The sequence below is a fragment of the Ambystoma mexicanum genome, chromosome 9 (assembly GCF_040938575.1).
Source record: "Ambystoma mexicanum isolate Mex_15411 chromosome 9, UKY_AmexF1_1, whole genome shotgun sequence".
NCBI classification, from domain to species: domain Eukaryota; kingdom Metazoa; phylum Chordata; class Amphibia; order Caudata; family Ambystomatidae; genus Ambystoma; species Ambystoma mexicanum.
In genome coordinates, this window is record NC_090931.1 from 343551303 (window position 1) to 343695481 (window position 144179).

The window sequence follows — 144179 nt, forward strand, 5'->3', positions numbered from 1 at the left end:
CCACGGTCTGTATCTCCGCTGGCAGAAACTGCCTGGTCTCTGCTTCACACTTCCCCACAGTACATCTGCTTTTCTTCCATCCTCCGCTCTGATGCTTTCGCTGCCGCAGCAGTGATGCCGTAGTATCCTTCTGGAGGGACAGCTCCAGCCCGCTGGGTGTAGCCCCCAGAATGTGTCGTATTTACAGGATCTAGGGAGATCAATAATGCCATGAGAATCCACGTACATGTTATTTTTTACCCATACTGGCACTGTTAGCTCAGACCATTTGCAAAGAAGAATTCCCAATTATTGTGTAGATGATCCTCTAGTCCACATCAGTGTTTATTCAATCTTGATCCTTGAGACTGTGTTGAGTAAAGAGAACATGGGGAGAACAGTATCCCTATTAGATGAGGGTCCCTGACTCTTTATTATTTATCCCATGCAGATACTGTTGATGTAGGGAAGGCACAAAGCAAACCTTAACTGGACCCAGTGTGATTTTTTCTTTTCTTTTAAATATTGATGTTGCTTTTTTTTCTTTCACTTGTATCTTCTTTTCTTCTTTTTTTTATTGTTTCACTGTTGAGATTATTGGAAAGTTTTACAAAGACTAATACAACTTTGTATTCCTTGTTTTTATTTAATCTATTATATGACAGAATCAACTGTATTACTGTATATGAAATATGTTATTTATGCTTTTTGTTAAGGATGAACTCTATTCATCCAATAAACAAATAATAAAACAATACAAAAATCGATATAGTCACCTAACCCATCAAGTAAGAATTCAAAGAATAAAGGAAATCAAGTGTAAGAAAGACAGAGCAAAAATAAAAGGGACCAATAGAAAGATAGAGGAGGAAAGAGAGAGAAAGTGAGAAAGAGAGGTAAAGCAAAAAGAAAAAAAAAGAAAAAAAACTAGCCAGCATCAAAGAAAAAAAACACAATTGATTGAAGAAATGAAAAAATAAAGAGAGTGAATGGAAATGAAATAAATACAGTAAAATAGAATACATGTAAAGACAAATAAACAATGGACAGAAAGAAAGAAAACCAAAAGTGATCAAACAGGATTAGGATGGAAGTATAATTGCAATATAGAATTACAGTGATAGGAACAAAGACCTCATCCGAAGCATCTGGAAAGGTGGCTGCCTCCTGGAGCCACCAGAGCGATACGTGTGGGGGCTATTTAACATATTGTTACGTGTCTGCTGGTGTTCCCCAAGGTGACACGCAGGGATATTTCAATCTTTTAAAATAAAATGATTCCTATTAGTGCCCCTTTAAACGAGCACTCAGCAAATGCATTTTCATTTCCACTACTATACTTCTCCCGCCATGTAAAAAGTGAACACGAATGTGAGGCTTTTTCCAAACCCACAATCCACCCTACAATTACTCTAAAGGAGAAACATCTTTTGGAATTGATTTATTTTAGAAAAAATGTCACCACAATGTTCCCAAATTGATTTAGAAAAAACTGCATTTCTAATGTTGAAATGTGTACGTGGGTGTTTAGCTGATGAATGCCCATCGCATAACTCTTGTTTTGATATCTGACAGAAATCAAACACATATTCATTAGAATAATAAAGCAAGCAATCAAGTAGCAGCAGCTGTGCGGCTGTAAGTGAGGAATAGGCCACTTAACGCATACAGCCTTCTAATAATTGATCCAATCGCGGACAACAACCATGTATTACCTGCAGTGCTGGTTTAGACGTCTATAGGGATCTAAGGTATTTCATGAAGTATTCATGTGGAGATTTGATAGCATTTGGAGTGCTTAGCCTGCTGTTTTATTGTCATTGCCATGAGTACTTCTTAGCTTTAGCACAAGCACTAGGCCTACAGATGCATGCTGATGGGCTATTGTTCTTGCCCATGGTATAAATCAATATTCCCTTCCAAAAAATGATTGCTTTTTGTCTATAAACATTGGTCCCCTATGATAACATATAACGACTGCAATGATCATGTAAAAAACATTTAAGCTGGAAGAGGCCTATAATGTTGCAAACATGCAGCGATAAACAAAAGCGGGTTCTAAGAATGGCTAACAGAGTGGCAGCTCAATATAGACTATTGTGTTTAAAATCTACATAACAATAGGGCCATTCTTTTCAATGTTTCTGAGAAAAAGAGCATCAGGTGCAATCCCAGTGGGTCCCAACGTTTGATTGTCTGCCCACTCAATGTTTATTTTATATTAGTGGAACACTTAAAGATAGGTTTCTGAATTGACATGTGAATGTTGTTGTTCTTCATAGATCAGAAAAGAAGATACATCTACGCTTTATTAGTACTAGTGTAATGTTGGCATTTTTTAAGTTCTATGGGAACGTTTGTAGGTGTATACTAGACAAAATAAACTATTGCATAACTCTGTATGAAATGTAGAAAAAAATAGGATTCTATGTTTCAATGCATTTGTAAAAATGGCAGATAAAAAGAACATCTGAAGACAGGTTGAAACTTCACAAAAGGTGATAGAGATATAGTTTTCAAAAAGAAGAAACAGCATTGTGGTTGTTCTAACAATAGTAGAATTTGTTTCCCTGGTGGCTTATTTTGAGTTTTGCAGATTTGTGGACCATGTTTCCATAGGGAGCAGTTTCTGGTATCAATGCAGAAATCCGACTGCTTCTGCAGAAGTAGAGTTTTGGCAGTGGACAGTTGGTAATGGTAAATTGTACATGCAATACATGTAATAATTTGCATGCAGCAATTACAAAATAACATTATCACATGTATGCATCTGCTAAATCACTTGGGTTCACTGTAGACAGCAGGCTTGCTTTCCAAAAACTTATCAGGAAAAATGTCCAAACTACCTGGCACCAGCTAAGACTTCTCTGGAAGATAAAACCCTTCCTTCTACCTGAGGATTTCAGAACCACATTACAGGTCCTGTTAATCTGCATGTAAATGGGAAAATCCGGATGTTTCCACATTGACCCACTTGCATCAATCAAAATATTTCTCCCATTATTTCCACTGCCCCCAATTAGGGCAACCTGTGAATGCATCAGCATGACACGTAATGGGAAACAAGAAATTCAACAACATTGCTCCCATCATAAGTGAGCTGCAGTAGCGTCTATTCCAACCAGCATATTTTTCAACACTACCTTGATAGTCAATAGGGTAACCTCCACCCACATGTATACCTACCAAGCTTGAGAATTCTGTAGCTCAGGTGGTTTGTGCTCCAGGAGGTGGGCCATAGCTATACTTGAGAAATACATTGTCATGGAAGGAAACAAAAAAAAAAAACAGGACACCAGCCTTCTCATGTACCATCAATGCCTACTGAAACACCATCCATCCCAGTGTCAATCTGGATCACGGCAGTACTCTTGAAGTTCAGGTTGGAATTTACAATTCAGTCAATACCTAGATGTCATCTAGGCTTATTGTGTTCCTACTGTAGAGTATTATTTTATTAATTGAATATAATGCTCTCTGTTGAATAATGTTAGCTCAGAATTGTAAACTACAATGAAATATCCTGTAATTGATGTTAGGCATAATAAGACCAACTATTTTATTGAAAAAATGAAATTAGTTGATGAAGGGAGCTGCTGTATTCATCATGCCATATAAAAATGAATGTATTAATCTGTATAATCTGTATTTAGTAATATGCAAGGAAATGACAGACAACATGTTAATGACAAATCACACAAGAAGTTTAACATGTTAACAGAACATTTTGCTATTTAAATGTTATTGTAAGTAAGGACAAGGTAAATATCACATTTATGTTGCCTGAGGCAGTATATATCATATACATGTTATGTACAGTTTTGTACTGTGAACTTAAGTTGGAAACCTTAGTTCATCTTAACCTGAAGTTTCCTGTGGTCTGCAATCTGCAACTCTCCAGATGTTTTGTACTACGACTCCCATGGTCACTTAACATTGATTACATTGGCAAGGGTTTATGGGCGTCTATAACACCTGGAAAGCCAAAGGATGCAGGACCCGGATGTAAACTGGATGTTTATGGAGAGCTCAGTTTTCTGGAAAACAGGCCCCATCATGGATCATTGTGACTATGTCCTTGAAGAGGGTAATGGCACTTCTGGGCTTACCTGAGACAAGGATCTGTGTGTAAATTTATTTTAAAAAAACAGCCACCATTAATTCACAAAAGAGAGTATTTTGGGTCCTATTCTTTGGACACTTACCTGGATGGTCACCCGTGTAAGAGAATTATGAATGCAATGGCAGTCACCAATGGTAACTTTGAATTGCAGAGGCTTTGAAGAGACCCAGACCTCTGACCTGGTAAGGTCTAAGGCCTCATGCAGACTCTGACTTTATTTTCAACCTTCTCTATCCACTGTTTCCAGCTGCACTACCTCAATCTGGTTCATCCTGCACAACGGATACTTGGACATGGGTTTTGGGTCTGTTGTGTACTCTGTTGGATGGATTATATTTCGTGCTATTTTCTGCCTGTTTTGTTCTTTGGACTGCTTCTAGAGTGCACTGTGTTTGTAGTCTAGTCTTGTGTTTGTTTTGGACTTTTTTCTTTCCCCTCCCACTGTCCATCTCTTAAGCACTGATCATAGGGAAGCCACTGCCCAGGCACTCAGATGAAGGGCAGTGGTAAATGGTGCCTCCCGTTAGCCTGTTTGCTTTCCACCCCAGACTTGTCCCCAGTGTCATCACTGTTCAGGCAGAGATCTCTCAACATACAGGTGAAGAAAATCTATGATTTAATCTCCCTGTATTCTTAGCACATAACTTGTCCGAATCTACTGACTTTGTGCATCAGTACCAGTGAATCTGTTTGGATCCTGATATCTATGCCTGATCACCTTAGCACACAGCTAGATTGAGTCATTATGCTAGAACACATCTGTATGGTTAATTAAACTACAGGCCACATATCTGGCACATAATCTGGTCTGACTCACTGTGTTTTGCCTGCACACCTCACCTAATATATAGAACATATAGCTATATAGACATATTTGCTTGTATATGCACACCATAGCTATCTTGCTTGTGCGATATGCTCCTGAACACCTTGTATTGAATTATTGTGTTAGCCTAAACAACAGTTGTCATTTGTATAGCTCATTTTACTGCTAACCCCATAACAAATAACTATACTGCCTGAAATTCAAGTTAAATTTTTGATAGACTCATTGTGTTAGCCTGCATGAATAACAATTATCTAGACTGAAACTGAGTGTTTACCATCCACTACATCTGTATACCTCACAATACTGCTGACCTCATAACACATAGCTAGAGTGACCCTGTTTTGCCAGAAATGCAGCTAAAATCTGGACTCATTCTGTTAAACTAGCAATTGTCTATATGGAATATCCATGTTTTGCTTCCAATACATCTGTATAGCTCATAATAATGCAGTCCCCGTAGCACATAGCTAGATTGAATATGTTTTGCCTGAAATTCTAGCTACAGGTATTGACTCATTGTGTTAGACTGCATGAATAGCAATTGTGTAGATCCTACCCATAGAGAAGGTTATTTGGGTGTGTAAAGGGGCACACAGACATTTGAATACATGGTAAGTGAGTTGGGGTTTCATACTAAGTAATTGAGAGGCATTCTCCCTTTCCTCGCCTTCCCCCAGAAACTCAATGGGCCTCATTACAAGTCTGGCTGTCTGTAAATAAGGGTGCCGGTAGCAACGTACTGGAACCCTTCCCAGACTGCCAGAAATGAGAATGCGTGCAGAGGCCAGTGTTCCTGGCAGGTCCGATCTGCCAGTAGCACCGGCCCCTTCAGGCATGTTTATCACGGAAGCACCATTAGTAACGGTGCTGGTGCTTCAGTGTTCCCATTCCCATGGAGTCCTATGCGACTCAACGGGAATGGGGACATACAGTTTCAGCCGCCTGACCGCCCGCGCCCCTGCAACTTGAAATTTCCATGGTGTCACCGGGATATCGTTGGTGGAACCGGTATTACAAGGTCGGCAGCAACCCGCTGGTAGTACTGGCAGGTTACCACTGGCCTTGCAATGAGTCCCAATGTATCTAGAGCTCTGGTTCCCTCAAGGTGTGGTTACTTTAACAGCCTCTTCTTAAATCTACCTCTTTCCTTCCTTCGCCCTCTTCAACTAATCCAGGATAGGACTGCAAGACTTAGCCTTGACCTCAAGCCCAAAGACTGCATCTTTGCCTCCCTAAAATCTCCCCATTTGCTCCCGTGGTCACTCAGATCAAATTCAAGACCCTTTGCATCATCCACAAGGCTTTCTGGGGCCTGGGACCTCACTACATACAACTCTTTTCGGACCTTTAGCTCCAACTCTCTGGAGATTAGATGTTTCTCCAAGCAGTGTGTGGGGGTAGATCTCTCTCTTCAGCAGGAGCCTCCCTTTTGAATGGCCTCCCTGTCCCTCTCCAACTTGAGCCGGATATTCTTAAATTCTTTAAGCTTCTCAAGACCTTCATTTTCTCCTTCTCCTTCTCTCTCTCCCTCCTCTGCTTGTCTCCTCCTGCCACTGTGACTGGTTGACTGTTCCCTTATGAGTTTTACTGGGGTCAGGCCCTCCTTTGACCAGCCACCTTTGCCCCTTTCTACCAGCCCTTGCCTTCAGGCACCCTTCCCTGACTAGCCTTCTGAGGCGGCCCTGCCCCCTCCTCACACTTGCCCTCCTGGGCAACCTTTAGCACTTGCCCAACCCCGGGCCCTCTCACTCCAGCACTTCTTCCTCTGCATTTGCTCCCTATTCCATCCCTTCCCCCTCCCCAAGCACTTTTATACTGTACTTGCACGATCCAAATGTCACATGGTCTAGTAGGACAGTTATTGTTGTTTTTCTCCTCTGTTGCCCCTCCCCCTCTTTTGTCTTGTGGCGCCTGGAAACACTTTCTGCTGTATAGGCACCATACAAATGTTCAATGAATAAATCCAGGGTAATCCAGACATGGGTCCCTTGCCCTCTGTGCTTAGAGAGGCACAGCTTCACCTCACTGATTAGGCCAAAAAAGGCCAAAATATGTGTCTGAGGTTGCTGTTGGTACTCCATTTCACAGCTGGTCTGCCAAGGTGGGTGGGACAAGACTGATATGCAAATGGATTTTTCTCCTCTGTGAAAGATACAGTGCACTAAATTGTGTTTGTACATGGTCACAAGTGGAAACCTACCCATAGAACATATTATTTGGTCTTGTTCTTTCTCGGTAAACCCCCAGAAGAGCCTGGTACGCCTCTATGAATCTTAAAACCTTAACATTGGAACCCTGGGAAAGGAACAAAAGTAACCTTGTACAAACCAACAGCACTCATCCGAACTGCAGAACCCATCCAGAAAGGACAGACAGAAGACTCCTCCCAATCAATGCACATTCTGTCTCCAAGCACCCCTCTGACATGTTTCACCTTCTCTCCAAAGACCAGATAGACACTTGACTCTCAGATGATCAGGCCCCAGTTATCCACAACAGTATTCCATCAGGTTTCAAGATTATCTGTGCTAATCTCAACAATAGGAGAGGATGTGGGATAGATCTGGACTCCTTAGTAGTCTGAACACCCTCCATTGACATCATGCCAGACTGTAAATCACTCCCTCTGACCTGCTCCATCTCTCCCGCAGTTGCACTTAGCTTCCTCTTAATCTACAGACCTCCCTCCTACAGCCCACAGTTTCCGGACAAAATTATGGATGCTAGCGGCATCCTGCCCTTAAACCACAAACTAATAATTATACTTGGAGACTTGAATATCTGGCTCGAGAAAGAAGACAATGCTATTACAAAGTCACTTGGAGCAAACCTTACCACATTACACCTCAAACAGATTGTTAAGTGTTCCAACCACATAGCTGTTCACACTCTGGATGGCACATTTTGTAATTAAAACAAGACCACCATCTGTTTTATAGTTCACTTTCCCTGGGAAGATCACTTATCTGTTTCATTCACAAATTCACAGACCAAGCCTTGTGTAGATACAAAAGAATCATTGACCATGACCAACCCATGGGAAAGATCAAAATGCAAAATCCTGTTGTGCAGGGATCGCCAGGATCACCATCCACCATCCCGCATCCCCCTACCCTTACCAACCCCACATAACTTTTTCAGCAGCACACACAGAGGTGTGTTGCTGACTCGTCTGTACCCCTGCAGTGCCAGTTCCCTCAAACTACTCTGGGTCAGAGCTGGCGCTGCAGGATGCATTTTTCTCTTTTTTTCTTCTTTTTTTCTTTATTGTCCCCTGCTTCCAATGTCATAGAAGCAGGGAACAATCCTGCAACCCCCGCTCCACCTGTTTGGCCTTATGTGTTTGATTTTTCGGTCAATGCCGAATGTGCTGTAAACACGCATTCAGCTTTTTTTTCTCACACTTTTGGGGTAAACCTCCAAAAATATACACATCAACTCCCTACTAGAAAGACTAGAATCAACTAAATCTATTGTCCCCACAGAGGGACCAACAGCCACACCAGATAATAATCTCCACCATATTCACAAATAGATTATTTCCGCTTTGGACTGTATTGCCCCTAAAACACCTTTCAAAATCTCTCAAAAACAGAACCAAGCCAAATGGTTCACACACAGACTATACTATTTAAAAAAGGAAAAATTGGAAACTGGAGAAAATCTGGAGGAAAAACAATGTTAACATAGCAAAATTCACCTACAATCAACAGTTACGCCTTTACAGGGCTGAAGTATTCAAAGCAAAGAAAGCACTCTAATTGAAATTCATAGATTTGGTGCATCAGGGTGAAGGGGAAGTGAATAAAATCATCTGAGAATTCAAAAATCAGACAGCCTACAGCACAACCTGTATCGATAATCTAGAATGGGTTTCATATAGAATACACTTAAAAACAAAAAAACAATGCTGATTAAAACTCAGAGTGTGAGACATTGACACCACTAGTCACAAGATACCACTAAAAAGAATGGAAGATATTGGTATAAAGAAACAGCTCTACATTAGATCACTTCCTTCCTCATAGTCTGTACAGAACCCACTATCTTGGGCCACTACATTTCCCAGCCTCACACACTTACCTGTGGAGTACATCAAGGAGCCATACTCTCATATCTATTTTTCAAAATCTACATGATGCCCCTACTAGACAACAGAAATAGATTTGGTATCTTCTGTGACAAATAACTACACATTTCTGAACCACCCATCACCAAATGCTCTAGATATAACAAATGACCTTGCACAGTGGGACTCATGGGTGACAGAAAACAGGCTAAAGCTCAACCCTAGCAAAACAGAACTGATGCTGAACTGATGCTGAACTGATGCTCTGTAATCCTACAGGTTCCAACTCGACCACAATCCTTTGGCCTGATGAGCCTATCAACCATAATAAGAAATCTTGAAACAAAAATGGGCAATGCCCTAACTCTTAATTCTCATTTCAGAGCCATTGTCAGAAGTTGTTTCTCTCAACTGTGCATTATACTCCACATCTTACTTAACTTAACATTTACCCACTTGGCCATGGCCATCATTTCTCTAATACTATCATAACTGTGCTATACAAACAGCCTCTATCCCGGACTACCAAATTACCTAATGAGGCAACTTCAAAGAGTTCCTAATGCAGGGGCAAGACAACTGGTAAGATAGAAGCCATTTTGAACATGTCAAGAAAGCATCACATTTTCTTCACTGGCTATCGATCAAAACAAGGATTAATTTCCAAACCGTGTGCATAACCAATTGTTTATACCATGGAAGGGGCGTACCCTCCTGCAGAAGTAATGTTCAATACTACACTCTCTCCAGAAAAATTAGGTCCAGCAACACTGCACAGGTACTAGACCCCAGCTCCAACAACAAGTGGCAAGGATGATCCTCTTGTTCCATTCTAGCGATGAAACTGATGAACACACTAAGCAAACCCCTCCACCTGCTGGAACTGAACAACATGACAGGAAGCAGCTCAAGACTTGCCTTTTCAACCAACCACTTTGAAAGAAATGAAAAATAATAGCAACCAACTAAAAACTGTGCACCAGGAACATGGGCTAATTTATGCCAAGCAATCTTTGAAACTCTTGACATTACCATCTATGGAAAACCAATTTGATTAATGAATCCTCTACTGTGGGACACTGGTCTGTGTCATAATCTCAGTGAAATCTACAACCAAGAGACAGAAAGTGACAGTATCCCCACTGCTCTCCCCCTCTCCACCCACCCCCATCCCTCAACTAACTCCTGACTACATACATCTTGCACCCTTACTCTTCCCACATTCCTTGAGATGACAACCAGGTTTAACGTACTTGACAGATTCAATCCCTAGCCATCTTCTATCAACAGCCATTCTGTCCATTTTTGAACTCTACAATCCATGGGCCATAATTATGGCTAATCAGCCCGTCCGCCACCAATCACAAACAATATAAAAATGTTCATATTGGCACACAAGTAACAGCTACATTCATCCAACACCCATCAACATTGAAGGTTTTTTCAACTTCCTTCCCACTATCCAACTAACACCCTGCCCTTCTTTCTTACAGAGCCATGTGTAGCAAGACCAACATTATTGGCAGAAGGATACTGTATGACACCACTTTACATTAAAGGAGCCTATTAAAATGGCCGTTTTTCATTGCAGTACATGTTTCTGTAGATACAATGGATACGAGGATGCTAACAATATGTATTTGAACGCAAACTTGTACAATAGGAATATTTACCAAATAATGCATAAAAGGGGGATACATGAGAAATGGATTATTGGCTCTTGTCTTTAAACCTTTTGTCCAACTTTAAAAATGAAGGTAGATTTTAACTCAGTGGGCAAAGTGTGAAAGATATATTAAATGTAGGAAGTATATCATTAATTTGCAGATTTTAATAACTCTGTTAGACATACAGTCACAAAAATGTATGTCTCTGGATTCAGAGCAGTATTGCAACTCTGAATATATCATTTGTATCAACATCAAGTTCATACCAGAAATTATAAGGGAAATAAATATTTGAATCCAATGTTGAAGGATTCAAGAGTGTTAAGCGATTCTGACCACACTTACTCCATGATTGAAAAATAATCGTTAGCAATCATATGGGCTGTAGAAAAGGTTAGACCCTTTATGTAGGGTATGCGTTTTGATCTGGGATCAGATCATAAACATCTTAATCAAATATTGACTATTAAAGGCTTAGACAAAGTGTTTTTTCATATGACACATGTTCGCAAGAGTACATGTGGGACATTTGATATGTACCAAGGATATGAAAAGCAGCTAATTGCCTGTCAAGACTTACCAGGAATGAAGAAGACACAGAGGGCAGAGAAGAAGAGGAGCATGTGCTTGCCATAGAACAAGATGTATCTAGGGAAGAGTGGGACAAAGTAATGGAAAATGACAAGTCACTTAGTGGAGTAAGCATGGCTTTAGAGAACGGTAATGTCAGAAAGCACGTACTATAAAGACTAAATTTCAAAGCATTATGGATGGTACGGGATGAATTACATACATCAAAATGTTTTACATTTGGGGAGGGTCAAATCATTCCACCAGAAGGTGTGCGGACAAAGGGAATATAATTACCACATGAGGGTCATCGGGGCTTCTGCAAAGGAAACCAGAGTATCCAACAAGTTTATTGGTGCTCTATATTTGATATTCAAGTGGAAAGAGTTTAAACATGATTGTCCTACCTGTGAGAGTCGTGCAAAGGCATGTTCCGCTAGAATTAACCCCATGACCTTGATGACAATTCCTAGATTACCGTGGAAAAGGGTGGGTTCTGACATTGTGAGGCCCATAAGAAATTCAGGGATGCAAACATATTGCATAGTTTTAATAGATTTCTTATCTAGATGGATAGAAGTTAGCTATCTACAAAACATGTGTACCAAGTACATGATTAAGTTTTTAGACAGTAGAAGTGTATCCCACAGTATGTGTGACAGAAAACAGCATTGAATTATTATATAGAGAAATTGAATCTTTTCTCAGTAATAATGGCATTGCACTTTGCTCCAGTTCAGAATATCATACAGAAACAAATGGTTTATTTGAAAGGTTCTATCGGGTTATAAAGGAAACCATACAAGGTGCCCTTTCGGAAGGAAACAGTCAATCATACCATAGTGGCAAATACATTTACACCATCTGAACCACAACCGTTTCTCCTTTTAAAATGTTAAGAAGGGAGGAAAACGAATACCAGGGTATTCCCTGCATGGATGGGAACAGCTTGCAAGTTTAAATTGCGATGGCAGCAAGTCAGAAACAATGTTGAAAGTGAGCAAAGAATAAATTAGCATAGTATACGCACAATCTTTGTAAAGGAGAATACAAGGTAGGGGATTTGGTCCCTATAAAGCTGTCCATTAATTTACAGAAACCATCTCAAACGTTGTCTGAACCATTCCGGGTAAAGGAAGTCTTCCACAGGGCAATTAAAATACTGACAGTAGGGTTTGGAACACCGATCGGTTGTGAAAATGCATCCAAGAATAGATGGTGAGAAACAACGGGGGATAATGAGCATAGAGGCAACATGAGAAATAGACTAAGAAAAGATAGCTGAAGAAACAATAATAGTGATGACAGGACAAGTCACACGGTCCTAAGAAAAACAAGGACAGAAGAATCCAGGCTCAAAAGGTTAAATGTGTATGCACTGTTGTATTTTTAGCCGCAAGCAGCTTTTTACAATCACATAACACATCATTGAGTATTTCACTGATACACATTGTTTAAGATCACATAGGAAGATAACATGTCATTGTTGAAAAAAAGAATGTGCTGCAGCCTCATTTGCAGTTAGAATACTCAAAAAATGAGCCCTTAGATAGAGGATGACAGAACATACATTTGTTTTTTATAAATAATCACAAATGATTCAATCTTTCTACTTCAATACAAAAAAGTTTTAATAATATTTCATATCTAAAAAGCACTCAAAGGTGTGCAGCATATTTAAAACAAAATCCATAAATGACACTTAGTTAGATCCACACAATCATTTAAGCCTACAAACCATTCATTTCACTTTCTCACATTAACATTCATACATATACTTTGTAACCACAATAATTAGATCACAATCCAATATTTTGTTCAATGTTAATTCCTATCCATACAATGTTCACATATAGGTAACTGCCCTTCTGTAATTAGGCAGTAAGTCGACACGTGTTTCAGGTTGTATTTTAGACTTTTCTCAGTCCACTATGTACGCCAACCATCTTCAGGACATATAACAGGAACAAAAGTAACGTCCCTTTTCGATCTAGTAGGGTGGATCAAATTGCCTAAGAACAATAAAACAGAAGAACTTTATTAAATAGCTATTTTCTGTCATCCTCATTATTTTTCACACACTGTTATTGGGTATCAATGTCTATCAATAGTACATAATGTCGTCCCCATCTTCATCTTATTATTAGCGATATGGAAAACAGCAAACACAATGCATAAATCCTAAGAATACCCTAGCAGAGAGTCCCTCAACCTAAGAACAACTCTTCAAGGATACCATATAACCTATAGTTCAAACAAAGTTAGACCCACATTGGTTAGTCATCGACTATGGTCTATTTTCATTGACCTGCAAATGCACTTACTTCCAAAAACACAGGCGGAGAATACCAGCAGGCCATCCCACCGACCCGTCTTCTGAACAATATGTTTTCCATGTGCAGACCGTGCCTTCAGTACACCAGGCACATGCCTAGTCACCAATTTGTCCCGCAAACCTGTATAGACATAATAAATTAGTCAATCAGGTGTTTTTAGCGGTGTAGAAATTACTTCAGTCTGTCTCTAAATACATTCTCACCTAATTGTTGCGTCTAGCCCAGATAGCAACTGTTTTCCCAAATGTTTCCTAGTTTCCAGGACACACCGGGCTCCCCGGAGTCGATCACCCTCACAGAAATATATTCTAGAAGGAAAAGACAAATACAATTGTCTCAAAGCAGTGTTCTCAAAAATAACTCCTCCGTTCGTTTATGTATAACTAAAGCCTGTTTTCAATCCTGATTTAATTGTTCTTAGTAGGATCGCCTCAATTCTGTTGTCACAGACTGTTTTTTGCTTTTTGATGTTTTCCCGTGCTACATATATACTTTTCACAGCATCATCATAATGGTTTTTAGATTTATCTTAACTCAGTGTGCATAGATGTGCAACCCGCCTCATAGCACTTCAACTAGAGCCGTTGTTGTTTCTAAAGTTAAATATATTTTAGAAAACACTCTATTCAGTTACACGCTCGACCCGGGTGCTTACCTGTTTCGTTGTGTGTCGCCGCATCACGTCTCCTCGTAAAAATAAACGCCACGTACGAATACGATCAACTTGTATTTATAAGTCAACTGACCCGCTCATCTCCCATCATCGGCATAGAAACAGGACAAATCCTGTGTGTGATGTATCCGCCCTACCTATTCGTGTATCCTCTAAGTATACAAACGTGTGGGCTTCAATGCTATTTCATTCAGTCACTGTTACTAATTACCGTGCACTCCGTGTGTCCACCAAATGGAGCAGTTCCATCAACACACAGTGCAACCAGTACAACCAGTTATATTATTGTCCGGCTTCACAACCGGTTGATGGTGAGGCAGTTCTTTGTGTTAAAGTCTTGGCTTGATGGCAAGGCTACGTAATGCAGTTCATTCGCCCAAGCACTGCTTGCTCATAGTATTTGTTCCCATTTTCCCCATATTTTATCCGCCTTGCCAGGGCAGCCCCTCGCTTGGTATACTCGACGTTCCATCAGATTGACCGCATCCACGTCCTTGGACCATTGGTCATAGCTTGGGCAGATTTCAGACCCCCACAATTGTGCAATGTTACGTTTGGCAATTCCTGTGGAGGTTGACAGCAACAGTCTTTCAAAGCGGGATAGTTCTCCCTCCTCTTCAATACCTAAGAGGAGTAGTTTGGGGTCATTAGTTATCGGGTGTCCTATGACCCTCGATAGTCTTTCAGTACATTTCCCCCAAAAGTATTGTATGTGCGTGCACTGCCATAGGATATGGTAGAAGGTGCCCTCTTCCTGTTTACAGCGTAGACATTTGGGATTGGTTGCTTTCCCCCAGTTATACAGTGTTAGGCACGGGTAGTATATTCTGTGGAGGATCTTTAGTTGAATAAGTCTGATTCTGGCCGAGATTGCTATAGCCCTGGGGTGCATCAGGGCCGAAATCCAGTCCTCAGGAAGTGTCGGGCCGACATCCCCTTCCCATTTCAGCTTTAGGTTCGATAGTTCTGTCGTGGCAAAAGCGGAAATGGCGTTGTACATGGTGGAAGTGACTTTGTTTTCTTCCCTGTCTACAACTATGTTTCGCTCTATAGGCATGCATTCCGGCATGTCTGTCAATTGATCCCTTTGGGTTGGGAGGGCATGGTGTAACTGTTCGTAGTGGTAGCATTCGGTAACTGGGAGGGTATATTGCGTAGAGAACTCGACAAGTGGAATGAACTGATTATTCACAAATATTTGTTGTAGAGTGCGTATATCGGCTGCGGCCCAGCTGTGCCATTTCGGGAGTCTACTGAGACCTGTGAGATGGGCGTTGTTCCAGATAGGTTGGACTGGGGTGATTTTCTTATCCCAGCCAATATATTTGTGAGAGTCTTTCCATATTTTTGCTGTCTGTGCCACTATCGAGCGCTCGGGAGGGCGACATTGTTTCCCATAGAGACTTTCGAGTGGGGACACATCCTGCCTGGTGTTTAATTCCGCTCGTATATGCGGGAGTCTGGAGTTGCCATGTAGAATGTCATTGACTGTCGCCATTTGGGCCGCCCAATAATAAACTTGGATGTTTGTAGGGTTTTGAGGGCTACCCTCGGGTGTTTCCCTCCCCATAGCAGCCTGCGTGTTGTTCCATCTATTTTGCGGAATTCTTCCGCAGGGACATGAAGGGGGGCATTTTGAAGGATGTATAGGAATCGGGGTAGGGTTAACATCTTGAAGAACGCTGCTCTGCCTAGTATTGCCAGTGGTAATGCCTCCCAGTGAACCCCATCTTGTTCGAATTTCCTCATTATTGGGTGTAGGTTTTGGGGTATATAAGTGTCGAGGGCGTTGGTGATGATGATGATGCCTAAATATCTGAATTGTGTAAGCTCAATCTGGTAGGGGGAGCCTTGTAGTGGTATACAGTCCACACCCTTCACAGGGAAGAGCACCGATTTGAGCCAGTTCACTCTGAGGCCGCTAAAGGTTCCGTAGTTTCTTAGGATAGCAGTGACTATGGGGCCTGAGATCGCCGGGTCACCTAAGTATATCAGAGGTCATCTTCATAGAGGGATATCTTGTCCTACTGCTCCAAGTTCCATAGAAAGCCTGACCATGTGTCTGTGTCTCGGAGAATGACTGCCAGTGGTTTGATTATTAGGGCAAACAGCATTGGCGAGAGGGGACATCCTTGCCTGGTGCCCTTCCCCAATCGGAAGACATGCGAGAGCCAACCATTCACCTTCACCTCTGCCAGGGGATCCTTATATAGAAGCTAGACCCATTTTATAAACGGTTCACCAAAGTTAATTTTCTTCATAATTGCCCACAATGCCTCCCAGTACACTGAATCAAAAGCCTTTTCGAAGTCTATGGCCAGCAGTGCCGCTGATTGTTGCAGGGTAGGCGCTCTTTCCAAGGCCAGATGCAGCCTTCGGATATTCATTCTGGTTGACCTCTGGGGCATAAAGCCGTATTGGTCCGTGTGGATCAGCTCCTTGATGACCGTTTGGATTCTGTACGCCAGTACCTTGGCCAGTATTTTCGCTTCCGTATTGATTAGTGATATGGGCCTGTAGGAGCTGCATTCCTCCGGAGGTTTGTTTTCTTTTGGGATCACGATTATCATGGCTTTTCGGAGGTCTGGCGGGAGCACGCCTTTCAATAAGGAGTCTTCAAACAGATTGAGTAGGTGCATAGGTAATTCTAAATGGCTCAGAGGTTTCCAAATATCAACCGGGAATCCATTGGGGCCTGGGGTTTTGCTGGCCTGGAGTTGTGTTATGGCTGTCAAGATCTCTTCTTCCGTCATTTTACCGTCCAGCGACTCAGCTTGCTCCACGGTGAGGAAGGGTAGATCGATGTCGTCTAGTATGGAGCTATTCGGCGTATCGGTGGGTGGCGCATAGAGTCCTTCATAGAAGTCTGCAAAGCATTCCGCTATTTCGGCGTCAGTGGAGACTATTCTGGCTTCTCTCGTTTTGATGCTTTTTACTATACGTTGGCCTTCTTCTCGTTTTTCCAACCATGCAAGCATTCTGCCTGCTTTTTCCCCTGTTTCATATAGACGTGCTTTCATGGCACTATGTGCTTTTTGGGCACAATGCAGCGATAGATTAGCTTCTTCTGCGCCTACATCAGGGCTCTATGTGTCTGGGGGGTGTCTTTGGAGGCATGTTCTGTTTCCCTGGTCATAACTTCCTTCTCAGCTTTGATGATCGATTCGTGTTGCATCTTCTTCCTGGCGGAGGTCCATGATATGATCTCGCCTCGCAGGACTGGTTTGTACGCTTCCCACAGGATGGAGGGGTCATCTGTCGAGCTTGCATTCAGCTCGAAGTATTCGGAGGTGGCTGTTTCTATTTTTTCTTGTAGTTCTGGGAACCCCAGGTAATAGGAGTTGAGACACCAGGTGGGCGGCGGACGAGGTCTCTCTGTCTCCAGCTCCACTAGCAGTGGAGAGTGATTGGATATGCCTCTTGGAAAGAAGGAATGCATTACAGGCCTTATGAATGTTCTGGGATGGAAGAAAGATATAGTCTATCCTGGACATTGAGGCATGCGCTCCTGAGTGGAAGGAATATTCACGTTCTTCTCCATGCAATTTCCGCCATGTATCTCGGAGCCCCAGTGCGGATGCAAAGGCAGCAAGTCTGGTGACCGTGTTGGGGTTTCTGGTCCGAAGGTGTGTACGGTCTAAAGCATTGTTCATTACTTCATTGAAGTCCCCTCCTATTATACATGTATCTGCCATTCCCGTCACCAGGATAGGGGTAATGTCAGCTAGCAAGGTGTTGAGGAGGGCTGGTGGGAGTAGATCGCCGTTATCGCTAGGGTTAGATTCCATAGTGATGCTTGCAGGTGTATGTATCGCCCACCTGTGTCACGTATTACTTTCTTGACTTCAAGCGGTAGTCTCTTGTGGACCAGTACTAGCACTCCTCTCGCTCCCGTGGAGAAGCCAGCATGGATCGCTGTACGGTAATTGGATCTCTGGAACAGTTTGCATGTGGTTCCCGCCAGGTGCGTTTCGGTCAAGAGGACTATATCCGGGGAATGTCTGTTTATGTATTGCAGCACTAGTCTTCTTTTGATGCTGGATCCCAGGCCATTCACATTCCAGGTTATGAGCTTTAGGTGCTTGTTATTAGGAGTTGACGCAGATGCCATCAAGTGTCTGAGCGTGTGTTTTCTGGGTGTCCTCAATAGGTTGCATCCGCGCTGCGGACAGTTGGACGAGCGTTACTGCAGCCATTGCCTCTCGTGGTATTCTCATATTATCATTGTATGCTAAACGTGAAGAAACTTTAACAATTCCAACTCCCCCCTCCCCATACTCCACCCCCAACTGAAGCATCTGTCGGCTCAACATCAAATTATAAACTAGTTAAACTTCAACCAGCATGCGCCCGCCCTGCTTTCGTGGGGGCATCCAGTCTGGAGATGCCACCAGTTTGCGAGACAAGGCCTACCAATAGAGGCCTGGTTGTAGAGCACCTTCTCGGGGTACTTTGAGTTCTCTTTGTTGTCTCGAGGGGGGGGTTGCTGATCAGTCGCCAGCCTTGTTGTGCCATGTGGTTCGGTTTGCATTGTCCATAGTGGGCTGTTTGGTTCACCTCATTCGATAATTTCTTTCATTGGAGAGACATTTTGACTAATTAATCGTCTGCTTGGTGCGGGATCGCATTGTGCGGGTCCGGGTGGGGTACTATTTCCGGTGGTCATTCAGGATGTGGTCTGCCGCGCTCCCCTCTCTGCCTCCCCTCAGCTCCCCAGTCCCCGTCTAAGTGCCTTTCCGCCCAGTTCCAGGCCTCTTTGGGGTCAGTGAAATGGACCGAGGTGCCATTATGAAAAATCTTCAATTGGGCAGGAAATATCAATCCGTATCTGACTCCCATCGTTTGCAGGCACTTCTTAAGTGGATCGAAGCATTGGCACGCTTTCTGTACTTCTCTGGTGAAGTCAGGAAAGAAAGCAATCCTCGATCCATTGTATGTGACTGTGCCTTTTGATCTTGCCAATTGGAGCAGGGCGTCCCTGTCCCTATAATTTAGGAACCTTGCGATGACTGTTCACTGGGGTGCGCCGAGTACGGCCTTCCCAGTCGGAATGCGGTGGGCTCTTTCTATGGAGAAAAATTTGGAGAAGGCCTTTTCATCGTATGTGTTTAACAGCCAATCTTTGAGAAACAGTTCCACACAGTCTCCTTCTGCCTTCTCTGGCGAGGCCGAGTATGCAGATATTATTTTGCCGAGACCTTCCTTCGCTGTCATCCACTCTTGATTCTAGGATCTTAATCCGTGCTAGCATGCCGGACATCTGGCGATTCGCCTCTCGTATGGAGTCTTCCGTTCCCGATATCCTCGCCTCGGCCTCTCCCGTGCCTGCGGTTCGTTTTTGAAGGTCATGCCTTAGCAGGGACACATCTGCGCCTATGCTGGTCATTTTTTTCTCCATCGAGGTTCTGGAGCTAGCAATGGCGGCCATTATATCACGGAGGGAGATCTCGTCCTCTATGGGAGCTGCCTCTGCCATCGACAGCTGTTCAGGAGAGTGAAATACGGACGTTGTTGCGCACTGTTCAATTCGACTTTGTGTTGAGGATTTTCTCGGCTTATCCTTCCCCATCTTTTACCCTCACTCGTGTTGCGGAGATGGTAGTAGAAGCAGATTCAGAATTTAAATCTTTATGTGCTGGGCGGTAGCTGGAAGATACTGGCCACGGTTATCCCCAGAGGGCGGGGGGAATCAAGGGCACCGATCACACTCCCCAGTTCCAGGGCGTTGCCACCCTCCACTCCTTACCGTGTTGGTATCCAGAGCTGCGGGGATTGTCGTAGGAGGGTTTGTGGGAACTCTACACGGAGCGGAGAACCCACGTTGTTGCTGATCATTGAAGCTGCGTAGGCGTGTATTGGCAATATCTCAGTAAGCAGGCCCAGCGGATCCAGACCCTCAGGGGTGTATTGACTGTGTCCGGCCGTGGCCCGTCAGTCTCGAAAGCTGGACTGGCATCGTAGTCTTGTCTCAGGCGCCAGACCGGGTGGTGAAGCCGGTTACGTCGCAGCGCTTTGGGTAATTAGAGCGCCGATCACTCCGCGAGTTACGGGCACCACAGCGTCGGGGTCTCGCAGTAGTGGATGACCTCCGCTCATCCAGGTTTGTTTGCGGCCCCTGCTTTCACTGCCGGCTTCGCATTAATGTGTCGTGCTCCCTTCGTATTTCGCTTTTGGCGAGCTGGTCGGCGGCCATCTTGGGTGCCGAGCGCGGTTCCAAGCCTGTGTTTGCTGGTGGTCATATCTTCGGGAATCTGCATCGGATCCGCTCCATTCCTGCAGGAATTGATGCGGCTTGTGTTCGGACAGCTGTATGTGCAGTTTTAAACAGTCCACAACTGCTATTTTCGCAGGATTTAGCTCAGGATCAGGCTGGCAGCTCAAGAGCAATGGCGGATCACGTCCGCATCGTTCAGCGGTTGGCCATGCCCCCCCGACATTATGTACTATTGATAGACATTGTTACACATTAACAGTGTGTGAAAAATAATGAGGACGACAGAAAATAGCTATTTAATAAAGTTCTTAAGTTTTATTGTTCTTAGGCAATTTGATCCACCCTACTAGATCGAAAAGGGACGTTACTTTTGTTCCTGTTATATGTCCTGAAGATGGTTGGCCTACATAGTGGACTGAGTAAAGTCTAAAATACAACCTGAAACACGTGTCGACTTACTGCCTAATTACAGAAGGGCAGTTATCTATATGTGAACATTGTATGGATAGGAATTAACATTGAACAAAATATTGGATCGTGATCTAATTATTGTGGTTACAAAGTATATGTATGAATGTTAGTGTGAGAAAGTGAAATGAATGGTTTGTAGGCTTAAATGATTGTGTGGATCTAACTAAGTGTCATTTATGGATTTTGTTTTAAATATGCTGCACACCTTTGGGTGCTTTTTAGATATGAAATATTATTAAAACTTTTTTGTATTGAAGTAGAAAGATTGAATCATTTGTGATTATTTATAAAAAAACAAATGTATGTTCTGTCATCCTCCATCTAAGGGTTCATTTTTTTGAGTATATTATATGTGTAGCCCACAGGACCCTAGATATTTTGGGCTATCCCCTCTATTTTTGTCATTTACAGTTAGTACTTTCTTTGTTTGACAGATCATTACTGTCCATGTCTGATTTCTGAATTGTCAATTTAAATCAAGTATGAGCAAACAGTGTGCCATCCCTTAACTTCATGCAGAGTTTGATTCTATTTCTTCTCCTCTTTGACTCTTTCTGTGAATACCTTTAGGTCTGCAAGAATCTTCACAACTTCTATCGGGAGTCTTGGCTCCAGTCCCAACACTAATCTTTCCCAAAAGGAGTGGGTTGTCAGTGACCAACTGCTATGCACGAATCTGGTCAGCGTCAGGCTTCTGACAGCTTTTGTCCCAGCACACTCCATCAGTATATGTTTTATATGTTGAACATATAAGCAGGTGTTAAAATCCATGGCGCTAAGGGACCATGGAGTTAACTACGCCACCGTAATTTACGGTGGCGTAATTAACGCCTTCCCCACTCCCATTATGCCCTATGGGGCAAAAATGGGAATGGGGAAGGGTAAATGGGGATTGGGGACTTACCGCCCCGCCAAGGTCGGAATGGGGCGGTAAGTCCGCCAACCACCATGGCGTAAACGTAGTTTACGCCATGGTGGTAAAGTCACGGCCCAGGCGGTAACTTACCGCCTGGGTCGTAATGAGGCCCATTGTCTGGGTAATTAACCTTGTGTCTTATATGTAGTTTCTCTCTCGTCGGTAGTTTAGGCGTAATCTTAGGAAGTGCATTCTCCATTGTGGATTGGGGAATTGTCTTAGATACATAGCACGCCAGCCTCTGGGTTGGTCTTGCAAGGATAAAGTTTGATATAAATTCAAGCCCCTCACCATGTCAATAGTTTGGATCCAGTCATACATTTTTACCGCTTCTTTGACATTCAGGGGATCTTGTTGCAGATCAGATATTCACTGACTATTCACATTACCCTTTCCTCTTCATTCCCTTCACTTTCCCTCTCTCTCCAACCCTACTTCCTAGTGCTCGCCAAACATCATCCACTGCAGAGCAGGGAGATGCATGGCATCCTCGTGAATCAGCAGAGTTCTCTTCTATGATTACAGAGTGGGGAGAATTTGCAAGGCATGACAGTTGGTGTGGGGGCATGATCTTACCGAAGAAAAAAAGTTAATCTTGAGCCTCGTTACGAGGTCGGCGGTAATCCGTCTGTTCTACCGGTGGGTTGCTGCCAATCCAGTAACACTGATTCTGCCACCTGATATCCCTGATATCCCTGAGTATGATAGAACTCCATGGGAATGGGGACACTGAAGCACCAGCACCATTGCTAACGGTGCTTCAGTGAGAGACATGGCGGTAGGGGCCTGATTTCCCAGCAGGTCAGTCCAGAAATGGATACGGTACGTTGCTACCGGCACCCTTGTTTCCAGACTACCATAATCGTAATGAGGCCCAATGTCATTGTATTGATACATGATCCATCATTATACACCACACATCCCAATCCTCCATGTCACTGTCTGGATCCCCATGCTACAGGTCAGGCTTGGACAACCAATGCCTGATTCAAATACTGTGAAACATGCAACTTATTTTGACATTCTTGCCAACTTTCTAGTGGCACATCTGCATTGAATTCCCTTTACAATGCAGGTAATGGAACCTGGCCTTCAGAAGGGTAAAAGCCTGCTACATGGATCCACAGTTCCTAATGTCTCCTAACTGACACTAGTGGGTTCACAGATAGGTATCAGGAGCTATTGCGCCGTGAGCCATCTGTAAATTCAATATGCATATTGGTATGGTGTAGACCACAGATATGCCAGATATGTTTTACATTTGACTAAAGGTAGATGTTTGTTTCATCCTTGTAAATGAACATGTTTGTACAGATACCACTTCACATCTGGGGGAGTGTTTTGGGAAAGATGGGCGAAAGGAATGAAGTGACTGAGATAAAAGGGGGAGGAAGGTACTAAAGGGAAAGTGCAATGCAAGAGGGTGAAGCTCGTGATGTTAGTGTGAGAGGGGAGGGGGATTGAGATGGCAGTGAAGGGAGAATGTGTGGATAGGGATAGAGATTCTCTTGTCACATATCTAGCAGTCGGTGTCTAGTCAAAGGATCGAATCTAAAGGGTCGACAGGTCAAAGGATCAAATTTTCTTTTTAATTATATATATTTTTTAAGTTTTCGCTTAGGGGAAAAAAGTGGTTTTTAGCAAAAAAGGGGGTTGGGTGGACCCCTCCAAAAAAAAAATGTGAAAAAAAATAAATAAAATGCGATCCTTTGACCTGTCGACCCTTTGGTGTCGATCCTTTGACCTGTCGACCCTTTCACTGTCGATCCTTTGACTGGCAACCCTAGCAGTGAAATCATAATCTGCTTTGAGTCATGCGTGGATCCTGGAAATCTAGCACAACACTGTGTCATGCACAGGTTGGCATCACGGCATATAGACAATTAATGGATGTTGCTGCTTCCCAATGCATAATACTGGCTCCCTAAAACTAGAGGCTAATAACGCAATGTTCCTGCAGTCTAATGTATCCCAGAAAGTAGTCAAACCATCAATGGCATAAAGATATGCTTTTGCAGAAATCATTATAGCATAGGACTGCGGGAGGTAAATGAACCGGTGGGCCTGCGGTAGGATGGCAGTCACAATCCGGGTCAAGACAACTTAAAATGCTAGCGGTTACATCATATGAATACGCTGAGATATGTGCTGGAAGCTACACAGGCATAGAAATTCAAGACTGTGCAACTTGTGCAGAGGGTTATGCAATTTGTTTTCAGAAAATGATGTTAAGCTCACCCTGCATGCTGGAGTTGATGGTCTGCCTATCAAGAGTGTATTGTCATTTGGAGTTGTTTGTTGCTAGCAATCAGGGAGCTGGTCTAACCCTAAGTACAGTGGTCTGCTTCATTCGATTTGGGGTTGAAAGACCGAAGAGGAAATGTTTGAGGGAGAAATGACCGTCTTTTCTCCCCTGAACATTACCGACATACCCAAACCCCTACCCACACCCACACCCGTAACCACACCCCCAACACACCCCTACCGACATCCCTACACCCCTACTTACCTTGCATTGCGTCTCGCTCTGTTCCTGTAACGCCTCTTACCTTTCACTTCTGTGATTGGGAACCGGCACCGCAGGATACTTTTTTATATTTTCTTTTTTGTGTCAGCTGCAGGGGTGTCCCCCGCAACCCCGGCTCACTATACTATATAGTATACGGAGCAGGGGTCACGGGGGACAACCCTGCAGCCCTTTTTTTGGGACTGCAGGACAGCTGTTGGGGACACCCTCTCCACCCCTGCTCACAGTATAGTAGCAGGGCTTCGGGGGACAACCCCACAGCCCCCGCAGCCCTAGACGGAATTGAAAAGACCTACCCAACCAAAAGTTGAACCTTTAGAAGGTAGAACATTTGGTAGTATCTTATTTCTGACTTTTGGTCAGAAATAAAGTTTTTCTGGCTTTTGGTTGGGTAGGTCTTTCCAATTCAGTCTTTTTTTCCGAAACCCTTCATTCAGCTTCTCCGGTGGGGCACCTGGATCTAGCTCTCCTGTCACTTAAGCAGCATGTTTTCCCACTATTCCATCAAAAGCTACTGTACTGGCACAGCAATTAATCACACCAACACTCAGCATGCTGATCCACAATAATCTTAAACATCTTTGATACTTATGTCTTATTTTAATTTTTTGACATGCAGTTTTCAAATTCATAATCAAGCAGTATTTTATGCATTTTTATTGAGATCTCAGATATACTGCATTCATTGTTTAATGCACAAGATGTACCAACAGCAATGCATGAAGAGGTTTTTGGTCTGTACCTGAAATGTAGTAATAAAGGTTTATTCAGACAATTTCTATCAAGCTTATACAACAGAGAAACATCATGCTACAGAATAAATATAGATGTACAGTGGCCCCAATCAACTTTTTACAAGTACACTGATACAGGAAAGAATGGTTCTTATATAGCGTAATATAATTATTACTATGTTACCACCACTTTCCTAACAACAGTGCTGGGAGTTTTGGAGGTGATGTGAAGGAATTACCTCCAGCATGCTGGAGCTAAATCCTTCACTTCAGCTGGAGGGCAATCCTTCAATCACCTCCAAAAATCAGTGGATTTATTGTGGCGGTTTTACCACTCATGGTGACTCTGAAAATAACACCATTGAGTCCCATGGACAGAGGCGTTGCTAGTGGCTGGCCTGTGCAGCTATAGTGCTGGGTCTTTTGCTTGTGGCCCCAGAAAGAAGCTCAGGGACTACAACCAAAAGGTTAGCTGGTCCCCAGTCCTGACAGTCCCGACATTACCATAGCTCTGGATCTTTTCTAGACCTAGCAACACCACTGCCTATTGACTATAAAAATGGGATTAACACCACCTTGCCACCACTTGTAATAGTGCGGTTAACCCATGGGTCAAAGTAGTCGTAATGATAAACAATTGTAGTAGTAATTCCACCAATTTACCACTGAATTACTGCCAAACTCCTAATGAAGCCCAATATTACCAACCAACGCGAAAGTGTGATGCATAACTGCTAGTAAGAGACCAATAAAAAAAGACATATTTGTCTAGCCTTCATCTTTAAGATCAGGAGAAAGTCCAACCAATGTGTTTTTGTTCTGAAACTGAAGCTATTTAGTAGCATTGAACAATGTGATGCCAGAAGAAATAGATATGATTGAAGCCTCGCCATCACACACTTCAATAATCACATTTATTTCACCCCTGAAGCCTTGTAAGTTCTTGATTCAACTCAAAAACATGAGCCATGTGCAGCTCTCTGAATACATCAGGTACCCTACCTGGTTTGGCTGCAGGTAGATGTTAAACAGTGGCAGATCAGCGTTCCCCTTTGGGCGTGGCAGCAGGCAGTCATCTGGGTACATGGCAATCAGGTCTCTTGCTAGTGTGCTGCTTCACTCAGAATACTGGAAAAAGTTATTTTTTTAATTGGGTGTGATGTGAGGATTTCGAGAAGTAGCTCAACCTACTGGTTTGCAGTGGTTACATGGAATCCCAAAATAACAAATGCAATTACAACGAATCCAAACAAGGAAAACGAAAAAAAATAAAAATGGGATTGGGAGTGGGAATAGTGGTTTTGGGGGTGGGAAAAAGTATTGGAAAAAGGGGGGGCTTTGAAGGGACACGCCCCCAAAACAACTAAAAATGAATTTGTTATTTTGGTATCAGTTGTTTTGTATTCATTGTAGTTGCATTAGTTATTTTGGGATTCCATATAATCACATGTAACCAACCTTCTACACAGCTTCCAGTAAACAATCTTTTATTATAATTCAAAAGGTATGTACTTGATTTGCGTGAGCGCCCAGTTACAAGGAAATTGTTCTACAAATAAAAGGATCTCTTTGCTTAACTACTTTCAAGGAGGGGATAACTCAAAACATGGTTTGATGGGTGCTTCTTGTAACTTGGAGAGTTTAAAGGGTTTAGTATAAAATCCCTTAAAAACGTTCTCATAAATCAATATCTCTCCAGCGAGGCTCTGTCCTACTAACGAAAAATCAAATGATGGAGGCCAACAGAAAGTTACCCATTCTTATAAATCTTTTAAGGTCCAGGCTAATTCAAGTTGTTACGCCCTCTGTTTCAAGTGACTGTGAACATTCTGACTCTGAATTTAAGCTGTTTGAATTAGTTCCTTGTGGTTTGGTTATTTCATGCTGTCCATGTTCGCAACGTTCTGCAATTCATTATGTCTTTGGCGTGCATGCATTTATGGCACTTTGCTTCAAAACTTGTTTTCTTCATTGAGGAGATGTAAGGGCTTTCTGATATTATTGTTCATGACGGATCTGCCTAGTTCTCAAATATTCGGGTGTGGTTCTCCTAGGGCAGGCAGGGACTTGCAGTTTCAAAGTGCTCTTTACATACATAGTTGATTCTTCCTGCTTCAATGGAATGCTGCGTCCCTGAGGAGAAGATGTTTCCAGAGATATCCACTCAATCCAAATCTCTCGGGGGCACATCGGATAACGGTCAAACCAAAGCAGTCCCCGGTGACTTGGCCCACCCAAAAAAAACGATGGGGAGTTTATCTAAATCACCACAGTGTGTACTAATCAATGTGCAGAGGTGTTGCCATAATAATGAGGATTCTTTCACGTCTGAACCCATTCTGTTGTAGGGGATTGTGGTCTTTCAAGTGTGCATGGCTCACTTTATGTCCTTCACAGTTCAACCCACAAGCATTGCATTAGGAAAAAGGTAAGCATTATCTACATCATACAATACTGAAAGGACTCAGATGTCTTGAAGTTGTTGGCTGTTATTCTTGACACATTTAACCCTTTGTCTGTCGCCGCATCCCATGCAGGGCTCTGTATTGAGGTAGATAAATCTATGATGTTAAGGTTGATCCCATAGTTCCCAATCCTTGGATCTCTGCTAGCTTCCAGATTTGTTCTCCACCAGTCACAGAACCCACCTTTGCTCTTGGGAACCTTGTCACTAGTCTATGTACATTTCCTGAAGTCAATTCTCCCTCTGTATTGCATATATTCTACTCTATCAGCAGTGGGTTTCCCATCCATGTCCTTAACATGTCCCTCGGGTGGCGGAGTCATCATATAATAACAAATGAATGGCATAGAAATCTGATCATCCACCCACAAGTTAAGCACTGTTTACCCCACCATCCTCCTGGGTAGCCAAGCCAATGAGTAATTTGAACCTCTAGGCAGGTAACTTTCTCAACCCACCCTGTATAACCCCAGGACCCTTATTCGTTTATTCAATGTTTTCATACAGTGATATTTAGCCTCATTTCCCCCATCCTGAGTGTCCCTAGTTCTCTCCAACCTTATTTATACACCCCACCACTCTTATTGCTCTTGAGCCCGACACAGCTCCAAGTCACTTGATCCTTAGCAGTTTTGTTATCTTGATCCTATCAATGCACTCAATCAGCCATTAATATCTATTCCCACCATTGACATGGAGTGAAAACTGGTGAAGTTCCTGGACACATTGACAGCTGTCAAATTAGTGTCCTTTGACTGTAAGATCTCCACTGGCCTTCTCCTCCAAGATGCTCCTAAATTCCTATCTGCCCACACTCTTTCCATCACCCCCAAAGTATCTTTCAATCATCCTATTCTACCTTAAAATAACAAAAGGAAAATACAGCGTCCCAAAACAGCACCGTTTTTTAATGGCATATTTGCACAGTTTTTTTAAAGAATGTGGGGGTAAACCATCCGCAGCCCCCATCATCCCCCAACTGTCATTTATACCCTAACCCCACAACCCCTCTATTTTATCCCCAAACCTCATGATTATTCGATACAAAATAATTGTTGTTATGTGAATTGTTTTTTTGTCACTTGTTATTTTGTACAGACACCAACAATTCCACATTCAAACATTATGGTTTCTTATTGGGTTCTGGGCTAATCCTATGAAGCCCTCTGAATTGCACATTCATGCTTTTGATTGGCCTATACCCTTTCTGAAAGTTTAAGCATTTTAATTGGCTGACTATTAAGTATTCCACTGAACTGTTGTTATTCTCACTAAATGTTGCAGCCTTGTTTTGGCTATTGCTGCTCCAATGATTTCACTCAATCAGCTTCAAGGACAACTGTAAACATACTTTTTAATGCATACCCACTGTGAAGCACCTTAGTAACGTAAAGTGCATGGCTGCACCTTACCATCACCTTATCATATCATAGTGTTACAGTGTACAAATTGGATGAGGCAAATCATCAGATCCAGCATCACCCTACTCTTTGTGTTTCAGACTATCATCCTTGTTGACTTTGTCCTTGCATACCTCTGATGCTGTCTCCGTCCCTTCACAGCATGCCTTATCTCCCTTTCCATTCCCTAAACCAGGTGTCTCTACCTGCTCCTCTCCGCTGCATTCATGGTATCTGTGATCCACCTTTTCTCATCCTCCATCCCACCTAGTGTCAGTGGCCCATTAGTCAACTTAACTGTCTCTATCTATGATCCATCGTCCACCTCCAATGTGGGACAACATGAGCAGTGTGGGCTAATACATCTGAAGGCCCACAGCTTGGCTGACAAATTACGTTTTAATTACCTGCACCAACGCTAAAATGATTGCTGCATGTTTTATTTACATTAAATAAAGAGAACATGAATACATTTGACAAGAGCACTACAACATCTAAAATAAGGTCATCCACAGGCATCATTCATTTTACAAGTATTCGATTGCCGAATCGATCTGACGTTCTAAGAACGTCAATATCAATCAATCCCCCTATCTTTAACCTTAACAGAAGTGTTCAAGTTTCCAACACATGTGAGCAATGGTTAAGCCTCAAATTAAAAAAAAAAATCAAACAAAAAACAGGCCAATGCAAGAATAAAGAGGCCCCTGAAAATAATCAGGAAACTAATTAAAAGCTAAGGAAAGGATCTAAATTGCAGAATAGAGAAGGCTGTATAAATGCAAACACCACACTGAATCCTAATTGCAGAGAGTGAGCATTATTGAGGAGTGATGTAGTGGAGTTGGTCAAAAATGATGGACTTGGTGTTGTGGGAGTTACAGCTTCTGAAATAGATCATCCACAAATTAAGAAACCCATGGTGGGACAATACTAATGCCAACACTGCGACAATAATCACATCTAAAAATAAACCTTTTTCAGGGAGTCCTGGTACCTGATTTCCAAACCACAATACGTTGGAACATCTTTGAAAAATCACTGATCTTACCTGCAGTATACCATCTGGAGACTAAGGGAAAATGTTATCATGAATTGATGCATAGGACGAGATGAATCCATTTAAAATCAAATATCAGACCTAGGGCCTCATCACGACTTGGGCGTTACCGGCGGCGGTTTACCGCCGGCGGTATTAGCCCTACCGCTGAGCTCCCCGGCGCTAATAGCGCCGGATCACGAGTTCGCCGGTAATGTTAATCCCCAGTCCCCATTGAGCCCATTCGGGAATGCCCCATTCCTCATTGGGCTCAATGGGGAATTTTCGCGCTCTTACCGCCGGCGGATTTCCCGCCTGCAGTAATAGCGCACATTTTTTGTGGATTTCCCCCCAGCTCAGAGCTGGGGCGAAATCCGCCGAAGCCCTGAATTGGTGGACCCTTAAATCCGGCGGTAATAGCGCGACCGCCGGATTTAAGGGTTACCGCCAAAGTCGTGATGAGGCTACTAGACTAATCAAAGAGAGCATGAGATACACGGGTAACACATCAAACTCTGAGATGAATTTTTCGTTAGAGAATAACACAATATATTGAACACATGTTCCAACATTTAATCCCAGCTCATGGGACAGGGGAGATTAAAAAGCAAAGGCTTTTACTGGGTAATTCGAAGTGATATCAAAAGCGTAACTAGGCATAGGGATGGATTCAGGAAAGACTTTGACTTTGGAAAAATCATGGTGAAGAACAAACGCAAAGCTGAAGAATTGATCTTGATTGATTCTCCCCACTTTGCACCGATATTCAAATAAAATCACCACCCCTTGTGCAGCCTGTTTGTCCCGTAGAAGTACAACCCCTGCCATAATTTCAGTGTGTTTAATCACTAAGCGCTAGCCAAAGTAATAATGACAAGTTAGTAAAATGAATAATGAAGTCAAATACACCGGTCGGGAGCAAGTTAATCACACAGAGATATATACCGCAGGGAAAGACATTCGTGCAAGTTCCTCCCACCTCAGTCTTACTACCCACCGCAAGGCTATGCAAACCTAATGAAAATTATTGTAATTACTACACCACTATAACTTTCTGGCAAATTGCTGGTATTAAGAAACAAATAAAACACAGAAACTGGTTGAATTTTAAAGAGGAAATAGATATAGTCCCTTTATTTAACTTAGGAGGGCTAACACAGGGTATCACTACTAATGTTGGCCTAATGGCAGAAATCTCATGTATTGGAGTCACAAAACGGTTGAAGTCGAATATTGTAATCCAGACAGATGCTAATTCTTTGCCTTATGAGGAAATAGCTCCCTTGATAGAATCCTTTTATCAAAACTTAGCAGGAATTGGATGAATATCCATAAATTGTGTGAAAGAATCACAGAGATTACGGGCCCCTTTTTCACAGGAAAACGCAGACCAAGGAGGCAAGATGCCCCGTACAAGGGAGGTTGCTAAAACAGGGCCTTCAGAGAGGCCAAGGGAAAGAACTTGAGCCTAATTAAAACAACTAGACTTTTAAGTACAATAGAGTTGAGGGAAGATAGACAAAATGAAACCAATCTCATCGGCCGGAAAGAAACTGAACTATCAGAGGCAGAATGGGAGGCACTCCTAAAGGCTGTTGATGACACCAACTCCAAAGCCTTTTGAAAAATCATACAATCTGGGTCATCCAATTACCAAAATCAATGTGAGTGTTGTATTAATGGTCATTAATGGTTTAGTCATTTAAAAAAAAACTATACAGGGAGGAAACACTGAGTTTCCAGCAATCGGAAGATGCATGGATCCAGAGAAGCATTAACTCATGTGATCTTTTACGGATCTGGGTTGTTTGATTGAAGTTAAACAGTTTGCAGTGGAATTTCTCATAGTCGATTCTGCTGCAACTCTGTTTGACATTCGTTCAAACAACCCAAACGCTTACACCGGAAGCAGCCTCATACTAATCCCCCTTCCCTACTAACCTTCTCGTGGCCCACCAGTGCTTCTACCATAGCCCTGCAGCATCAGTTCCACCCCTCAAATGCAGGCCGCAGCAGACGCCGCAGGGTCTCTTTTTTTATTTATTTTTTTCAGTCCCCAGCTTCCCATGTCAAGGAAGCAAGCGACACCCCTGCGACTCCCAAAGCCTAATATAGCAATCATGGGGAACGAGGGACAGCCCCGCATCCTCTGCTCCTCATGTTCGGTATATTATGCTTGGAACATATGGTACCACCCAAATTCAATCAAAACGTCCATACAAACCGTTTGCTTCAAACAAATTAGGTGATACTATCTATTACCTCTAGTGTTTTCTCAGGGGGAGGTTACAGCAGCTATCAAAGCACAGAAACCCCTGAAAGCTCCAGGTCCAGATGGCATTCCCATTGATTTAATCAAGAGCAATATCGTCCTATGTGCACTTTACCTTACAATTGCTTTTAATGTGTTTGTGCCTCTGAAAATGCGCCCAAGACATGGACAAAGCGATTTTAGTCCCAGTATAGAAAAAAGGTGGAAGGGAAACACCTGAATATTACCAGCCTATCTCACATATGGACACAATAAGAACATTATTTGGAAAGTTAACACCTCTTGAGGCATGGCTTGACAGTATTTACATTATAACACCTTTACCAGCTAGGTTCCAAACAGACATAACTACGGTAGATCAAGGCTTTCAATGTTTATTGTTTCAAAAATATGCCACCCGTAAACAACAAAACCTGCATATGTGCTTTGTCAACCTCAATACTGTGTTTGATGGTGTCCCAAAGAGTAAAGTTTCATATTTTCTATTGCGATATTACAAGCTGATGCAGATCATCAAAGCAATGTTCCGGTTACATTCTAATAACAGTGCATCAGCAAGATGTGAAAACACCAGCTTGTTCAAGTCGAGAAAGGGATTATATGTATCGAAGACTAAATCAATGATAAGTTCAAATACTAAAACATGTAATAGGAAAATCAATTTAGTAATCAACGATAATGAACTTGTTGAGGAAGTACCAATGGTTGATTATCTAAGCAAGTGATTTGACAGAGATGCGGGATGGAATAATCACAAGGCAAAGTCTATATCCATTTTGATGCACTCAGCAGAAGTAACTTTGAGAGTTCCATGACTGTTTGGTCAGTGGGGAGTGAGTCCCCCTCTGACAGTTCATAAAAGTTAAGCAAGACAGGATGCAATATTTGGGGCAGATGTCTGAGGCCATACCAGGAACTCAGGGTTTGCAGCTCAAGAAAATGACTTCTTACAAATACAGAGATGCAGCTCTAGACCTTATGAATTACCAACATGGTACGATACTTCCTTGGCTTAGCCATGTCAACATGCACTGTGAAAGGATAGCTATGATCCACTGGTGGACGAGACCATGCGCTATTGAGGCCTCCTCCAAGGAATCTTTGAAAGCTGTCCTGATCAAATAAAACACCTTTCATTTGCTGATTTTGCCCTCTAATAATAGTCTATTGGCAGTATATCTGTACATAAAAGATTAAATGTATCTGAATTTAGTCAAAGCTCCCTTTACACACACCCTTCTTTTTAACTTAAGAGCAGGACTACTACCATTGGGCACATTTACATGTACTTAGAATGAGGGAGGCTCACAATTGGGCCCCTTGTGTCCTGATTGGAGGGGAACTTTATACCACTTTGTATTTCTTTGTCCGGTCTATGTTAACATAAAACAGAGGAATCCTAAATCCTGTTTTAAAAATCACTGTATTAATGATATTTCGGCAGCACAAATGTTCTGCAAAAAGCGGGAACTTGCATATATTTTCTTTGTTGTTGCCCATTATTTAAGCATGGAATGGGACAAAAGGGCTACGTTCCTCAAAATAAGAGTAGCGGGAAATAACTAGAGACTGGATGTAATAAAATAATAATTCTGTGAACGTTTTAGTTCCTCGAATGGCAAGCAGCAACCCCTAAGGAGACATATATGTAATGCCCTTTTGCTAGCTCTCACAAAATAGTGCAATACAAGTAGGGATATACCGAGACCATGATAGCCATTGTATTGGAACTCAAATATAGTGTTATTACATCTATTGAATGGAGGGACTTGGACATAAAAAGTATAACTTTCTCTTGAACATAATGTTTATTTCACTTGGATTTTTACTGTATAAATATGTATGATTCGTGATGAAATCGAAATTGCATTTTTATGAGTTTGCACATTCTATGATTTTCCAATGCTACGTTTGGTTTTGGTTTTCCTTTTTTACACGATTTTATGAGGATATATTTTGCTTTTGCAACTGATTGATTGCATATTTAGAAGCTAGCATATGTCATTACTTGGGCCAAAAGCATGCATTCGATTGATAAAGGGATATGAATGTATTCATCATAGATGCACATATTCAGCTGTCATTGCTCACCTCCTTTACAGACGTGCACAAATCAGGGAGCACCTCTGTGCATTTTAAAGTTCATCCCATATTAACAAGTGAGATGCACTTTAAAAAGTACTTTAAAAAACACTTGTGCTTTTAAATGTAGCAAGTACATGAAGTAGTGAAGTTACCAGTGGACAACAGGCAGAGGATGATGATGGTGATGATGATCCTTTAGGGTTTCTGTGATTGGCAATCCCCTCTCATCCTTTGCCAAAATATCACTTATTTAAAAATGTGCAGTTTTACAAGCACATGTATCACGGTGTTAAGGGGCAGAGACAACCCAGGCCTGATGACCTTGGGGTAGAGACTGACCACAAATCTCAAATCCCAATGATGCCACCTCTGGACGTGTCCCTTGCCCCAGTGCTATACCGATGTAGATGGTTGAGGCAATATCTGACTGCCATCCACTCCTAATGGCAGATCCTCCTGTTCTGGCTTGCATATACGGCATAGCACACATAGAAAACAAAAGGTAGGCAGCATGCAGAATCCTCGGCATCCTTGCTTTAACTTGGTGCCAGAAGGTTATGATGCTATGCCAGACCTCACCACCACACACGCCTTCCTTGCAGTTCACTGCCAGAAAACCATGGTCCTGCCAGCTAGTCCTGAACCAAAGTAAGGATGTTCTCCATTTGTGTGTATGATGTCAGTATTTTTAGATAAGTAATGTGGTTTTATCTTGGTCTGATGATTTGTTCTAATTTGATTTTTTCACAGAAAGTGTCATGGAACCAAAAAGCATAATTTTAAAAATCAGTCAATCGAAGAGGTCAGCCTATTCACTCAGGCAAGCCCGATGAGGAAGGGGAAGTCAGGCACTTCTGACACTGAAATGTGTTATGTACAAACCTTCTTTCTTCAGCATTAGATAGGAAACAAATGATGTGTGCACCTAAAATTGAAGAGGATGTGACACTGATAACAATTATCATGAATGGCCTTAAACTAACTCCACCATCTAAGACTACTTTAACTTCATCACAGATGTATACTGTAGTTGCAAGTACCAGAATTGTCTTACACGTAAGTGAGTTCTATCCAGAGCATGAGCACAGTGAACAGCCAGTAATGGGCTCGAAAGGGGCTAAACTGTGCGTCTCCTGAAGGAGTTCCAGTCAGACAGAAAGGTGTTTTATTATCAGTCTAATACGGTGTATTTAAATAACATCACAGTGTACGTTTTTTTTTAATGCTGTCTGATATTAACAAAAAGGTGACCAGTAGACACCACATGACCTGGAGCATTAGTGAAATTGAATGCTGTTGATTAGGTCGCAGAGTGCCTTAGACAACCTAGTGATAATCAAATATACACAAGACTGGGGCATGTTTCTACCGCAGAGATCTCAGAAAATGTGAAAACGTGTTAGATCAAGCTGAGAACTTAGAATGGATTTGTGCTAAAACCAGGACATTTCTACATCAGCCATGAGCAAAAACACCACACTTTTTTTTTCTACCAAACTATAGTGTCCACAACAGATGGAATATTACAACTGCTAGGCACTTATATAGATACAATCCTGCAACCCCTAATACAGAAACATGCAACATACATCAAGGACACAACACATTTCTTGAATCTTTTGAATTCTTTAGAGATTTAAACCAATGCTATCTTAATGACAGTTGATGTTAAATGTCTATTCACGTCCATATCTCATGATCTGGGTATAGAGGCAGCAGAATGGATTCTATAAAAACATTTATGAGTGGGAGCCCCCTAGGAATTCATAACCTACCTTTTGAATGTATATAGCTAGATTCATATTTTAGGTTCAAGTCAAACTTTTATTTACAGACCAACAACACTGCCATGGGAACAACCAATGCACCATCATATGCCAAAAGCTTCATGCTAACATTTGAAGATGAGCATACCTTACACGGCCATGTATGGCACAAATACATACGTTATTGGGGCTGTTACATGGATGACATTTTTCTAGTCTGGGCAGGCACAATTGCAATGTTACAAAAGGTTGTTGAATATCTCAATAATATTGATCAGAGGACACAAACCACCTAGGAAATTGGTAATCCAGGCATTAATTTTCTTGACGTGCAAATTGAACCAGGTGTACCAAACTTCACAACCAAGGTATATACCATAAATCCACTGACTGGAATAATCTTTTGCACTGTTTGAGCTTCCATCCACCCGACTACACTTAGGAGTTTGCCTTATAGCCAGCAACTATGAGTAAAACGCACAGTGAACAATAAGGATGAGTGTAGACCGGAATTTCATCACATGACAAAAAGTTTTTGAAACAAGGATACTCCAATGAAGAACTAGATTTGGCTGTAAGCAAAGTTGGTTCTAGGACCCACACTTCCATCCTTGAGATGAAGGAATTCAACACACAAGAAGGTGTATCACCACTTGTTTTTGTTAGAAAATACTGTACACAATCCTCAAGAATCCAGAAAGGTATCTTAAAACATTGGTCCATGCTATCTTGTGATAGTAATCTTAAGAACCTTTTTTATGCAACCCTATGTTTGCATATACGTGCATCAGTAACCTGAGAGATTTGCTTCTCAACACTAAATTAGAGAGAACAATAATACTTAAATCAACACTTTCCCTGTATTTCATGTTGTAATTGCAACAATATCATTAGAGGGAACACAGTACTGCACCCTAAAACAGGAGACAAAATGTAATGTATGAGATACAATGCCTGTGCAGGCTTCTCTATGTTGGAAAGACAAGGCACAAGGCTACAATAAGGTGGAACAAGCACACATCTAAATTCAGGACACACAATCCAAATTAATCTGTTGGGAGGCACTTTGATTAGAAGAGACACCAAATATAGCAGATTAGATTTCAAATACCTAAGTATGTCAACTATAAACATGTGCATATGGACATCAGTAAAAGTCTTGAGCAGAAAGAGGCAGAGTGGATAGATAGATATGACACCGTTTATTTTAATGGAATGAATGAGCAATTGTGTTTGAACTCTTTCCTATAGAACAAGGCTGCCCAGATGGAACAAATACAGATCATACTCCTCTTGATGTAAGCTAGTATGCAAATATGTTGAACATTGTTAATTTGCTTTCATGAATGAATACCATTAAGGTATATGCCTAGCAACACAATATTCTTTTGAAATGTCTACAATTCTACATGTACCCTTTATCTAACTGATGTGTTAACTGGAAGAAATTGCAAAATAAGTGTTATGCATATCAAATTTTGTAGCTTTTGAAAATTCTCGATATACCCTTCATTAAACTGAAGTGTTAACTGATATAGATTGTACGATATTAAGATGCACTGTTATGCATGCATATTTTATGCTGAACACAATGCAAGATGAGACAACAGATCTACATGGTTTTCATATTCTGAGAATTGGAAATATATAAGCATTGTATATTATGATACCAATTTATATCTAACTAGACTTCTGTGATTACCTAACATGGACATACAATGTAGGCATATTACAGAATGTTATAAGATTACAATACGTTATGTTAAATTATTTTGTTAATATCATTCTACCATTTAGATTTGACTGAATTCACAAGAGCATGTTAATCTGTGGTAGCGATGTGAATGACATAAGATATTATCATTTACAAAATGAAGATGAACAGATTAATCCATCAGGAATACATTTCATTATATTCAGTTAATATAGACAGCAATGTGTAGTTAGCACCATGCATTAGGTATATGCAGTACAATAGCAACACTATTACTTGTGATATAAGATGTCAGATATAGCCATTTTTAGGATGATTTGATGATAAGCCTTGTGGTTTACATAAGATGGGATTGTGTATTATGAATATTTTTTTTTACCCATAAAGATCTACTCTAGCATTGATTTTGTATACTATCTTGCAGGTTGTAGTACACAATTATCTTTACATGTTCAGGATATTTTTTGATGATTATATGTTGTCATAGATGCTATGTATCCGATTCTCCCATTAATCAGAGATATATCTCAACATGGTGACATCATGCTGTTGTTGTGACATCACACATCTGCTTTGATGAGCCACCAAGCTGACATTTTGTAGTTCAATACAGGTAAACACACAACCAATGGTTACCTCATCCTGAGGAACTCGTTTGCAACCAGAACTTGATTTGTATTCTTAAGGTGAGTTTCAGGAACTTCTCACAGCTCTACATTCTACCAGACCCCCCTATGGTCATTCTGGATGTAACTATGTAATATGATTACATTACAGGTCCTTTACTAATCCTGGGGGTGAGTACAAATATATTTTTCAAGATATTCACAATTACAGAGATCCCCATGTGTCTCTACTTACCATGATTATATTATATTGCATGTTTTTTTTTATATCACATGTGAAACAATGTATTAACATTGTTTACACACTTTTGTACCTTGACATATAATTCTGAATTACTCAAACAATCCTTTAAATTGAAAACTGTATGTTTGGATAAGCAGGGGTTTAGGTGATTCGAGAAAAATAATATTTTCTATTTTTGCTAGGGAGATTTTACGACACAGGTAGGGAGGTTGTGGAATTATATAAGCAAATATGTGGACTGTAGGCTTGAAATTCATTGCATTTTACTACATGTTGTAATTATGTCCATTCTACGTTTCTTTTAGAACCAGCCCTGAACAAATACCTTCTGTCTGAAATGCAATAGCTATGATCTCCACCACTTCTCTCATGAATAAAAGCAGCATTCAAAACATTATAAAAACGGATTTATGTATCAGTGTTATGAACTGTTTTGTTGACTATACATAAACAATGAAGTAGTGGACACTACAAATGTGTGTGTCCAGATGTGATTTAGTCATAAGATTGTGTTCTTCATTTTTTTCCTGAGAGACGGCAACCTCCGGTCTCTGGAAGACCCCTTCCAGGATTAACTAATAGAGCTAACTAAGCACTGTATTGGTGCCCACCCTCACATCTCCACCATGTGACCTAGGCAACCTTTTTGCAGTCGCAGGCTTTCCTGTAGCAAAATAATGCTCAATGGGAGTGGTAGATTGTGGTTACTTCAAGTGGGCAGTCACATATTATGTGAATGATGTGTGAAAGGTAAGTTTAGCACCGTTGTATTTCAATGGCATGGTATAATTTGGTGACCCTAGGTCTGAAGCATATTTAAAACAATTGCAAAGATCCTTTTATTCAATAATTTAGCTGTCCCTGGTTGGGTTTGGGTTTAGCTTCTGTTGTTTACTTGTTATCCCAGAGCTATTTCTTTGTGAGTGAAGCCTGTCCTGCTACCTCTTGCTCTATGTGTGAGTGGCTGCTGTGCCAGTTATGTGTGTGGCAGATGACCCCACGTATGCTTGTTCTCACCTTTTCCATGTAAAAAGGAAAGTTGCACAACTAATGCTTTTGATGAACAAGGTGTGTGGGGGGTGTTGCATCACTGCTTCTTTTGATGTATTTGCTCTTTGCTGTGAGAGTATTGGGTGTTAGAGTGGTGGCGTCTATTGATCCCTGTGTCAGATTTGACAAGATACAATTTCCAATCGTGACAGAATGCTTGAGTCTATGTGTGCGTGCATGCCTGGGTTGGTGTGTTTGTGTGCATGTGTGTGTATGTGCGTGAGCACACACATGGTTTAGAATTGCATGCCAAAAAGGCATTTTAAAAAACATGCCACAAGTGTGAAGGATAGACGGTCACATAGCAAATGAAGAGCACACAATTCATGTGAAGAAGCAGAGCATATTTGGGAAGATAATGTGATGGTCAGCGTATGAATATATGTGTGTGTGGGGGGATGTGGAGAGTGGAATATAATTACCTCTTGCCTACAACAGCAAACACTCTTGCAATACCCTTACCTTTTCACAGAATATGGCACTAGAAATTATGCTCACAGACACACAACCTGGTATTCACCATATCTATAATATTTGTGTAGGTGAGATGGGCTTTATCAGGGCTATGTATAATATATATATCCAAAAAACACAGGAAGTTATGGTGCGTTTAACCCTTTCACCTGAAATGTAAAAGTAGGAAAGTCCATTTGAGCCAAGTCACACATTCCACAACACCACCTAGTAGCCTTCGCCGGAAGTTCTGAGCCACCACAGCAAGGCATTGTGGGTATGCAAATTAGCTCCAGGAAATTGTCTTTGTCTAAGCGGGCAGTGCTACTTTATACATAGGTTAATCAACAGAAGACAGACATTTTTCAAGACTGTAAGGAAAATGCCATACCTATATATACATTATACTGTGGTTAAGTTAAGTTGAGGATCGAGTTACATAGGAAACCCGAAAAATGAAGAGCTAATAAACTTTGGCTCACATGATAGATCTGGGTGATGTTTTGCAAACAAAACGGTTGTCACTCCCCAACAGGATTTTAAGAAATGAAAAACAGCTATTGTTCCCCAACCTTCTACTGATAATATCCTTTGACTTGCTGGATGGATTTGGATGACATTTTCTAAACAAAGAATTTGTCGAAGACCACCCAAACTGCAAAACGTTGTAAAATGAAAAAGTTATTAAGAAAACAAAACACCACAGTTTCACGGTTTTCAGCCCATTCATTTTCCTATAGAGAAAAAGTGCCTGGCAGATTTGGACCAAATAAGAAACAACATGGGCACAAAGCATTGTGAAACATGTATTGGTTAGTTTGGGGTAGATCCATCAAGTAGTTTTAAAAATATTTGGAAGAGAAGGGTTGCCCCTTGCGCCTTAAAACCTTTATATTGGCCTTGGGGCTTTTTGCAGCAGAGAGACTAATCATTTTTGACTTGATTGATGGATTTGGAGGACATATTTTATCTAAACCAAGGATATGTCAAGGGCCTCCCCAGATTTTGGGAACAATTTGTACAAATACACCCAGTATCTTTTAAAATATTTGACATAGAACGAAGGGCCCCCTGCTCCTTACAACTTCTACATGGTCTTTGTGCACAGGCTGAGAGAGGCTAATAGCATTTCCAGGAGTGGTCAGGGGATTTTCCAGCCAGTAGTAGTTAAAATATTTGACAAGAAAGGGGGGGTGCTCTTCACCAAAATTATAGCTATTTATGTGTCAAACAATGCATCAGCGAGGCTTTTGAGAAATGAAAAAGCCACAATGTGTGTGCTCAATGCGAGAGATAACTGCAGGTATAACCAAGGTTTTCTGAAAACAAAAAGTGGAAAACAATGTCATTTGAAGGAGGAAATGGAATCAGGTTAGAGGTAGGGAGAGGGAAGAGAACACCGTGTGGAATGAGGGAATTAGGGGGGGGCAAGTTCAGAGCTTGAACGTTTTCAGATAACCGAGGTTACCCAGCCGGATAAACATGGTTATGATAGAAAACTAGATTGGGAATGAAAATGCTTCAGATGAAAGGATGAGTGTTGGGGGGAATGGGAGAGGGCTAGAGAGGGAAAAACAGCTTAAGAGGGAGTGGGGGTGCAAGGCACCCAGAGGGGGGCACTTGTTGAGTGCCTTAGAGGGCAGTGAAGAGCTGTGGATTGTGCGTGACTTTGGCAGATAACCACAGTAATTTGTGTTTTTAAAAAGGGAGAGTTAAAAAAAGAGATTGGACAAAAAAGGGGCATTCTACGGCTACAGTGAGGTGGGTGGCAATAGGCTTTAGCTACTGGGTGACTTTAAGGAACCAAATGGTGAAATATGGAAAGTGGCCATGGATGAAGTCCATGGGTAGTGGGACCCAATGAAACCTAGTGGGCAACATGTCAAGGGGCCAGGGTGTGCCCAAAAGAAACCTAGTACTGTGGCCGCAGCCAAAGGCCCATTGCGCTACATATTGCTCCAATAGGTTTCCTAAACGCGCCGATTTAAGCCGTTCATGATGTCCCACAGCCACAAAATTTCAAAGGTTTTGTTGCATTAAATCTGCTCAACTTAACTACACTTTAACTTAAGTTTTTTTCAGTGAATTTATATATATAGGTCGCCACCCTATAGTAGAGGTAAGTTGGGCTCCCATGGGAACCTCGGAAAAATGAATTGCTAATAACTTTTGACTCGTGTGACGGATTTGGGTGAAATTCTGAAGTCAATTAGGGATGCACGCCTCCCACAACACTCTCCTATCCCCAAACAGCTGCTCCTCCCCACCACAGACAGCAAAATTTGGTAAAGATTTGTTAAAAAATAAAAAAGTTATTAAGAAGAAATAAATGTGCAACCTACTTCCCATTCATTTGCCCAGGGACAAAAAAGGTTAATTTTGAAATTCTGGAAAAAAGGCATTTGCAGGTAAAAAACATTCAAATGCCACCAGTCTAGAGGTGGGGGTTGGCAAGAGGATACCAGGTGAAATTTGGGAGTTGGAGGTAGTTTATCGACTGAGTTTGCAATACAAACCTTTAATGTAGCCTCGGCTATGGACAGAACAGCCGTGAATAGCCGACATTTGAAAAGCAAACTACATCACAGAAACAGTGAGTGTTGTGGGCGGAGGGCAGGGGAGGTGAGAAGGCCATCATGAGTGTGTGGGAAGGAGGCACTGAGGAGGGGGACACTTGGTGAGGGGCTGGAGGGCAGGAAAGCATTTTTTTCTGTCAGTTTTTCCAATATTTGCAGCTATTACATGATAGTTCTGTACCCACGGCTATAATAAAATAAATTTGAAAAAAATAGATATTTTTACAGCTGCAGTGACCTCAGTGGTGATGACACGATAGGCATATGGGTCTCCTATCCACGCAGTAACCGGACCTTCCCTGCTTAGCTTGAAAGCATAGAAGGGGCCAGCGCCCTTAGGCCATTTCATCGCTTTGAAGGTAAGCAGGGCCGGTCCCAGTTGCTGCATGGATGGGAGACAGTCTACAGTCCTGGATGCTGTGTGATTTCTTACTTTTTAATATCTCATAATACACTAATACACTAGGAAAGCATACCACATCTGCATTTCTTGTTTAAACTGTGCTACTGTCAGTCCTTGACAGTATTGCACTCAGAGACTATGTTTTTTGCCTTTTGCAGAATTGCATCCTGGTATTTGTAGTCTCTCAGTCAAGATGGGGGCGATAATGTCACAATTGTACACATTTTACACATCTTACTTCTATAAGGATTTACATATTTTAGGGACACTATGATATGTGTACTATTAAAGCTATCTTTATAAAGCAGATCATTGTTGAAAGCCAGACACAGGGGTGTGGAGGGGTGAGGAGGGGAAATGATGATTGGGCAAGTAAGTCATGAGCCCAAGATGTGGTAAGAGAGTTTGCAATCCTGGACAATGGTGCAGTTATATGTCCCTGATAGTAGCTGCTTTTCAGGGCACAAGTAAAGGACTCGTGGATGAACTGCGTAACTTTTTTTCAAAGGGCAGCCACAACTCCTTGGGATTTTTTGAGGTTGCTAAGCTTGCTCAAGTATTTGGCTACCAGGATTTTACTCAGATTGTCCTGTTCCCAGTGCACACACTTGACCACAAGACCACAAGCACTTGTTTCATATTGGGATTTTGTTTTCCTGGGAATATTTCATGACAGATTGCTTGCTTTAAAAGGTGAGCCAGCATACTTTTTGGAACATCCCCTCTCTCAGGTTATTTTTCTGGTGTTCATTAATTTTTTTAAAGTCCAATGCTATTTTGTTTTGCATACTTTCTTACTGGGGGGTGGTCAAATTAAGTACATTTGTATATTTCACTTTAAGATATATGTTCATTGACTGTGCATATATCCATGGGTGCCAGCTTTTGATTTTCGCTATGGGGCAAAAGTACCTGGGCACATGTTATCCTTGCAGCTGGTATTTTTTTTCCATTTTCCATGCTGCTTAAATACAGTTAGTTAAGGTTGTGCAGTGTATCACAACAGTCACCAAGAGATTGGCCATAAAAGAAGGGGCTGGAGCACGCTGCTTAACCAAAGTGTGTGATCCTTGGCAAATCATTTTATCTCACTGCACATTGCCTTAAAACATTGTGAGTTCTGAAACCCTGCAATCGTTTCTACATAACAATACCACTGCCAAAACAGGTCAAAATCTGTTTCTTATTGGTGAACTTCTTTGATTGATGGGTTGCACGCGTTTTAAAATATAGAGTGGATGTGCCCACCGGCCATGGTTAGTGGTCTGGTAGTGTGGACAGTGCCGTGCCCATTGGTCATGACCAAAGGCCATCGCTAGTGGTTGGTTAGTGTTCTAAAATATACAGTGGACACGGCCATATGCCGTGGCCACTGACCATGTACGAGAGAAATCTTTGGAATAAAAAAACCCTTGAAATTCAAGGGGCCTCATTACGACCCGGGCGGTAACCATGGCGCTATTTGCGCCATGGTTGCCACCGGTAAACTACCGATTCCGCCATGGTGAATGGCGGAATTACCGCCCCATTCCAAGGTTTGCAGGGGCGGTAATTCCCCATTCACCATGGCCCTTCCCCATTCCCATTTTTGCCCCAATAGGGCTCAATGGGAATGGGGAAGGCGGTAATTACGGTACCGCAAATTGTGGTACCGTAATTACCTTTCAGGGAGGACCCGCAAAGGGACCTCGGAATTGGGCGGTAAGTGATTACCGGCACCAGTGCCTTTACCGGTACCGGTAATCCCTTACCGCCCCGGTCGTAATGAGGCCCAAGGAAAAATCTTTAGTTGCAGGGGTATTAAGGTGAGCAATAAATTGTAACAAAACCTTTGAAAATCAAGGAACAAACTTTAGTTGCAGGGGCATTGAGGTGAGAACGTAATACAACAAAACCACTGAAATTCAGCTAAAGCCACCATACCTCCACGCCCCCTGTTGTGCAGCCTATGACCATCATGTTGACATTACAGATGACATCACTGATGACATCACTAATGACATCATCTAAGATATACACAAAAGTCAATGTTTGAAAACATTGGATTCTATTTAAAGATTACTTTTACTTTGTACAGTAAGTGTTTTATTTCAATATTCACATGTTGATCACTTACAAAAGACACGCAGAAAGAAATATGCATCTTTTCACAGGTTTTCAAGAAAACATTGAATTTTAAAACTTCATTTTGCTTCTATACATGCATACATTTAGATTAATAATCACTTTTTTCAATACCCATATTGGAAAATCTTAAAATATATCAAATGACATAGTTTTTCCTTGTTTTCAAGAACTTCCGATGTAATTTATTAAATGATGCGTGTGCACATTTTTCTTACAACAAAACAATTGAGTCTTTACATATGTTTATTTTAAAACATAGTAAATAATTAGAGTTCAACATGTGTCTCTTTCTATTTATTTTTACTAACTTTATTTGTAAATGTATATACCGATTATTTGAAGTCTTAGATATATTTGGCACAAACTTGAACATTCTCAGCAGTGCACTATTTATAATTCAGTTATCTTTTATCAAAGTACTACAAAGGAAAGCTTCACAAGTAGTGATATGATGCATGCGTAGCTGTTTACTGTTTTAAACAATGTATTCATTGTTATGAACTATTCTAAACTGCTAATATCACGTATCTAGAAACGTAAGGGTGGTCTAAATGCGGGGCAAAGACCTAGAGTGATCTTATGTCTGATGCCATTAGTTAAATAATCATTGATGACATATTTGGTGTTATTAGCAATGTCACCAGTGATGTCATCATTGTGTTCATAGGCTGCGCAACAGGGGGCATATAGCTAAGGTGGATACCATATTCTATTTAAAGCCATATCTTTGTAGTGTTTGCATTATGAACCCCCCTGCTATATGATAAGCACTTTTTTACTGTTGCGTTTTCTTAGTAATATGAAGTAAGGGGCAAAACATGCCTCCTATTATTTGAGGGCATTGTGAACCCCACGTTATCAGCGTTGACTGCCTTTTTAGGAAATCTTGAAATCTATTCAACATTACCTTTTTGGGATCACACCTCTGCTTGTAAAAAGCAATCATTGTTGCTTTGAAGAATGTGGGTTCTCTCATTTTGTCAGTCGAAAATCAGTTAAAATGTCTGAGGAGGACCAGATTTAACACATCTCTAAACCTTCTACACAATTGTTTGACAGGGTCATCTTTGCCACTGGCTAATAGTCTCAACGCAGATATAATCTTCTCTATTAATATTTTGCATCTACAGTCTTCTTTTCACTATCCGAAATGGAAGGGAGATTTAGCAGGCAGTTTAAAAAAGTTAACTGTTGCCACATGATCAGGGATGCAATGGGATGAATAAACACCTTTATAGAAGGTTCAAGAGGCTGCCATCAATTATGGTTGCCACCTTGGATTTGTCCTGTCATGTTTTAAGGTGTCTGGGCAATTGTTTACCCATGTTAATTTTCTGAAATTGTATTCAGTGATTTTAGCCAAAAACACTATTTTAGCTGATTGCTGGGTAACCTCAGGTCTTTTAAAGTCACCTCCCCTCCAAATGCTGCATTCAATATTTCCAAATGTCTAACTTTTAATTTTACTAGTTAATTCATGCTAATTTTTCTTTGAAAAGATTGGTTGTGTATGCAGGAATGTGTCTTGTGGGTGCCGCCTCATATACATCGCATGTAATGGCACCCTGTCATTTTGGTGGATTATTGATTATGAATACATCGTAAAAAGAGGTGTTCCATACTTTGCAGGAAATCTGCCCATTTCATGAGAAAGGTATCAAATGTCCAGTTGGTCATGAAAAGAGCATTTAAATCAAAGAGTGCCCAGGTTGAGGTATTGTTAGAAAAGGTTCCAATGCCTATGACAGCTTGAATAAGAGTTCTGGCTATCAGACTCATCACATATAGATAATCCAATCTAGTGAAGGAACCTTGTAATGGAAGATCTATTAGAACAATGTTAGAATTCTCAATCTATAGCAGCAATATGGCAATTGTGGGCCCGTAATTCAGGCATACCACCTGTGGCACAGTAGATGTTTAGAGCCTAAACGATTCTCCACCAATGTAAATTGCCAGCTCCAATCCACATCCTTTCACACATCTAGTGCTTTGGCTTGAAGATTCTTATGTGACAGTGTAGAAACTTCATGCTTCCAGCGTACAGCTTATCTGTCCTTCACCAGCAACACCCATTCTCTTTTTAATTTGATTATCTCATTGTGAATTTCTTGAATTAGTACAATACTGTATTTTAGTCTGTTAACATGTGCCAAAATATTGCCTCTCTTTACCATGCCATTCCAACTTGCCTTCAGTCTGGTAGTGGATTCTAGATGACAGCAAGCAATGTGTGAGTCACGCTAATTGTTATATAGTGACTGCCTGTGGATGTTGTGAGCTGGTGATGTCATGTGGAGTGTTGCCTTGTGAATGTTAGAATTTTTACCCAAGGGTTAAACACTCGGGCAGTTAGAGCTTCCCAGCCTGGGTGATGGGAGCCAGTGTTATGTCCTGTCTATATCTTCTTGTAACTGTAACTTAAGTACTTGCTAATAAACCTTAGAAGTTACCATAAGAAGCTTTGAAGTCACTTTGGAACACTAATATTGCCACTTTGGGGCAGACCTCACCTCTGGAGAAGGGGAGGGGGATATGAGCCTGGAGGAAAAGCAGGGTATTCAATATGGATTTAGGGGAAAGGTGAAATCAATGTGTCTATGTACCAGCATTCTTGGTATGACTAGTGGCCTGTCACATTTAAACCCTTCTATGAGAGGTGATCCTGTTTATCAGCATATATCCTGTCTAAAAGCACTCAATCAACAGCAATCATGGGTAGTAAGGATATTTTGCAACCAAGTTGTGCCCTACTGCAATAGTTATAAAGAAAATACATCTCCATGAGCGAGGCACCTGGCAGTGCAGAAAGAATTTGCATGGTAACCTGCATGGTAACCTAACGCTATTACTGCCGCATTTACCGCTCTGTCCAATCTTGAGTTGGGCAGAAAGAGTGGATTTTACCTCCAGCTTTCTGCTGGAGGTAAACATCTCCCCTTTCCACCCATTTTTGGTGCAATTATCATGGCACTAATTGCACCAGTACTAATAGCGCCAATAAAACCCCCATTGGGTCCAAAGTTGCAGTAAAACTAATAGCATTGGGTGGTATCCCAGCGCAATTAGCGCCGGAATACTGCCCAACTCATGATGAGGCCTTGTGTCATTAATAACTATCATTACGGTAATTCCTCACACATTGTATCAACATAGGACTGGTTGCTACCCAACAAAAGATCCTGTAAAAACCTCAAGTAAACATTTGTCTGAGTCATAGAAATCCAACATTTGCTAATTCTCCTACCATTAGCTTCTATTCCAATTAGTCCTCATAATCATTATGTATGGGGATACTGGCTTTTCAGGCTTGACAATTCTTTGTTTGGTAGTTTACATGTTGGTAGCTCTTGAAAATGCCTCCATGGATGCAAACGTGTTCCTCTGTGTTTGCAACACAGCTTTAATATAATCTTTAAGTTCATCAGGTACCTTGAAGAGCAGTGACATGTTTTGAAAAGTGATGCACACCTGTGCCAGAGTCTACAGAGCATATTCAATATTCATGTTTCTCCAGGTGGGACCTCTATGCCAGAAAGCATGTTCTCTTCTCTGCTGTAATTGCAGAGACTCTCTGATTGATGTAGTTGGGGATTCTGCACCATTGTATTGGACCTTTATAACAGCGGCCGTTAAGATGTTCATTGTCTGTGTAAATATATGGAGATAAAGAATGATTGCTCATAATTTAGCAGTGCAGTGGTTCTGTAGCTTTAAGCTCAACTGATGAATCCACTAGATGTTGGGTGCATATTGCATGTGCATCTTGATTGTTTGAAGAATTATAATTCTTTATTATTATTGTATTTATTGAGCGCAGACTTAGATTTGAGAAGCAACAAAGCACTTTGCAGGGCTATACAACAGTATAGATACATAATGGAGCGCTTTGCTGAGGTATGCATAACAAGCGCTTTTCAGAGGTAACAACAGAACAGATATAAAGTTGGGGGTAGGATACAGAGGGGCACAGAGGAAGGGAATAGCTATAACAGGTGGCTGGGAGGAGAGGGACGGGCAGAGTTGAGTGAGACAGGTGGAATGAGGGGCAACATGATGGCCTAGGTGCTGAGGAGGAGAGACTCCTTGTTCCCTCCCCACAATGAAGATGGCGCAACCCAGGGAAGGGCTTGAGGTGCCTGGAAAGAGCGGGCGGTACACACTGTATTCTCGCCTACTCTTCCCTTCACCTGATTGGCTGAGCGCCCTTTGCTGGGTTCTACTATCTTCTAAACAACTGGGTGCCCATCACAGGCAGAAACCCAATAAGAATTGCAAGACAATCAAGTACTAACAAAGCTAGTAGGTGTTCGTTGTAATGTGTCAATTACAGAGTCAAATGCTCTAAAATGATTATTCCACCAAGAAACGACTGCAAAAAAGTTCACATCATTACAAGTGATAACAATAATTGCATTACTTAACACACGATCACAAACACTTCAAATAGAAAAGTAGAGCAAACCAAACAACTTTTCCGTGTATCTCAATTTCTATGTCACTTCCAATTCTATTCACCAGGGAGGCAACCAATTGCAAGTAAGCCACACACATTTGCAGTCAATCACTAGCAATATCAAAACTCTTTGATCCAAGCTTACCCTAAAATTACACTTATGAGCAAAAACTAAATAGTAAATCAAATCACAGTTGTTTTACAAAACACGCACTCTGTTTTCTGCCTGTATTATGAAGCATTCACGCTATCAGTTAAGAGAGGGGTGACTTCGTTTTCTATGGGTCCCCTTCTGCTACAAACTTGTACATCCATTCAGAAAGTAATGTTCATAAATGTCAACCAACTGTTGCTGAATAGGTACAGTCCAACCAGCTCTCACCACCCCATTCTGAAGCTGTTAAGTGAAACCACACATGTGCTTACTCATAACAAGATGCCCTACTCTCAAATGCACAGCAGATTACTTTCTAAGGATGTTGAGTCCATTGCAATGTATGCCAGCCTAGCTAACAAAGTTGTAGGCATAGCAGGTCTGGCTAATGGGATACAGTCAGGAACCATGAATGACCCCAAACTTATAATCGATTGATTTTCGCATAACCGATCACAACAGCACTACCACGTGAAATGCAAAGATAATGCATTCAAGCATAGAAAGGCCATGTGTGCCAGTGTGGATATTTAGAGTTCCTTTTCAGTATGTAGTGCATATTTTTCCAGGTGATCTGACCTCATGGTGGCATGTGCACCTGATAGTAGTGTCCCTGTGAGTATCATTGGGCCTCATTCCGAGTCCGGCGGTAACCCTGCCGGTGCTACCGGTGGGTTACCGCCGGACTCAGAATAATTTACCAGCGCCTGACTTCCCTGTAACACCAGGCATTTCAACACCGGTGGTCCAAATTTTAAGTCCCCATTCCCATAGAGCTCTATGGGAATGGGGACCATGGAAGCACCGGCACCGTTGCTAACGGTGCTGGTGCTTCCGTGACAATCTGCCTAGCGTGGCCGCTGTGCCTGGCAGGGTCAGACCTCTCGGGCACAGCGGATCCTGCAGGCAGACTTGTACTTTGCCGGTCCTGAAACAACGGTGCTTGTAAGCATCCTGGCACCATTTTTTCTGGATCGGCAAAGTTATAATAAGACCCATTGTCTTTTCTGTGAGAGGTTGGTTGTATGTTGTTTTAAAACAGATGCTCATTTACATATAAAGAGGTGCATGTATTTCACATACTGTGGTCCACCAAAAACAGATGCATCATTAGTAGCAACATGGCAGATAGGAGGCAGATGAACAGCCATACAGAGACACCAACTCACGCAAACAAATATGTGTTAAGCAGAATATCACCTTGCCATCAAATCTTTGCTACAGTCAATTGTATAGCCTAATTTAGAGAAGGGGACAGCATATGTGTGGTTCACTTTGAAAAGTATCACGCAAGAGAAAAAAAAGGGCACTGGGTAGGCTTCTCAGCAATTCATGTTGGTGCTGAAAGTGCGTTTCACCATGAAGGGCTAGTAATGTGCCTATAATCATCAAATGTAAAAAGAAGAAACCGCATTGGTATCCCTACCTGTGGTGTAAAAATGCAAACAGGACAGGAGTGGTTTGTACCACTGCTGTTCCAATATACAAAATGCACAGACTGCTAAAATAATGACCTTCTATGTACTGTGCATCCCCATTCCCCTGTTTAAACTAAGCGCAGGGGCGTGTGTGGCGTTTTCTAACGCAGGACATGTATTCCGGTTTCTGAATTGTCATTTTTTTTTTCTTACTGTGTGCCCCTCCAAACAAGAAATATGCGAAATTGCACATCGGAATACAAATAGGTAATCATTGGGCCTCATTACGAGGTAGCAGGTAGCCATGGTGCTGCTAGCACCATGGCTACCTCCTTACTGCATACCGGGTCCGGGTTCTCAGAATGGGTACTTACCGGGTCATTCCAACCTTGGAGGACCCAGGAAGTCGCCATTTTGAGAACCATTCCCGATTCCCATTTGAGCCCCCATAGGGCTCAATGGGAATGGAGAAGTAGCCAATAACGGTACCGCAATTTGCAGTACCGTTATTAGCTCTGAAGTCCCTTAGCGGGTCCCGTCCTTAACACCTGGTCAGACCAGGCGTTAAGGAAGGGACCCGCTAAGGAACCTCGGAATATGGAGGTAAGGGATTACCGGCACCGGCACCCTTACCGGTGCCGATAATCCCTTACCTCCTACCTCGTAATGAGGCCCATAGTGTGCAAATTTCAGTGGCCCACATTCCGTTCCCCTTTGTGAATTGTGCACACATTTTTACAAGCAACTGAAGGTGGATGTGCTAGTGCCTCCCTTTCACTTGCGTGGGAAGAGGCGTTCTGAATCGGACCGTAGCGGTTTGGCTACATCCATGAGTATCAGTGTCATTGAACAAAGCAGACGAAGTATTTGCTGTGCATATTAAAAGTGCTGGACAGCATATTATAACAGGGATGCAATTATTAAAGTGACCATCCATTGTGGTTGATGTTGTTATAGAAGTGAAGGCACACACCATGAAGTATGCCACCAAACCTGGTTCTATCTGAGTGGAGGCTTTAGACCTAGCACTGAGAAATGGCTACACTGGTGGATGCAGAGGTTGGTTCTGTCTGAGTATTTAAAAGAGCTCCCTAATGAATCAGGTTTAAAATATCAGGGTCTTCCATGCAGAAAGGTCAGTACCACCCATTACACACCGCCTGGAGAAGCAGACCAGTCTTCTCTGATGGAAACACCATAATAGCAAGGCTCACTTCCTGGGTGTGTTAGAGAGATGTTGATTAAGCCCTGTGGCCTCGGTCTTAAGCTGTATCTTCCTGACGTAGATATTGTTAGTGATTCCATCAAGCTCAATAGGCCATCTTAGTAGAGCAGCCCAGGCCTAGCTTTCAAGAAGTGGAGCTCGTGGTTAAGAGGTCTATTTTTCATATATACACATTAACAGGGTAATTCATAGAATTGAGCGCACAAGTGGCGCACGCTGCTGGCGCACAGTGTGCGCGTGCGACTTTCGGTGCCAGCCACGTGCGCTAGAATCCATTTCCGCGCACAGCGTATTCATGAATTTTAGCCTCCAAAACCAGCCGTGGCGCACAGTGGCGCAGTGACCCTGCATCAGCGCCAGTTACGCCCCCAACCCCTCTCTGTGCGCCATGCACAGCGCACAAATCCTGTACATGGTGCACAGGCCCCGAACCACGAAAACACCAGTAAAACTCCCCATGCACCCCTCCAAATAAATGTACACCCTGGCGCAGGGAGTTTCCCACGCGATTGGCCCTGTGCGAGCGGGGTACATGTGTTACTGGGGTGCCTGGGAACTTTCACACGCGATTGGCCCTGTGCGAGTGGGGTACGTGTGTTACTGGGGTGCACGGGCACTTTCACACGTGATTGGCCCTGTGTGAATGGGGTACGTGTGTTACTGGGGTGAGCAGGAACTTTCACACACGATTGGCCCTGTGCGAACTGGGTACGTGTGTTACTGGGGTGCGCGGGTGCTTTCACACGCGATTGGCCCTGTGCGAGTGGGGTACGTGTGTTACTGGGGTGCACGGGAACTTTCACACGCGATTGGCCCTGTCCGAGCGGGGTACGTGTGTTACTGGGGTGCGCGGGTACTTTCACACGCGATTGGGCCTGTGCGAGCGGGGAATGTGTGTTACTGGGGTGTGCATGAACTTTCATATGCGATTGGCCCTGTGCGAATGGGGTATGTGTGTTACTGGGGTGTGCGTGAACTTTCACATGGGATTGGCCCTGTGCGAGCAGGGTACGTGTGTTACTGGGGTGCGCGGGTACTTTCACACGTGATTGGCCCTGTGAGATGTTGGTACGTGAGTTACTGGGGTGCGCGGGAACTTTCACACGCGATTGGCCCTGTGCGAGCGGGTACGTGTGTTACAGGGGTGCGCGGGTACTTTCACACACGATTGGCCCTGTGCAAGCAGGGTACGTGTGTTACTGGGGTGCGCGGGTACTTTCACACGCGATTGGCCCTGTGTGAGCGGGGTACGTGTGTTACTGGGGTGCGCGGGTACTTTCACGCACGATTGGCCCTTTGCTAGCGGGGTACGTGTATTACTGGGGTGCGCGGGAACTTTAACACGTGATTGGCACTGTGCAAGTGGGTTACGTGTGTTACTGGGGTGCGCGGGAACTTTCACATGCGAATTTCCTGTCAGAGCGGGTTACGTGTATCCAGTGTGGTGTGCGGGGAGTTCTACACATGAATTGGCAGTGTGGGTCCTCCCAGGTGTCCCCTCTACCCCCTCCAGGGCCCCTGCAGGCAGCCCACACCACAGGGGACTACCCTGCGCCCCTGGACATGTCCCGCAGGCAGCCCGTCCACCATGGCCATGCCCACCAGCCAGGCCACGTGTTACGTTGCACTAGTGATCACCAACTCATGTCCCCCAGTACCCCCACCCCCCAGCAGTGAGGGTCACCTGCCAGCAGGCCCCCACTCATGTCCCACTCATGTCCCCCAGCACCCCCACCCCCCAGCAGTGAGGGGCACCTGCCAGCAGGCCCCAACTCATGTCCCCCAGCACCCCCACCCCCCAGCAGTGAGGGGCACCTGCCAGCAGGCCCCAACTCATGTCCCCCAGCACCCCCACCCCCCAGCAGTGAGGGGCACCTGCCAGCAGGCCCCCACTCATGTCCCCCAGCACCCCCACCCCCCAGCAGTGAGGGTCACCTGCCAGCAGGCACCCACTCATGTTCCCCACCACCCCCACCCCCCGCAGTGAGGGGCACCTGCCAGCAGGCCCCCACTCATGTCCCCCAGCACCCCACGCCCCAGCAGTGAGGGTCACCTGCCAACAGGCCCCCACTCATGTCCCCCATTACCCCCACCCCCAGCAGTGAGGGTCACCTGCCAGCAGGCCCCCACTCATGTCCCAATCATGTCCCCCAGCACCCCCACCCCCCAGCAGTGAGGGTCACCTGCCAGCAGGCCCCCATTCATGTCCCCAAGCACCCCCACCCCCTAGCAGTGAGGGGAGCCTGCCAGAAGGCCCCCACTCATGTCCCCCAGCACCCCACCCCCCAGCAGTGAGGGTCACCTGCCAGCAGGCCCCCACTCATGTTCCCCACACCCCCCAGCAGTGAGGGTCACCTGCCAGCAGTCCCCCACTCATGTCCCCCAGCACCCCCAAAACCCAGCAGTGAGGGGTACCTGCCCGCAAGCCCCCACTCATGTCCCACAGCACCCCTGCCCCCAGCGGTGTGGGTCACCCTTCCAGCAGGCCCCCATTCATGTCCCCCAGCACCCCTACCCCCCAGCAGTGAGGGTCACCTGCCAGCAGGCCCCCACTCATGTCCCCCAGCACCCCCACCCCCCGGCAGTGAGGAGCACCTGCCAGCAGGCCCCCACTCATGTCCCCCCTACATGAAATAAAGATGCACAATCATGGCCCACTTCTACACCAAAATACCACAGCACGCCACCCCATTACTGAGATGCAATGATTTCCCAATCAAACCCACACTGACATGCCCATCTCTAGACACAAACCAAAAGTATCCAGTCCGGAGCCGGGAGGCGTGAGCCGGCATCCGGAATGAAGGCAGGAGGAACAAAGGCTACTTCGTGTCTTAGCCTGTCCTTGCCTGATCTTGCCTCTTGCCAGAACCCCTGCATCGCCGGACATGAATTCAAGTTAGAATCCTAAGGTACTGTCTGACTACACGCCATATTACTATCTCATAATACAGCCACTCTCAGTGGCCATATTTTCTCAGCTGCTATTCAAGCATATGGACTATCAATAATATATACCACCACATGTCACTATGCCTCTGACTACTAGATTGTATACTGCTGATTATTTACCCAATGTCTGCTTATGTGAGCCTGCTAATTGAAATTGCTGCCCATACTGTGACATCTGAAATTACTTATAGCCAAATAGCACTGAGTTTTGTTACATTTTGTCAGATATTACTGCATTTAGCTCGCTAATAGCACAATTTTAGCCTATCTGCACACTGACTTACGAATTGCACCTAGCCCATCAACTGGACCCAACCTATCTATGTCTTGCTATTTGATATTGCACCCAGCCTGATAGTTGCATCTAGCCTGCCTGCACTTAGCCATTTCAAATTGTATTCTAACTACTGAAATTGCACCTAGCCTGATAGTCGCATCTAGCCTGTCTGTACTTAGCCATTTCAAATTGTATTCTAACTACTGAAATTGCACCTAGCATGATAGTCGCATCTAGCCTGCCTGTACTTAGCCAGTTCAAATTGTATTCTAACTACTGAAATTGCACTTAACTTGCCTCTACTCAGCCACTTAGCATGTACACCCTGGGTCTCGCCTACAGGTCACCCTGGCTACCACTGTATATTACCTTCTCCATCATACTAGGAGTACAATCACTTAACGTGACCAGCAAAGCTAACACTTTGAGTCTCTGCGCCAAGTCCTATCCCACCCATCTTACCTACCCTATCATGCTCGACACACAACAACCCAATACAGGACTTAAAATGAACCAATATCCAAATAGTACCACTCTACAAAGGCCCTGTAATACTGTAGACAGAAACCTAAGACTACGCACTCGCCTGTCCAAATTGCATGAGCCACCAGCCAAGAAAGTTGAACTACTAAATCTCCCCAAAAAAATACAGTTACCCTTGAAGGTTACTACAGAACCCACCAGGAAACAGTCCAAGCCCAATAGACCTATACTAAACGGCACCAAACAGACAGCCAAAGTTAGTCATAACACTACCTGCCCTAACTTAGAAAGCCACAAACCTTATCTCAAAGGAGCGCTTATAAACGCCAGGTCTCTAGTCGCACACGCTACAGAGATATCAGACATCATTCTTACAGACAACCTAGACTTCCTGGCCATCTCAGAATCCTGGCTACCTGATGCGGCAGGCCTTGCCTTATCATTAGCAGTCCCGGACAACTATACTATTCTACGAGCGGACAGACACACCTCCCGAGGTGGAGGCATAGCAATCATAGCTAAAATCAGCCTAGACATGAGAATTATCACAACCACCACTATGAAAATCTGTGAATGCCTCACGGTCAAAATAGCCATCGCTAACTCCCAAACCCTAAACATCATCCTTATCTGCAGACCACCAGGTCCTATCAGAACCTTCGCGGAGGACATCTCGACATCCCTGTCCAATAACCTAAAAAATACATCCCAAACAATAGTGCTAGGAGACTTTAATCTAGGCTACAATGACAATAAGGATATCCAATCTACAGCGATTGCCCTGACCCTGAAAGAGCTGGGATTCTCCCAGAAAGTTGAATTACCCACCCACAATAAAGGTTGTATCCTTGATTAGATAGCAGAACATAATTGCGAAGTAAATATTACGAATTCGGTACCTCAGATCTGGACTGACCACCACCTGCTATTATTCACAGTGACGACCAACCCTGCTACTGCCCTGACCTCACTTGCCCCACCCTTGCCCACGAGGAACAAAAAACTCATGACCGCGGAAAATCTGATGCCCGTCATAATACCTAAATTGAACTCACTACCAGACATTATGGACCCCAATCTGTTAGCTGAACAGTATAATGAAGCTATGAACTCAGCCCTTGACCACATAGCTCTGCTCAAACTAAGAAATAGCAAACCGAAAAAACACCTCAACTCATGGTTCACGCCTCATGTAAAAAATCTCAGGCTGACCAAAAGAAAACTTGAAACCATTTGGAAACTCTCCCCATCAGTCCAAAATAAACTCAACCTCTCCAAAGCCTCCTCCCAATACAAGAAAGAAATACTATTAGCCAAACAGGAAACCTATAATACTATAATATCTAAATCAAAATCTAGTGTCAAAGAACTGTTCAGCATTCTGAAAGAATTGGAAACTCCTGTTGTACCTCAAGAAAACTGCACCAAGGACAAAAAATGGTGCTCCAGTATACAACTCGCCTTAACAAATAAATTAGCTAATTTACAAACTAAAATTGCTCTCAAGAAGACATCCCCAATGCCTCACATCCCTCAGAGCTTAGCGCCACCACCACAGCCTAATCAAGAAGCCTGATTCTGCTTTTCTAAGGTATCGACCATAGAGGTAGAAAAGGTCATCCTGGGACTTAAACCGTCTAACTGCAAAGGCGACCAATGCCCAGCACAACTTATCAAGGATGCTGCGAGAGAACTGTTAGGGAGAATTCTCTGTTTAGGCTGAATTTCCTAACCTAGTGAGTCCCCCAGCAGCTTTGCTGGATTTCTGGAGTTTGTTTTTTTTCATCCTGCCAAGAGTGAGACTCTTGTCCTCCCACTCTTGGACATGATTTGTGGTATTTCTTTGAATGTTAATGTGTTCTATGGACTATGGGGTCTTTTACTCCATAGGGCCTCATGTGTTTTGTTATGTGTGTTACACCGCACCCTCCGTGCCGTAACACTGGGGTGTCCTAGGTGACCCCCACCATAGACTCCATACCCTGGGACTGACTACTGTCTCCCAGGACATGTAAAGTCACCATTGGCTTTACTAGATCTAAATTTACTAACAGAACTAGTACAAACCATCCTATTTTGGACGTACTGGGAGGGGTAATTCGATTACCCCTGGGTCTGTTGTTCAAGGGGGCACTGTCCCGTCCCCCCTCGTCGAGTTTTGGCTGGTGGCAGTGGATACTACTTTTTATATTCGACCGCAAATATATTCCTATGGGATTCTTCCCATTGTTTGAGGCTAATACTTTTTCACATTAGTCTCTAACATACCGCCGGTTTATTTGTCTTAAATAAATCCACCGGTTGGTATTTTCTGCCAGAACTTGTTTTTTAAAATGGCGTATGTGTTCGCCTCTGAAACTCCAAACCAAAGGTTGAGCCCTTTGTTCCACTTTTGGCGGGCTTCTGCACAGAAGCCCTCCAGAGTGGTGCCATTCTGTCTGGGTACCACAGGGGGTGTGGGAGGGGGTTTAGGCACCCTGGACTGAGTTGCCTTGCCAACTCAAGTCACACTCTGGTGTGATTGGCCCAAGTGGTGAGCCACCTGCTCACCACTTAGCATGTTTGATTGACAGCTAGGCTGAATGAATGGGGGTTTTCTGCATAAAAGCAGGGCTTTGGGGACTGGAACTTCAGGAGTCGCCACAGGACCGAAAGAATCCGACGAGGGTAAAGCTGAGCCGACCTGCAATGACGACACCTCCGGTGGAGCCCTGCTGAACCGACTCACCACTTCCCAACGACAGAGGACATCTCCCTGCTGGAGAGTCTTCTTCCCCTGACTGGTGGGAACAACCAGTCCCTTGCTTTTTCTTCGCTTCCAGGATTTCTAGTGGTCGAATTGCCCGTGCTGAGCACCCCGGCAACCGGATAGCCACTACCCACTGTACCGCGACCAAAAGGTGGTGCCTTGTGACGGAGCACTCCACGGCCGGTCTCTTCCCTGGTGGTGCAACGATCTTCAACTTTTCCTCGACGACAAGATCCTCTCATCTTCTGGCAAAGCCCCGACTTGCATCCACCGCCAGGAACAACTGCCCCCGCCGGAGCTGTCTCTTCACTTTCAAGGTACTGTGTCCGCCTGGCTTCCCTTGTGACGGTTAGCATGAGGTGTCTTAAATCCTTACCTTTCCACTGGGTCGCCTCCAGACCGTCTTAACTTTTTGTTCTAAAACTGGTCCAACCTTTCTGTGACATTTTGCTACAAAGACTTGAAGTGCATTTCCACTGTGATACTTTTGGGACATACAGCCTTGCCTCTCTCCGAGTGGGCCTGGCCTTTGAACTTTGTGATCTACAGTAGACCCTGCCTTGCTTGCCTTGCATTTGCTTCGTAAAAGTGTTGGTACCGAGTTGGTTTCATACCTTGCCTTTTTCTCTCCCTTTCTAAACAAATATAAGAGTGCCATCTGGGTTAAAGCATCTGTCTGCAAATAAGTTGTGCCGTTGAACCTAGACTTGTCGAAATATTGTTAGGGGATTGATATATACTTATAGTACTTGTGATTGAAGTTGTTTGCCATATTAGTGCCAGTGTGTTTTTCATAGATGTGTTTTTAAATAAATAACTATATATCTTTACACCCAAGTTCTGATCAGTGTCTGCTTGTTCTACTGTGTAAATTGCCCTATCTTGTATACTCCAAATACTGCCTAACTCGTCTTGAGAGAAGTCTGACTGCTCAGCCACAGCTACCAGGTAAACCTGGCTGGTACAGACGGCTACCAATTGGGTTTACTGCTAACTCCTGTAGTCTTAAACTTTTTGCAGCGGTCCCAGAGGGAACTGCACAGGTTTCTGCCTAACAAGAACTATTGCCATTTATAACCACACTTATCAACTCCCCCTTTACCACAGGCTCAGTACCGAATAACCTAAAAGAGTCTTGGGTACTGCCACTATTAAAGAAACAAACCCTCAACCCTGCCATTCCCACTAACTTCAGGCCCATCACGACTGTGCCCTTTCTTCTAAAAATTCTAGATAAAGTGGCTTACACGCAAATACAAAACTTCCGAGAGTCCAACCACCTACTTGGAACCGTCAATCAGGATTCCGCCCGCAACATAGGACTGAGACATCTCTAATAGATCTTAAGGCCCAAATAGACGAATGCAGAGATAATGGCCAAGCAGCCCTACTCCTCCTTCTGGACCTATCAGCGGCATTCGACTTAGTTGTCCACACAGTCCTATGCAGTCACCTCGACTCTGCAGCCCACTTCTCAAAAGAGGCTATAACATGGATCAAGTCATTTCTGAGTAACCGGACTATGAGAGTCTTCGCTCCATCAGCCTCAGTAGATCCAATCCACATAACATTAGGTGTACCACAAGGATCTTGTGTGTCACCCACCCTCTACAATGTTTTCACGAAGCACCTCTTTGATGAAATGGATCATCTGGGTATCGCCTACACCAACTACGCAGACGATACCCAGATCCTCCTCCCGCTCTCAGGAGTTTATGCCAAGGATCTGGCCCTAGTGAACAGAATCTATAGCATCGTTCAGGCATGGATGGCAACACACGGCTTATGCCTGAACGATAATTAAACCGAGCTTATCATCCTAGGCATCCCTACCTATATATCCAAACTCAGCCCTGATTATGCCAACTTCATTTTTGATGGGGACAACATAAAAGTAGCTAACAAAGTGAAAACCCTAGGATTCTACCTAGACGCCACCATGAACTTTACCAAACAAGTTAACTCTCTAGCCTCTGCCACAGAATACACATGCAAACTTATCAGAGCGAGTAAACAATTCCTCTCTACAGGCAGCTGCATTACACTTGCCAGATCCCTGATACTATCCAGATTGGATTATTGTAATGGACTCTACATTGGGGCAAATAAACAGACCATCCACAAAATTCAAGTCCTCCAGAACAATGCCTTGAGAGCAGCACTCAAGATTAACAGAAATTAGCATATATCCTCTATAAGAAGAGAATATAAATGGCTCTCCACCATTGATAAAATTCAACTCAAGATCGCCTCCCTCATCCACAAATGCCTCAATAATAAAGCTCCACCCTACCTCATGGACAGGTTATGTAAAAGAACCTCTTCCAGACCAACTAGAACAGCTAATGCAAACTGCCTCCAAGTTCCGCGCTTCAAACTCTCCACTATAGGAGGAAATAGCTTCCCTGTCATGGCTGCGCAGTTATGGAAATCCCTCCCCCATGACATCAGAGAACCTCAGCCTTTCGCCAGTTTTAGACAGAACCTAACTAGGTGGCTGAGAGCCAATGACAGCTAACTACTCTAATCTGCTTGACCTGATATGTCACACTGTACATAACTGTATATTACTATCCTATGCCTATGCAGGAACATGTACCTTGTTCCCCTTGTTCCTTAACCTTTCCTTGTACATACCTGCCACTGTAACAATGTTGATGTCTGTATTTTTTCTCCTACTTTCATGTACTTGTAACTAAGTTGAGCATATCTGTAACTAAGCTCAGCATATCTCTGTATTTTTTCCTACTTTCATGTACTTATAACTAAGTTGAGCATATCCTTGTCTGCTTGCGCCCTGATGCCCCAGGGTATGGCGCGCCATATAAATAATAAACTAAACTAAACTAAACTAAAAGTCAACTATGTACATCAACACATGTCCGTCACACACTCGTTGGCATTGATTGTGTAAATCCACTTTTTCACATGCATTAACCCAATGAGCAAATCCCACACATGGAACTACAATATGAAAATGTATTATGTACAAAAATAAATCAATAAAATGAAAGCATAACAAAATAGCAAACATGAAATGAACAGCATGTGCAAAAGAAAAATAAATGAAAAGTATAACCAATACAAAAGAAATCCAAAAGAAAAATAGTCCAAACTCTCCCTCGACCAACGCAAATCCAAAGGAAACATAAAAATAAATCCATTGATCCATGATGAAATCAAAAGAAAAAGTTCAAAATAATCCATTGTCCAACTATGTACAGTCCATTGTCCAAAAGAAAAATCCATTAATCCATGTACAAAATAAAAATCAATCCAACGTCCAACTATGTACAATCAAATATGCAAGGGTCCATGAGCCCAATGAAACAAATGAAACCTATCTAATAACCTACCTAACAAAAAAACTATTCACAAAAATGTGGGGCATAGTCCAAAAGCCCCAAAATAAAGAAAAAAATGGAAACCTAACACTATAAACTATTTAGAATGGCGACGGGCAAGTCCTGCGGCTCACTCAGTGATGTTTTCGGCCAGGGCATCATCGAACTCCATGAATATTTGCTGGAGGCGGGCCTCTGTCCTGGCCTTGAGATCTCGCAGGGAGGCACTCATGGCCTGTTCCAACTCCTTGCGAGTTGCCTCAAGGCACTCTGTCCGCCTCAATGCCCGACGCATGGAGATCTCCGTCCTGACCATGGTGAGACGCGCCTGTTCTGCTTGCCGCTGCTCTGCACCTATACGCTGGCCCAACCGCAGCCACACAGAAGACACATCCATTCCAGGGTTCTCCTGCCCTCTGGCCGATGCCTGCCCCCCTGATGTCGATGGCCCCGAGCCATCATTGCTCCCACCTAGAGCCTGCTCCTGCTCCTGCTGCTGTCCATGTGCCCTGTCCGATGATGCCTGCACATCCTCCATCAGCTGGTCTCCAGTTGTGGTGTCCACCCCTGCTGGACCGCTGACTCCCTACTGTGGCAGGGATGGGATCTCCACCAATCTGGCTGTCTTGGTCAGGCCAGGTCCACACAGGGCCCTGGTGGAATCTGGGCTGGAAGACGGCAGGGAGAATGACTGGCGCATAGTCTCCACAGAGGAGGAGAGGTCCGCCAGAGTGCCCATCACATGTAGGAACCCACCAACCAGGGCCCCTCCCAACAGTGCCACGTTGCGACGCTGCTGTTCGTGATGGCATGAGTTCTCTGCCCAGGAAGATCACACGTCATCACGAATGTCACGCGTGCGCAACGCGACACCAATGAGGACGGAGCCCATACGTTCATTGGACCCTTCGTCCGCAGGTAGTGAAAAGGCAGATGACATGGCACTCTCCCCTACATGCGGACGGGCCTTGGACGGGACATCCCTGCTGGTGCATGGTGGTGCAGTCACAGGGTCAAGGACAGGGACATGCACAGGCCCATCCGCGGTGACCTGTGCTGCCTCCTGACCCTTGCCCTGGACTGCACCACTTGCACCAGTGGTACTAAACCCCACCAGGCCCCATGTGCGGCTCAGTAGCGGGCTCCTCCTCCTCTGTGGAGACCACCAACCTGGATGTCTCCGTACCGTCATCCGCCATTGCAAGCCCCTGTGGGGGCTCACCTGGCCCTTCCGCCACAGCCATAGTGGCAGACGCGGCACCAGCCGCCTCACTCCCGGATAATGGCAAGTCCTGAGAGGGTGGCTGGGCCTTGCGTCGCCGCCCAGTGGAGGTATCCCCGCCGCTTGGCTCCCCAGCGTCGTCTACACCCTCTTCTTCCTTTGATGCTGCGTAGAGGGAGACATAGAACACATGCATCAGGGTACAGTACAATATTCGCCTAGACAGGAAGCAATAACACATGAGTGGCAGTGTCTAACGTCACTTCCGTCCTGTCCCTCCACAACACATGGGTGAATGCACGCAACACACATGCATAATCAGGCACCGCGCCTGCAATCAACATCAGCATCCAGGTACAAGGGCCTCTATTAATCCAAATGTTGCCTTCAAACTCACATGCATCATGGTTCACACTGATCCCATGCACACACATCACTGGAGGGTCATTCATCTTGCTTTGTACACCACAGACACATTGAATAGACACAGTGCATACAACGGTGAACGCACTGCATGAGTGAATGTACACATCATCACAGACATGTGTCATGAATCCATGGCGTATCAAAGTCACAGACACACTTCTCAGATACACACACATGTGCACCATACATGTACATGACAGCAGCACCCATGCCTCACACCTCCACCATGTGCAAGAACAGACACTGGCATGCTTTCATGTGTGAATTCGCCATACAGCTCCCCATGTAGCATTGGAACTCATGCACCAACCATGTGGTTCGCACATTACTGGTCTCACATGCATGAACATGATGTCACTGCACAAACACATCCATACATGGCCCATGTCACAAATACAGGCAAGTATCAGACTACCAGCACACTGTAACATGCACTGTCTCACACAACAATGCTTGGCCACTTACCGCTCAACTCCAGACGGGTCTTCCTCTGAAGGATCTGGGCGTGGAGTGCTGGGCATACATGTTCCAGGACCATCATCTGGATGTCACTCATGCTGACCCGACACCCCTACACGAGGTGTCGGGCCTTGTGGAGGGTCCTGGACCTGAAGTCCTCCCAGCGCTTCTTGACGTGCTTGATGTCGCAGGTTGCCACCCCCTCCGCGTTGATGGCAACCACTATGTAGTCCCAGATCCTCTCCCGTCCTTCCTTGTTGGCACGTGATGTTCCAAAGAGGGCATACTGCCCCAGGACATGCTCCACCAGGACACCAACTTCCTTCACACTGAAGCTGGTGGCCCTCTGCCTCTCTGGCTGGGGGTCGCCAGTGGTCTCAGATGGTGTTTGCCCCAACATGGTGACCCCCGAGGCAGGCGTGGGTGGGCAACTGGGTCCTGGGGCTGGGCTGTGGAGCGATGGTATCCCAGTTGGGAGTCTTCTGTTCCAGCAGGGGTGGACACAGCAACTGGAACCCTGGCTGATGTGCAGGCACCAAATACCAGGGCACGTGGGCAGCAGGCAGGCAGACAGCAGCAGATGGCAGGTGGAAGCGTGCTCGGGGCTCTGGGGAGCAGAAATTCGGCCTTCTGGGCAGGAGCGTGGTCTTCCGTGTGTTTTTGCGTGGCCAGCTTGATACAGAGTGATTTGGCACGTGAAAATCTTGCACATCAGCGTGTAATTCGAGGAAAGGCCCTGCGCACGTAAGCGCTTCTGTGACGTGACTCGCGCGGGCGTTTCCCTCGTGACGTGGGCATAGTGGTTCAGCGCGCGTGAAAAACTGCACGTCCGCTTGTGAATGTCTGTAATCCGAGGAAAGGGCCTACGCGCGTAAGTGACGTGACGGGCGCAGCGTTTCCATCAACACGGCTGCATGTTCATCATACACGTCCAAAAACTGCACGTCCGAGTGTCGGCTCGTGTAATGGGAGGAAAGGACCTTAGCGTGTACACGCGTAAGTGACGCTGTACGTGTGGGCCGCTTTAAAAGGTACGTGTAGGACCCCATTTCCTTGTACGTGCTTTCGTGGAAAGCGAGTGGGTGAATTCTGTACTTCTTGTCGGTTCACATGGGATTACTTCACAGCGTTTCAAGTTCGTACTCCCTGTTACCTCTGACAGCGTTCATTTTTTTTTTTGGGCCTGTTTCCTCAAACAGCGTTCACTTCTTCTTTTAACCTGTCTCCTCAGACAGCGTACAATTCTTCTTTTGGCAGGGGTGTTGCCGACGCGCATATGTGCTTTTTTTTCACGCATTTACCAACTCTGCTTGCCCCGTGTGTTGTGTACCCCGTCAGAGGTCATTGTAGGCTGCGTGTAACACCCGTACGCTTATTTTTGTCTTTCTGGGTGCCACAGCGTAGTGCAGATTCATTTTTCCACGCACGTGGTCTACGAGGGGTTGCGTGCACGTTACTTTTTGTTTTTGGGGTGCCTGTGCGTTGCATGACAGCCAGCCTTGCTAGAGCACTAGGGTACGAATTCCATCTAGTACCCTACCCCTTTAAACCCCAATTGCCCAGGACAACTGTTTAATGCAACTCCCATACACACAACAACATCAGTGCCATGGTTGGGAGGCGACCAAGCGGAAAGGGAGGCAAAGGTGGCCGACCTCCAAAAGGTGGGCGTGGTGGGCGCGGTAGGAGACGTGACCAGGATTTGCAGGGTGCCCCTAGACCCCCATGTGTGGAGGACCAATCAGGGACACCCATGCTCCCCCCCACATGGTTGAGGGAAACGTGGCTGACACCATCCCAGCTCAGCCCTTGTTGGACCAGCCCATTGTGGCACCTGACTCAGCACAGGATGACTCCCAGGCTGACTTCCAGGTCAGCAAGTCTAAGCCACGTGTGCCGGTGCAAGTTGGTGTCACCAGGCCATGTGGATCTGGGGCAGCAATGTCATCTGCTGCCCCAAGTAGGCAGGGTGGGGAGGCTGCAGGGGCAGCTGCAGCTCTATCCACCCCAGCTCTGAGTCTCCCAGCCGGGACAGTGTCGGTCCTGGTGCATCAAACTGATGTTGCCCCTGCCAACAGCACACTTCAGCCAATGCCTGCACCAAGACCTATGGTCATTGTGCCTTCACACACTCCCAGTAGACCTGCGCTTCTGCCCCTACCGACCAGAGCGGCGCAAGCCACTCAGGCTCTGCTCCACCTTTGAAAAAGAGGAAGAAGGGTGCTCTGGCACTACAGGCTGAGACCCCAGACACGGCTACACAGTCCGGCATGTCAAGGAAGCCTAGCTTAAATGACCCCAAACTTGATGCACTTGTGACCTATGTGTCGGCACATAGCCGCGAAATGGTGGTGACTGCAGGGTGCGAGACCACACCTGGTCAACGTAGGGCACACTGGCAGACCAGCGCGGACCGCATAAGTGCCCTTGGATTTGTGAGGCGTGCAGCTGATGATTGCTACAAGCAGTGGAATGACCTGAAACGCAGAGCAAAGAACAAGCTGGCCTCAAATCATGCCGCTACTCTGGTGACTGGCGGTGGGTCTCCACCAGAGGACAACAAACTCACTGAACATGAGTCTGTTGCTGGGACCTTCATCACAGAGGAACAGATCCAAGGCATAGGAGAGCTACCTGATTACGAGGCATTGTCCGTTGAGTGCCCATGCATGTGTGTGTAATCCATGTGTATGTTGTTTGGGTGACAGGTTCTGATTGAGTGCCAGGTGAGGGTGTTTACTCCTGAGTGTAATGTGTCATCCATGTGCTTCCTCCAATCCATTCATGTGCCTTTGATTTGGGTATGACAGTATCCCTTCTGCCCACAGTAGCCAATTAGCCCCACATTACTGCTGTTGCACTTGAACTATCATCTTGCAACAACATTATTCTGATTTTTCCTGTGTTCATTCAGGATGATTGTTTAGATTATCCCATTTTTCATATGCTTTTTTCATCCCTAATGTCACAGATGTGACATGCTTCTGGCATTGTTTATACCCCACATTGTGCCACTTTAGTTACCTAGTTATGTGAATGTTTAAACCATTCAGGGCGAGGGAGTATTGGCCTGCTGAAATTTATTTTTAGGGCCTGTTTGCATGTGGAATATGATAGTTGTTTCCTGTCATGTTGAAGTGACCAACCATTGATGTGTACATCTGCCTACAATCACTGTCTAATTGTACACTGGATGTGTTGCAGTGTGCGGCACATGCATATTTTGCAACACTATTCTGCATTAATCTTCTCATCATGTCCATGTGACATGGATGTGTGACAGTACTCATTCACTGACATATCGCTGTAGTTGTCTAATTTACCATGGCTATGCTACATGACATCTGTGTGCTGGCATGTGTCATGTATGTGTATTGGACATGCCACTCACAGGCTGATGTGTGATGCCAGTGCTACACGACATGCTGCAAATGTGTTGCTTTTCCATCTTGGTGTCCTCATTGTCTGCCTTTTTGACTCCCCTTCAGAATCATTGACAGTGCATGCATGCCAGGGTTAGAGTCATGTAGGACATGTGTTTACCATGTACAGGATCTCTGTCTTGTCAGGCCTATGTGTGTGCTATGGTGCTCATGCCTGTTTCCATTTCTTCTGTTTCATGTTTTTGCAGGTGACGATGTACTTGATGCTGGTGAGGTTCAGGAGATGGTGCAGACCCAGGAGGATTTGCAGCCACGGTCAGGCACCAGTGGGGGACGTGGTGTGGTGGTGGGTGAAAACACTTTGGTACTGCAGACCATACTGTCGAGGGGTGCCACTGGGTGCAGCTCCCCAGACCTCTATTCAGGTGCTGAGTCGGATGATGAGACTTATGTGCTGTCGCAGGTCAGTGCTTCTGGCAAGGGTTTCTGTTCTGTCCAACCCACCTGGACCAGGGTTAGAACCCTCTATGTGGATGTCAGTGTTGGTAGGTCCGCCTTTGGCGGTTATGGATGCAGGGTCACACTCCACAGCATCTGATCTTGTTCCTGGGCCAGCAGATCAGAGGGGGAATGCAGTCCTGAAGCCTCAGGCAGTGCCAGCACAGCAAGGTGCAGATCATCTTGCCCCAAACAGGTGTGGTGCCTGTCGACGCGGTCACTGTGCGCCACCAGGCAATACTGTATGGGAAAACTCCATGTACAGTATGGCAACCCAACAGGCAGCATCAGTAGAAATGATGGCTCAGGCAATGGAGAGGGTGGCCACTTCCATTATCCCCCTTGAAAGGCAGATGGAGCAACAACAGCAGGCAACAGACTCCATTTGCCAATCACACAGGGAAGACATGTTGGCGTCCAACAGGGACCGACAGGCGGCACTGGAGACTCTGCGCGAACCATATCAATAGAGTCACAGGGCCACAGGGAAGCCCTGAGGGTGGAACTCCATAACCTCAGGCAGAGTCTGCTTGAACTTGAGGCTTCCCGAAATGTTAGGGCAGAACAGCAGCTGGAGCAGCTCACATGTTCGCTCTCAGCTGAGCTGCAGGCAACACGTGAGGAGATCCGGGCATCCCGCGAGGCCATGCGTGCAGAAGTGCAGGCAACCCGTGACGTGCTGCATGGGGATCTCCGCACTTTAATCCTCCAGAATCAGACCTTCCAGACCTGCATGCTTGCTGCCATGGTTGACCATACCAGGGCTTTGCGTGGGCTGCCTCCCATAGTGCCACCACCTCCTGATGCAACAGCAGAGGGTGAAGAGACCGACAGCAGTTCTCCCACAATGGCATAGCCGTGCAGGCCATGAGCCCATAAGGTATTTTTTTTTCGCAACATCCACGCAGGTGGTTGTTGGTGTGCACCCTGTCCTCTTACCTCCTGGGTGGCCTCCCCCCACCCTGTCCCCACATGGCCATTTTTATTTTTTATTTTTTATTTTTTTACAGTGTGTTGCCTTGTGTGGCTCCCGTGGGCATCCACTGTATTCCGGCTGGGCACATGCAGGCTTGTCCTGAGTTTGTGTTAGATGCTTGGGTTCGTGACACACACACCCCTCCTGCTTCCCGTTTCCATGGGCGTGCAAAGGGTGTGACCAAGTGACAGTGACTTACACAGTGACATTGGGCTCCCATGAGCTGTGTGGGCAGTCTGTAGTCAATACTGTGTGTACATCCCTAGTGGGTATTGTTGTTGTATTATACACTGCATGGTGTATTGATATGTGCTTGTGCATCCATGTCTTCCTCCTAATTTTTAGGTTCCTTCCTCATGTCTTCACAAGGCTGTATCCTTTGCAGATGGAGTTCATGTTGTATGCAGTACACTGACACATTTGCGTGGCAGCAACACTCTACAGTTGGAAGGGGTCGATGTGCTGGCTTATTCAGGTTGTAAGACTGCCACTACTTTGACTTAGTACTGTCATGTTTTTGCAATGTTTCATGGTGTGTTGCTGTATTGTGTTGGTGGTAAGTATTTGTTCATGTGTGCTGTTTGTTATTGATTACTGGGAGCATATTGTCTGTGGGCAGTTTCCATTTGGGACAGTGCACTTTGTGACACTTGTGTCAGGTCTTATGCATTGCTTTGTTTGCTTTCACATTGCATGACATGCCATGGTGTGTTGGGTGGCGGAGCTGGGGAGGGGTTGGGTGACATGGTGCTATTTTCATGTTGTATTTTGCAAGGGGGTAGTCATTCATTCAGCATAAATGTGTTTTTTTGTGACACAGCATTGGTTGTCTTTTGGCAGGTAGGGATGCACACAATGTAACAATTCCAGGTGACCAATCTTAGGCTGGTATGGTTGTGACAGTTGACTGTCCCTTATGTCATCATCATTGATTGTCAGCTGGTATGTGCCAGGGCTGTGTGCACTCCACAGGGGTGTTATTTTAGGTGAAGTAATTAGCCAACAGCTAAGTAATGTGCTGCCTCACTACGTGCCCTTTCCCCTCCCATTCGCAGTGGCCGTGCTTGTGGTTGGGGATGTGGGGGCACCACCATGTCCACGGGCAGGCCCCGGCAAATTGCAACGTTGTGCAGGACACATGCTGCCACTATGATCCTGCACACTACTGGGGGCGCGTATAGCACCTGCCCACCAGAGCAGTCAAGGGAGCGAAAGCATGAATTGTGCACTTCGAATGTGCACTCCACTATGCCTCAGGTTGCAATATGGGCTGTGTTGTATCTTACCTCAGGTGGCGTGGTGGGGTTCCGAATTGGCGTCATCATGTGGGTGCTCAGTGGGTAGGCACTGTCCCCTGGGGAGGTGATGATGGGTATCATTAGTGGGGTTGTGACATTACTCAGTATCTGACATGCATGCATGTGCAGGGGCATTTATACTCACCAAGCAGCCATGTTTCGCCATGCCGCCCAGCTTCTAGGTCCCGGTTTAGGGTTGACATTCTGTAAATGAAACTGTCATGGGTGGACCCTGGATAGTTGGCATATACTGAGGTGATGATGCCCTTGGCATCACATGCTACCTGCACGTTGATGGAATGCCAGTGCTTGCGATTTCTGTAGATGTGTTCAGTTGCCCTGGGAGGATGTAGAGCCACATGGGTGCTGTAAATTGCACCTAGCACTTTGGGGAAGTGTGCCACCCCGTAAAAGTCCCGGACGACAGCCTGCCTTTCTGCAGTTGTTCTGGGCAGGTATATGTGCCTGCGGACTGATGGGCGTGCAGTCATAATGGCCAACACCTGGTGCAGGCAGCGTGACTGCGTGGCCTGTGAGACCCCCCCCCCACTATGGCAGTAGTCCGCTGAAATGAACCAATGGCCAAGAAGTGCAGTACATTGAGCACCTTTTCCAAGGGGCTCAGTGCTTGGGAGCACAGGGTGGGTGATGTGAGGACATCCTCTCACTCACCATGTCGAGTATTATGTGAGGTGGCAACCTGTACCTCCCATACACCTGGTCATCAGGAATCCCAAAAAGTCTGGTTCTGGGTGTAAAAATTCTGGGCCTGACTATCCTCCTCCTCCTCCTGCGGTATCCCACGACCACTGATGCGAGGAACGGTATATTCATCTTGGCATCTGAGCTTGCTTGTTGTTTGCGCGCACTTTTATGCTGCGCGGGTCCACGTACGCCTGCTTCCTGCTGGCGTACGTGTTTCCGGATTAGCGCGTCCTTTTTGGCACACACGTTAGCCCCGTTCGATTCCATGAATACGTGCTGTAGGCGCATGTGTGGGCGTTCTGCGCATTTGCCTCCTGTACTTTCCCTGTGATGCCCACATTTTCACGCGTTGTTCCCCATTCTGCGTTTTACGCCCCGTGTTACGCCTACTTTTGTTGTGTGCGCTTTGCTATGTGCGCTTTCGCTGTGCGCGCAGCGCACGCTGTTTGAAGACGTGTGCGCCAGCGTGCGCCACACAAGATTTTAGCGCACATCCATGGATTTACATGCGCACTGACCTCCATGAATCGATGTGCGCAGGTTTCGCTGCGATGTTTGCACTTGTGCTGCGATTCGCACGCTTTCGCACGCTTGCGCGGTAATTTTCAGCGCACATTAATTCCATGAATCGGCCTCTAAATGATTCTCAACACACTAAATATGTTTAATACAACTATGCCCTTTATATTGGAAAGGGCAAAAAGAAAAATAACTACACTTTCAGGTAAGTAAACATTGCAAAACAAAAGATTTGGTAAGGTAGCAGTTAAGTAAACCGTTTCAAGAAGTGTATTCAGAGTTCAGTAAAAGAGTATTTTCTAGAAAATAAAATGCAGTAGTAGGTAAGAGGTACCCTTTTTGAATCTATGTCAGAGACTTAAAGAGACCAAGGGAGGCCAATAGTGCAGATATGGGGCAGTCCTTTGCTAGTAAGAGTTACATTCTGCAAAAGTATTCCATTGGAGTTTGAGTGAGTCCCAAAGAAGAGATTTGATGATGAACATGGCTCAAAGGGATGCAGAAACTAACCAAGAAAAGGCTCACCATCAATACTGGAGAGTCGGGGGAGAAATACCCTTAGACCTATCAAGCAGGTCTGCAGCAGGGTTTTGGTAGTTTCCAGAAGTGCATAGCTCTCAACCATTTGTCTCGCAAAGGCGGGTGAAATCACCTGATTTTATTTTTGGCGGGTGAGACGCCCATTGGAATGAATGGGCGTGCAGGAGGCTTGGCGGGTGAATCAGCCCTTTACAAGGCGGGTGACACCCGCCAAAAGCGGGTGAGTTGAGAGCTATGGAAGTGGACGCTGTGCACTTTATCTGTTAATAACTTAGCTTCCAGGGATGATATCCTGGTGCGAGAGAGACCCCCAATACCCTTTGGAAGGACACGTGCTGAAGATTAGTGATTTGCAGGTCAAAGGTCAGAGCCAGAAAAGTGGAAAGGTCAGTCGTTGCGGTCAGCGGTCGTCATCATTGCCGGGTTTCCACATCATAATCAGTCACAGGGTTCGTCTTCTGAGGTTGGGGTCAGCTTTAAGAGACCCAAGTTGGTCACTTCCTCTCCTACACACAAAGAGGGACAGGGGATGGTATTGTGGCCCGTAGGGTCTTCAAGGCAAACAAAGATAACCTACATTTTGCTGAAATGGTAACAAAGAAACCAGCCATGTCGAATGGATTGCTCCTGCTGGAAGCCTTTTACCTAGGTGAAAAAGCCACCACATTCCTAGCCAGCCTTATAACTAACAGAGAAAGGGCACATTCTTCGAGACACTATGGGGCCCCTTTGTTTGACCGCTTACTTAAAAATAACTCTTAAGGAAGCGCACATAAAAACAGAGCCACCCTAGGTCAGGCTTTGAATTAGATCTGGCTTGGAGAAAAACAATGTCCAGTTCCCAAAAAAGCCAACAAAATGTACAGGAGACTACATTATGTGGTAAAAAGTTAACGCTCTTCGGAACAGCAACATTGCAATCGCAACTACAGTTGCCTTGTCGAAGTGGATGCCTCCACAATTGATGTAACCGAAAATCCTATTATAGAACTGGGAGATGCTGTGGGAGGGTACCCTCCAGTCCTTACATTCGGATCTCTGAGGCACTGGGCCTCTCATCACTGCAGGAGAAGTGACACCTTAGGAGACCCTAGGAGAAGCCAGGGATGCAACTCCGTGTTGCACTGGTCGCCACACATTCATTGGACACTTTCCGTCCAAAACAGATTTAAATCTGCATTGCGCACCATAATTCGTCCTCAGCAGCAGAAAGACAGCGTTTTCTTTAAAATCTGAATTTTCTTGCCAAAAATCGCCATCTGCTGCCAGTCACCATTGGCCTCCATGAGGCAATTGCCTCTCCATGATGGCCGCCCGAAATTCGACTATGGATTCTATAGCCTTCTGCAGGCTGCATTCAACCTGATTGGCTCCCGGAATGCCCCTTCCTCCAAACATCCACGCCGGCAGGCGAACGCCAGCACACCCATTAAGGCTGCCTAACAAGGCAGCCCTGTCTTGAGCTTGTCGTGAGCTGACGGGACTCGGGGCTATGAATGCTGCTCTACCATCATAAGTTTACCTGCAGAGCACTCATCTGGGTAAATGGTAGCCTGGCTCCATGTCGTACCAAGGTCCAACCCCTACCCATGCTCGCAACAGTACCTGAACCTTTGTGTTGTGCTAATCACGTGGGTCTTGCACTGCATATGACTTTCGCCCCTTTGCATCCCTTATGACTCTGACCTCATATGCGCACTAAGCACTGTTTCTATTTACTGTCTGCTCCCCATATTGTGCAATATCTTCGAATTCCTGAGAATAGTTAATGCTAAACTGCATCCGTTTTATGCACCTTGCTCTGTCTATCCAACATGCTCACACAGCCAGCCACTCTAGGCTTGTTGCACACGGCCACTGCCTGTCAACCGCAAATTATTGCCCCTTGTCTGTTCCTCTTTAGGGCGTCATCAAAGAATGCAGCCTGAGTATATTTCCATATTGACTGCTAACTTAATATGTACTTGTATTTGGACTGTGCATTACTGATTACTGGGCCGCAGCACCCACTTTTGTGTACCCTGTATTGCCCACTCGCTATACCTCCACAGGGTGCCACATTAGATCCGATGCACACTGCCACTGTTAGCAAACTGTTAGGCATTGCCTTGCTTTTTGTGCACCTTAGTGTGCCTTCGCATAGCACATAGTCGCCTGTGTATATTGCCTTTCTGACTGAGCTTACTGGGCTTCTGGAATCAGACTGTGCATTTAAAATACTGTGCTGCAGTAACTAATTGGGCATATTGCACTACCCTTTTTCGCACAAGTCATTAACTGTACCTCTACGGACTGCCATACCTCCATGTGCCTATGTTCCTTGTTGGTCAATAGTAGTGCACAGCTCTCCTTTAGTTTCTAAAATGCTTCGTACCCTTGGTACACATTCTCACCACTGTGCATCATACATGAGTATCCTAATGTATTTACATTTGACTATCCTGCCTATCCTACACTTCGCCACCTATGTACTACCCACCTTACTGGCCCTACCCAGGTCACCGCTCAGTCCCATTACTGCCCAGCACTACGCACAGGCCGTTACTACAATGCGCATAACCGCACCTCACCTGTCACCACCCCCTCTCAACATGTCAGATGCTAATCCCTATATAAACTCGCCGGCTCTCTGGCTACAACACTTCACCACCAAACCCACCCCCAACCAACCATGCCCTACTCTCATTAGGAACTCTAGGATCGGCTTGCGCCTGTACCACATACTTGGAACCCAATCCACCAATCCCAACAACCTAACATAACCCTTCAGTGTCAACATTGTACCTGCTACATCCATACGGTACCTCGCTGCCAGTCCTCACTCCAACCCATCACTGGCTAACACAATCACCAATAAAACCGGTCTATCTCGACCATCAAATCTGACCCCACCTAACCTACCTAGTCAACCTTGTGCAATTTCAGTTAGAAACCTCAGATTAGCGTCAACATGTCACCACTGCTCCTATCACTGGATTAACACCTCTATTGACAAAATAACTAACCCCAATATGATTAGCACCACTGTGCCACCGGCTCCCAAAACTGTCACGGCCCTCCCCACACAGAAATCCAACACTGACACTAAACTCAAAGGTGGACTCATTAATGCTCGCTCTGTCCCCGCTCACGCAATAGACATCGCTGATTTCATATCCCGGGAAAACCTTGACTTTCTTGCAATCACTGAAAAGTGGCTGCACGTGGCCTCCGGCCCTGCCTTGTCCTCGGCCATTCCCAACAACTATTCCATCATCAGGTGCGACAGGGACACTAATCAAACCAAGGGGGGTGGCTTAGCCTTTATATTTAAGAGTTTGCTAAATCTCAGAGCTGTCAACAGCCTGCAGTTGCCATCAGCGGAACTCCTATCTGTCAAAATACCAATCTCACCCAATCAAACAGCATCAGTGCATCTCATATACAGGCCACTGGGAGCTACATCCTCCTTTGTAGAGGACATCTCTTTTGTACTAGCCACGAGCACCAAGCCTAACTCTCAAGTCATATTAATGGGCGACGTCAACCTTGGATACCTAGACACTAATGATGCTAAAGCCATTGACTTGGCCAGTGCTCTGACCGACTACGGCCTTGCCCAACATATTAGAGAACCCGCCCACATCAAGGGGCGCACCCTTGACTGGGTCACTGAGATGAACTGTGCGCTGACCATAACCACTATCTCTCCATGTGTTTGGTCTGACCACCACATAATACAGTTTACCATTAATTCCAGTCCACCTATTGACAAACCTCACCTTGCCCCACCTACCTTTACTCGCAACAAGAAGGATATCTCGGCTGAGAAATTACTCCCACTTATCCTCCCCTTATTGAACGTTGCCACATCTACGTGCTCGGACCCTACTGTCCTAGTAGATACCTACAACCGTGTTATGTTAAAAGCTCTGAACACCATTTCCCCTCTTAAACTGCACAAACAAAAACCTTGCAACCACCTTAATTCTTGGTACACCCCTCACCTTTGTGAACTGCGCAAAGAAAAAAGAAAAGCTGAGGCCCACTGGAAAAGCTCCCCCTCGCTATCCAATAAAAAAATCCTCACCACAGCTTCCCTTACCTACAAGGAAGCCATCCTAACAGCCAAATAAGAAGTGTACAACAATAGGATTATACAAGCACAATCAAACACCAAGGAACTCTTTAAGATCCTCAAGGAACTTGAGTCTCCAGTTGCCCCTCTTGTCACGTGCACCCCTGACGCTGAGTGGTGCTCTAACATCCAAAAGGCTCTATTAGACAAAATTGCCTTGATACAAGCTAAAATCAATTCTAAAAAAAGCCACCTTTCAGACTCAATGGGTTACCCCTTATCCTACAAAACCCCCCCACCTAAGCATCCTGTCAAACCTTTTAGCTTCACCTCCCTCTCCATTAAGGAAGTTGAAATTATCATGCGGAAGCTCAAACCTTCCAATTGCCAAGGAGATGCTTGCCCCGCTTCGGTTTTAAAGGAAGCTTCACATGACCTTGCCCCTTTTATTACTTCATTCATCAATGCCTCCTTCAAATCAGGCTTGGCTCCGGATAACCTTAAGGATGCTTGGGTCATACCTCTTATCAAAAAACCAAACCTAGATCCTAGTAACCCTGCTAACTACAGGCCCATCACCACGGTGCCGTACCTACTTAAGATTCTGGACCGAGCTGCCGATCTCCAAGTCCAGGACTACCTTGATTCCAACAACTTATTAAGGCTCAGACAATCTGGTTTCCGTCCCAGACACGGCACGAAGACCGTCCTGATTGACCTGAAAACCCAAATTGAGGACTTGAAAGACAAAGGCAAACAAGCATTTTGCTCCTCCTAGATCTCTCATCTGCCTTTGATTTGGTTGATCATCAAATGCTCTTTCATCATCTCAAGATTGCTGCGCACTTCTCTGATGCAGTGATATCCTGGATTAGCTCTTTCCTCGCAAACAGATCCATGAGGGTCTTCTCCTGCTTAGCTGCAGCTGACCCAGCACATGTCCATTGTGGAGTCCCGCAAGGCTCTTGTGTATCTCCTATGCTCTATAACGTATTTACTAAACCGTTCTTTGATATATTAGACTATCTGGGTGTCTCATACACCAATTACGCTGATGACACCCAGATACTCATCCCTATGACTGGCGATTATGTAACCGATGTTAAAGCACTAAATGCAGTCTATACCGTCATCCAGGCCTGGATGGCTCATCACAGGCTATGCCTCAACAATGAACAAACCGAGTTACTCATCCTAGGATCGCAGTCTAAACTTGCTAAACTAGACCCCAATTACAAATCTTTCATTATCGATGGCAACATTATCAAAGTCACTAATGTCACCAAAACACTTGGTATTTACTTAGACTCCACTCTCTCTCTCAACAGACAAACCAACTCAGTTACCTCAGCGTCTGCATATACCTGTAAACTGATCACAGCGTGCCGTCCCTTCTTGACAACAGCCAACTGTTTAATCCTTGCTAGAACCCTCATCATGTCCAAAATTGATTATTACAACGCCCTATATCTAGTGACGAGCCAAAGAAATATCGATAAACTCCAAGTCACGCAGAACAATGCCTTAAGGGCAGCTCTCAATGTTCCTAGGCACTCCCACATCTCTTCCACCAGACGCAACTTGCATTGGTTACCCATTATGCACCGCATTTCCCTCAAAGCACTCACCCTAACACACAAAGCCCAGAATAACGCAGCACCGGCCTACTTGTCCTCACGTTTTACACAACACACTGCAACTAGACTACTGCGTTCGGGCCAGGTTCACACCCTAACTATTCCTAGTTTCAAGATACAGACAGCCAAAGGCTCGAGCTTCCCAGTCCTTGCAGCCAAGCTTTGGAACTCTCTACCGAATGCTCTCAGAAATGTTCCTGCCTTCCAATCCTTCAAAAATAAAACAAAACTATGGCTTTATGAACAGGAGGCCCTGGCCAGCACACTGTAGGCTAGGCAAATGTTAGTAGTAAACTGCCTGCACACTGTACATATTGTATACGCTCAGCTGTTCTCCCTGCAAATGTACTATCCTCGATGTAGATATGTATAAATGTAATGTACCTATTATTACAACTTGTAACCACATTACAAACATGCGCCCTGATGCCCTTGGGCAGGGTGCGCACTATAAATAAACAAAATACAAATACACTTAGATTTAAACCTGGTGGTAAAAAGTTTCATATCAAAATTGTGTCACGGTGGCAAGCAGAGAGACTTCCATGCATAGGGGTGTATTGTGGCCCCCATTGTCACTGTCCACTCCGTAGGAGGATTTCACAAAACGGACCTAATATGGGGTGGGGATATAACCTTCATAGCACATAAAGAAGTGCTCTGCGCAAAGGAAACAGATAAAGGGTAAATGACCCAAATAACCGAGCGGAGTGGGATTACTTTGGGCAGTCTCCTTGATTCGACGCACTCCATCCATCCAAGCAGTAAAACCTACTGTCCTCGCTGGCGGTCATAATTACCTAATGATGGCTTGGGTCCCCCAATATTCTCCTCTCATTACTGAAGAACACACGTTACAGTTCACCTTTTTGAGTTTGTTTCATTAAAATGAAGAACTGCTCATAAAAAATGACGTGATTTCATGACATGATCGAAATGAATGCTCTTTCGATAGTACATTTTTCATTCCTTATTAGCCTTTCTCCTGTAGTGGGAGCCTGCCAAAAAACAGTGTCAATTTGTGCCAGCTACCATGGCAGTGTTAGCGATGCGGACACCGGCCATGGGGGATTTGGATTAAAACCAACACAAAGTTCACATACAGAAAATCCAGCAAGCAGTCAGAGGTTAATGCCTTCTATTGAAACCGAAATGTGCACACTCAAAAGTAAGGTGACCCCTTTATTAACCTTGCACCAAACTGATAGATACATCTGGTCCACAAAGGTGTAATGCCCTTGCTTTTATTTTTAACTATGTAAATATTATATCTTTAGGAAGATAACATTGCAATGCAGTAAAGAAAGTTGATCACTTGAAAATATTAGTTTATATTGTTTTTTTTGGGCATGTGAAGTGTCTTGGATTTTTACATGCTCATTATTTTCCCCCAAAATATGTTTGATTGAATCCCGTTCACAGTTCAGAATACACTTTATTTTACTTTATAATACTTTGTCCTTTGGTACTTCATAAATTGCAGGGCCATGAATGATTTGCATATAGCTGGTGCCACTCTGTTATGATGCAAATGGTGTAAAAAAATGATTGGGAGACGGCCAGTGCAATGCCAGTGGCTATGATTAATTTCACTCATCGAAGTTTGCTGGCTATTCTGAGTCTCCTTTTGTTAGAGGAGGTACCCATAGACTTTGATCTCTTAAGCTATCCTTAGTGTTATAAAACATCACTTCATTGATTAATCCCCAATAGTTCAGAGAGTGTCTGAGGCTGCATGTGTCAATATGTAGTGGGGAGGAGACTTAGCAGTTTGGACTGCACTTCTTTCGTGGTTGGAGGACTAAGAAGAATTTGCATATGGATGACTTTCATCTGTAATAGTGCAGGTGGGTTACAAAGCATTTTTCAATGGGGTTTTTCCATTCAAAATTGCTCAGGCCCAAAGGGATGAAGCGGTCCCCATTCATGTCAGTTGTTATGATTAATTCAAAGTGTTCCATCCATCACTTTTTGTGGTTACTGACATTTAATCCCCCAGTGAATTTGTAGTATGATTTCATGTATTCTTGGTAGACTGCTCTCATGTCATCTTAGTATACCATTCTCTTCCCTTTCTCTTACATACAAGGTCCTGCAGTATTCCTAGACATATTTAAAGCAAGGCCTACTAGGCACAGGCCTAGGGCAGCAGATTGCCAGAGGAGCAGCATTTTATTACAGTTTATTTTCAATTTACTGGTTGTCTTTTTTTTAAATATAAAAACAAATTTGTTTCTCCAGGTCTAGCTGATCCACAGCACTGTGATTAATGTTGAGCTGCTAGCAGTCAATCCACTCTGACAGCTAACGTTTTTGATGGCCAAACTAGTATATATGCTTGATATTTACAAAAGCTTTATTGTTAATGTGACTTTTGTTTATATTTAAAAAAAGGAATCGCGTACCAAACTTAGCGTGCTTTAGGTATTTGGGGGGTAATTCATAGAATCCAGCGCACAAGTGGTGCACGCGGCTGGCGCACAGTGTGCGCATGCGACAGTCTGCGCCAGCCGCGTGCCCTAAAATCCATTTCCGTGCACAGCGTATTCATGGATTTCAACATCCAAAACCAGCCGTGGCGCAGAGTGGCGCAGCGACCCTGCAGCAGTACCAGTTACACCCCAACCCCTCCCCGTGCGCCATGCACAGCGCACAAATCCCGTACATGGCGCACAGGGCCCCAACCACAAAAATGCCTGTAAATCTCCCCGCGCACCCCTCCGAATACATGTACACCCGGCGCGTTTCACACGCAATTGCCCCTCTGCGAGTGGGGTACTTGTATAACTGGGGTTCGCAGGAAGTGTCACACGCGATTGGCCCTGTGCGAGTGGGGTACGTGTATTACTGGGGTTCGCGGGGAATTTCACACGCGATTGGCCCTGTGCGAGCGGGTTACGTGTATAACTGGGGTTCGCGGGAAGTTTCACACGTGATTGGCCCTGTGCGAGCGGGTTAAGTGTATTACTGGGGTTCACGGGAAGTGTCACACGAGATTGGCCCTGTGCGAGCGGGGTACGTGCATTACCGGGGAGTTTCAAATGCGATTGGCCCTGTGCGAGCGGGGTACGTGTATTACTGGGGTTTGCAAGAAGTTTCACACGCGATTGGCCCTGTGCAAGCATGTTACGTGTATTACTAGGGTTCGCAGGAAGTGTCACACGCGATTGGCCCTGTGCGAGCGGGGTACGTGTATTACTGGGGTTCGCGGGGAATTTCACACGCGATTGGCCCTGTGCGAGCGGGTTACGTGTATAACTGGGGTTCGGGGGAAGTTTCACACGTGATTGGCCCTATGCGAGCGGGTTAAGTGTATTACTGGGGTTCACGGGAAGTGTCACACGAGATTGGCCCTGTGCGAGCGGGGTACGTGCATTACTGGGGTTCACGGGGAGTTTCAAACGCGATTGGCCCTGTGCGAGCGGGGTACGTGTATTACTGGGGTGCGCAGGAAGTTTCACACGCAATTGGGCCTGTGCGAGTGGAGTACGTGTATTACTGGGGTTCATGGGAAATTTCACACGCGATTTCGCTGTCAGAGTGGGGTACGTGTGTTTTGGGGGTGCGCGTGAAGTTTCACATGCGATTTCGCTATCAGAAGTTTCACACGCGATTTCGCTGTTAGAGCGGGGTATGTGTATTTCGGGGGTGCGCGTGAAGTTTCACACGCGATTTCGCTGTCAGAGCGGGGTACGTGGATCCAGTGGGGTGTGTGGGGAGTCCCACACGTGAATTGGTAGTGTGAGTCCTCCCAGGTGTCCCCTCTACACCCTCCATGGCCACTGCAGGCAGCCCACACCACAGGGGACTACCCTGCACCCCTGGCCATGTCCCGCAGGCAGCCCCTCCACCATGGGCATGCCCCCCAGCCAAGCCACATGTCTCGTTGCAATATGATCACCAACCCATGTCCCCCAGCACCCCCATCCCCAGCAGTGAGGAGCACCTGCCAGCAGGCCCCCACTCATGTCCCCCTGCACCCCCACCCCCCAGCAGTGAGGGGCACCTGCCAGCAGGCCCCCACTCATGTCCCACTCATGTCCCCCTGCACCCCCACCCCCAAGCAGTGAGGGGCACCTGCCAGCAGGCCCCCACTCATGCCCCACTCATGTCCCCCTGCACCTCCACCCCCCAGCAGTGAGGGGCACCTGCCAGCAGGCCCCCACTCATGTCCCATTCATGTCGCCCAGCACCCCCACCCCCCAGCAGTAAGGGGCACCTGCCAGCAGGCCCCCACTCATGTCCCCTTGCACCCCCACACCCCAGCAGTGAGGGGCACCTGCCAGCAGGCCCCCACTTATGTCCCACTCATGTCCCCCTGCACCCCCACCCCCAAGCAGTGAGGGGCACCTGCCAGCAGGCCCCCACTCATGTCCCACTCATGTCCCCCTGCACCCCCACCCCCCAGCAGTGAGGGGCACTTGCCAGCAGGCCCCCACTCATGTCCCACTCATGTCCCCTGCACCCCCAACCCTCAGAAGTGAGGGGCACCTGCCAGAAGGCCCCCACTCATGTCCCACTCATGTCCCCCTGCACCCCAGCAGTGAGGGACACCTGCCAGCAGGCCCCCACTCATGTCCCACTCATGTGCCCCAACACCCCACCCCCCAGCATTGAGGGGTACCTGCCAACAGGCCCCCACTCATGTCCCCCTGCAGCCCCACCCCCCAGCAGTGAGGGCCACCTGCCGGCAGGCCCCCACTGATGTCCCACTCATGTCCCCCAGCACCCCACCCCCCAGCAGTGAGTTCACCTGCCAGCAGGCCCCCACTCATGTCCCATTCATGTCGCCCAGCACCCCCACCCCCCAGCAGTAAGGGGCACCTGCCAGCAGGCCCCCACTCATGTCCCCCTGCACCCCCACACCCCAGCAGTGAGGGGCACCTGCCAGCAGGCCCCCACTTATGTCCCACTCATGTCCCCCTGCACCCCCACCCCCAAGCAGTGAGGGGCACTTGCCAGCAGGCCCCCACTCATGTCCCACTCATGTCCCCCTGCACCCCCACCCCCCAGCAGTGAGGGGCACTTGCCAGCAGGCCCCCACTCATGTCCTACTCATGTCCCCTGCACCCCCAACCCCCAGCAGTGAGGGGCACCTGCCAGAAGGCCCCCACTCATGTCCCACTCATGTCCCCCTGCACCCCAGCAGTGAGGGACACCTGCCAGCAGGCCCCCACTCATGTCCCACTCATGTGCCCCAACACCCCACCCCCCAGCATTGAGGGGTACCTGCCAACAGGCCCCCACTCATGTCCCCCTGCAGCCCCACCCCCCAGCAGTGAGGGCCACCTGCCGGCAGGCCCCCACTGATGTCCCACTCATGTCCCCCAGCACCCCACCCCCCAGCAGTGAGTTCACCTGCCAGCAGGCCCCCACTCATGTCCCCCTGCGCCCCCACCCCCCAGAAGTGAGGGCCACCCGCCAGCAGGCCCCCACTCATGTCCCACTCATGTCCCCCTGCATCCCCACCCCCGAGAAGTGAGAGTCACCTGCCAGCAGGCCCCCACTCATGCCCCCCCTGCATGACATAAAGATGCACAATCATGGCCCACTTCTACACCAAAATACCACAGCATGCCACCCCATTCTTGAGACACAATGATTTCCCAATCCACCCCACACTGACATGCCTATCTCAAGACACAAACCAAAAGTCAACTATGTACATCAACACATGTCCGTCACACACACACACTGGTTGGCATTGATTGTGTAAACCCACATTTTCACATGCATTAACCCAATGAGCGAATCCCACACATGGAACTAAAATATCAAAATGTATTATGTACAAAAATAAAGCAATGAAATGAAAGGATAACAAAATAGCAAACATGAAATGAAAAGCATGTGCAAAAGATGAGTAAATGAAAAGTATTACCAATCCAAAGAAATCCGAAAGAAAAATAGTCCAAACTCTCCCTCCACCAACACAAATCCAAAGGAAACGTTAAAAGAAAAATCCATTTATCCATGGTGAAATCAAAAGAAAAAGTTCAAAATAATCCATTGTCCAACTATGTACAATCCATTGTCCAAAAGAAAAATCCATTAATCCATGTTCAAAATCAAATAAAAAGTTCAAATAAATCCATTGTCCAACTATGTACAATCCATTGTCAAGGGTCCATGAGCCCAACGAAAGAAATTAAACCTACCTAAGAAACTACCTAATAAAAAAATGATACACAAATGTGTGTGGCATAGTCCATTCACCACAAATCAAAGGAAAAGGAAAAGGAAACCTAACTCTAAAAACTATTTACAATGGCAGCGGGCTAGTCCGACAGCTCACTTCCCGATTTCCCGGGCCAGGGCATCATCAAACTCCTGCTCGATGTCCCGGAGGCGGTCCTCTTCCATGGCCCCGAGGGTTTGCAGGGACGATGACATGTGGACCTCCAACTCCCTGCGAATTGCCTTGAGGCACTCGGCCTGCCTCAGAGCCCTCCGCATGGAGTTCTCCGCCCTGACCATTGTGAGCCGTGCCTCTTCCGCCAGCTGCTGCTCCGCATCTATGGCCTGGCCCAACCGCTGACACACAGAAGACACTTCCAATCCTGGCTCCTCCTGCCCTCTGGCCGATGCCTGCCCCTCCGATATTGAAGGCCCTGAGCCGTCATGGCTCCCACCTTGTTGCTGCTGCTGTGCCTGTGCCTGTGCCCTGGCTCTTGATGCCTGCACGTCCTCCTCTGGCTGGAGTGTAGTTGTTGAGGTGGCCACCCCTGCTGGACGTCCGACTCCCGACTGTGGCAGGGATGTGTCCTCCACCAGCCTGGCCGCAGGGTCAGAGGCAGCTCCACAGGGTACCCAGGTGATACATGGGTGGGAAGATGGCATGGAGGACGACTGGCGCATAGGGGGTTCAAGTGAGGAGGGGGTCGGAACAAGGTCCAGCAAACGGAGGAATCCGGCCTAGGTGACCCGTCCCAGTAGGTCAATGCGGTCAACAAGGCATTCGAGATGACATGCAGTGCCCTCATGAAAACACTGCAGGTCACCTCGCATGCCCCGTTAACGCACCGCCAACCCACTCAGGACAGGCTCAACCCGGTCCCGGATAGCCACGTCCGCAGGGAGAGGAAGGCCAGTTGTTGTAAGCGGATCCCCTCCCTGAAAACGGGTCTGGACGTAGGCATCACTGCTGGTGCAGGATGATGCAGTCACAGGATCGGGGACAGGATTACACACAGGCACCTCTGCGGCGGCCTGTGCTGCCTCCTGTCCCTGCACTGCACCACTAGCACCAGTGGAATCCCCACCTCCAGACACCGTGTCTGTCCCTTCCAGGGCCTCCTCCACCAAACTCCCCAACAACTTGGATGACTCCGTGCCATCTTCCTCCGTCGGACCCTGTGGGGTCTCAGTTGCCCCATCTGCTGCCGAGGAGTCCAACTCCGACCTCTGCCTCTTAGACCTACCCTCGGCAGCTGCGGCCTGGGACGCGGCACCGGACTCCTCACTCCCTGACGAGATGACAACCTGGGAGGGGAGCCGGGCCTTGCGTCTCCGGCTGGTGGTGCGATCCCTGCCGCTTGCTGCACAGCACCCTCTCCGGCCTCTTCATCAGTTGACGCTGCAGACAGGGAGAGATAGGACACAGCATCAGGGCACTGTACAATGGACTGATACACACATGACAGTTGCACATGAGTAGCAGTTCCTAACTTCAGACATGGCATCACAATTCCCAACACACATGTCATTTTAACTAACACACATGAGCAATTCCACAGCAATATTGCACCAGGCAGCACCATCCATACACACACAACAGCATGAGCAGCCGAAGGTGAGCCTTACATCACATGAAACACGGGGAGTGCACAAGACATGCACACACGCCACCACTCTTACATGCATGTGTACATCTCCACCATCTGTCGCAGTGATGAGATCGCCATCCATGTCACATCTGGCATTCAGCCTTCTACATATCAGTATCACATGTATCCATGTTGCATCACAGTTGCACACTTGTCAAATACACACACATGCACATGTACACAGTGCAGATACATGCAGCTGGAACCAACATCCATGTGTGACACCACAACCATGCCAACATACATGCACAGTAATTCAAACATGTGTGCTCCCACATCTGCATTTGGCCTGCATGCGTACCCACACATACACCATCCATGTGTCTCACACATGAGAGGACTCGCATGTGTCAGCTTCACGCCCCTGTACATACACATCCATACATGGTCCTACAAAAACACATGTGTAAACTGCACACTACTGGCAAACCACGACACGCACAGCGTCCAATCAGTATGCATGTACACTTACCGCTCGACTCCAGACGGGTCTTCTTCTGAAGGACCTGTATGTGGAGCGCTGGGCATATGCGTTCCAGGACCCTCATTTGGTGGTCGGACATGGTGGCCCCGGCGCCCCTTGGCATCCGCTGCATTCAAGAGGCGCCGGGCCTTGTCGAGGGTCCTGGACCTGAAGTCCCCCCAGCGCTTCTTGACATGTTTGATGTTGCAGACTGCCACCCCCTCCTCGTTGATGGCAGTCACGATGTCCATCCAGATCCTGGTCCGTCCTTCATAGCCGGCGTGAGAACTTCCAAAGAGGGCATCATACTGCCCAGGACTTGCTCAACCAGGTCACCAACTTCCCCTACACTGAAACTGGTGGCCCTCTGCCTCTCTGGCTGGGGGTTGCCAGTGGTGCCAGATGGTGGTGTGCCCGACATGGCAACCCCAGAGGCAGGTGTGGGTGGGCAACTGGGTCCTGGGGGTGGGCTGTGGAGTGATGGTATCCCAGTCGGGAGTCTTCAGTTCCAGCAGGGGTGGTCACAACAACTGCACCCCTGCAGATGGCTGATGTGCAGGCAGCAAATAGCAGGGCACGTCGGCAGCAGGCAGGCAGGCAGGCAGCAGCAGATGGCAGGTGGGATCGTGCTCGGGGCTCTGGGGGCAGTAATTCGGCCTTCTGGGCAGGAGCGTGGTCTTCCGTGTGTTGTTGCGTGGCCAGTGATTTGGCACGTGAAAAAATTGCACGTCTGCGTTTAATTCCAGGAAAGACACTTAGCGCGTAAGCGTGTCTGTGATGTTACGCATGCGGGCGTTTCCCTCGTGACGTGGGCATAGTCGTTCAGCGCGCGCGAAAAAACTGCACATCCGCGTGTGAATGTGTGTAATCTGAGGAAAGGGTCTACGCGTAAGTGACGTGACGCGCGCGGGCGTTTCCCTCAGCACAGGTTAAAGATGTGCAGGGCCAGCAGTTCGCTGTACGTGCCTTTCGTGGAGACCGACGTGTGTTGCTGCTTCGTGTTGTTTCACGCGCCATCACAACTTCACAGCGGATTGAGGACGTATCTCTTCTTTTGGCGGGGGTATTGGCTACGCGTGTTTTTCATTATCACGCTAGTCACACGGTGAGCTGCACACGCTATTTTTCCCACTGCGGGTGCCCCTGTGTATCGCACCTGTTTTCGAGGTCATAGTAGCCTGCGTGTTCCACGCGTACGCGTTTTTTGTGTTACTGAGTGCCACCACGTACTGCGGGAGGTTGATTCCACGCACGTAGGCTGCAGGGTTGCGTGCACGGTTTTACTGCAGTTTTGGGGTGCCTGAGCGTTGCGTGACCCATCACTACATCACCGGGGTCACATACAGCCTTGTAGGTGCAGGGGGGCTGTTAACATCTTGCATCCCTCCCCCTTCACCCCAATTGCCCAGGACAATTGTGGTGTACACCTCCCATTGGCACTCCTCCATCTGTGCCGGCACTACTCCATCTGTGCCATGGTTGGGAGGCCACTGAAGGTGAGGGGCGCCTCAGCTGGGCGTCCTCCTCATGGTGGGAATGGTCAGGGGCGTGGCCGGGGTGACCAGGGAGTAGGGGGACTCCATGGTATCCAGTGTGGCTGCAGAGGGGGAAGAGGCAGGGGTGTGCCACTTGAGCACGATGTTGTGCCATGTGTTGGTGCAGTCTTGCCACCACCCCCTGTGGTTCTGGGTTCTGGGAGATGCAGCTTCTGCATCTGGCACTGGCGCCCGTGTGACCCGGCAGTCTGGGCTCAAGGGTTGTGGTAGCTGCAGGTGCAGCTGTGGACACCACCACCCAGGCTCAGGATCTGCCAGTGCAGGCTGCGTTGGCACTTGAAGAGCCCTTGGAAGATTTGCAACAGGCCAGGAGGGAAACCGTGGATGAACACAGGGCTGCCCTGACCAAGACACGTGTCCCTGGGGCAGTAATGTCATCTGCTGCCCCGACCAGCCAGGCGTTGGCAAGTGCAGGGGCAGATGCAGCCAACAACACCCCGGTTGTGAGTCTGCCAACCAGGACAATCGCGGTCAATGACCCTGCCACATCGGATGTTGCTGCGCAGGGCCCATTAGAGGGCACCCAGCTGCCACTGACGCAAGTCAGGCCTTTGGTCGACCCTCCACCTGCCACTCCCTTATCTCAATCCACTGGTGTTACTGGCCATAGTGATCAGGGCGGCATTTGCCAGCCAGGGTCTGCGCCACAATCCAAGAGGAGGAAGGTTGTACCTGCAGCACAGGCTGGTGCCCCACATACAGCCACGACCTCCAGCACATCGAGAAAGAAGCCTTTCTGCAACCAGGAACTGGACTGCCTCGTGGACTACGTGCTGGGCCACAGCCGTGACATGCTAGTGGGTCCTAATTGTCAGACTACGGCTGCCCACCATGATACCCACTGGAAGCAAGTTGCGGAACATGTGAGTGCATTCGGCCATGAGGTGCGCACGGCGCAAGAGTGCAAAAAGCGTTGGAGTGACCTCAAACGCATCGCTAAGCATGCCTCAAATTACAACTTGACTTTGGTTACTTGCAGTGGGCCTGCACCTGAGGAGGAAGATCTCACTTTGCATGAGTCACTCGTTGCGGAGTTCATACCATCTGAATCGGTCGAAGGAGTGGGAGAGATGCCGGACTTTGATGCCCAGTCCAGTGAGTGTTGCTGCATGTTTGTTGTGGACATGTGTGTTTCACTTGTGTGATATGTTGTGCATGACTGCCACTACATGTCACGTGTACATGGTTCTGATGTGCAAGTAATGCAATGCTTCCCTGATGCATGTCTGCTCTGCTGGATGGTGGACATGTGGAGTGGACAGGGACTGTCCGCATCACCACTATTGCACCCTACTCACATGCTGGTCACCAGGATGCCCCTCAAGTCCATGTTCCAGCTCACTGGCCCTTCAGTATGTAGCGTGGAGTGACCTTCCTCTCAGCCCAGGGACTATGTCATAGCATGACTGACGTGCATGTGTCCTGTGCCTGCATGCGGGTACTCCATGTAGGCATGCTCCCTTGCCCCTCCACCCCCCCCCTCTGCACCCCAATTCCACCTTAACACTGGTATGCTTCAATTTTGCCGTTGAGTTCTTCCCTGTTCATGCGTCCTGTGTACATGCTGACTTCCAGCAGCAAATCTGCCAGACATATGCTGTGTGGTACATCCTTTGTACTTGATGAAGGGTGTCTCACTTGGACTGTACAGAGGTCAGATGCCCAGCAGGGACATGAGTGCCCATTCATGCTCCATGTGTATTCCACTCATGCCCCTATGTGTCCTTGACTGGATGATCATTGTAGTAGGAGTCTAGGAGGACCTACATTGCATGGCATTTCATCAACCTTCCCATTTCCACTGTGGCTCAGTCCTGCATCACACACATGTTTAGGGTGTGACGGTCTGTGTGGGTCACAGGCCTCAGCCTGTTTAATGGCCAATTACTCTGTCCAACTGGTGTAGTGTCTTCTTCACACGTGGGTGTACTCCAAAGCTTTCATCATGTGTCCTGCTTACTGTCCCATCATCATCTGCTGTGTTGTCACTTGACTCACATGGTGCAGTTGATGCTAGTCAACACTGTCTGACAATACACAGGTCTATGTTCAGCCTTTTGATACCATGCTAGGCATCCCTGCATTTGCACTTGGGGGAGGGGTGGTTTACTTGTAAACATGCTACCCATTGAATGCACATTGCATGTGATGCCTGAAGTTGACCTTGCACTGCCTTCACATTTTCTGACACACATCATAAAGTTCTTGTACATGTAGATAGTGAGTAACGTACATATTTGCTGCACTGCATCAACCCACTTCAGTGCAAACTGACACCTTTCGACATGCCTAATCACAGAAGCAATTTCAAGTTGACCCAGCATGCATGGCAGGTTCTATTTTGTGTGTGACATGTCTGCTTGATGAGTTTGGTGTCTGTCTGTGTGTGTGTGTTGTGTGCTTCTAACATGTGTAGTGACCTTTTTTCTCTCTACTTTTCAGATGATGATGCAATGGAGCCAGAGGATGGTGTTGTCATGCCAGGCACAGGGTTGTCATCACTACAGCAACCCGGCACAACTGGGGGTCGTGGGGTGGTAGGCCACGAAAACCCACATGTGATACAGTCCATCTTGTCTCTGGCTGGCAATGAGTCCAGCCCTGATGACAACTCTGACGTCCATGTCGAGTTGGATGAGCATCAGGTCCATATGTCAAGGGTTAAGTGATTCTGATGTGGACACTCCTCTGTCCGCGACAACTGCACTGAGTGGTCAGACAGTCTTGGAACCTCCGCCTGTGGTGGATCGGGACACAGGGTCACCCTCCACACCAGTTACTGATGTAGTCGTGCAGCCGCAGGCGGTGCCAACACAACAAGGACACCCAGTCCTTGGGTCCCGCAGGGGTCAAGCCCAGCAACGTGGTCGCTGCGTGCAACTGCAGTTTACTGAGTGGGAGCAAGACATGGCTGCCAATTCTTAACGGCAGGGGGCAGCAATGGAGATCATCGCTGAGAGCATGGAGCATGTGGGCCAATCCGTGCTCCCCCCTGCTAGGCAGGTGCTTCTCCAGCAGCAGGCGGCATGGTCCACGGCCCGCTTGCTCAGGCTGGGCATGGCGGCCTCAGACACGGCACACCAGGCTGTAATGTCTTCTCTGCATAAAGCAGATGCTGCTCACGCAGAGGCACACATGGAGGCCCTGAGGCAAGAGTATGCTTCCCTCAGATCCACTCTGGGTGTCCTTCTGATGTCCCAGAGGGAGTGGGCAGAGGAGAGGTTTGTGCAGCTTGAGCATACCATCTCGGCTGAGCTACATGCTTGCCGGGAGGTGCAGCAGCTGTCCAGCCAGGCCTTGCAGGATGAACTCCGTGTTACACGTGCTACCTTTCAAGAGGAAGCACGTTTATCACAGGAGGTTCTGCATGCAGACCTACGTGTGATCGCCGCACAGAACCAGGCTCACCCGTCCGGCAGACTTGCTACCGACGAGGGGCAAGCTGCGGCTAGGCGTGGTCAGGCTGCTGTGCCACGTCCTCCTTTCCAGGAAGAGCCAGACACGGACGACAATCTATCTCCCACATAGATCAGGCTCTGCAGGCGTTGAGCCCATGGAGTTTTTTTTTCCTCAACATCATCGCATGTGGGTGTTGAGCAGCACCCTGTACCTCCCCCCTCCTGGGTGCCTCCCCCCCCGGGTCGTATGTGGCCATTTTTGATTTTTCTTTTAGTTTAGTTAGTTTAGTTTCATTTTGATAGTTAGTTTAAATAGGTAATGTAGGTTTTTCATAGTTAGTGTAATTAGTTAATAGAGTTTGAAATTGTTTGTCTATTGTGCTTTCATGTGATGGTGTGGTGCTTTGTGGCTTTTGAGAGCATCCACTGTCTGTTCCAGTTGGGCCCTTCAAGCTTGTCTTGTGTATGTGTTTGCAGCTTCGGGTTCTTGACTCACATATGCCACTCCTGCTTCCCTTATCCATGGGCTCGCAAGGATGGTTCGGTGTAACAGCCTATTACACAAGGGCTCTGGACTGTCATATCTGTGGCATGTCTGCTGCAGTGAAACCTGTGTTAACACCTCTAGTGGGGATGATAGGGGTGTTATTGACCACTGTTCTTCATTCGCTAGATGGGGGGGTGTCATGATTGATGTGTACATTCATTGCTATTCATTGTGTAGTATGTTTATTATCTACACTGTACATGTGCTTGTTGCAATTCATGGCATATGGTGTGTTCAACAGTTTGCCTGTGAAAGACAGACTGATGGTGTGATTTGTGTTGTACGTCTCTGACATGGTCCAGTCAAGTAATGCCTGAAGAGACACACACAGATGATTTTAAAGCATTAATCATGTGTTTCATGCCCTTTCTGCAGGGGGATGAGCCTCCAAACCACCTTTGCCAGCAGATATGGGCCATTGGACGTCTGGAAGCTGGACACGTTTGGTGGTGCCGACATGCGCATGTGTGCACAAGCAGAGGCACAGGGATTGCGCTCATACATCTGAAAACAGCTGACGTATTTCAATGGACTCCAGACAAGGTGAGCAGGACAGGGGGGCCACAACGCAGCAGACCTTCCACCTGGCCAGTTGCACATGCATGCATAGTAGCAGCACTGACGGTGAGCTTGGACAAATTTTGGTGTTGAAGCGCACAATACAGCTGAGATGCGTTGGTGGACTAATGGCTAGTTGATGGGAAAGTTGTCTGGGGCACCTGCAGGGCCAGTGGCACATACCCTCCAGTCCACCATGGTCCATTGAGGCACTTGTATTAGCCATGCAGCATTCTGAGACATGGAAAGAAGCAGCTCACAAGTTCAGACAGCAAGGGACAGACTCGTTTGCAGTGCATTTCATTACCATGTAGAATTTGACACATGCACTACCTACTTTTTTTGGGTCATGGTGGAACACGACTTGTTCTGAAGTCATTCCTTGATAAATGCGTCTGGCTGCTTACCCAGGGAACATTGCATGTTGTGTGATTTGTGACACATTGGTCTTCCATTTGCAACACACCCAGCGGCGCATGACTTACTGCATTGACTGTGTATGAACCATCACAGGGGTAATGTTACGTATGGGTACGAAGCATCCACACCAGATTGATTGTTTGTAGAGTATTTTGTTACTTTGGGGCATATATGGTGGTTTGTTTGTGTGTTATAGGCACGCACAGATTAGTAACTGTGGCTCTCTTTGCAGCATTAAACTGCTCCTGTTACCAGACCTGAGAGTGCGCAGGCAGGAGGCCAGCACTCACCCCAGAGATAAGTTTCTGTTTGTCTTCCATTTGAGTAATTTGTTACTGTGTGCATGATGATCAGGTTTGGTGTACTTGTGTATGTGTTAATGTGAGTGGTACAGTTTTGTGCATTTCCTACTTTCCCATGTGAATCCTACTCTCCTCTTATGCCCCTCATTCTGGTTATCCAGTATAGCAATGCCTGTCCCGACTGCATATCCCTGACCCTCCTTCCACACCAGGGTCTCAGAGGCCTGTGTGAGTTTGACCTTGCAGGCACCCAGCCATGGTGGGGGTGGTTGGTTCGTGCCACTCCTGCACCTCTACACGGGAGCAGTGACAGCACACATCAGTTTGTGGTGCATTATTCTGTGTTATGTACCACACATGGTACACTTCCTGTTGTGACATTGTTTTACTGTGCTACCTTGGTTGTTAAGTCATTGTGGTAGTACTTTGGCTTTGTGACGTACTGCTACTTCAAGTCATCTACTGGAGGGTCTTCTGCTTTGTTTTGCTGCCTGCAGGCTTTTTTCTTGGCTTCTGTGTTGGCCTGCTTTGAGTTCTCTTTGATGTGGTGTTTCTGCAAGTCAAGGTGGCCTCTGAGGGTGCTGGACACTTTTTGCACACAAGGTGGGAGATGGTGACAAAGGGCAAGGGTGATCCTGTGGCCAGGTGAACTTCAAGGATGAAGGCTAGATAACCCAGGTGTTCAGTGGGTCATGGTGATTTGTGAGGGGGGGGGAGTGTTTTGTTGTTGACAGTTGACTTGCCCTAGAGTGTGATGCACACCCTGACATTGTAATTGCAGTATCCTATGTACATGATGTATTCTGCTGATCAATGTCTGTTCATGTGTTGTGTTTACCTTTCAGGTGTGAGGGAATAGTTGTGGCTTGACATGCTGAGGTGTACACATGGTGAATGTTCACCTGTGATGTGTAGAGGAAACTGATGGTCACTTGATTGCACATGCATATATTGAGTGCATATCCCTACTGACCCACACACTCGCTCTATGATCCACTACATGTACAACCACCCTTCCTTGTCCACATGTACACTCTGTTTGCCTTCTGGTGCCCACTGTGTCCCTGCAGCACATGATCTATGACCAATTGCGGATCCTGTACATACGTAATTTGCTTTTTGATGTAGTTTGACACTTGGATGTGATGCTCAGGGTGTGCGTCACACATAATGGCTGTTGACTATGCTGTGTGCTGAGCAGTGTGTTGCATGACGTGGGCACGGCACACAGAAGCTGCAGTGTTGATTTTGCAATGCACAATGTGCATGTAGACAGGCATTCATTGTTATGTTACAACTACAACTCTTGGAATGCATTTGGGTATGACTTCTTTTGGGTGGGAGGTTGTTGGTCAGTCATTTCATCTGATTCCATGTCAGGCATCATTGTGTGATGCCACTTTACATTTTTCACATGTCAATGTGTACCTTATTGGTACTGTGTTGGTGTATAGCTATTGCTTGCCATGTCATGTTGTGGTTTGGGAATGTTTGGGTGACATAGCAGTGATAGTCATGGCCTGTTTTGCAGGTCTGTGTGATTCACACCTTGCACGTGTGCCTTTTGGTCACACAGGATTGCTTATGTTTAAGTAGCTAGGGATGCACACACTGGGGCACTTCCTTGGCAACATTCTCAGGGAGGTAAGGTTGTGACAGTTGACTGTCTCTTTGTCATCATCGATTGTCACCTGGTATGTGCCAGGCCTGTGTGCCCTCCGCAGGGGTGGGAGTTTAGGTGAAAAATGTGGCCACAAGCTGGGTCCGGGCTGCCTCGCCATGTGCCCTGTCCCCTCCCATGGGCAGTGCCTATGCCTGTGGTTGGGGATGTGGGGGCACCAATATGTCCACCGGTACGCCCTGCCGTGTTGAAACATTGTGCAGGACACATGCTGCCACAATGATCCTGCACACTACTGGGGGTGCATAGAGTAGCTGCCCGCCAGAGCGGTCAAGGGAGCGGAAGCGTGACTTGAGCACTCCGAATGTGCGCTCCACTATGGCCCTGGTTGCAATATGGGCAGCGTTGTATCTTACCTGGGGTGGTGTGGTGGGTTTCCGGATTGGCGTCATCATGTGGTTGCTCAGAGGGTAGGCACTGTCCCCTGGAGAGGTGATGATGGTTGTGATTATTGGGGTTTGTGTATTTGTGTGTGTGTGTGACATGCATGCATGTGCACAGGCATTTGTACTCACCTAGGAGCCATGTGTCGCCATGCTGCCCAGCTTCCAGGGCCCGGCTCAGGGCGGACATTCTGTATATGAAACTGTCATGGGTGGAGCCAGGGTAGTTTGCATAGACATAGGTGATGATTCCCTTTGCAACGCATACCACCTGCACGTTGATGGAATGCCAGTGCTTGCGGTTTTGGTAGATGTGCTCAGTGGCCCTAGGTGGACGTAGGGCCACATGGGTGCAATGTATGGCACCGAGCACTTTGGGGAAGTGTGCCACCCTGTAAAAGTCCTGGACAATGTCCTGCCTTTCTGCGGGTGTTCTGGGCATGTATATGTGCCTGCGGACTGAGGGGCGCGCTGTCATGATTGCCGAGACCTGGTGTAGGCAGAGTGACTGCGTGGCCTGTGAGACCCCCCCCTCCCACTATGGCAGTAGTCTGCTGAAATGACCCAGTGGCCAAAAAATGCAGGACATTGAGCACCTTCTCCAAGGGGGGGGATGTAAGGTCATCTTCCCACTTCCTGACCAGGTCTAGGATGATACGAGGTGGAAACCTATACCTGCCGTTGACCTGGTCGTCAGGCATCCCAAAAAGGCTTGTCCGGGGTGAAAATATACGTGCCCTGGCTATTCTCCTCCTCCTGTGGTGTCCCACGATCAGTGCTGTGACAAATGGGGCATTCATCATAGCGGTATATACGTGTTTGTTGTTTGCGCGCACTTTTATACTGTGCGCGGGGACGCTTCCACCTGCCTTCGTGTGGCGGACGCGTTGACGCCTATGCGTGTCTTTTGCCGTGCGCAGGTTTCCCGTATTCGGACCCATGAATACGGGTTGTTCGCGTGCGTGTGGGCGTTCCGTGTAGTTCCCTGCAGTACTTCCCCAGTTACGCCTTCTTTTTCACACTTTATTCCCCATTCCGCATGTTACGCCCACTGTTCTGCCCATTTTTGTTGTTTGCGCCGCGCTATGTGCGCTTTCGCTGTGCGCATAGCGCACGCCATTTGATGACGTGTGCGTCCGCATGCGCCACGCACGGATTTGGCCCACAACCAGTGGTATACCCGCGCAGCGCCTTCCTTGAATCGCACGTGTGCGCGTGTGCTTGCTTTCTCACGCTTGCGCCACCTTGCGCCTGCTTGCGCTGGGATTTTCAGCGCATGTTTGTTCCATGAATCGGCCCCTAAGTGATTCAGTCATACAACTCTCACAGTCATACATGACAGATAAACAGCTATTTGGTCATTCTTATCTTCCAAAAATGCTCTTTAATATGCAAAACAGCCAAAACCTCATTGGTTTTATTGGTGCCATTTCACATTATCTTTGGAGTTCTTTCTTATCAATACACTCATACACTGTGCTAAGCAATCACTTTTATATTCAAATATACAACATGCATTTTTTTTGCAAAAATTAGGGTTTTCCCTTTGGAAAAGTAAAGGATAAAAATGATGCCTCATTTCAATATTTAATGCATCCCTATGCTTAAGTCAAGCACAGAGTTCCCACAGGTGGCACTATGATGTTCAGAAGCAAGCACTCATTTTCCTCCACTGTCCCACATTTCAGAGGTCTCTGGCCGCCCAAAAGATGCAAGCGTGAAATAAATCACAGAGAAGTTAAATTGGCAAAGAGTACCTCTGAATGTGAAAGTGCATCAAGAAACCTGTGAAAGAATACCCAAAGCCATAAAAGGGCGAGAACAAAAACGATGTGCCGAGGGTACACACTGTTTCACAGCTGTAAAGGTGTCCCATAAATATATCCATTCAGCCATCTTTACAGAGGTTGCTCAGTGCTAAGCAGGCAAATGGCATCCCTGCTGGGTTTATCACGTGTCTTTGATGACATTCTGCTGCACGCTCAGTACTACCAGGAGAACCAACTGCAAAGTATGTCACACAATGCATAACTGTGATGTTTATAAGGCATATTTACACCAATTCTATTTTAAATACAAAGTAAGATATTTTATGTGAAACAGTACTTCAAACAACAGCAGGACATCTATATTGATCCACAAATCTCAAAATGTTATTATGTGTTGTACACTCCAACCAACTCTACGGAGTTAACAAACATTTTAAGTTACTTAAATGCCAGCTTGCATGACCCGTGGCCTAAAACACACTCACAAAGGTAATACTGTTCTGGAATGCCCTATCCATTGCTCTATTTTACTCTTGGAGTGTTGGGTACTTTGAACAATTGCACAAACAGCAATGATGTAAACAGTAGGTGCCACTTCATTTGAAATAAAAGTTGCCTGCATTGTGCAGCTACAAGGCATGCTGTTGCTTCCCACGCAAGAACGTTCAGGGTCACCCTTCTACATTACTACACTGTGAGAATGCACAGTCAAAGATTCCAAGATCCTTCTCAAAATGTGTTACTCTAGTGAGGTGTTTCTGAAGAGGCAGTTTTTACAAACTTCATGTGTGGTTTTGCCATATTTTAATTGTGTTCCAGAACAAAGGATTGGATGTACATCAGCTGCAGCAGGTAAATTGCCTTATTTCCATTGTGTCCCCTGCTAACACCAGAGCTGCAACCATGCGAAGTGGTTGAGTTATTTGTATTCAACATTTTTATAACAAGTGCCTGTACAACTTACATATATTTCATATGTAAACTTTACCTTTTGACAAGACTGGATGTAGACATGTCTTTATGTTACATTAATATTAGACCAGTCTAGGTGCCTCTCAAAGAGTGACATCAGGCAATTTGTGAGAGAAACCAGATATTAGTATTGGAACCAAAATTCCTCAATCCAGCCTGAATTGAGTCCAGTTGACATGCAGCTTATATTCGTATTGTTTCCTCTAAAAGATTGTTTTTGGACAATTAGCTGTAACAATTACTTATGCACTTCACTGTAGATCACAGTGCCTTCTCCGGATCTTGGGCAGCAGAGATCTGAAAATACTCTTTCAACTAACATAACATAGAAGACGACAGGCTTGAATTAATAGAGAGGAAGCAAGAGCAAACACTGATTAGATCAGCAATGAAAAGAACAGTATTGAAAAAATAAATGAGTTGTGAATCAATTCATAACAGACAGAGCAAGACTCATGGAGGTGTATGCTGCATTCAGCAGTGCAACTTGAGTCCTGCATATTTACCATTTCTGATGTGCAGGCATTTGTGCTCTTTTCTCCATAGAGCATGCATTTTATGGTTTTTGTTCTCATAGTGCCCTGCCATACCATTGCTCCCAGCGCTGTGTTGTATGTTCCACTTAACACTGCTGCCAATGAAGGGTCTGATTGGTAAAACAGGGAGGGTAGGTAAACAGCAGCTAAAGAGATAGCATATGTTTACCAGTTGGAATAATTCACTGTCTCACTTCCACACAAACCAGCAAGAACAGCTCATGTCTAACCTGCCTATGCCACCTGAATTTGCACAAATGCGTGTTTCATCAGTTGTCCCAGCTAATCCTGTAGTGGTCGGTTCTCCAACGGGTGGCTTACCAGATGTTTTGTTCTCCAGCTCCCATGATCCCCCACCATTGACTACAGCGCCTATGGCCTTTGGAGTTTGTAGTCAAGAGTATCTGGAAGCCAAAGGCAGCAAATCCATGGTGTTGTGCACACATCAGGGGTCATGTATATGATGAGAAAGTGGATGCCAGCCCCGGTAACTATCACAGGCACATTAGTCTATGTAACCAGCATGTACTGCATACATTTGAAATCTTGCTAACGGGTTATTCACCATTCTGTCCAATAAGATCAGGTGCATATCGCTCACAGGACTGTAAAAAACCAGAGGGGTTTCACTGCCTAGACCACGGGGATCCCTTACTCAGGTGAACATGGCATAGCCACCATCTTTAAATCCAGACCATGGTGGTGGAAAAGTGTGGGAGGATCACCTGGGTGAGGAGTACTCGGGGAGTGGGTGAGGAACGCCCGATGGTGAGACATGGTATCCCCCTTTCCAAATACCCCTGCCCCATCCTATTTTAAAAGATGTTCCAACTTCCCAGACACCCCTTTCCTACACAAACACTGAGCCGAGGAAGAGGAGGTCTGAGGATAAAAGGAGTACTACCCATGCAATACATTGGACATATCCCACTAATAAGATCAGGCAGAGCCAGGCACTTCTTCTTAATTCCATACACCTGGTACTTATTAGCTCTCCTCACATCGTTAAAGGGTGGTACACTGAGAAACACTCTGAGCAAGGTGATGTATGCAAAGGAGCTGTTCTTCCAGGGTGATGGTAAACTAGACAGAGTAGGGCAACAGGCTGAGGGCCAGAATCAAGGTACAACAAAACCTTGGACACCTCGGTGAGAGATTGTTACCTCCGAAGATCCTTGAAGGTGTTTCAAGGATACCAGCCACCCTCCTGGGTGAACGGCAGAGTTGGGGAGTTGCAGCGGCAGTTGTGGTATCAGCCTTGACTTCAGGATCCAAACCGTGAAAGACGAAAAAGAATTAACAGAGCCGGTGAGTTGATGAAAGCGATGAAAGTCTGGTCTGTGTTAAATGAAACTTGATGGCAACAGTATCCAATGAATGAAGGTTGCACGTGTGCTGACAAGACATGAGAGAAAGGAAAGCATTGTAAAGAACTGTAAATTAAAGATACAAAGTAACAGAGTGGTCCAGCGGAAGAAGATTGCCCATTTGAAACTCTCTGGGAAATGTCTGATGTCGTAGAAGCGGCGGGAAGAGAAAGAAACTAAAATGAAAGATTTGAACTGTTGTTAGGTTTGAACCCGGCAGAGGGAAACCTGGATGTGAGAGATTTCTTCAAACTGTTAGGTTTGATCCTGGCAGAGGAAAACCTGGATGTCAGAGATATCTTTGAACTTTGAAATAAGTACTGTGCTTGAAACTACATTTACCAAGAGGCCTCGGTGTAGAAGAGGAAAAGTGATGTTTCAGAAAAGAAGGTCAAAGTGGTCATGCTGAGGTAAGAGCAAAAGACTTGCAGTTTTGAAAGTCTTCGATAGCAGAAGGCAAGTGAAAGAAGGCTTGAGCCCGATGAAGGGAAGCCTATGAAGTTGTGATTGACGATTGGGGAACGGAATCCCCACAAATTGTGATTGAAATGTTTGAGCCCTAGGGAGGGAACCCTATACTGAATTGTGGTAATCAGAAGGAAATTATCTTTTGTTGAAGTGTATTACAAACTTAAAGGTGACCTGGCCTGGAGTAAGAGAAAGCTGAGAGTTCCAGCAGATAAACTAGTGACTTATCGTGGAAAGCCAAGTGGGCCCTGGTCCACAAAACAAACTGCATCCTTGTGTGTGAAGCCGGAGTGTGTTTCAAGGTCCAAGTGTGCCACCTTACCCCATGCTCAAGAGGATAGCTCAGGGGCAACATGCTCGCCTTGGAAACAAGATGACATGGAGCACCACAGGTTCGATCCCTGGGTCCGTGTTTAGAAACCTCTGGGTATTAAGCGCGTTATAAATAACCTATGATATGATATCATCCTACAAAACATGGGGAAGGGAGTTTACTCAGCCATACTGACATTTCTCTTTTGAACACTGATTTTCTTTTTTTTGCATTACACATTCCCTTTACACATTTATTGTATTAGAAAGATGGCAGACATTAGGTATATTAGTATAGGCAATTTTATTTTGACCAATGACTGACTAGGACTGTATTTTCTTTTTGTGTAGTGGTCAAAAATTCTCTTATCATAGCTATAGGGCAAGATAGGAGTTTTCCAACCACTTTTAAACCATCAATAAAGGTATTGAAACGTGCTGCCCTCGTGACAGTGTCTACTTGTGATACCATGCTTTCCACACAGGACACTCACACTCTTTTTTGAATCCCATGATGTTCCACTACCAATAGAAGGAACCACAACTTGCTAAATAGTGGTGCCATCATTAAGTGACATTTTCAGCCACTAGGATCACAGTTTTGTGTAGTGTATAATAAACATATAAACTTATCACTACATATGTGTTTATGTATCTGACTTAATGTACATAAGAAGCATAGAAACTACTAGCCAACCCACCCACACAAAAAAATGTGTTGCCACACCAAAAGTGCAACACATACACAACATGTATATTACATTGATAAAAGTGTGCACGCAAAATAACACACACAAATGTATAAGTGCTCCCAAAATCAATAATCCACAATGATCAAAAATAAGGGAACAGACCATGGTGCATGATAAAACTAAGCTTTATTTGCTTTATTAACAAAAACAAATGGCCGGAAGAAGGCACCATGGCATTCTCAACACACACACATCGGGCCAAACATTATGAATCAGAAAGCCACACGTTTACATAATTACAGAAAAAACAATGTTTCGCCAAACCCTAACACAGTCATTGGCTGCTCTAATCAAAACCCCTATATGGCCCGAAATATTGGAATCTAACATTGGTCAATCTATTATCTCAACACTCCCGCCGAGGTCCACTCCATCAATATGATTTCATCCTGCTCATCATTATCACTTCTAATTTTAATTGGCAGGCACAATTTAAGCTGACAGTGATAAAATACTTTTATGATACTGGTTACCGTTTCTTAGGACCGCCTTGGATGTTACGTCAGTAGAAACAATCCAATTAGTGTTTGAACAGAGATATCGAAATGTGGCGCTTCATGGGAAAAACAAAACACTCACATCCGATGCTTGGTCTACAATACTGACAGGCTGTTCCCTAACCTTGGATATTTCGTCCTGCAACTCTCTTCTCTATACACTTTACTGCTACAGATGTACATTCCCTTAATTATGCCATGGAAAGAATAGCTGTCTTTTAGGCACGTGGTGAGGACCGAGTTTGCGAGAACAATTTTGTGTATTTATCAGTCTGCCCACTGAATTCTAATGTGAGTGCACTTGTATTAGTTTACCATTGAGGGCACTCTGTATGTCTCTTGGTTTTATGTTGTTGGCATCGTTACTGTATGTACGGTGATAAAAACCCTTTGTGTTCATCTTTGCAATTGCCTGAAACTGAACTAATTGCTACATATCTGGTCTCAAGCCCTGGAAAAGGCCAACTCTTGCAGGTTCAGCTGTTTTGTGTCCTCCCTCTCCTCTTAGCATTCTCTCCCTTGTGCTTTCTGAACACTCTAAGCAGACAAAAACTTCAATTACACTGAAGTGGGAGAATGGAAAACCAGGCTCCCGTCCTTCACCTCTCGCGCTTGGCCTAGAGGGTCACGACCCAAACACCCGCCACGAGAAGAGTTTGCCCATTTACCAGACGACCAGATACCCTGGTACAGGAACATACGGGTGTGTCCATCTGCCTGCCCAGCAGCCCGCACTGGCCATGCCGACACCTGCGGCACGGATCAACTAGACTAAAATCTACACGTCGTTAGAGATGCCATGACGACCTAGACGACGGGAAGCACATCTGTACAACGATACTCACTGGACATTCCCACACCAACCTACACGAAGAATATACTCAGTGCTATGACGTAGGCGACAGGCATATTCACGGACGTGCATCTTTATTATTTTTATATAGGTTTTCAGAATGCAGAAACGCAAGACGCGTCATGAACTTTTACTAGCTTGCTCACGCTTCTCTTTGAAATCAGGTACAACGATGGAAAATATAATAAAGACAATACCGATTATGGAATTATATGCTCCTATAACTTAAAGCACCTGTGCACCAAACGGACAACTTATGCACCGGGCCAAAGTAGGCCTCAAACAAGAGCTCCCGTGAACATCAACAAGACAAGAGTCAGTTGCTGATCCTGCAGAATGAGCTTGGCGAAGCAACCAGCCAAGGTCGCAATGTTGCAAACCCATGTTCCAAGAGCAAATCATCAAAGGCACGATGTTGCAACCTCGCGCTCCGCGCACCAACGTTAAAGTCACACCGACAAATTAAACCAGACGCACAGTAGAAAAACAATATTAATTGTGCAGAATTATGCCTCTTTCACGGTCCCTCCCCACGTGATCAAGCCGAAACTGACGAGATGCCAAACCCTGGAGAACAGAGGCGTCTGGATCCCTCGCTACGAGACACTGGCAGATACACTTGGAAGGCTCAATGGACATCTGCAACAGTGGGAACGGTACCCCGTCTAGCTATGAATAAGTCCTCACATTGTCTGCATGTACCCATAGTGAAACATTGTTGCAACTTACAGGTACACCGAGAGCTGGGAACGACGGTGGTCCCAGGCTGGGAAGCTCACGGGTGCACCAATCAGAACTTGGGGCTCTTATCACTGACGCCAGCACATTTAGCCAATCCTCAGGAGCCTTCATGTAACAATTTTCATGTATCTAATTGTAGGGACAACCCAGATATACCACCTGACTACACCTTGTCCACTAATATCTTTCTCTATATGTGTGCTATACTAACCCTACCACTCGAACACCCAATTAAGAGTGGCGATAGGTTTTTTGTTAACTTTCTGAAGTGACGCAAGTAGCGCGTCATACTACAGTAAAAAGGGCCTGCGAGCCCCACAATTGAGTGTGTGTCAGGACGAACGCGTGCGCTCCTTGACCCATCCCTGCCGTTTTGTCTAATAAACAGCAGAGTCACCTTGCTCCTTGTGTGCGTCTCATACTCTATCTCATCTTATCTGGGATACACACGGGAGGAGTTGGGGCCTCCCTGCCTGGAGGTCTGCGGACGGCCCAGCCGACCCCGGCAGAATTTCCCCCCGACAAGTTGGAGGCACTGCTGAGATCTGTTTAAGATCGACTTTTATTTTTACTTTTTCCAGGCACTCCCGTTGCGAGAAGGCCGGCGGCGCGGCCCCCTCTGCCGTTGCCCCCTTCTGAGGACTACAGGACCATCGCGGAGCTGCGAGAAGACCGGATAGCGCAATCCGGATATTGGCCCTCGGGAGCCGGTTGAGAAGTATCCCGCCCGCGGTTGGCGAGTGTCCAGACGTGGTCCAGACGAGGGGAGGTGGCGAGCCGCTTGGAGGGGTGCACGCAGTCGAGCGGCCCTGCATCGAGAGAACTTGGTGAGCATGGCACACACAACGAGCAATGCGAAATTGTGAGGGAGGGGGAGGAAGTAAATGAGGGAGGAGGGAGGTGTTACACAGGTGCGCGGCGAAGGTTTGACAATATAGTGTTGGCAATGGAATGAAAGGGAGTGAAAAGAGTGCGAGAGCAGTGACGTGAAAGAGGGGGGCGGAGCACGAAACATCACGTGTGGCCGCTCGTAGACACTGATTGGCCTAAATCGCGACTAACGTGTAGGGTTGGGCGTGTGTGGTTTCCTACGATTTGGCATTTATTGATCAATGAGTAGATGAGGTTCCCTATTGTTCGAGCAAGAAACTCGATAGGTAGATGAGGTTTCCTATTGGTCGAGCAAGAAACTCGATAGGTAGATGAGGTTTCCTATTGTTCGAGCAAGAAACTCGATAGGTAGATGACGTTTCCCTGTAGGGGGTAGCTAGTTGCATAGTTGCCAAATACGGAAGATAATTGGCTGGTTAAGCCCTCCTGTTGAGGGGCGTATCACACGCGAGGCGACGCAGCGTGTGCAGTCCAATTATATTATTGATGAGATTACCTTGTTCCAGGAGAGACAGGAAGACAGCTGTAGGGTTAGCGGGGGTAAATTGCAAGTGTATTTTGAAACTAATAATGAGACTGTACTAGTAGCGTAGAGACATCGGTGACGTCACCAGTAGGGATTTTATAGGATATCACGAGCACAAGGAACATTGAGTTTTGAAAGTGGTGGGGAAGAGAAAAATGATGAGGGAGCGGGTACGAAGATAAGCAATAAACGAGTGGATTGGAAGAGGAGAAGGGGAGAGGGGCGTGGCTGAGCACGGAGAACGCCAGCAACGGCAAATGTAAAAGGGGGAGGAGAACGAGGAATAAAGGACGACTGTATAAGATCGTCGTAAGGGGTACGCAGTCACAGGGGGCTGCGTGCGCTTCGGCCGCAGGGGGCCGTAGGGGAAGGAATATACAATACAAAATTATACATATTTGTGTTTTATTATTTCTTGTTTTTTATTATTATTGCATACTTTGTAAAGGATTGTCGTAAGTCCCCACACTTACGGGGCCAGGTAAACAATATAAGGTTGTAAATTGCAAACTGATAGCGAAAGGAGGAGTAACAAGTGGGGCACGACTATGTCATATGGGACAGGGTCGGGAGGGTGGGGGAACACCCTCACTACCCCACTACAACACATATGCACAACACTGCCACCCCATAGGGAGAAATTAATTAAGTACAGCATAGAGTGGACCCAGGGGACGGATAACAAAATGTTAACACCATGGCCGCCTAATGGTAGTTTCGATCCATATGCCCAACATTCATTGCTAAACCATCTGCACAATACATACAAGGGGAAGAAGTTGGCGAGCCATATGGAGGTGTTTAACTTATGGAGGATGTTCCAGGGATCCCGACCAGGACCAAATGGAATGTTCTCTGTGGGAGAAACACCGGAAGTAAAGGAGATTATGAAAGAGGGAACGGATGGGGAAAAGGGGTGTGAAAGGAAAAAGAATGCGGAGAATGAAGGAGAGGGAAGAGAAAAGATTGACACTTTAGAAGACATAAAAAAGGAACCGAGCAACGAGATACCCATAACACCGGGAGTGAAAACAGAGAGAGAAGGGTTGTACCCTTTAAGAGAACTAGGAGAAATGGAAGGACAGTTAAGGGCGGCTGAAGGATACTCGAACCCGGCTTACAGCCCTCCACCATATGTGGCTCACAGGAAGATAGTGGGGGAGGGGAGGATTGGAGAAGAACAGATTGTAGAGATAGGACATGATGAGTGGGTAGCTGCACAGATATTATTAAAATTACGGGGTTCACTAACGGGAGAAGAAAGGGAGGCTGTAAAGAGAACAGGCGAGGATAGTAGAAGGGAGAGTGAGATGAAGGGGGAGGAGCTACTAATACAAAGAGAAGAGATTTTGGAGGAAAAATTGGCAAAACTAAGGGATGAGCAGAATGAATTACTAACACAGCTTGAGAAGGGGGAAAAAGAGAGAGTGAGGAAAAGGAAAGAGGGTAAAAACGAATTGGACAAATTAAGGGAACGAAATGAGGAGCAAAGGATAGAAGATGGAAGGGTAAGAGCAGCAGCAGAAAGGGTGTCAAGAGTAGTATTGAGAGAAAAAAAAGAAGGAAGAAGAGGAAAAGGAAAGGGAATTGGAAATATGGAGGAGGAGGGTAGTATCAGAGGCAGCTAAGAAATATGAAGAAGAGAAAGCAATAGAAAAAGAAAGGGTGAAATGGGAAAGAAAGAAAGAAGATGAAAGAATATTGGAACAGATGAGCAACGAAGTGATGGAGGAATTAAAAAGGAAAAGGGAGGAAAATAGTAGGGAAGTGGAGGAGAGGAGTGAAGGGGAAAGAGGAGGGAGAAATAAGGAGAGTGAAAAATGGGGGGATGTATATAGAAGTAGAGAAGTAGCAACAACATCAACACCAGGGGGAACAGTTGGTAACAAAGGAAGAGGAGAAATGGAGCTAATAGACTTAGAAACAGTAACAGTAAAGGGGAAAAGAACAGAGTGGGGGATACCATCTATGACTGATTTTTGCAGTGAGGAGGAAGAAGGAGTAGAAAGGGTAGGAAGAAAGAGTGAAAGGGAAAGCTTAGATAAGCTGTACCTCACTAGAACCAATATAGACTCGCCATGGATCCGTAAGAGAAGGGAGGAGCTGGAACAAAGTGAGGAGAGGGTGCAACAACTAGTGGAAAAACAAACCCATGAAGCCACACCATCGCCATCTCCATCACGCCCTCCCCCATCGCACCCTACATGTTCAACAACCACACGCACGCTGCGCAAAATAAAGCTTGCGCCATTCATGGACGAAGTGACTCCCTATGCGTGCCGGCTTAGGGACCTCCCTAGCCGCAGGCAAGACAGACAGATAAGCATAGCCATATTAAGCACAGAGGATGACGAAACAAGGGGAAGGGAAGGAGAGGTAGGTAGGAGGAGGGGTAGCAAGGAAGAATTTGATGTGGTAAGGGAAATAGGGGAGGAGGAGGGGTGTGAGGACTCAATATTATGGAACATAAAGGGTGACACAAGACACAATTTAATGCCACTGTTGGAGAGAGGAGGGGTTAGACCGCAGTATGTACCATGGAAGCATACGGATAAAGAAAATATAAAATGTAGGCTCCCATCACTAAGTGGAGGTGCGGGTAAGTGGATATATGAAATGGAAAAACATACCGCAGGGCAGAAACTAGCAGTAGGAGATGTGAAAGGCCTGTTAATATCAATATTAGGGGATAGAGCGGACGACATCTGGAAGAGAGCGGGATTCCATGGGATAACAATAACGAACACATCGCATGATGGGGCGCCATTTGCAAACTGCAGACATGCGCTATGGCAGGCACTGAGAGTACAGTACCCAGACACATCAGATATAGGAGCAATCACTTCCCGTAAGATGCGTGAGAATGAAGATCCCGTTGATTATATACAGGATATTCAAGAAAAGTGGTGCATGGAAACGAGAGAACAATGGGATAAAACACCAGCCATATTTTATCATATACTAGTACAAGGGCTCCCAGAAGGAGTACAGAAACAACTAAAGAAAGTAGTGGGAATGGAAGTAAAACCATGGCCTGAAATACAGCTGACAATAGTACATCACTGCAGGATATGGCAAGGAAAAATGAAACAAAAGGAAGAGGACAGGAAAACGGAAGAGGCCAAACTAGTACAGAAAAAACTAACTAAATATACAATGGAGGGGGCACTAATAACTGCGCCCACAACAATGGCCCAAAGCCCCACGCAAATAGTGGCTGCACAAGACCCAGCTCTAATAGCACCTCGACAAAGTATAATACAGCAAGTGCCGCCACTACAATTACACGCACAAAACGTGGGAGGAGGGTACCAGATGCAAGGAGCTGGGTATTATGGTTATAACAGAGGTAGAGGAGGATTTATGAGAGGGAGAGGATACGGATATAATACCCAACAGCAGGTGGGGGGAGTTGGAAGTTCATACCCCACAGGGCAACAGGTATACCAGGACAACACAGGGAGCTTTCCATGGCAAAACAGAGAACCACCCGTGTGTTGGAGTTGTGGACTACTAGGACACATGTCACGCACGTGTAGGGTCAGGCCAGGAACACCAGCATGGAATGAGCAGGCACAACCTAGGCCACCACAAGAACAGCAGGGCATACAACAACAGCAATTAACACAACAACAGCCACTACAGCAACAGCAATTAACACAACAACAGCCACTGCAACAACAGCAATTAACACAACAACAGCCACTGCCACAACAACAAGTATTGATAACACAACAACCCCAAAATGAACAAACACAATTGGGTAGGGTGACGGTATTGGGACACAACCCTTACACAGGAAATGGCCAATCATTGTACCCCCAATAGGACAGCCCACAGACGGCCTTGGTGTGTCCCATCCTGTCAGTAACACATAATAGTGCGGAGGAGCCACGCATAGAGGTAACGATAGGTGACAAAAAATTATCTTTCCTTGTTGACACCGGGGCAACCCGGTCTTGCATAAGGGAAGGTAAATTTAAGATGTCAGGCGAAGCCATGAACACCCAAGGATTTTCTGGGGCTAAAGGATTGGTTCCTTTTACTGATAACGTTCCCTTATCTATCGGAGATTACGATCTGTCAGTTCCACTCTTGTATTATAGTGCCTCACCAGTAAATATACTGGGGAGGGACATAATGAATAGGTTAAATATGACAATCTCCTTTACAGAGGATGGTATAATTTGCTCTACTCCAGGGATTAACATGCTAGCAGCACGACAGATTATGCAAGCATACTGTGGGCAGACAGCGATTAGGGCGGAACCAATAGATGGCGAAATATTCCAGTATGGGACGGACATGGCAATTGCATGGATGCCAGGGATAGAAGGGAAAATATGGAGGAGGCCAGCAGCTTACCTGTTCCGACCAGAAACACCCGTTAATGAACAAGAAGGAAAGGTGTTTGCAATAGACATTGAAAGCATTATTACAACAGCCGAGTATATTGATGTGCACGCCCAAGACAAAGAAGGAAGAGCATGGAGGGCAGTGATAGCACTAGCAGAAGGATGTAGGTTGACCCAGGTGTCAGATGAGGAACTGTTTTCAGAAGAAAAAGAGGAGGGGGAAATGGTGTTCATGATGAGTGTAGAAATATGGTTACGAGTGGCTCACAAACATATAGCGCAGAAAATTGCTATGGCACTTGAGGCACCTGCATGCACCCCAGTCCCCTTCTTTAAGGAGGATATGTCAAAGGTGCCCAAATCATTATGGACTATTAGCCCTTATGACGTAGGATGCATTAAAAGCATAGGGGGTGTACGGATAAAATTGAAAAAAGGTGCAATACTACCAAGAGTAAAACAGTACCCATTGTCAAAAGAGGCAGATGAGGGCATATATGAAACTATAATGGCCCTTATAAACAATGGCATATTGGTCCCCTCAGAATCACCATGTAACACGGCTGTGTACCCAGTGCGCAAGGCTAAAGGGGGGTCTTGGCGCTTCATACAGGACCTAAGGCCCTTGAACAACATAGTGGAAGCAGAATATCCAGTAACAGCAAACCCGGCCACAATATTGTGTGGCATTCCAGCAGAGGCATCACGATTTACAGTAATAGATCTTAAAAATGCTTTTTTCTCAATACCACTACACCCCGACTCACAAGATCTAACAAGTTTCACTTACCGAAATACTAAATGGAAACATACCAGGTTACCACAAGGGTATTGTGAATCACCCTCAATTTTCAATAGAGTGATACAGATGGATCTGGGTAACGTTGAGGTGGAAAGCACAGTGTTACAATATGTGGATGACATAATAATTTGCAGTATAAATGAAAGTAAATGCAGAGAGGACTCGTTAAAAATGTTGACTATATTGGCTGAAAAAGGGTATAAGGTAGACATGGAAAAAATACAATACTGTCAGGAACAGGTGCTCTACATTGGCCAACTGATATCCCAATATGGAAGAAAGATTGCACCACAAAGAGCACAGGCCATCTCAAACACTCCCATGCCACAGACTGTGAGAGAACTGCAGCAATTTCTGGGGCTATGCAACTACTGTAGAGCATGGGTATTTGATTACAGCTCATACATAGGACCCCTGCTTGAGGGGTTGAAGGAAGCAAATAAAGGGGAGAAAAGGTTGGGGTGGACTATGGAAATGAGGGAGGCATTTGACGAATTGAAGGACGCGATATCAACAGCTCCAGTACTGGCATCGCCAGACTATGAGCGACGATTTTTTATATTTTCACATTGCGACTCAGCAGTAATGAAAGCAGTATTGGCCCAAAAAACAAGCATGGGCTATAAACCAGTAGCATTTTATAGCGGTCACTTAGACCCCGTGATGTTAGGCCACTTCCCTTGCGAACAAGGCCTCGCTGCAGCTGCTTTTGCAGTAGAAAAGGCATCAGCAATAACCATGGGGTGTCCAACTACACTGTTTGTGGAACATGCATTATTTGCAATATTGAATAAACCCAAGTCCACACTAACGACACAAAGGGCATCAGGTTATGAGATCATTTTGTCTAGGGCTGAACTAGCGATTGTTAGATGTAGCACTGTTAACCCTGCAAGATTTCTAGCAGAAATAATTGAGGAGGGAGATTACGCCCACGACTGCACCCAACTAAATGAAATATATTCATGTACTAGAAAAGTTGAAGAGAATGCACTAGAGGGAGGTGAGCTTTTGTTTATTGATGGGTCATCAACTATTGATCAAGGAGATGGGATAAGGAGAACTGGGGCAGCAGTGGTAAAAATGATGGAGGCTCCGGTGTGTGTGGCTATGAAATGTGTACAGTTACCACAGCATTACTCTGCTCAAGCCGCTGAACTAGTTGCACTAATATTGGCATTGAAAGAAAGTTTTAACAAACGTGTAACAATATATTCCGACAGTGCATATGTTACATCCACTGTCCATTCAGGGCTAACAAAATGGAGGAGAAGAGGGTTTAGGAGAGTTGACGGCACCCCAGTGCAACATGCCCTCTTGTTGGCTGAATTAATTGAAGTAATAAACGACCCCCAAGAGCTAGCCTTAGTAAAATGCACCGCACACACCAACGGTGAAGACCATGTATCAAAAGGGAATGCAGCAGCAGACGCACATGCGAAATATGCTGCATACTTTGGTGAGATATGGGACCCCACAGACTCACAGAGAGGGAGAGGGAGGGGAATGGCTAGGGAGATGTTAATAAGAGAAGGGTATACCCACCTCCCAGCCACACAGATTATGGAATTACAAGCAGCAGCACCAATGGCCGAAAAGGAAATATGGGTAAAAAGAGGATGTACAGTGTCACCAACCGACGCACTATGGCGTCAGAGTGGTACTGGGAAAGTTGTAATACCATTGGCACTTTTAAACACCGCCCTGAGCCAATTACATCACCCAGCCCATACAGGCAAGGAAATAATTGCAGCACGAATTAGAGATGATTGGTTCTGTCCCGAGTTAAATTCTCATGTTTCAAATTTTATTAGCAATTGTCTCACATGCCAACAGTTTACGGCCGGTCATACCCTAAAAGTGATAAGAGGTACCATACCCCGGCCAGAAGGACCCTTTCGGCACCTCCACATTGACTATGTTGATATGATCAACATATGTCAAGGTAATAGATACATGATTGTAGTAGTATGCCCATTTTCTAGGTGGATTGAAGCAGGGCCCTGTTCACACCCAGATGCATTTAGAGCAGCCAAATTCATAGTAAGAGAGGTCTTCCCCAGGTGGGGAGTGTGCGAAGTATTAAGATCAGATAATGGCCCACATTTCGCAAACGAAATGTTCCAACATATCACAGCCCTGCTGAGCATAAAGCACAAATTTGCATGTGCATATCACCCACAGGCTAACGGCGTATGTGAACGCCTAAATGGCTTATTGAAGGAGGCAATTGCAAAGATACAACAAACAACAAAGAAAAGTTGGTTGTATTGCCTTCCGTTAGCATTGTTCGAGCTGAGGAACAGGCCAGGGTCCGACCACCACCTCACCCCACACGAGGTGGTTACTGGACGTCAAATGCGCCTTCCTCTAACGCCAACGTCAAGGGCATTTACTGACCACGAAAGTTCAGCGAGTATACTAGGTGATGAAATGTATCAATATGTGTCATCTTTGATTACTAGTGTTGTGTTTGTGTCTCAACAGCTCGAGCGCACGCGGGGCGGGTCCACCAGAGATAAAGAAGAAGGCGCCAGTACAGAATTAGAAAAAGAGAACTTGTGCAAAATTGCCAAAGGTGACCACGTGCTACTTCGCAATTTCAATAGAAGGTGGAACCACAAAAGGTTCACCGGTCCACATCTGGTAGAAGACGTATCAACAAGAGCAGTAAAACTAAAGGATAAGCGTGCTTGGAACCACCTACATGATGTAAAGATATACAAACTGCAGACCCGCCCCAGCGCCAACGACAGGTCCATTGGAACAACAGCAACAACATCCCTGACAGCGGAAGGAAGTTCTACCACAGACAACGACCCAATTGTCCCCTTACCTTCTCACTACCCAGACACCCCAGAGACAACAACTGACAAAGAAAGGGGTGATCACTACACTGCCCACCCCATGGTCACACGTTCAAAGAGTAAAAATAATTACGCCATCCCCCCCCAGGACAGTTGTAAACATAAACTGAAAGACATTGGTCGCACAAATACACATGTAAACACGTGAATGTTCTCTTTTTTCTCTCGCACATACAGGAACTGCGTATTATTGTATTGTTAAGTAGAAAGCTAACTAATAAAGTCCACTGTCCAGGCGTAGATGGTACTCCCAGACGATAACTACCCAGAAGAATTGTCACACCAATTTGTATACGAAATAAAAAGGCCAACATACCTAAAAAGAAGAAGGGTACGTGTTTACTACACAGCCTTCCTCCTGGCCATAGAATATTACATGCCCCACCTCCGCCCATACTTGCCGGTCTTAAGAGACCAATCACTTAGAGTAGCATGGGAGCAGCTCTTCGCCTGGGCACTGAATGACTATTTGATAGGGAGAGCTTAAACAAAACAAAACTAACATTTAAAACGAGCATTTCTGAGAATTTTTAGGCGGGCAACTTTAACGTCGCAAGAATAAGCTGCCAGGACTGCAGCAAGGTAAGAGCAAAATGCCGGTTAGATTAGCAATTGTAATAAAAATAATAGGGATTTTGATAATCACCGGATTTTTGGCTGCTTCTGTATGGCAGTATAGCTGTGCTATCAATTTTGTTGCTGCACCCAAACCTAATATACCCCCGTTCCTTGCTGCAACAGGTGTTACGTCAGGTGGTAGTAGTAACATTGCACCAAAGAAAAATAGAGTTAAACGCAGCACATACTCAGACAATAAAGGTATTGATAATTATGTACAAGATTCAGCACACGTCACAAACAATATATGGTACCAACACATGACCCGCATTGGTAAGCAGACAACTGAGGATAGCTGCTACGTCTGCTCATTAATACCATACGCCATGAGTGCTTCACGAACATTTGTTGCCACAGAAATAAATGAGAAGATAGCACAGTGCATAATATACTTGGCACTGTTCCAGACGAAAGGAAGATTTCAAGGAACTGTAGTGCACATGACATGGAAAACACGAGACTCATACCCATATGAAAACAACTTCCTCAAGACCTACTTGAGTTATCACAAGACCAGTTTACATGCTGAAGCATTCAAATATATAACAAGTGGCCCTGCAAAAGGAGAAACACAGAAAGTAACACTGCAGTATCTACCATGTGATTGGTACGCCACTGAAATTCCGGGTAAACAAGGATGCTGGGAGAGGCCGCTACTGACGATAACAGGAAAGGTGTATCTGGATAACAGCTGGGAGATAGGAGTGATTGGCAGCAACATGGTAACAAAAGAAACTATCTCAACCATCGAGACACACAATCACCGATGTTGGACGACGTGGATCAAGTATGTACCAATGCTCACGTGGGTAGAAGAAGATGAAGACCCAATAACGATACTACCGTTGACTGCACCCAAGGTATGTTACCAGCATAAAGGAGAGGTGGACGTAGGGTATAACACCAATTGCGCAAGTGTGACGGAGTTACCTGAGGGGGGAGCAGGAACAGCAGTAATAATGGATCATTATTGGGCCTGTGGAGAAAAGGCATACCATACACTGCCTCCCCTGTGGAATGGTGTGTGCACAATGGTACACGTCAATGTACCATCATTAGTGGTACCTAAGAAGCACGTTGATGTGGCGAAATTTCCTAGAATGAATGAAGGGGATAAGAGAAGAAAGAGATCTGCACCACTCCAGGAGGAGCAAGTGAACAGGACCAACAGCAATGGCACTGTACTAAATAGAAGAAAAAGACAAGGAGAGCCGCTGACAGGAAATTACCTGTGGGGAAGGTCGGAAACGGCACTAACATCAATACCGCCAGAACACAGACTATTCAGCAGAGCAGCAATGTTCTTCTCCTCAATAATACACCCGGGATTACAGGCTTACGCAAACGCAAAATGGCTCCAAATAAATAGATGGGAACTAATGATGACCATCAATTCTACAGTAAATGGGTTCAACGCAATAAAAGAGGAGCTGCGAGCTGTAAGGATGGTAGCACTACAGAACAGATATGTATTGGACCTTCTCACAGCAATGGAAGGAGGAGTTTGTGCAAAGATAGGACAATCATGCTGCACGTTCATACCTGCCAATGATGCTGACAATGGTACACTGACAGAAGCAGTTTCACAATTAGCTCAGATGCACTCCAAAATGACGGATGAAAGCAATGGTGTGAACAAGGATGAGAGCTGGTTTTCACTATTATGGTCATGGATGCCATCCTGGCTGTCAGATGGACTGAAAATAATAGTGGGCTGTACTATATTGGCTGGAGCTACCCTGATCATAATTAGATTTTGGAAGGCACGAAAGGCACGCACTACTGACGAATTGCTGGAAATGGTGGGAATGCACCCCTTGATGCCAGCAGATGACGGCCAGCATACAGGTGTAATTATACAGGAAAGGGAGAAGCTGCGCACCCAAATAATTACCAACCATCTAGACCCACCGTCAGTAAAGACCGAGAACCCAAGAAACCCCAGGAGCTACATAGGAAGATGGGTATATTGTACTCCTGGGGGTACCTGTGAATATATGTATTGGTCATTTGAAGATCATGTAAACCACTATGGACATCTCGGAGGAATAACTAAGATATGGCGAGTAAGAGGAGATAACGAGAAGGATATGTTTGTGGTCGACAAGTCGACCAGAGGGGGGACTGAAGTGGGAGAATGGAAAACCAGGCTCCCGTCCTTCACCTCTCGCGCTTGGCCTAGAGGGTCACGACCCAAACACCCGCCACGAGAAGAGTTTGCCCATTTACCAGACGACCAGATACCCTGGTACAGGAACATACGGGTGTGTCCATCTGCCTGCCCAGCAGCCCGCACTGGCCATGCCGACACCTGCGGCACGGATCAACTAGACTAAAATCTACACGTCGTTAGAGATGCCATGACGACCTAGACGACGGGAAGCACATCTGTACAACGATACTCACTGGACATTCCCACACCAACCTACACGAAGAATATACTCAGTGCTATGACGTAGGCGACAGGCATATTCACGGACGTGCATCTTTATTATTTTTATATAGGTTTTCAGAATGCAGAAACGCAAGACGCGTCATGAACTTTTACTAGCTTGCTCACGCTTCTCTTTGAAATCAGGTACAACGATGGAAAATATAATAAAGACAATACCGATTATGGAATTATATGCTCCTATAACTTAAAGCACCTGTGCACCAAACGGACAACTTATGCACCGGGCCAAAGTAGGCCTCAAACAAGAGCTCCCGTGAACATCAACAAGACAAGAGTCAGTTGCTGATCCTGCAGAATGAGCTTGGCGAAGCAACCAGCCAAGGTCGCAATGTTGCAAACCCATGTTCCAAGAGCAAATCATCAAAGGCACGATGTTGCAACCTCGCGCTCCGCGCACCAACGTTAAAGTCACACCGACAAATTAAACCAGACGCACAGTAGAAAAACAATATTAATTGTGCAGAATTATGCCTCTTTCACGGTCCCTCCCCACGTGATCAAGCCGAAACTGACGAGATGCCAAACCCTGGAGAACAGAGGCGTCTGGATCCCTCGCTACGAGACACTGGCAGATACACTTGAAAGGCTCAATGGACATCTGCAACAGTGGGAACGGTACCCCGTCTAGCTATGAATAAGTCCTCACATTGTCTGCATGTACCCATAGTGAAACATTGTTGCAACTTACAGGTACACCGAGAGCTGGGAACGACGGTGGTCCCAGCCTGGGAAGCTCACGGGTGCACCAATCAGAACTTGGGGCTCTTATCACTGACGCCAGCACATTTAGCCAATCCTCAGGAGCCTTCATGTAACAATTTTCATGTATCTAATTGTAGGGACAACCCAGATATACCACCTGACTACACCTTGTCCACTAATATCTTTCTCTATATGTGTGCTATACTAACCCTACCACTCGAACACCCAATTAAGAGTGGCGATAGGTTTTTTGTTAACTTTCTGAAGTGACGCAAGTAGCGCGTCATACTACAGTAAAAAGGGCCTGCGAGCCCCACAATTGAGTGTGTGTCAGGACGAACGCGTGCGCTCCTTGACCCATCCCTGCCGTTTTGTCTAATAAACAGCAGAGTCACCTTGCTCCTTGTGTGCGTCTCATACTCTATCTCATCTTATCTGGGATACACACGGGAGGAGTTGGGGCCTCCCTGCCTGGAGGTCTGCGGACGGCCCAGCCGACCCCGGCAGAATTTCCCCCCGACAACACCATCTGAAACTCAGATATGGTGCTATTCGTATGGAGTGCCCTGTTAGAAAAATGGTAGGACACTTGCTCATTTGTTGAAACGTATAATGTTCTAGTATATACCTTATTCAGCTATGCATGCTGCATCCAATGTCTTCCCTATATCGCTTGTGTATTCGGCAACCTAACCCTGCCTATAGTGCAGCAGAACTAGCACCCTGAAGTGTGGCAAAACTAAATCTATCCTACTTGTGTTACCAATCTACAATCCAACATGGTGGCTGCACAAACAACAATTCCCAGAACACTGTTGCTACCAGAGTTCTCTTATTCTATATTTCCGTAAATGTGTAGGGATGGCAGGGGGCATGGCTTGACGAGTCATTGACTTTCTCTGCACCATCATACAATCACAACCTAGCACAAGCCTACACATTTGGAGAATCATAGTGTGCACCTTTATGATTCTTGCTAATACAATCTGTAAAAAGTAACATGAAATCTATTACTACCAAAATGTGCCGTCAATCACATGTAGTGCTTTCCTAAAATCTGCATTTGCATACAAAGGGGAATACTACTGACACATACTTGCAAAGCATGACTCATTATGTCAACATAAACCTTTTAATGCTAAACTTTATAACATTTACAGTTTAAAGTAAATAATAAAAATGTAGCCCACCTCTTAATACACTGTCACCCATCTTTAACAATATCTTAACATTTTCTGACACATTTCACACGCAGTTACCAAAGTACTATTTCAAAAGATTTTAGTTAACCTATCACTGAACTGCTATCATGTAGACACACCTAAAACAAGTATTTGGATAAAACTGAATACGTTTACTTTAAATGAGAACATTTTAGAAAAATGTAGTCACATGGTTAAGTGGTCAGAAAAACAGTTTGACTTTCAGTCACAACATTTAAATAAATATCAAGTCATGATCATGTTTTGCCAGTACAAATTCACGTAACAGAAATAATCATTTGAATTACTTATAGACTTTGGTCAATTATTACAAATTCATCTTAAAAGCCACATCATATTATATACTTTCTTCCTCACTAAAGAACTTTTAAATTAAATAAAGGACACAATATATTCTCATACAGCCGTTTTTACTCCAAGTGCATCATTTAATACACCTTTTATTTGTAAGATTCATATTTATTAAACTCTTTAAACCCTGCTTTACTTTATTAAATTGACTAACATTGCACAAACTACTTCACCTCTATACGTTTCCGCTATATCTTAAACTTGTGTATACAATGTGTTACAGGCAAAGCAAACAATTTCTGAATACTACAATTGAAATGATCAATCAATCATTACGAATTATCGAAAAAGAGCTCAATTGACACATACAGCCTCTTTAATTTCATGCATTTTATTTAAATTCCAAAAAGCACATGATGGGCATGATTTACAAAATGATTCTCTGTGGGATCACGCCACTGAAAATTGATTTTGTAAAACATGCACATTCTGAAATGCATATTTGGAATTTGTTATGGAACATTACAAGTGGCAATCATTGGAAAAAGTTGCATTTAAGCACACTATTACTTACATCATTAACATGTTCTGTGTATTAACATTTTTATATTTTAAACATGTAGCATGTAGTTAGCTTAATCATCAGAAACAGATGTTGTAGACACAACAACAATATATAGTTTGCTTACATAAATCACTGTGTATATGTACATAAGACAATATACATGTACGATAAACTTTAAGTTGTATCTTCATGAATGTAAAGTAATAATTTTACCTTCCTACTGCAATATTATCACTCCTCCTGTATAAATTGTATTTCATATGTAATTACATAGTTATGTTTTGCACATAAACGTTTTATTTAACATAATTTGTGTGGACTTATTTTGTAGGCTCAATATCAACCACCGTATATGCATTTGAGTAATGATGTACATACTGTAAACTGTATATCAGATTATTTTCAATGTGACATATAGGGGCCGATTCATGGAACAAACGTGCGCCGAAAATCCATGCGCAAGCAGGCGCAAGGGAGCGCAAGCGTGAGAAACGTAGCGCACGCGCAAGCCTGCGATTCAAGGAAGACGCTGCGCGTGCTTCCCGCTGTCCGTGCGCCCAATCCAGCCATGGCGCACGCAGGCATATACGGCGTGCGCTACGCGCACAGCAAAAGCGCACATAGCACGGCGCACACAACCAAAGTGGGCGGAACAGTGGGCGTAACACGCGGAAAGGGGAACAACGCGTGAAAAAGAAGGCGTAACTGGGGAAGTACTGCAGGGAACTACACGGATCGCCCACACACACGCGAACAACTCGTATTCATGGATCGGAATACGGGAAACCCGCGTACGGCAAAAGACGCACACAGGCGTCAACGCGTCCGCCACACGAAGGCAGGCGGAAGCGTCCCCGCGCACAGTACAAAAGTGCGCGCAAACAACAAACACGTATATACAGCTACGATGAATGCCCCATTTGTCGCAGCACTGATCGTGGGACACCGCAGGAGGAGGAGAATAACCAGGGCACGCATTTTTGCACCACGGACAAGCCTTTTTGGCATGCCTGACGACCAGGTCTATGGCAGGTATAGGTTTCCACCCCACATCATCCTAGACCTGGTCAGGGAGTGGGAAGATGACCTTACATCCCCCACCCTTTTCTCCCAAGCATTGAGCCCCTTGGAGAAGGTGCTCAATGTCCTGCATTTTTTGGCCACTGGGTCATTTCAGCGGACTACTGCCATAGTGGGGGGGGTCTCACAGGGCACGCAGTCACGCTGCCTACACCAGGTACTGGAAATCATGACAGCGCGCCCCTCAGTCCGCAGGCACATATACATGCCCAGAACACCCGCAGAAAGGCAGGCCGTTGTCCTGGATTTTTTCAGGGTGGCACACTTCCCAAAGTGCTCGGTGCCATAGATTGCATCCATCTGACACTACGTACACCTAGGGCCACTGAGCACATCTACCGAAACCGCAAGCACTGGCATTCCATCAATGTACAGGTGGTATGCAATGCAAAGGGAATCATCACCTCTGTCTATGCAAACTACCCTGGCTCCACCCAATACAGTTTCATATACAGAATGTCCGCCCTGAGCCGGGCCCTGAAAGCTGGGCTGCATGGCGACACATGGCTCCTAGGTGAGTACAAATGCCCTTGCACATGCATGCAAGTCACACACAGACAAATACCCAAACCTTAATAATCTCAACTATTATCACCTCCCCAGGGGACAGTGCCTACCCTCTGAGCAACCACATGATGACGCCAATCCGGAACCCCATCACACCACCCCAGGTAAGATACAACGCCGCCAATATTGCAACCAGGGCCATAGTGGAGCGCACATTCGGAGTGCTCAAGTCACGTTTACGCTCCCTTGACGCTCTGGCGGGCAACTACTCTATGCACCACCAGTAGTGTGCAGGATCATTGTGGCAGCATGTGTCCTGCACAATGTTGCAACACGGCAGGGCGTCCCGGTGGACATGGTGGTGCCCCCACATCCCAAACCACAGGCACAGGCGCTGCCCATGGGAGGGGACAGGGCACGTGGCGAGGAAGCCCGGACCCAGCTTGTGGCCACATTTTTCACCTAAACTCCCACCCCTGCGGAGTGCACACAGGCCTGGCACATACCAGGTGACAATCGATGATGACAAAGAGACAGTCAACTGTCACAACCCTACCACCCTGAGATAGTTGCCATGGAAGTGCCACATCGTCTGCATCCCTAGCTACTTAAACACAAGCTATCCTGTGTGACCAAAAGGCACACATATGACATATGACATGATATGGCCTATACACACGTATTTCAAGGTGCGATGAGGCAGGGAGGGGGGAACAAGGGAAGACAGACAACTGTACTACTAGGCCAGGTGTCTTTTAGATTGTGCAAGTGCAGGGGTAGGGGGAAGGGAAAAGTGCAAGGGGAGGGGGGGGTGCAGTACAGGGGAAGTAGACCAAAAAACAAATATATAGGTCAGCTGGTGGCAACTTCAAAGGAAAGTGCAGACAAGTGCTGGGAAGGGGGGGCTGTAGGGATAGAGAGACAGTACCACAGTGCAGGGGTTGCCAGGGAGGCAGTGCAAGTGGAGAGTGGCTGGGCCAGGGACCGAGGTCGGTGAGAGTGGCCCAGTTGCAGATCCACTGCAGTTCCAGTGAAGAATTCCGCAAGGGAGAGGCAGAGAGAAAGCAGAAGCAAAGAGGAAGGTCCTGAGGTGCTTCCCGAACTAGAGATGGTTCCCCTCAAGTTCAAGTGAGGCAGGAAGGCTGTTCCAGAGGGAGGGCCCTGCCACAGAGAGAGATCTACCCCCAGCTAGTTGCTCTGAGAAGCGGATGACCCTGACATGCAAGTTGTGCATCACACACACCTGCAAAACAGGCCATGGCCATCACTGTTATGTCACTCAAACCCTCCCAAACCACAACATGACATGACAAGCAATACCCATACACCAACACAGTAACAATAAGGTACACATTGCCATGTCCAAAATATACAGTGGCATAAGGCAATGATGCCTGACCTGGAATCAGATGAAATGACCGACCAACAACCTCCCACCCAAAATAAGTCATTTCCAAATGCATTACAAAAGTTGTAGACATAACATAACAATGAATGCATGTCTGCATGCACATTGTGCATTGCAAAATCAACACTGCAGCTTCTGTGTGCTGTGTCCTACTCCTGCAACACACTGCTCAGTGCACATCACAGTGAACAGCCATTGTGTGTGATGCACACCCTGAGCATCACATCTAAGTGACAGACCACATCAGAAAGCAAATTAGGCATGTACAGGATCCATAATTGGTCACAGAACATGTGCTGCAGGGACACAGTGGCCACCAGAAGGCAAACAGTGTACACGTGGATATGCAAGGGTGGGAGTACATGTAGTGCATCAGAGTGCAAGTGTGTGGGTCTGCAAGGACATGCACTCAACATATGGATGTGCACTCAAGTGACCATCAGTGTTCTCTACACATCACATGTGAACATTCACCATGTGTACACCCCAGCATGTCAAACCACAACTATCCCCTTGCACCTGAAAGGTAAACACAACACATGAACAGGCATTGATCAGCACAACACAACATGTACATAGGATACCACCATTACAATGTCAGAGTTCCCATCACACTGCAGGGCAAGGCAACTATCAACAACCCCCCCCCTCACAAATGACCATGACCCACTGAACAACTGCACCTGGGTCATGGAGCCTTCAACCCTCAATTCTACCTGGCCACAGGATCACCTTTACCCTTCGTCACCATCTCCCACCTTGTGTGTAAAAAGGTGCCTCCACCCTCAGAATCCACAATCATTTCCAAAATCACAAAATCCAAGGCATAAAAACGAACCCGAACACCCTCCAGTAGATGACTTGACGTAGCAGTACCTCACAAAGGCCAAGTACTACCACAATGATGCAACAACCAAAGTAGCACAGTAAAACAATGTCACACAGGATGTGAACCATGTGTGGTACATAACATAGGATGATGCACCATGAACGGATGTGTACTGTCACAGGTCCCGTGTACAGGCGCGGGAGTGTCACGAAACAACCACCCCCACCATGTCCCGGGTGCCTGCAAGGTCAAACTCACACAGGCCCCTGAGACCCTGGTGGGGAAGGAGGTTCAGGGATATGCAGTCGGGACAGGTGTTGGCACACTGGATAACTGGAATGAGTGGCAGGAGAGGGGAGGAGGAATGACACATGAAAGTAGGGAATGCACGAAAATGTACTACCTGCATGAACACATACACAATCCAAACAAACTTGGACATCATTGTCATGGCCTTCTGTAGTCCAGGCTTAGGAGTGGTACGAACCAACCACCCCCTCTAGGGTTTTGGCACCTGCAAGTTCGGGGCTTACACAGGCATCCGCAACCCCAGCGGGGAAAGAGGGTAAGGGAACGTTGCTTGGATAGGTACGGGAAGCAGGAACACCGGGTAGAGGGTACAGGGTTCAAAATTGCATAGGATTCCGGGTGATTAGGGGGAAAAAAACATACCAAATTGAATCACACATACATCCATGCATTAGTGCACCCCCCAGCAAGCCTATGCAGAGCAGTTTGAAAGAAGAACAACAAGACACTTAGCTCTGGTTTTGAGTGCTGGCCTCCTGCCTGCGCACTCTCAGGTCTGGTTACAGGAGCACTGCAATGCTGCAAAGAGAGCCACAGTCAACAACCTGTACGTGCCAATTACACAAAAACACACCACCAAACATGCCCCATAGCAACAAACTACTCTACAAACAGACAATCTGGTGTAGATGCTTCGTACCCATATATAACATTACCCCTGTGACGGGTCATACACAGTCAATGCAGTAAGTCAGCTGCCGGTGGGTGCGTGGCAAATCGAACACCAATGTGTCACAATTCACACAATATGCAATGTTCCCTGGGTAAGCAGACAGACCCATATAGCAAGCCATGACTTCAGAGCAAGTTGCGTACCACCATGACCGCAACAAAGTTGGCAGTGCATTTATCATAAAGTACATGGAAATGAAATGCACTGCACCCGAGTATGTCCCTTGCTGTATGTCCCTGTGATCTGCCCCTTTCCATGTCTCGGAAGGCTACATGGTTGATACAAGTGCCTCAATGGACCTTGGTGTACCAGAGGGCATGTGCCACTGCCCCTGCAGGTGTCCCAGACAACCTTACAATCAACAGCCATCAGTCCACCAACACATCTGAGCTGCATTGTGTGCTTCAACACCAATATTTGTCCAAGCTTCCTTGGAACACGTCAGCAGTTCTAGGATGTAGGTCTGCAATCCCTGTGCCTCTGCTTGTGCACACATGTGCATGTGGGCACCAACAAACGTGTCCAGAATTCCGTCATCCAATGGGCCATGTCTGCTGGCAAAGGTGCTCTGGAGGCTCATCCCCCTGCAGAAAGGGCATGAAACACATGATTAATGCTTCAAAGTCATCTGTGTGTGTCTCTTCAGGCATCTCATTACTTGACCATGTCGGAGAGTCACATCATCAATCACACCATCAGTCCGTCTTTCACAACCAAAGTGTGTAACACTATCTACAGCATGAATTGCAACAAGCACGTGTACAGATAAGAAACATGCTACACAATGCATAGCAATGAATGTACACATTAATCATGAAACACTCCATCTAGCAAAAGCTGAACAGTGGACAATAACACCAAAATCATCCCCACTAGGGGTGTAAACACAAGTCACACAGCACCAGACATGCCACAGATATGACAGTTCAAGGCCCTTGTGTAAAAGTTTGTGACACCGAACCATCCTTGCGAGCCCATTGATAAGGGAGGCAGGAATGGCATATGTGAGTCAAGGACCCCAAGCAGCAAACACATACACAAGACAAGCCTGAAGGGCCCAGCTGGAACAGACAGTGGATGCCTTCAAAAGCCACAAAGCACCGCACCATCACATGAAAGCACAATAGACGGGCAATTTTAAACTATAGTAACTATTAACTAATTACACTAACTATGGAAAAGCTACATTACCTAATTAAACTAACAATCAAACAGAAACTTAACTAACTAAAAGAAAAGAAAAATCAAAAATGGCCACATATGACCAGGGGGGGAGGGGAGGCACCCAGGAGGGGGGAGGCACACGGTGCTGTTCAACATCCACATGCAATGATGCTGAGCCAAAAAAAAAAACCTCCATGGGCTCAACGCCTGCACAGCCCGACCTATGTGGGAGATAGATGGTCGTCCGAGTCTGGCTCATCCTGTAAAGGAGGACGTGGCACAGTAGCCTGGCCACGCCTAGCCGCAGCTTGCCCCTCGTCGGCAGCAAGTCTGCCGGATGGGTGAGCCTGGTTCTGTGTGGCAATGTGATGTAGGTCTGCATGCAGAACCTCACGTGATACACGTGCTTCCTCTTGCAAGGTAGCACGTGTAACACGGAGTTCCTCCTGCAAGGCCTGGCTGGACAACCGCTGCACCTCCCGGCAAGCCTGTAGCTCAGCCGAGATGGTACGCTCAAGCTGTGCAAACCTCTCCTCTGCCTGCTGCCTCTGGGACATCATAAGGACACCCAGAGTGGATCTGAGTGAAGCATACTCCTCCCTCAGGGCATCCATGTGCGCCTCTGCGGGAGCAGCAATTGCTTGACGCAGAGACGACATTTCAGCCTAGCGTGCCCCGTCTGAGGCCGCCATGCCCGGCCTGAGCGAGCGGGCCGTGGACCGTGCCGCCTGCTGCTGGAGAAGCACCTGCCTAGCAGGGGGGAGCACAGATCGGGCCACACGCTCCATGCTCTCAGTGATGTTCTCCATTGCTGCCCCCTGCCGTTCTGAATTGGCAGTCATGTCTTGCTCCCACTCAGTATACTGCAGTTGCGCACGGCGACCGCGTTGCTGGGCTTGACCCCTGCGGGACCCAAGGACCGGGGTTCCTCGCTGTGTTGGCACCACCCGCGGCTGCACGACTACATGCCTCCGTCGACGTGATGTCCCAGGCACATCAGTGACTGGTGTGGAGGGTGACCCTACATCCCGATCCACGACGGGCGGAGGAACCAAAACTGTCTGATCCCTCAGTGCAGGTGTCGCAGACAGAGGAGTGTCCACATCAGAATCACTCACCCCTGACACATGGACTTGATGCTCATCCAACTCAATATGGACGTCAGAGTCGTCATCAAGGCTGGACTCATAGGCAGCCAGAGACAAGATGGACTGTAGCACTTGGGGGTTTTCGTGGCCTACCACCCCGCGACCCCCACTAGTGCCGGGTTGATGTAGTGGTAACAACCCTGTGTCTGGCATGACAACAACATCCTCCGCCTCCATTGCGTTATCACCTGAAAAATAGAGAGAAAAAAGGTCACTACACATGTCAGAAGCACACAACCCACACACACACCGACAGCAAACGCATCAGGCAGACATGTGACACACAACATATAACCTGCCATGCATGCTGGGTCAACTTTGAATTGCTTCTGTGATCAGACCTGTTGAAAGGTGGCAGTTTCCATGGAAGTGGGTCTATGCAGTGCAGAAAATGTGTACGCCACTCACTACCTACATGTACAAGGACTCCATGGTGTGTGCCAGGAAATGTGAAGGCAGTGCAATGTCAAATTCAGATATCACGTGCATTGTGCATTTAATGTGTACCATATCTAGAAGCCAAGCACCCCTCAACCCCAGTACCAAAGCAGGGATGCCTAGCATGGTATCAAAAGGCTGACCATACACCTGTGTATTGACAGGCAGTGTTGACTGGCATCAACAGCTGAATGTGATTCAAGTGACAACACTGCAAATGATGCAGGGGCAGTAAGCAGGACACATGATGAAAACTCTGGATTCCGCCCATGTGTGAAGAAGACACAACAACAGTTGGACAGAGTCATTGGCCATTGAACAGGCTGGGGCCTGTGAGCCACTCAGATTGTCAGACCCTAAACATGTGTGCAACGCAGGACTGAGCCACAGTTGACATGGGAAGGCTGATGAGATGGCAGGCAATGTATGTAACCAAGGACTTTTATTACAGTGATCATCCAGTCAATGACACATAGGGGCATGCGTGCAATGCACATGGAGCATGAATGGGCACTCATGTCCCTGCGGGAGATCTGACCTATGCACAGTACAAGTGAGATACCCTGCATCAAGTACTAAGGCTGTACCACACAGCATATGTTTGGCAGATTCTACGCTGGAAGTTAGCATCTACACAGGACGCATGAACAAGGATGTACACATTGGCAAGATTGAAGAACACCAGTGCAAAGGTGGAACTGGGGTGCAGAGTGGCGGAGGAGAGGCAAGGGAGCATGCCTACATGGAGTCCCCGCATGCAGGCAGAGGAGACATACATGACAGAAGCATTGCATTACTTACACATCAGAACCATGTACACGTCACATATAGCGGCAATCATGCACAACACATCCCACAAGTGAAACACACACGTCCTCAACAAACACGCATCAACACTCCATCTCTCCCACTCCTTCGACCAATTCAGGTGGTATGAACTCCGCAACAAGTGCCTCATGCCGAGTGAGCTCTTCCTCCTCTGGTGCAGGCCCACCGCCAGTCACCAGAGTCAAGTTGTAATTAGAGGCACGCTTAGCCTTAGTGCTGCGTTTGATGTCATTCCAACGCTTTTTGCACTCTTGTGCCGTGCGCACCTCATGGCCGAATGAACTGACATGTTCCGCAACATGCTTCCAGTGGGTGTCAAGTTGGGCAGCCGTAGTCTGACTATTGTCACCCACTAGCATGTCACGGCTGTGGCCCCGCACGTAGTGTAGGGGAGGACTGGCCGCGAGGCCCTCCTCACCTGCAGCCTTCTCCCCAGGTGAGGACCATGACTCGGTGGGCGTCCCCTCATGCCACCCGGGCCCAGGTGGAGGAGGGTTCACCCGCCGACGACATTGCCCACACGTATCCGTTCCTTGCATATACCAAAATTCAGTTAGGCCTAGAAGCCATCTTGTCTAGCAAAGATGGCGTGAGTTCAGCGCACTGTAGCGCGGCCCCCACCTTTGGAGGGCCTTTCATGCATCTCTGCCGCCGCAGCACCATGGCAGCTCCGCTGCGAGCGCGTTCCCATGAGAAAGTTGGGTACGAGCTAACACCAGATATTAACACTGTAACAATCTGTTATCCACAATGTAATACTGCACCCCGTGTGACCTGGTCCGCAAGGCCAGGGCGACGCAGAAATGAATTCAAGTAGTGGTATTAGTGAACGACTCTTCTTAAACAGAATCTGCAAACTATGAATTAGCCACAAAAGTGAAATGTTTATATGACTTCACATGTGACTGTACTAATGCTGCTAGATCACAGAGAAAGTGTCTTTAAGTCATATGTAGACACATGAACCCCTATATGTCTTTTGAGTCACCCATAGTAGCAACCGTCAATCTCTGTGGTCCATAATATAGTTCTACCTCATGTACCGTCGAATGTATACAAATACTTAAACACTGTAGTAGATATAATACCATGTAATGAAAAGGTACTCGGACCGACTGTATTAAAGAAATGTGCAACGAAATTGAAATATATATGTGTGTTTAAATAAGATCAAAATAAGGCAAAACATTATAAAAGTTCTGCATTCAAAAGTCAGCAACGCACGAGGAAAAAACCTTTGTGAATATATGCAAGGCCATTCTCCCTCCCACCCTACCAAGCCTGCCAGATAAAGAAGCTAAGGCATGTGCCGCGCTCCCTCACCTCCCCCAACCAAGCTGGAGCCGCTTCAGAGAGTCAGAGGCCCCGGTACCGCACCCAAGGCCACAGCCCGCCACCTGTGTTATTTACAGCACGGTAATAAACCCACGTTTGACTCCACAGATCTACCAGCACCCTCTCGTAAATCCCACAATCCCCCCAGACCACCCCAAGAATCATGACCCCGTGCAAAGACGACCCCCAACGCTGGGACAAGACACAGAGACCCATTTATATAATAACTTCTAACGCAGCAGACAGACATGTATCATTCGGCTCAGGCCCCAGAGCCCAGCCCCTCGACCTAAAATACCGGTCAATAGGACACAGGTAAATCTCACCCCAACCGACAACCACCAGACCTCTCACGAGGTGCATTCCTCATGTGTTGCGTTTATTTTATCAGATAAACTACTGAGCGATTTATTGATGAACTTAAATGTCGTTTCTTGAATAACTGCAGTGTGCATGGCTTAGGGCAAACGAGTCAGGAAAGGTATTCATCTTTGTCACAGGCTGCCCCAGCATACCAACACCGCTCGGATGACCTCAAGCTGGCCTGCCAGGCCCAACCCAACCCACGAGGCTGACCAATGACGTCCTCACGCCAAGACCAACCACGCTGCAGCAACACCTATAGTTAGTCGACGCCACCCAATCCCAATTAACTTGTGCCCCCTATAGTGTGTAGGTTCTGATGACGTTTTTTGTATTAGAAATACGCCTGTCTTTGCTATTGTCAGACAGAGCGCTCTCGGAGGTTGCAGAGTTCTTTGCATGCCCTATTCTTTGGATAAACGCCCACTTACGCTCACCCGCACTCTGTCTTGGCCTTATTCCCATTACGGGAGAGTCCCTTATTGTCTCTCATTGCGGGGAGGATCGTGCTGAAATTGGGGGCGCTTCCTTTCAGTGGTGACCCCGATAGCGTGATGTCTCCAAATTATTTTTCCTAACTCCTTTTTAACGACCCCCTTTTGGCACGAGAATCTCCGGTCGAGAAGGGATACGCACGGTGAGCCGGCTCCGGGAGGCTGCCCGCCAACGGCGACCGGCACAATAAGAAGTGCACACTCAATGAGAAAGGGTACGGGATCCCGATTGGAAAAAAATCCCCTTTGAGTGCCGCTCGCCGGAGCCAGGGGCTGACCGTTGAGTTACCGGTGACACTGCCTGGACGGACCCAGTTTCGGAGACTATCGGTTCAAGACGGGCACGTGAGTACCGAGTGCGAGCGATCAGAAAGGGGAAGGGAGGGGAAATTGTGAACAGAAGAACGGGGACAGGTAGAGGAGAAGAATAACGGGGGTCTACTAAAGACGGGTCTTGAAAATTTCTTTATCTTTTTCTTTGCATATGGCCATTAGGAGTAAGAAGTAAATGAAGAAGTAGAAGTGACGGAAACCTAGCTCCGAGACGGGGTGGAAGGCGGCGCCGCATAGTGCTATCTAAACTAGTACTGGGAATATATAAAGAAGTGAAAAATAAGTTATTAGTGTCTGGCAAGGGAAGACACAGAGTATATTTTAGTATTTGCTATTTCTTTCTATTCTTTTGCTCAGAGGGTAGGGGTCTGGACTAAAAGTGAGCCTGGGGTGAACTGATTAACATAAAAATACCAAGACAAGGGTGAAAACAGCAGAAATAGGGATCAAAAATACTGGCACATGCAGACGGGTATCTAGTTACCCGAGTAGAACAACAGGGACAGCTGGACAGGAAGGAAAGGGAGGAAAAAAGCGAGGAGTGAGTGGGAAAGCATTGTGAGGGGTGCGCGCACCGTGTGAATAGTGAAGAAGAACGACTGATCGCGAGGGGGTGCCAGAGAGTGTGGACCATAACTAGCAGGTGGTTGATTGTGAATGAAAATTGCGCGGGATTGAACAAGGATGCGAAGACAATGAGGAATGGCGAGTAAGAAAGAATGTTAGTAGTGAATTTAACTTGCGTGATATCATTGAGAAGTCCGCTCTTGTCTGGGCCATGAAAATATACTTAGACATATCTATACGTAATCAAAAGTAAAGGAGGTGAACACGGTCAGTGCTGTTGATTTAGAATATGGGGGCAGAACCTCCCTTGTCACATATTTGTACGAGCTTACCGGGGTACGCTGAACGAATCAAGAAATACCACGATCAATGGTTAACAGAATTAAAAGGGGAAGGATTGCCCCAGATTTGGCCTGAGGGGGGGTCTTTTGAAAAAAGCGTTCTAGATATGGTACGAACGTGCATTCGCCTCAAGTATAAGGGCAAACAGTGGCAAAACAGGAAGGAGATATTAGATCTCTGGGGACTATTTGAAGAAATACCCCCACCCAAAGCTCCGGCACCAAATATTGATCTACCTTCCACCACAGATAACCCACTGATGATTCCAAGAGAGGAAAAGGAACAGCTAAATACAGAACAACCTGCGGAGGTGATTAGTTTGTACCCGATATTACATAAACCAGCCCCCGCAGCAGGGTATAGTGATCCTACTTATGTGCCTCCCCCTACAACTACTACACCCCTAAGACCAACAGCCCCCCACCATACGAAAGCACTAGAGAGCGTGCCCAGACAAGCACGCAGAGAGGGGACATAGAAAAGCTAACGAGCAATTTAGAATCGAGGCTCTCGATAGCAAAGGATGAACTCTCAAGAATAAAAGACATATGTGAGCGTACAGCATGCACTCCCACTCGATCAGGACGTGTATCCAGAACATCAAGTGAAAGTAGACAAATTGAGGAAGGATGGAAAAAGGGTGAAATATTGTTCAGAATTGAGGAAGAACCGACAAGAATAATACAGGTGGAAACACCAGAGGGGAGCATCGGTGATGTATCACGGCAAACAGGGATCAGAGAGGACCTGCTATGTGATGTCCGAGGCGAAATAGATGAGAGTGATAGGTTGAGTATGGCAGTAGGAGGGGAAAGCGAGGAGCTGGATGGTGCATGCTCGCTAGGAACAATAGATGACGAGTGGATGGGACGACTAAGGAATAGAGTGGGGAGGATGGCGTCATTGGGGTCAGCGACGACCAAAGTGGGTGAGGGCGCCACGTTAAAAGGAAAATTACAACTTCCACTAATACACAGAGGGGGAGGAAGACCAAACTATATACCCTGGGCCCAGATGGATAAAGCTAATTTGATGAAGTTATTGCCCCCGTTGTCCGGAGGGGCGAGCAAGTGGATATATGCATTCGAGAAACATACTGCCGGCATACCGCTGGCAGTAGGCGATGTGAAAAGCCTACTAGTATCAGCAGTAGGAGATCAAGCAGACAGAGTATGGGTTAAGGCTGGTTTCCCGGCCGTGACATTAGATTGTGACCGTCATGATGGAGCGTCCTTTAATACAGTGCGGGCACGGGTTTGGGATGCGCTGCGGGAGACGTTCCCAGATACTCCAGATTTACAGTCAGTAATGCAGTGTACAATGAATGACGGGGAGGATGCTATGGATTACATTCTCCGGGTGCAGGAGATGTGGAGAGCGGAAACGGGCACACCCTGGCACCAATCCACATCTCTATTTTATTTTATCATTAAGAGAGGGCTCCCAAAAGAGGTGCAGAAGGCACTCGATAAAATAGCGGGCGTTGAGGCAAAGGGGTGGCCAGAGATCCAAAGTATAATAGTGCCCCATTGCAAAAGGATAAAAGAGAGAGAGAGGGAAGTAGCACAGAAAAGGTTGGCAGACGAGGCAAAGTTGGTACAATCAAAACTGGTGAAGGTTGCAGCAGCGGTAGCAGGGCTCCCACTCATGAGGGAGGGAGACGAAGGAGAGGAGGGGCAAATAGCAATACAAGGAAGAATAGCAGCAAATTGGGCAGGACAAGGACAACGACAGTGGACTGAGCAGGAGCAGAACGGAGGTCCAATGTGGCAAGAGTGGGCCCCACGAGGGGGTAGAGGTGGGTACAGGGGCCGAAGAGGGGGACAAGGGTATGGTGGAGTGGGAGGAAATGGATGGCAGGGTCCCAGAGGTCCACAGGGGAGCTGCTGGAACTGTGGGAGGTGGGGACATTACTCGAGGGAGTGCAGAAGCAGACAAAACAACGGGTTCCAGGAGGCAGAACAGTACGGTCACCCACACCCAGGGAGCCCATACGGCCTCCCCATGGGACAGCACCAACAACAAGGAAATGCAGGGCAAAGAGGTAACGCACAACTACACGGACATCAGTACAGAACACAGAATGTCCCACAGAATAATGACACTATACAATACATGACAGGTAACACTTTCGCTACCGTAGCGAATGGAGCCCCCGCACCCGCACCCTACAGCGGAGTATCAGTAGTTTCGGGGAACATTTTTGATCAGGGAGGGGCAATAAGACACCCCGCATAGGACAGCCCACAGAGAACACTTGCGTGTCCAGTTCTATCTACGACCCACAATGCATCAGAGGAACCATTGATAGGGGCGCAGATAGGAGACACGCAATTCATATTCATGGTGGATTGCGGAGCGGAGAAATCATGCATTAAAGAGGGCCGGTTCCCGCTATCTAATAGGACGTTAGAGACGCAGGGGTTCTCTGGGGCTGTAATTGAAGTTCCTTACACAGAAGAATTGGATGTAACGGTGGGGGGGAAAACAGTGAAGGCACCCTTACTGTACTATGAACGCTCTCCAATTAATTTGCTGGGGAGGGATCTCTTGAGCAAACTAAACATGACCATATCATTTACAGAAAGTGGTATAGTATGTTCAACACCGGGCATATGTCCTCTACGCATAATGGCAGTAATGCAGGGCCACGCAATCATCACAGAAATTAGAGGATTACCAAAAAACGAGGAGGTGTTTATTGAGGGCATGCGAACATTGGCCCTCATAGTACCAGAACTAAAAAGAATGGATTGGAGGATCCCAGCTGAGTTCCTCTTTCGCCCCATAGTGTGCCCCGACATAGCCACTGGGGCAGTGCTATCATTGGATTTGCACGCAGTACACGTGTCAGCAAAAAGGATATGTGTAATTGGGATTGACATGGAAGGATGCGAATGGCGTACAGTACTGTGTACAAATGCAAATATCCCACTGCGAGAGCTGTCAGATGAAGAGCTCTTTTCAGACGCCGAGACAGACGGCGAAATAGTAATGGAACTAGCCATACCATGTGACATCGTGATTACGGCCAGAGAAACTCCAATTGAATTAATGGCAGTAGTTGGAGCACCACATACATTTTTTGATGATGACATGAGGTTAATACCAACTAACATATGGACGAACGGCCCCCATGATGTAGGGTTATTACATGGAGTTCAACCTGTGGTGATAAAACTGAAAGAAGGGGCGATTTTACCCCGGGTGAGACAATATCCATTGTCTCGCGAGGCAGAAGAAGGAATAAAAGAGACAATAGAGGCACTGTTAGCACAAGGAATAATAGTGCCCTCAAATTCCCCATGCAACACATGCATTTACCCGATCAAAAAGGTGAAGGGAGGGTCCTGGAGGATGATACAAGATTTACGCCCACTCAATGATGTGATTCAGAAAGAGTTCCCTCTAGTGCCGAACCCGGCCACAATACTATGCAACATCCCAAAACCAGCATCTCATTTCACAGTTATTGACTTAAAAAATGCGTTCTTTTCGATCCCCTTAGCAGAAGAGAGCAGGTACTTAACAGCATTTACACTAGGGGGGAGGAGATTTGAACACTGCAGACTACCACAAGGATATTGCGAAAGCCCAAGCATATTCAACAGGATATTACATGAGGATCTAGGGAACCTATCTGTAGAAAGTACGGTGATTCAGTACGTTGACGATTTATTGGTTTGTGCACAGAGCGAGGAAGAGTGTAGAAAGGATTCAATAACACTCCTGACATTACTGGCCAACAAGGGGTACAAGGTGGATAAGGGTAAGTTACAATACTGCCTAACAGAGGTCCTATACTTGGGACAGCTAATATCAAAGGATGGAAAACGGATCATACCAGACAGAGCAGAGGCAATTAGAGCCGTTGGAGAGCCCAAAACAGTAAAAGAGAGGCAAAAATTCCTGGGCATGTGCAACTACTGCCGAGCTTGGATATTAGACTACGCAGCATATACAAGGCCCTTGTTACAGGCACTTAAAGAAGCGCAACAGGAAAACAGACACATAGAATGGACAGAAGAAATGAACACATCATTTAACTCACTGAAGGAGCTAATATCAAGCGCTCCAGTTCTGGCAAACCCAGATTATGGACGCGAATTCTTCTTATTTTCACACTGCAAGGGAACACTGATGACCGCAGTGCTGACACAAAAGACATCGTTGGGCCACAAGCCACTGGCTTACTATAGCGGCACTCTGGACGCAGTAATGCAAGGACATTTCGCGTGCGAGCAATCTCTCGCTGCTGCTGCGTTCGCCATTGAAAAAAGTGCCACAATAGTAATGGGCTGTCCAGTAACACTGTTTGTGGAACACTCACTATTTGCAATATTAGAGCGATCAAAAAGCACATTAACAACACAACGCGCCACAGCATATGAGATAATATTGTCCAGTGCAAACATCCACATAGTAAGATGTAAAACTGTAAACCCAGCCACATTCATCACGGAGGCGTGCACAATAGAAGACATGCAGAACCACAACTGTGCAACATACACCGGTGACGAGGGTCAGGATCAGGTGGTTTTTGAGAATGCCCTGAACGAGGGAGAGGTGTACTTCGTGGACGGGTCGGCCTCAATTGACATGGAGACAGGAGAGAAACATGTGGGTATGGCAGTGGTACGATTAGAGGAAGATGAATATGAGACACTAGTGCAACACCGCCTCCCATCACACTATTCAGCCCAAGCAGCAGAACTGATAGCACTAATAGAAGCATTGCATGCAGCTAAGGGGTGCGCAGTAACAATATACACAGACTCAGCATACATGACGACCACAGTACACGGAGGGCTGGCACGGTGGGGGCGGAGAGGGTTTCGACGAGCAGATGGAACACCTGTCCAACACGCAGAATTGTTAAAAGAATTGATTGAGGCACTGCAAGACCCCACGGCAGTGGCAATTGTGAAATGCCAAGCCCATACTACAAACATAGATCTTGTATCTTTGGGAAACGCGGCAGCAGACGCCGCCGCCAAAGAAGCTTCATACTTTCAGAAAGGTGAGGTAGGGGAGTACATGTTGCACCACACAGTAAGCCAAGAGGTCCCCACAGGATATAACATGATGCTCACACAAGAAATACTAGAGCTGCAAGAGGGAGCTAGTGCAGAAGAAAAATTGCTATGGACTAAGAGAGGATGCAGCAAATCACCAACAGACTTATTGTGGCGACAAGAGAGTTCAGGAAAAGCAGTGATGCCAGTTACGTTGTTAGAAATAGCCTTTCAACAACTACACTTCCCTGCACATAATGCTAAGCAACACATAGTGGCAGAGATACAAGAGGATTGGTTTGCACCTTGCCTCCAGGAACACATCACTAGGCTGGCATTGGAATGCACGACATGTCAAATTTACAACTCAGGAATGACATTACGCACACTGAGAGGTACAATACCAAAACCCAATGGCCCATTTAGAGAGCTCCACATCGATTATGTAGATATGGGAGAAAGGTGCAATGGGGCTCGTTACATGATTGTGGTCGTATGTCCCTTTTCAAGGTGGGTGGAAGCGGGCCCCTGTGCACGTCCTGACGCGAAGAGCGCCGCAAAGTTCTTAGTGAGGGAAGTATTCCCGCGCTGGGGAATTTGCGACGTGATTCGCTCAGACAACGGCACTCATTTCGTTAATGAACTGTTCAAGGAAGTGACTACATTATTGGGAATAAAACACAAATTATGTTCAATTTATCATCCTCAAAGTAATGGCGTAGTGGAAAAGATGAACGGCCTGCTGAAAAGCAGGTTGTCAAAACTATGTTTTTCCCTAAAAAAGAGCTGGATGTACTGCCTACCTCTGGCCCTGTTCGAATTGCGCAATCAGCCAAGCAAAGACCATCATTTATCCCCACACAAGATCGTCACGGGAAGGAGAATGCACACAACACATTCGCCTCTCCGTGAACGTTCTGATGCACACAGAAGCGCTGCGGTATTAGGTGAGGAGTTTACCGATTACTTGAAAAAATTAGCACAAGCAGCGCGCGTAATTGCAAAACAACTTGCCCCGCCCTTCACAAGAGAGGAAGGAAATGCGACAGAAGCAGTAACACAGCCGGACAAACAGTCACAGCTGTTGCCAGGCGACTACATATATGTCAGAAGTTTTGTGAGAAGGTGGAATGCACCACGGTTCCATGGCCCTTATGAGGTAGTGTTTTGCACACCCACGGCGGTAAAGGTGAAGGGCCTGAGATATTGGGTGCATTTGACAGATGTACGCAGGGCGTATAACGCCGTGGAAGGTGAGGTACAGGACGAGGCACAGGCAACAGCGGACAATGGAGTTGTGCAGAATGAATGATGGGAATTTTGTGTGCATTAAGTGATGAACATTGAACGCGACTAGCGCACGACAAGTGTACTAAAATAAATATGTATATATATATATACTTTTTACAACTTTTGAAGGTTTTTGTGGGTTTTTTGGTTTTGGAGAAGTTTTTTTTTTTCCACTTTCCTTTTTTATATATGAAATAATGTACGGATAGTAATGATTATAAAATTACCTTGTCTGTGGACACACCCCCTCCCTCACCCACTCCCATACTTTGTCGAAACAACGTCACAACGTTAGAAATGTTTACATGCTTGTACTTAATGCACTTTTGTGTTTCAAACAGGATTTACCATGGCATCCAATGGGCAGCCTGCAACTAATAGATTTGTTAGATTTAGAGAAATGTTAGTAGATAGATTGACATATTCATACGAATGTGGTTTATCAATGTGTGTTATTGTGTTCTTCATCTCAATATTTTGCCTGGTGACATATTGGTTCATAGCGTTCATCTCTATCGAGATGAACGAGGGGGGAGGGGGGAGTAACATCACCCTTGCCCCTGGGACGAATTCAACTACAAGTATGAATATTAAAGAAGGTGATTTTTTGGTCTGGGATGGATCACACTTTGTATGGGGTTACTATACTGCACCACCCACTGCTGCCCTGTCACAATCAAGAAATTTCCAAAAAGAAATGGAAAATGACACAATGTCCCTACCTGAAATATATAACAGCCCCACTACCCTTCCCGCCCCGATACAAAACAGTGATTTGTTGTTTATTGAGGAAAATGGAAAAGTAATTACGATGACAGAACACAAGTTCCTATATGAGGAATTGGAAAAGGGGGGTGGGAAGGAGGAAGGGGGGCATATTTTTTCACCTATCGAAACTAAAAGGTATAGGGGGAGGGAGAAAAGTAGGCGAAGAAGAGAGACAAGTAGGAGGGGGTATGATGAGTATTATGGGTTAGGCTTAGACAAGATGGAAGACCCACGACACCCCCACCAAGCAAATAAATGGTATGCAGATATGAGTGCAACAGCTAAACAGACAACCAATGAAAGCTGTTATGTCTGTTCGCTCATCCCCCATGCATCAGGCACACCCAAAGTGTTGTTGCCAAGAGAATTGCCCATTGTGGATGCCCAATGTCTCCTTCATCTCACACTGTGTAGAATAAAGAACACCTTCCAAGCACACGATGTCTCTTTCAAAATGATGCAGAACAACAAAACGTGCTATTCAAAAGCGTCTGGAGTGGTCTGTCTTAAAGAACCCTTTTTTGCAATACAAGGGACACTGTTTTTCGAAAACAAATGGAAAGATGAAGAAGTACTGTGCAAAGCGGAAGCACTGAGAGGTGTCCAACCAGACAAGCTGCGGTGGATGGAAAAAACGTGCTTACCAATATGGAAAGAACACATCTCTAAACTAACATGGGTAACAGCGATGGAGAAACCCTTCAAGCTACAAAGTGAAATAAAAAACGAACTATGTTTCAAGGGAGAAGGAAAAGTGGCAATGGGAACGAATAAAAACTGTAACAAAACTCTCACCATCCCAGACATGAAAAAAGGAACAGCAGCGCTAATGGACACATACTGGGTATGCGGGAATCAGGCGTACTTGCACCTTCCCCAGGCATGGAGTGGCAGCTGCTCAATGGCCACTTTGCACTCGGCCCTAATGGTGATTCCAGAAAGTCACGTCGACGAAAATAAAAGGACGCAAGGAAACGTGAACCAGGGTGCGACTTCTCCCACTGCAAAAGCGCACCTCTATGTCCTGTCCTCCGGAGGGAAGGAAGAGGAGCTATCACGGAACAAGCGAGCATCGAACTACATATCACAAGCATCATCCGATTTATTGGCACAGATCCCAGACAGGTATCGCCTGTTCAGCTCCGTGGAAACATTTTTTGCCTCACTAGTTTCAAGTGTCCAAGCAAGAGCAAATGCAAAATGGCTCCAGATCACACGATGGGAACTGATTCAGCTGGCCAATGACACTGAAGAAGGGTTCAACATAATAAAGGTGGAACTACGAGCTCTGCGACTGATGACCATGCAGAACAGGTATGTTCTGGCCCTGTTAACAGCGATCGATGGAGGTGTTTGCCGAAAAATAGGAAGTGCCTGCTGCACGTTCGTACCTTCTGAAGACGCAGAAAATGGATCCATGTCCCACGTCATTGAAGCAGTACATAACCTGGGAGAGAAGATGACGATGGAAGGTGGGGCTAAAGATAGCTCATGGTTCGACAATATCTTCTCCTGGGTTCCCTCATGGCTTGGAATGGCAATGAAGTGCTTGATACCAGTTGTGGTGGTCCTCCTCGTGGTGTTCTGCCTGTGCCAGGTGGGCCTCCGATGTTGTGCTAACGCAGTCCCTAACGGTGCAATGATGATGGTGACAATGGGCAACTCTGGTGGTACAGTTAGGGCGACACAAGAAGTACATGTACAGACAGGAACAGATAACACTCCCAGGTACCAATTAGTGCCTATGCACCGTGATAAGTACATAGTAGACAAACTATGGCACACCACTATCAAAGAACCCCGAGATGTGGAACTGGAATGGTATGAGGAGGTCTGGGTAGACTTGGAAGAAACTGGTGACTGTATATATTTAACATGTACACCAGACGAGTATGCTAGAAGAGGTGAGAGCTTGAGGGGGGTATGTAGGGCATGGATGCCTAGAAAAGGAACACCTGCATGGGATGACGCAGTGATAGAGGAACAAGAATGTAGAAGATTGGAAGAGCTAAAGAATTCGTTACTTTAGTAACGAAAGGGGGGAAATGTAGGGGAGGACTGGCCGCGAGGCCCTCCTCACCTGCAGCCTTCTCCCCAGGTGAGGACCATGACTCGGTGGGCGTCCCCTCATGCCACCCGGGCCCAGGTGGAGGAGGGTTCACCCGCCGACGACATTGCCCACACGTATCCGTTCCTTGCATATACCAAAATTCAGTTAGGCCTAGAAGCCATCTTGTCTAGCAAAGATGGCGTGAGTTCAGCGCACTGTAGCGCGGCCCCCACCTTTGGAGGGCCTTTCATGCATCTCTGCCGCCGCAGCACCATGGCAGCTCCGCTGCGAGCGCGTTCCCATGAGAAAGTTGGGTACGAGCTAACACCAGATATTAACACTGTAACAATCTGTTATCCACAATGTAATACTGCACCCCGTGTGACCTGGTCCGCAAGGCCAGGGCGACGCAGAAATGAATTCAAGTAGTGGTATTAGTGAACGACTCTTCTTAAACAGAATCTGCAAACTATGAATTAGCCACAAAAGTGAAATGTTTATATGACTTCACATGTGACTGTACTAATGCTGCTAGATCACAGAGAAAGTGTCTTTAAGTCATATGTAGACACATGAACCCCTATATGTCTTTTGAGTCACCCATAGTAGCAACCGTCAATCTCTGTGGTCCATAATATAGTTCTACCTCATGTACCGTCGAATGTATACAAATACTTAAACACTGTAGTAGATATAATACCATGTAATGAAAAGGTACTCGGACCGACTGTATTAAAGAAATGTGTAACGAAATTGAAATATATATGTGTGTTTAAATAAGATCAAAATAAGGCAAAACATTATAAAAGTTCTGCATTCAAAAGTCAGCAACGCACGAGGAAAAAACCTTTGTGAATATATGCAAGGCCATTCTCCCTCCCACCCTACCAAGCCTGCCAGATAAAGAAGCTAAGGCATGTGCCGCGCTCCCTCACCTCCCCCAACCAAGCTGGAGCCGCTTCAGAGAGTCAGAGGCCCCGGTACCGCACCCAAGGCCACAGCCCGCCACCTGTGTTATTTACAGCACGGTAATAAACCCACGTTTGACTCCACAGATCTACCAGCACCCTCTCGTAAATCCCACAATCCCCCCAGACCACCCCAAGAATCATGACCCCGTGCAAAGACGACCCCCAACGCTGGGACAAGACACAGAGACCCATTTATATAATAACTTCTAACGCAGCAGACAGACATGTATCATTCGGCTCAGGCCCCAGAGCCCAGCCCCTCGACCTAAAATACCGGTCAATAGGACACAGGTAAATCTCACCCCAACCGACAACCACCAGACCTCTCACGAGGTGCATTCCTCATGTGTTGCGTTTATTTTATCAGATAAACTACTGAGCGATTTATTGATGAACTTAAATGTCGTTTCTTGAATAACTGCAGTGTGCATGGCTTAGGGCAAACGAGTCAGGAAAGGTATTCATCTTTGTCACAGGCTGCCCCAGCATACCAACACCGCTCGGATGACCTCAAGCTGGCCTGCCAGGCCCAACCCAACCCACGAGGCTGACCAATGACGTCCTCACGCCAAGACCAACCACGCTGCAGCAACACCTATAGTTAGTCGACGCCACCCAATCCCAATTAACTTGTGCCCCCTATAGTGTGTAGGTTCTGATGACGTTTTTTGTATTAGAAATACGCCTGTCTTTGCTATTGTCAGACAGAGCGCTCTCGGAGGTTGCAGAGTTCTTTGCATGCCCTATTCTTTGGATAAACGCCCACTTACTCTCACCCGCACTCTGTCTTGGCCTTATTCCCATTACGGGAGAGTCCCTTATTGTCTCTCATTGCGGGGAGGATCGTGCTGAAATTGGGGGCGCTTCCTTTCAGTAGTCCACGAGGAAGTCCAGTTCCTGCTGACAGAAAGGCTTCTTCCTCGACGTGCAGGAGGTCGTGGCTGTGTGTGGGGTCCCAGCCTGTGCTGCAGGTGCAACCTTCCTCCTCTTGGACTGTGGCGCAGACCCTGGCTGGCTAATGCCGCCCTGACCAGTATGGCCAGTGGGTTCGATGGATTGAGCCAAGGGAGTGGCAGGTGGAGGGATGACCAAAGGCCTGACTTGTGTCAGTGGCAGCTGGGTGCCCACTAATGGACCCTGCGCAGCAACACCAGCTGTGGCAGGGTCATTGACCGCAACAGTCCTGGTTGGCAGACTCACAACCGGGGTGCTGTTGGGTGCATCTGCCCCTGCACTTGCCAACACCCGGCTGTTCGGGGCAGCAGATGACATGACCGCCCCAGAGACATGTGTCTTGGTCTGAGCAGCCCGGCCTGCCCCTATGGTTTCCCCCCTGGCCTGTTGGAGATCTACCAAGGGCTCTTCAAGTGCCAACGCAGCCTGCGCTGGCAGACCCCGAGCCTGGGTGGTGGTGTCCACAGCTGCACCTGCAGCTACCACTACCCTTCGGCCCGTGGCAGTCGATGGAACGGACTGCCGGGTCACACGAGCACCAGTGCCAGATGCAGAAGCTGCATCCCCCGGAACCAAAGAGGGTGGTGGCATGACTGCACCGACACATGGCACAACATTGTGCTCAAGTGGCGCACCCCTGCCTCTTCCCCCTCTGTGGCCGCCCTGGACACCCAGGAGTCCCCCTACTCCCTGGTCACCACGGCCACGTCCCCGACCACGCTCGCCACGAGGAGGACGCCCAGCTGAGGCGCCCCTCACCTTTGGTGGCCTCCCAACCATGGCACAGATGTAGTAGTGCCGGCACAGATGGAGTGGTGCCAATGGGAGGTGTACACCACAATTGACCTGGCAATTGGGGTGAAGGGGATGGGAAGCAAGATGTTAAAAGCCCCCCTGCACCTGCAAGGCTGTATGTGACCCCGGTGATGTAGTGACGGGTCACGCAACGCTCAGGCACACCAAAACTGCAGTAAAACCTTGCACGCAACCCTGCAGCCTACGTGCGTGGATTCAACCTCCCGCAGTACGCGGTGTCACCCAGTAACACGAATAACGCGTACGCGTGGGACACGCAGGCTACTATGACATCGAAAATGGGTGCGATACACAGGGGCACCCGCAGTGGAAAAAAGAGCGTGTGCGACTCACCGTCTGACTAGCGTGATGCAGAAAGACACGCATAGCCAATACCCCCGCCAAAAGAAGAGATACGTCCTTGATAGCTGTGAAGTTCTGATGGCGTGCAAAACAACAGGAAGCAGCAACACACGTCGGTCTCCACGAAAGGCACGTACAGCGAACTGCTGGGCCCGCTCACCTTTAACCCGTGCTGAGGGAAACGCACGTGCGCGTCACGTCACTTACGCGCATGGGCCCTTTCCCCGTATTACACGCGGACGTGCAGTTTTTCACGCGCGCTGAAATGGCCATGCTGTGCGCGTCACGTCACAGGGGCGCTTGCGCTTGAGGGGCCTTCTGTCCAATGAAATTGCGTATGCGTGCAGACGCGGTTACGCGCTAAGGGCCTTTCCTCGAATTACACGCTGACGTGCCGAATTTTCACGTGCCAAATCACTCCGTATCAAGCTGGCCACGCGTAAGCACACGGAAGACCATGCTCCTGCCCAGAAGGCCAAACTACTGCCCCCCAGAGCCCCGAGCACGCTCCCACCTGCCATCTGCTGCTGCCTGACTGCCTGCTGCCCACGTGCCCTGCCATTTGCTGCCTGCACATCAGCCAGGGGTGCTGTTGCTGTGACCACCCCTGCTGGAACCGAAGACTCCCAACTGGGATTCCATCGCTCCACAGCCCGGCCACAGGACCCAGTTGCCCACCCACTCCTGCCTCTGGGGTATTCATGTCGGGCACTGCAACATCTGGCACCACTGACAACCCCAGGCCGGAGAGGCAGAGGGGCACCAGCTTCAGTGCCAGGGAAGTTGGTGTCCTGGTGGAGCAAGTCCTGGGGCAATATGATGCCCTCTTCGGAAGTTCCCGCGCCGACAAGGAAGGACGGACTCGGATCTGGACTGACATCGTGACTGCCATCAACGCGGAGGGGGTGGCAGTCCGCGACTTCCAACATGTCAAGAAGCGCTGGGAAGACTTCAGGTCCAGGACCCTGAACAAGGCCCGGCGCCTCTTGAAGGCAGAGGATGCCAAGGGTCGCCGGGGCCACTTGTCGGAAGATCAAATGAGGGTCCTGGAACACATATCCCCAGCGCTCCACGTCCAGGTCCTTGAGAGGCAGACCCGTCTGGAGTCGAGCGGTAAGTGTACATGCATCCTGATTGTGAGCTGTGCGTGTGGTGATGTTTCAGTAGTGTGCAGGTTGCACATCTGTTTGTATGGGGTCGAGTATGGGCGGGGGTGTAGAGGGCCGTGGGGCTAACACATGCGAGGGCTGTAATGTGTGAGACATAGATGGTGCTTGTGTGTGTAGGCTTGCATGCCAAATGCAGTTGTGTGGGCACACATGTTTGGATGAATGTGTATGTAAGTAGACATGTC